The sequence below is a fragment of the Dendropsophus ebraccatus genome, chromosome 6 (assembly GCF_027789765.1).
Source record: "Dendropsophus ebraccatus isolate aDenEbr1 chromosome 6, aDenEbr1.pat, whole genome shotgun sequence".
Lineage (NCBI taxonomy): Eukaryota > Metazoa > Chordata > Amphibia > Anura > Hylidae > Dendropsophus > Dendropsophus ebraccatus.
In genome coordinates, this window is record NC_091459.1 from 58,209,590 (window position 1) to 58,353,768 (window position 144,179).

Sequence of the window (144,179 nt, forward strand, 5' to 3'; positions counted from 1 at the left end):
TAGTTTGGTTCTCTGATATATGATGTTGCTGATATCACCCTTCAGCTGTATACCTGATGCTTGTGGCACCCATCTTCTTTTTGCTGTCAGTCCCAACATTTTTGAGCAATTTGATTGTTAAATATGTAAATAAGCTCCTTAGGAGCACTGGGGGAACCCTCTAGGCCCGTCCAACACCTCTTTTGGTGGCACCTACTATGCATAGCGGCCGGCGCCAAGTTTAAACAGCTGCTGCTCTTGCCTTTCCCCCTGCATTGGTGTATACCACTGCTATTCTCCGCCAGCTCATGGGCACTTCCTCTGGCATGTCCACGTCCACCATGCCCATTCGGCACCTTGGGAAGGACTTCCTTGGGCGCCTCATGTATAGTAGGTGTCACTGAAAGAGGCAGCGGGCGGGCCTTGGGGGGTGCTCCATGGGGCAGAGGAACACCCCAGTGTTCCTAAGGAGCTGATTAGCATATATTATCTTAATCAGATTGTTCAAAAACAATGGGACTGAGAGCCAAAAAAATCAGGTACACAGCTGCAGGGGAATATCAGCAAGTACGTTTGCATGATTCTGCTGATCCCTTTTCATTATTGCTACTTATGCTACTGCTTGAGATTTCTATCATAAGGTGGTTGGGGCCCACTCATTTGCCATGGGACCCTATGAATTCAAGTTACATATTGCTTACCAGGTGTATTGGGCCTAACTGAGATGCAATGGTCAAGTATAGATTATTTTTTAATTAAGCAATAAGAGAGCAATTGTGTTCCCTGAAACAAATGCTGGCACAAAGAATCGACTTAATTTAAGCCAATGAAATGTAACCTATTGTTTATGGGTAGTCTCCAATTAAAGGGTGTAATAAAACATATAAGAACAGTTTGTTGTGCAAAGAGAACATGCCATTCCTTACCTATTGGTCTCTATGCCTGACCTGATGAGAGAAACCATTTTACAAATGTTAGTCTAAAGCATACAGAAAATGTAAAATATGGAATCATTTTTAAAAAAAATTTTTATCTTGCGTTTTAACCTAGATTTTACAACAAATTGTTACAATTTTGCAATGCAGTTATTGACAATTGTTCACCTGTTGATGCCACACTGTTTACTAAATTGCAGGAACACAGCAGGTTGCGGTTAAACGCACATTTTTTTTATCCGTTCTATTACCGTAACCATTGAAACACAATAAAAACAGGAAAATGCACCATGTGAACCTAGCTATTAGTCCCCCTTCACATGTCAGGTAAATTTATCTGAATTTCTTATAGGAAATCAGAATAAATTTCCAGACCCATAGGTTTCTACATCTCATAGGATTTTTCCTGAAGGGTGTGTGTCTGGAAATAACTCTGGAAAATATAGGACATGTCAGAATTCCTACGGGTGCATCCTGAATTCCATACAACTCTGGATGCAAATCCAGAATCTGTTCAGAATGCATCCAGAAATCCGGATGCATTGCATTGCAGCCCTGGCCAGAGCCAGAACCTGGTCATGTGCCACTAGGTACTGAAAAGCTTCCCGATCTGTGTTTTCTGACTGTAAAAATCTGGAGGGGAGGGGGGAGTGTAGGAGGGGGCCTAAGAGTTAAACATTTGAAAGATTTGAAATGGATCCTATGTTATGCTGGAATGTAAATGTATCATAATTCAGGACTTTAAAAGCAGTAGGATTCCATTCGAAAGTAATACAGCATCTGAGATCTGAAGCCTTTCTCTAGAAGAATAATTCTAGGAAGAATCAAACCTTGGGTCATTCCTTTGCACTTGCTCTATGCCAGAAGAAACCATATACGTACTGGTGACTATTGTTTTATACTTGATTAAAAAGAATCAGACCTGCGGATCTCCCTTATCCAGTTACTTTATTTGACCTTTTTTTTATTGCTTTGTAAAGAAATAATGCAGCCATTAGTTGTCATAATGTTAAGTGATTAACAAAGCAAAAACAAAGTAGGAGGCATTTATAGTGTTTGTTTTTCCTCCTAGCTTCCCTATACTACTGTAACATAGAGGAGAAGTGAACTGCTGATTATAAGCAATAGTTATTTGGCTTCTAGGAAAAACACTGTACACAATGGTAAATGAATGCCAGCCCATAACTTGTGTTCACTGGGACATCCAGTATCCCAGAGTTTAGTGGACAACATTGCTCAAAGCTACTGTTTTCATGCCCTTATGCCTAAGGCTACATTCACATGTGCAGCAGTTTTTATAGTACCATATATGATATTATGATATCTGTAATCATTCACAATCTTTGTGCGCAATCTGCAAAGAAAGAATTCCTAATGCAACCGTAATCCATATTTTTTTATGGATCAGCAAAAATGGGGAAGGTGATAGTTAAATAAGTGGGAATAGTTTTTAAAAATTACTCATCCGAATTTTGTTGCTTTTCGTAACTACATGGATATTATTGTCGGATCCGGGCACCACCAAAGAGCCAGTATGCAAGCTCTGGCATCATTGACCATGTGATAAAGCTTGGAGTGATGATAAGTTTTGACAGGGATTTCGGAGATGTGCATAGGACGAATGCAGGGGTAAAAGACACCAGGTAATCCATAACAGTTGAAGCTGAAACTTCAAAGTAATTGGTGCCCTCCTATGGTGAGATCCTGCATGCAGTTCTGGGTACACAGTATTGTAAAGTATATGAGAAGGGCATGTGAGCAGAATTTTAAAATTATGTAGTAAACTGTACAATTTCCTATTGTCAATAAAAATAAATAAATAAATAAATAAATAAAGCAACTTCATTAAAATCTCTGTTTAGCCATCTGAAATCGTGGATATTGGAAAGAATGATATGCAGTAATTTAACTTGCTTTGCAATGCGAAACACTGACATCTAGTGTTCATAGACAGCAACATTTTGATGGAATCACTACACAACAAATTAGGGGGGGGGGGGATTTACTCAAACTAATTCTTATACAGTGCAAACATAGATTGACAGAGATAAGAGATGGGCAAACATGCTGTAGTTCTCGCTCGAGTATCGTACTGCCCAAAAGAACTCCATACTGTGTGCTGCTTTGGTCTCGTAAACAAAAAATGCATTTGCGTAATCCATTTCCGCAACCTTAAAGTGTACCCGTCTCTATTGGCCCTTCCAGATCAGCAGCGAGATCCTCTGCTAATCCGTAAGGCTGGGTCTCCATGGATATAAAGAAGAAACCAGACAATGATGTATTATAATCTGATTGTGTCTCTCTATCTATGGAGACCCGACCCGGGTTTAGCAGAGGATCCCACCGCTGAACTGCAAGGGCAGATCATAATAGGTACGCTTTAAACCACAAGGGGGGGGGAGCAGAATTATACTTACCTCTCTGGGTCTTCTACCGCTCCAGTCTTCACTATCGATGCTCGGGCAATCAGCAGCTGGAGTGGTGATTGGCTGAGCGGCCATAATGAAGGTAGATGGAAGAATGGAATGGTAAGGTTAATTTCACAGAGCTCAGTCTAGCCGCCAGGCTGTCACTTTCAGATTAACCAGGTACCCTCCACTCTGCAGAGCAAGAGGCACCTGGTTAAATACTTCAAGCACTCAAGCATTTAAAAATACTCAATTCAAATAGGCAGCACTTGAGTATTTTTGTGCTTGTTCATCTCTTACAGAGATCAAATGCTCCAGGTTTATCACAGTGGCTGATTGATAAATCTGACACATATGTAGACTGTGTAGTCTAGGTTTGCACTTTGTTTTAGTTTACACCAGCTATAAGCTGACTTATTTCAGCCTCCAGAAATTCGGCACATTATTATGGCACATGACATAGCATTTTAGATCACGCCCCCTTTTCAGTTGTGTCACAACGCTTCTAAGTGTGCAACAAACCCTTGTCCAATGACCACGGAATACAATGTAAAATCCATAAAAAATACCGACCCTCAACTAGACCCCAAAATAAATGCAGAGTAGGCACTAAGCCCTAAAAAATAAAACTAATGCAAGGTCCAGGATAAATAAACATCACAGACCACAGAACATCATTTTGTAAAGCCTCCAGTCTAGTCACCAGACCACAGACCACAATTTTTGGAAGGAAAATTTACTGAAGAATACAGTAGCAGTCAGTGTCGGACTGGGGTACCTTGGGCCAACCAGGGAATTTATTTCTAGGGGCCCACCCTACATATACCCGATACAGTGTAACCAAACCTTTGCACAGCGCTGTGTATGTGACCAGCAATGCTGGCTCACTGCTGGTAACTTGTCAGTCACTCTATGCAAACAGTATAGGATGCCACATAAGTATCTTGAAAGGAGAAGTTCCATTAAAGGGGAACTCCAGGTAAAGGTTAAAAAAATGAAACTTCAGCAGAAGCATAAAGCATTACTTACCTATCTATTCCATTTTTGAAACTACCAAAAATCCATTTGTTGTGGGGGATTTTGTTCTGTTTTGTTTTTCTGCACTTCCTGGTTTATCAGTTGTACACAGTACTACAGGTTCCAGAATGCAATGCTTTCCCTCAGCTGTTCATCACAGTCCTCCACCCTGCACAATACCGCCCAAAGCTGCTGCAGAACATCTAGGCTGTGTTCACACATCGCAGTTTCATTGTGTTACTGAATTATTTGCAGTAATTTATGATTTCATTGTGGTCCCAAACAGCACACTGTATTCTCTACCTGTAACACCACACAGCGCGCTGTATTCTTTACCTGTAACACCACACAGCGCGCTGTATTCTCTACCTGTAACACCACACAGCACGCTTTATTCTCTACCTGTAACACCACACAGCACACTGTATTCTCTACCTGTAACACCTCACAGCACACTGTACTCTCTACCTGTAACACCACACAGCACACTGTATTCTCTACCTGTAACACCACACAGCACGCTGTATTCTCTACCTGTAACACCACACAGCACACTGTATTCTCTACCTGTAACACCACACAGCACATTGTATTCTCTACCTGTAACACCACACAGCACACTGTATTCTCTACCTGTAACACCACACAGCACGCTGTATTCTGTACCTGTAACACCACACAGCACGCTGTATTCTCTACCTGTAACACCACACAGCACACTGTATTCTCTACCTGTAACACCTCACAGCACACTGTACTCTCTACCTGTAACACCACACAGCACACTGTATTCTCTACCTGTAACACCACACAGCACGCTGTATTCTCTACCTGTAACACCACACAGCACACTGTATTCTCTACCTGTAACACCACACAGCACATTGTATTCTCTACCTGTAACACCACACAGCACACTGTATTCTCTATCTGTAACGCCACACAGCACATTGTATTCTCTACCTGTAACCCCACACAGCACACTGTATTCTCTACCTGTAACACCACACAGCACGCTGTATTCTCTACCTCTAACCCCACACAGCATGCTGTTTTCTCTATTTGTAACAGCACACTGTATTCTCTACCTGTAACACCACACAGCACGCTGTATTCTCTACCTGTAACACCACACAGCACGCTGTATTCTCTACCTGTAACACCACACAGCACGCTGTATTCTCTACCTGTAACACCACACAGCACGCTATATTCTCTACCTGTAACACCACACAGCACGCTGTATTCTCTACCTGTAACACCAAACAGCACCTCAGCAAACAGACACAATGTGAGACAGAGGCATGGAATATTTGTCTCCTAAGGGGGGATAGCAGAAGGAGCAGGAGACAATGTGGATTTGCACAGGGGCCATTTTTTTTCACTTCCTGGATTTCTATCAGCTACCAGTGTGGCAGAACCATACAGATACGGTAATACATTGTATAGACACATATATTTAACTTTTAATGTATTTTTAATAGAAAACAAGTTTTTCTTATCCGGAGTTCTCTTTTAAACGGACAAATCTCAGGCAGGCAAGAACATAATAACGAAAGTATACTTACCAGTACCCGTGCCCTCGTATTTGTTTGCACTTACGCTGTTTACTGTGCATGATCAGGAATGTGATCGTTTAATAGTTTGGGAGAATATGCAAGCGGTGATACCAACTATGTTTATTTATTTATTTGTATTTATAAAATAGGAAAAGGGGGGTGATTTCAAAAAAAAAAAAGCAAGAAATGGAGGTATTTCAGTATGAATTTTGGGAGTCTACGTAGAACAGATGGTATAAAGTGGCCTCCATCATAACTATATGGGAAGGTATGGAGGTCATGGAGCAAAAAGAATAAAAACGTGGTGTGAAGGAGACCTTAATATGGTGCATTTTTAGGCTATGTTCACACTGCGTATGAGTCCGGGCGCATTTCGTACGCCGCCGTACATGTGCGGCTGAAACTACGGGCGTGGGAAAAATCGACATGCAGCCGGATGCGTACGAACCGTGAACATACGCCCGTAGAACAGTTATGCTTCCCTAGCTTGTTTCGGAGCGATCTGAAACAGGCTATTTACTTGGAAATCTTCGCCCAGCCCAATAAAACTCACAGAACCTTTTGGATCGAAAAATCAAGTTCAATTTGGCTGAAATAAGTACTCCGTATGGGACCGCATGGAAATCCACGGCCGTGAGTTGGAACATTTCTGTCCTCAAACAATGGTCTTGTTCATTTTTCATGGCGCCCTATATGATCCGGCCGTAAGCTCATACGTAGTGTGCATTGTGCGGGCGTATATCGTATACTTTCAAGCGAACGCATCAACCTCAAAACTACGTGCGTATATTCGCGGTTCGCACTACGGCCGGACTCATACGCAGTGTGAACATAGCCTAACACTGTCTAGTTTAAGTTTCCACTATCAAGCTAATTGACTTTTTTATTTAATTTAAAGAGGTACTCTGGAAAAAACTTTTTTCTTCTCAATCCAACTGGTGTCTGAAAGTTATATAGACTTGTAAATTACTTGTGCTGTGTTCTTTCCAGGCTGACATAGTGCACAGTCTCTGCTGCACCTCTGTCCATGACAGGAACTCTACAGAGCAGTAGCAAATCCCCATAGAAAACCTCTTCTACTCTGGACAGTTTGTGTCATGAACAGAGGTGGCAGTAGAGAACACTGAGTCAGACTGGAGAGAATACACCACTTCCTGCAGGACATACAGCAGCTGATAAGTACTGTTTTTTAAATTAAAGTTAAATACAAATCTTTATACACCAGTTGATTTGAACGAAATCTACTAAATTCTACCAAATTCACTACAAATGTGAACCAAGATTAAGACTGTTGCACATCTTCCTGCTTTTTGATGGTTTTTCTGGCACTTTTTCTGCCATGTTCTCATTTTAGTGTAAAGTTTAGTTTTAATTTTATCCCCTGTGGGGCTTTTTCGGTACAAATCATGTGATTCTTTATCATGTGATTCCAGGTTTTATGTTGAAGAACTGGGGAAAAAACACTAATTTCCATATAGACATGACAATATTTCCCCCCTATAGAAGCTTGTGGCAAAATGCAAAAAAAAAACAGCATAGCAGACAAATGCCCTATGGGTGTTGTGTTTCGATTTTCCCTACTGACTAACATCTGGTCTCTGCGTTTTTGAACCCCAAAAATGCCATGACATATTTGAACCCCAAAAATGATATGACATATTTTTGAAAAACGCCTAGTCTGAGTCCAGCCATATAGTACATGAGAACATACCCCTCTCCTAGTTATTCACAGGATAAGGGATAACAAGACCTATAGAGAATTAATGGAGAACTGTCCCCACTGTTTATTTGAGGGGGATATGTTTCCCACATTCTCATAACCACTGGGACCCCAACCAATCAGCTTGATATCCCCTATCCTGTGGATTTTGCAGGGGGGCAGCTACCTAGACCACCCCTGCATGTATGGGTGTGGGGGCACAATACTCTGCCTTGCCCCTGATCCTGCCCACACTTACAAGAGCCACTGGGTTATGTATATATGATGTATATTTATGGTGGTGTCCGTGTTGCTATGATTGGTGTGACCCTGTCACTTGATAAAACCTTTTGCAAAGCCTTGTAGATGTAGGTATAAGGCTTGTGATACATGTTTTTTCTTCAAGATTTGAGTGTTCCTTTAATCCAGGGATATGACCATACAAGCAGGAGTTCCACCAGCCACCGCTCCATCCTACTTTTGCGCATTGTGCAGGTGATAGATCTGTGTAGCAGGCAGATGTCCAGCTTTATGACTCTGCAATATGTGATGGACCCCTAACTCCCCCAAGTTAAACCAAAGAACGCAAAATAAAGACACAACACATTGTAATCAGGTGTCAAAGGGTGCCAATTTTATTTAAAATTACATGACACTGAAAATGGCAGAACCCCGACTCACGAAGAGTCACCCTCCAGCACTCAGGCGAGGAAAAAACCCCTGTGGGGGAAACCTCGAGGAAGCCATGGCTGGAGAGCTGCCCCTCCCCTGGGCTTAGAGGGTAATACCATACTATAAGTATAATAAGCAGGATGTGAGAGAGATGAGGCTGCAATATCTGTCACCTTATTGATGGCTAGGCGGCTGTATCTCTTCTCCTTCACAGATCCAGGTCCCCTGCTAGAACCTCCAAATTACATCAGGGGTAGGGGGCAGTAAATTAGTCAAGCTCAAGGTCCTCTGGCGCATCCAAGATGGCACTGATCAGGGTACGATGCATTGCTTTATGGAACCTTCTTTATGACATAAGCGCTTGTCATCATAGTGCATGGTTGCCATGGTTACTGCAGGTAAACACATCTGAAGCATTAACCCATTATTGACTGGCGATGTGCTTTACTGCAGAGGTCACTAAACACACTTGTGACCAAGTAAACAGCCTATGGTTAGGCCACACTAAGAACACTAAATAATATGGTTTGATGTGGCCCATAGCAACCAATCACAGCTCAGCTTTCGTTTCTCAAATTACTCTGGTAAACTAAAAGCTGAACTGTGATTGGTTGCCATGCACAATTTAGACAGTCTAATCTGCCCATAGCAACCAATTAAAGCTCAGCTTTAATTATATAAAAGCTTGTTAATATATGAAAGGTGAGCTGTGATTGGTTGCTATAGGCGAATCAGATTGTGTTTTGTCTCTGGCAGGTTGATAAAGGTGCTCCATTGCTGTAAAATCTTATGATGATGATGATGATGATGATGATGACTGAAAACACATGACATCAAGCTTTCCCATAATGCTTTGCAATCAGCCCTTCCTCCATATCTCCCAACTTTTTGCAGGGATATTTGTGGTTCACAGACATTTCTATACACAGTTTAGAAAACCACTGGTATACAGTTATATACCATATATATACCATATATATACCATATATAACATGAATGAAACAGCTGACAATCTGACTTCGTTGTATGTGAAAAGGACAGCCAAAGAGTTTTACTACATTTCACTACATTTTCCACTACATTTCCCAGTCATAGGAAATCGGTGATCACCCGATTAGTTGATCAATGGAGAAACTGCACTGACTGTACAAAAGGGGCTGTCAAGTTGTTTAAAAGTAAAATAGTCCATGGGGAACTCTAGCAAAAAAATTATTTCAAATAAACTGGTGCCAGAAATTTGTACTTTACTTCTATAAAAAAAAATCTCCAGTCTTCCGGTACTTATTAGCTGCTGTATGTTCAGCAGGAAGTAGTTATTCTTTCCAGTCTGACACATTAATATCTGCTGCCAAAGTAAGTAACTGTCCAAAGTAAGTTCCTGGCATGGACAAAGGTGGAAGCAGAGAGCAATGTGTCAGACTGGAAAGAATACACCACTTTCTGCAGGACATACAGCAGCTGATAAGTACTGGAAGGCTTCAGGGTTTTTAGTAGAAATAAATAAAAAATCTATATAACTTTGTGACACCAGTTGATTTGAAAGAATTTTTACTTAGCTTGACATCCCCTATCCTATGGAATTTAGGGGGAGCACCACCTTGGGCCCACCTGGGAATTTGATTCTTGGGGCCCACCATACCTTACACCAGATATAATAAGCACCAAACCTTTCACATTACTATAGTGACCTTGCACAGAGCTGTGTATGTGACCAGCGATGCTGGCTCACTACTAGTAACTCTTCAGTCAGTCTATGCGAACAGCATAACGTGCCACTTAAGTTTCTTGAAAGGAGAAGTCCCATGAAACTAACAAATCTAAGGTAGGCAGGGGGGTGCAGGAACATAATAAAGAAAGTATACTTACCCATCCCTGTGCCCCCGAAGCTCTTCCTAAATGTGCCCACTCAGCCAATCACTGACTGGGGATGGACACCGCTGCAGTTATTGACTGGCTGAGCAGGCAATCCGTCAGGCGAGTGTGTGACATTGAGCTGGGGCCGTGACATGCACAGAATCTGTTTGAAAATGACTGAAAAACTTCCAGCAGCTGTGGGATAGAGCGCGGTCCAGGGGCACAGGGACTGGTGAGTATAGTTTTCTATTATCTTCCCACACTCCACTGCCTGACTATCATTTGTTACGAGACTTCTGTCAGCTGTAATTCACGTTCCAAACTGCTGACACTGTTAGATGCTGTTAGGTCAAGAAGACACATGGTACCTTACATATATTTGTCTGTGCTTCTATAGCATAGAAATTGTTTTTATTCTCCGGTAGAAAGAGTCAGACAGGGAGGCCCACCTCCTGCCAGGGGCCCACCAAGAGCTAGGGCCCACCGGGGGATTCCCCTGTTCCCCTGTAGGCCAGTCCGAGCCTGGTAGCAGTAGTTTGGCAAGTAATTTCATTAGATACCAAATTATACGTAAATCAAAGCAACAATTACTCTTATGGCAAATAATATTATCTCAAGAAGTAGGAGTGCTAGAACACTTCACATTTATTAAGACATAATATAAAATATATTTTTGCTCCAACTGGATACTAAGGGGGAGATTTATGAAACGGTGTAACTATAAACCTGATGCAAACTGCCCACAGCAACCAATCACAGCTCCTCTTTTATTCTACCAGAGCTGAGAGCTGAGCTGTGATTGGTTGCTGTGGGCAGTTTACACCAGGTGTATATTTACACCCTTTCATAAATCTCCCCCTAAAAGTTCCTTTAATACAGGCTCTTCTTCACTAGTTTTACTCTCCCTGATAAGGCCACACTGGTGTTCACCAGAGAACGAGAGTCTTTTAGTGAACAGCCCACATTATGGTTCCATTTCATTGATGACATCTTTGTTCTCTGCTTGGATACTAGAGAAGAGTTTGAGTCCTTTGTTAATGCCCTAAATGTAAATCTATTTTACCTTTGATGCCTATATGAAGTTATTTTCACTTCTGGACATCAAAATCCAAAAGAATGATCAAGGTGGCTTGGAAACCAATTTTTAGAAAAAGGACATGACAAACAGCCTCCTGAGGTGGAAGAACTGCCAGCTGGGCCCATCAAAAGGGGTATCCCTAAGTGGCAGTATATCTGTCTCAGGAGGAACTGTTCTAATTTATGAATTTATGAGACAGGTGGGGAACATGAGGAAAAGATTTAGGAATCGTGGCTACCCTGATTATGTTTTGACTAGAGATGAGCGAACCTTGAGCATGTCGAACTTTCGGCATTTGATTAGCGGTGGCTGCTGAAGTTGGATAAAGCCCTAAGGCTATGTGGAAATCATGGATATAGTCATTGGCTGTATCTATGTTTTCAAGACAACCTTAGAGCTTTATCCAAGTTCAGCAGCCCCAGCTAATCAAATGCCGAAGGTTCGGATTCGGATCGACTCGAACCCGGTTTGCTCATCTCTAGTTTTGACATTAGTATATCATATGGCCCTACATACACCACGAGAGGGCCCTCTAATTCCCAAAAGCAAATTGGATACCCCACAGACAATCAGAATGATCAGAACTAAATAGGTCAGAGAAATCCTGACTAAACATTGTGAGGTCGTTAAAATGGACAATGACCTGAAAGATGCCAGTACCTACCCACAGATTAGCTATCGCAAAGGTAAAAGCATTGGGGATAAATTAACCTATTGTCACCTCTTACATCCTGACCCTACCTGGCTGGGAGCCACGCGGCATGTAGGCAGTTACCCATGAGGACACTGTAAAGCGTGCCAACATATGCAACATCAAAAACTTCCAAAATCAAAAAATGGGTAAAATGTTTGATATAAATGACTTTATAAATTGTGGAACAAAAGCTGTTGAACACTTGGTGAAATATAAATGCTTTTTGAGCTACATGGGGCAGATTATCAGGGAACTAAGCAGGAGGGTTTTAGAGCAGCTTGGAAATACTAGGCATGGAAGAGAAACTCTTATAGCCAGACATGTCAACCTACATTATGGAGATGACCAACAAACCCTAAGGTTCTGTGGCATAGAAAGATTAAAGGGGTTATCCAGCACTACAAAAACATGGCCACTTTTCCCCCTCTCTTATCTTCAGTTTGGGCAGGGTTTTGAAACTCAGTTCCGTTGAAGTAAATGGAGCTTAATTACAAACCTCACCTGAACTGGAGACAAGCGTAGGGGGGAAAGTGGCTATGTTTTTGTAGCGCTGGATAACCCCTTAAAAATCTCCATCTCCGAAAATACAACAGATTGATTTATAGCGCTGTGGAATCTGTTGGCGCTATACAAATAAATAGTATTATTATTACCATAAATACAATAGCCCCTTTAGGTCTAAATGAGCAGAAGAACATGTTTTCTGTAATCATGATGTGGAAAGCAACTGCTAGTTAGTGTTCTATCATATAACAGTAGTTTTTCCATGACAAAAGTGACCCCATTTTTGTATAGTATCTAACTACACTGTGGGAGATTGAGATCATATCCCCACTGGAACATGTGCATATAATTCTATAAAATATGATGACATATATGATGACAGGAACACTTTGAAACATTATTGTCTTCATGATAAAGAACATACTCCTTATGTATAAAATCTTATTTGTATATATTTTTGTGGACATACCTACATGGGGGCTTGTTTTTTGTGGGACAAGTTGTACTTTCTATTGGTACAATCTTTTGGTGAATATGGTACATATTTTTTCATTGCTTTCTTTTCCTTTTTTTGGAGGCAAATTAACCAAATACAGCTGGGGGGGGGGGGGGGGGGTAATATAATGTTGATAGGCGACTTAATGGTCTTGCCAGAGACAAAACCTAGTAGGTGCAAATATATAGCATTCCTGGGGACATTCGTCAGACCTCTTGCTGCTATAGAAATTAATTTACATCCCAGCAGAGCCCCGAAACCACTTAAGTGCCACAATCACAATTTGACCACAGCATCTAAGGGGTTAAACTACAAGGATTCTCTGCTTTTGATAGAGCAGGAGCCCTGCTGTCATATAACATCCAAGTTCCCTACTTTTGTCCCGCTGAAAAAGACTTATTGTGATCATTAAATAGGTTATTCAGCGTTAAAAACAACATGGCTACTTTTCTTCCGTTCAGGTGTGGTTTGCAATTAATCTCCAATCATTTCGATGGAACCTGCACCCAAATTGGAGAGTGGTGCTGTCCCTGGAAGAAAGTAGCCATGTTTTTCTAACGCTGGATAACTCCTTTAAGAGTTCAAATCAGAAGCCGTCGGCCACACATCTGCCTGTGTAATAGAGGGTGTGCAGCCAACTGCTGATTGAAGCAAAGGGACAGACAAACAATTTAGCAACCCTGGTTAAACTATCACTGAACAATGTAGAAGGCTCAGTAAACAAGCTCTAAAAAGCATATTCGGGACTTGTTTACCTAGCAGCATGGGCTGTCTAATACAGCGTAGAGAGTATTTGGCCAGTCTGATTGAGAAGATAATAGTCCAGTGACCTGTCCTCCAGAGTGAGCCAGATATTCTATCTCGGTCAGGGCCGTTTCTAGGGCCGGGCGACCCATGCCACCGCACGGGGCGCCCACAGCTAGGAGGCGCCCTGCGGCACCCGACAGTACCCGGCCCGCAGCCCCTGCATCCTTGGGGCTTGCCAGGCGATCTGGAATCTAAGTTCCAGATCCCCTGGCCAGAGTGACCTTTAGCTGTGCTTATGCACGCACAGTTAAAGGGGTAGTGCGGCGGTAAAGAATTATTCACAGAATAACACACATTACAAAGTTATACAACTTTGTAATGTATGTTATGTCTGTGAATGGCCCCCTTCCCCGTGTCCCACCACCCCCACCCGTGTACCCGGAAGTGTGGTGCGCTATACATACCTGTCACGTGCCGACACCCGTCTCCGATCTTCATTCAGTGACGTCTTCTTCGGCTGGCCGCGAACAGCACTGTCTGTTCCGAATGCCGGCCGCCCTCTGCAGCGTCATCCGATGCTCAGCAGCGATTGGCTGAGCATAACTGTGCTCAGCCACTCGCAACTGAGCAGCTGATGACGCGGCCGCGTCAGGGGGGGATGGGCGGAGGGGGGATGGGCGGCCCTCGACACGGATCAGGTAATGTATAATGTACCAACACTTCCGGGTACACGGGTGGGGGTGGTGGGACACGGGGAAGGGGGCGATTGTATAACTTTGTAATGTGTGTTATTCTGTGAATAATTTTTTAGCACCGCACTACCCCTTTAAAGGTAGCAGCAGCCGGGGCAGAGACACAGAGGCTTCCTGTGCAGGCGGCCTCTGTATGACAGGTGGCTGCCTGCACTGAAAGCCAGAAGAGGGCCGGACTCACCAAGAAGAGGAGCTGGAGGCTGCAGGGTGAGAGGTGAGTATCTAATGGGGGCTATGAGGAGGGGGTGGGGGGAAACCTGCACAGAGGGAGCCCCAGATATGTCCCGATAAGCCCCCCCCCCGTGATAAGCCCCGCCCCCACGCCAATGTTTACAGTTTACCCAGCTCTCCCAGCATCCTGTATGTCAGTGTAATGGAGGTCATCCAGCTTTCCCAGCATCCTGTATGTCAGTGTAATGGAGGTCATCCAGCTTTCCCAGCATCCTGTATGTCAGTGTAATGGAGGTCACCCAGCTTTCCCAGCATCCTGTATGTCAGTGTAATGGAGGTCATCCAGCTTTCCCAGCATCCTGTATGTCAGTGTAATGGAGGTCACCCAGCTTTCCCAGCATCCTGTATGTCAGTGTAATGGAGGTCATCCAGCTTTCCCAGCATCCTGTATGTCAATGTAATGGAGGTCATCCAGCTTTCCCAGCATCCTGTATGTCAATGTAATGGAGGTCACACCATGCAGACTTTACTGCACCAAAAAGCAGAATTACTACAGTTCGGGACCTTATAGGTGGGAAAAGGGAAGGAAGTTTCTGCAAGTGCGGATCCTGAGATGTTTGTCTCACAGGTTCTAAAGAGATGAATTGTAGCTGCAAGAAATCATCATAGTGGTCTGGGCCGAATGAAGAGGAAAAGGGAAAGTGACGCCTCAGATCAAAGAAGACGTCACTTGTGAGTCCCTGTGTAATGATTTTGTATTGAGCAGAACATTATCTGTTAGGGGCTCTGCACCGTTCTATGCTGCAATACACACTCTGCTTCTTCCTAGTAACCCGAATCTTGATAAAAGCCCCCCTTCCTTCCCCAGGGCTGAACTGAGTAAGGAGGGGGGGGGGGGGGCGCTTTTATCAAGAATCGCCCTGTTACCAAAATGACCTAGAAACTGCCCTGATCTCAGTACACTTTAGCAGACAACAAGGAGTCTCCTGGGACACTATTTTCAAACGAACTCCAAGAGTAGTGGAGACAATGGAGGCCATAGCACTACTGAACCTTAACTCACCTTTTACAACCATGCCTTATTCACTACTAACCTCCAGAGATCACTGTCACATCAGATCTGGGATCTCTACTGGAATATAGGGCCCTATGACACCAATATATTATCTGGCAGAATTTTTGAACCCAAAGCCATGTATTTGAAAAGAGGAGAAATCTCAGTCTTTTCTTTACAACCTGTTCTCTGTTTATAGTCCATTCCTGGCTTTAGCTAAAAAAAAAAAAAAAAAAAATCTGTCAGATAATCTGTTGGTGTAATAGGGCCCTCCTCTCAATCAGGCACAGGACCCACACATAGAGGTCCAAAAACTGAGAATGGCCAAATTGGGTCTCCAAAATCTGATCTCTCCATCCACCCACCACCAAACAGTCCAATAAGTTTAATAATTTTGTATGAGTCGATTCAGTATAACCTGTAATTTACCAATGTTAGTCAAAGCTCACACTGCGCTTAGGAGCCCAGGGGGCGATGCTACTCAGTCTACTATCTATCTCTGTATATACACACACAGGAAGGCATAAAATTATACCACCTACTGGACTCATAAGCCCAAACTGAACATAATGCAAAATCAGAGGCAGATACATATTCCTATAGGAGGCTATGGGCACCATATTCATTAGTAGTGTGTCAGGCAAAATGAACACAAAAGTAATAGTTTATATTAGAATGAGGAATAAAATACTGATTCCCTTAACATATATCATGGTATCCAATAAGATGAGTGGAAGACCTGGTGACATGATGCAAATACATATTAAATAACAGTTACTTTCAAAAAAAAGGAAAAAAGTAACCTACATCTTCAAACCATTGTGGTTTTCCTTCCTCTTGCAGATAGAACATTCTGTTCACGTCATTCACAGCTTGGCATAATACTGACTTTCAGAAACATATAGAAAATATAGGAGCAAAATATACTACCATAAATAATAACCTGCTCAGTGTGTAAACCAGAGTCATATACTGTATATTTTACAGTAAAAGACACATCCCTGGTTTAGACAACTAAAAACAGGGAAAAAAATATTTCATACTTTCTGGTGGTGTTACAGCCACGGTTGTACAGTCATCCCTGACCGCAGCCGGACATTGTCTCAAGCTCCTCTGTCTTTCTCCAGCTCTCCTCCTCCTGTCCCGTGTGGTACCGCCTCCTCCTCCTCTCTCAGACCGGCCTTGGGCTATGAATTACAGCACTTCCCTGGCTCCCCTGTTGGAGCTTTGGCATGCTACCCTTAGTTGGTGGTCCCAACTCTCCTGCCTGCGATTCCTTCCTGTGGTTCCTGAAGGATTCCATAAAAAGTCTGTGGAGCCCATCTTCTGCAGTGAGCAGAGGCACTCAGGTGTACACTTCTCTTGCTCACCATCGATGAGTGTCTGAACATGCAGGCCCTTACTGACCAAAACTTTTGACATGTCTCTATGATATGAATAAGAGCGGGCTCGGACTGGCCCACAGGGGAACAGGGGGATTCCTTGGTGGGCCCATCCCCTTGGTGGGCCCCTGAGCAGGAGGAGGGCACTCCAGTTTAGCAGCTCCAGGATGACATGTAATCCCCCAGCACTGCTCCTGTCACCCGGTCACTCACTGCCTCTATATGGTAACCTGGGGTTTCATCTTATTATATAGAGACGGGGAGTGAGCGGAGTGACAGGCAGCAGAATGTAGTGCAGTGCAGCCTCTCTCCTGTCCCCTGGAGCCCTCCCCCACCTCCTCTTCTCAGGCTGCCTCCATCTGCTCTATGTGCTGCTGCTGGCAGTTAGGACACAGAAGGAGGGAAGGTGAGGGGCTGCAGCCTGCACAGTGTGGCCTTGGAGCAGCTCCTGGAGCTGCAAATCTGACAGCATGTGAGCTGTGCCTGGAGCTTTCCTGTACAAGCGGTAAATCTGTGTACATGAAGTGTGTATGTCCGTCTGTGTGTATATTGCATGTGTGTGTGTGTGTGTATTATCTATGCATATATTCATTTGTGCAGCGGTGTATGATGTGTTTATGTTTTGTGCATATTTCTATGAAATGTTTATGCACATATTATGTGCTCTTATTTGTAACTCCCCCTCCCATACCTAAACCTTCTCAGGACTCTTCTAGGTGACAATTAAAGGGATACTCCAGTGATTTTTTTTCTTTCCAATCCACTGGTTTCAGAAAGTTATATTGATTTGTAAATTATTTCTATTTAAAAATGTCCAGTCTTCCACTACTTATCAGCTGCTGTATGTCCTGCAGGAAGTGGTGTATTCCTTCCACTCTGAGAGAGTGCTCTCTGCTGCCACCTCTGTCCATGTCAGGAACTGTCCAGAACAGGGGAGGTTTTCTATGGGGATTTGCTACTTCTCTGGACAGTTCCTGACATGGACAGAGGTGGCAGCAGAGGGCACTGTGTCACTGGAAAGAATATACCACTTCCTGCAGGACATACCGCATCTGATTTGTTTTTTGCTGAACTACCCCTTTAAATGTAACACACTGACTATATGTCACTATATGTCACAGAGTACGTTAGTCCAGCTTACTGATTGTCCTCCAGATGTCGCTGTGATCTCCAGTTCTACAGTTGGAAAGTATTCCAGCTGTTTTCCGGTCTATGGTCTCCGGTTGCCTGGTTACTGTGATGCTGCAGGAAGTTGTTCTCAGGAGCTGAGCTCCATGATTTTCTATGGGAATACTGTAATTGTAAATAGGATGGAAGAGAACAAGTCACTGGTGGAACTGGAGAGTTACAGGATCATTCGAGTGGTGGGCAGCTGTAGAGAGGTCAGCCTGGCCATCCAGCGAGCAGAGGGCAAGCAGGTCATACATAGTCTTGTATACTGTTTTATAGCATAGTGTATTGCCACAGAATAACACTGTATAGTGCTGCAGGCCTCTGCCATCACTCGGTATAGTGTACTATAGCATAGTGTATATCCATAGAATAACACTTTACAGTGCTGCAGGCCTCTGCCATCACTCTGTATATTGTACTATAGCATAGTGTATTTCCATAGAATAACACTTTATAGTGCTGCAGGCCTCTGCCATCACTCTGTATACTGTACTATAGCATAGTGCATACCTCCCAACTTTTGCAAAGAGCAAAGAGGGACATGTGCTCCGCGGCCCCCATAGCGACCCTCCATAGCCATGCCCCCATAGCAACCCTCCATAGCCACGCCCCCATAGCAACCCTCCATAGCCACGCCCCTACAGTCACCACATGCTGCTGACTGAATAGTGCCCTATACATTATCCAATCCTGCCAAAAATGCCCTATATAGTATCCAATCCCCCATTATAGTGCCCCACATAGTATCCAATGCCCCCATATAGTGACCAACATAGTATCCAATCCCCCCCATAGTGTCCAATCCCCCACATAGTGCCCCACATAGTAGCCAATGCCCCCATATAGAGCCCCACATAGTAGCCTATGCCCCCATATAGTGCCCCACATAGTAGCCAATCCCTATATAGTGCCCCACATAGTAGCCAATGCCCCCATATAGTGCCCCACATATTATCCAATCCCCAATATATGCCCCACATAGTAGCCAATGCCCCATATAGTGCCCCACATAGTAGCCAATCCCCCATATATGCCCACATAGTAGCCAATCCCCCCATATAGTGCCCCACATAGTAGCCCATCCCCATATATGCCCCACATAGTAGCCAATGCCCCCATATATGCCCCACATAGTAGCCAATCCCCATATAGTGCCCCACATAGTAGCCAATCCCTCCATATAGTGCCCCATATGGTAGCCAATCCCCCATAGAGTGCCCACATAGTAGCCAATGCCCCCATATATGCCCCATATAGTAGCCAATGCCCCAATATATGCCCCACATAGTAGCCAATTCCCCATATAGTGCCCCACATAGTAGCCAATCCCCCATATATGCCCCACATAGTAGCCAATTCCCCATATAGTGCCCCATATAGTAGCCAATCCCCCCATATAGTAGCCAATTCCCCTAAATATGCCCCACATAGTAGCCAATCCTCCATATAGTGCCCCACATAGTAGCCAATCCCCCCATATAGTAGCCAATCCTCCATATAGTGCCCCACATATAGTAGCCAATACCCCCCATTAGTGTGGCCCCAGCAGAAAAAACAAAAAACCAGTAACTCACCTGTCCTCCGGTCCCAGCAGCTCCTCTCCCGGCAGAGCGCGCACTCCCGTCATCCTCCGGGGCGGGCAGCGGGGTACAGAGACACTGACTGTGCCGGAAGTGACCTGCAGCCTCTATATGAATTACTTCCGGTACAGTCAGTGTCTCTGTACTCCGCTGCCCGCCCCGGAGGATGACGGGAGTGCGCGCTCTGCCGGGAGAGGAACTGCCGGGACCGGAGGACAGGTGAGTTACTGGTTTATTGTTTTTTTCGCTGGGGCCACATATATTGCGGGACACGGGGGGCCGTTCCGGGACCGCGGGACAGCACCCCGAAAACGGGACTGTCCCGCGAAATCCGGGACGGTTGGGAGGTATGTGTATAGTGCTGCAGGGCTCTGCCATCACTCTGTATACTGTACTATAGCATAGTGTGTAGCCATAGAATAACACTGTATAGTGCTGCAGGGCTCTGCCATCATACTGTATACTGTACTATAGCATAGTGTATAGCCATAGAAGAACACTGTATAGTGACTTCTCTACACAGGTGTAAAGGGTAGCAGTTTTCAAACCTTATTTTATATCATGCGTATCTGTAAAAAGTGATCTTTTATCAACTGCAGACTCTGCGACGTCATCAGCGCATAGACTTTTAGGCCAGCCCGTTTCAATAGTCGGTGAGGGGGCAGGGCTTATGTATATATGATGTCATGGAGGGGAGGGGCCAACGGTAATGCTATATGCGGGGCCAAGTGGCGCTGATGCTGTGAGGCCCCGCCCACTAAGCACAATCTGTAGTTAATAAAAGATCACTTTTTACTTGAACAACCACCATGACATATGATATAAAATATGGTATGAAAACTGCTAAATTTACCCATTACACCTGTGTAGAGATGTCAGAATGCAAAAAGGGGGGGACAGTGTCACTTTAAGATACCATGTGTCTTCTTGACCTAACAGCATCTAACAGTGTGAGCAGTTTGGAACATGAATTACAGCTGATAGATTCCCTTTAATAAGGGGGTAATAATAAAGAAAGTATACTTACCAGTCCCAGTGCCCCCATAGCCCTGCTCTCAGATCTCCCCCACAACCGTCGAAAGTCAGTTTTAGTCAGGTTCCACGTACATCATGGCCCTTGCCCCTCCAACTGCAATGTCATGGACCTGCTGATGTATTGCCCGCTCAGCCAGTCAGTGACTGCAGTCGCGTCCTGCCTCAGTCACTGATTGGCTGAGCGGGTGATCCATCAGCCAGTCTGTGACATTGCAGCTGGAGGAGCTGCAGGAGGCCGCCAGGACTGGTAATTATAGACCCCCCGCCTGGCTGAGATTTGTTAGTTTCATGGGTCTTCTTCTTTCAGGACACAAAAAACACATAGGGCCATAAGCCCAAAGGGCCCCCTCTATCTAGTAACTCCTCCTATAATAGTATCTGAAGTGTATTAAAATATAACTTTTATTATATAATAGATAGAAAAGTAAATAAACCAGATACGTATTTAAAAACACAGTAGCTGGACATAAGTAGCAAACGTTACACACCTGTGTGGTTTCACCCAAATACTTGTAATTATAGTGAAACACACTCAGGATAATGTCTCTTATAATACACACGGAGGGTAACAGCTATCATAAAGTCCCTATATAATCTATAAACATCAACAGCGCTATATACTCAGCTAGGCTGAGGTGACTGTGGGGCCCGAAGGCCTCCTGGGGTCACTACCCAAAGGCGCTGCTGACTACCGCTATTATTCTCTAAGTGCTGTGTACCAGCAACTAATAAACTGATAGCCGTTAGCCCAACGTTGTAATTGTAAGTAGTAACAAAGCTACTCCAGCACTGCTAATTAAAATATGACACACGCTGCCCCTGCGACTAGTTTCGCCCTAACATGGGAGTCTTCAGGCACAGGGCAGATGGCGGTGTGTCCTGGGACGGCGCCCTGTTTTAAACCCCATCCCTATGACGTAATGCGGGCGGGACAAGGAGGGACCAGCACATACGGCAGTTGCTGATAGGTAGCTAAAGTGACGTAAGAATCACAGTTAGGGGCGTATACCTGGCCTCGGCAGCCTCCACCTCCAGCACTAGGCTATGGACCATCAGCTGATCTGACTGATCAGCTGATCCAACAAAGGGCTTACGTACAGCCTCCCATATCACAGGTGACATCACGCATGCGTACCGCGGGTCATTAAACCACAGCCTGGACCCAAGCATGCGCATGCGCAGTGAGTACAAGCTGTCATTAACGGTACATCAGCAGTCCATAAGCTAGAATCACCTCAAATTGCTACCATATCAGCTGATCCCTACCTTAAATTACCTCCAAATAATCTTACATCTACTAGATGCAGTAGTACCCTACAACAGGCCGGCCCGAACTCACGCTGCGCCGTGAGCCCGGAGGTGTGTACTAAAGATAATATGTAAGCTGTTAGGATATCACATACACCGCGATACATCGCGATCCATCACGCCATAGTGACACAATTGCTCACGACATTTGTTCCATAACAATAGTTAGTCACCAATACCGCATAGCCGTTCTAGTTGGGTACCACATCTATCATCATCTATAGACTAATTCTTCAAGATATCAGTGCTGATATTAATCCCTCTACCCAATTAATGTCCCGCTATATAACAAAGGAGTAAGGGCACCAGTCCACATCGTACCTATATTTATGAATAATCTTTGTATACTATATATAACTCAACACACTGATACATCTTGTTATACTGTACATTTTTTTCTTCTCTGTTCACTCAAGTATACTACAGAAAGGCTGAAAAGGAGAATCCCTCATTCAGCCCTCTTGGACTTAAAGTGGATAATCGATATATCCACCTCGCCTCTTCACGTAACAGTTTTTTTTCTATGTCGCCTTTGCGATCGCCCAAAGTGACATGACAAATGCCCCAGAACTGCAGATTCACAAATTGACCTGCATGTTCGCATCTGATATGCCGGGCAATAAGTGTATCCTGCCCTGTGTGTATTGAACTAAGATGTTTAGAGATGCGTCTACGGAATTCCTGCGAGGTTTTCCCTACATATAACTTACCGCATACACACTGTATACAGTATATGATGTTCTTCGTTCTGCATGTAATATGTTGCCGTATTTGATAGATTTTATTGTCCACAGGACTGGTGAATTCTTGAATAGGCGGCAAATAGGGGCAGAAACTACACCTACTGCATGGGAACGATCCGATTTCCCCTCTCGTATCTGTTTTTTGTGTTTTTTTTGTGTTTAGTTGATGTACCCTCTTCCTCTCTACTGTTTGCACCGTTGAGCCATTCTTCTTTCAGGAAACTTATGTGGCACGCTATGCTGTTTGCATCGCTGGTCACATACACAGCTCTGTGCAGTCTCTGTAATAATGTGAAAGGTTTAGTGCTGGTTATATTTGGTGCATGTGGGGTGGGCCACTAGAATCAAAGTCCCTGGTGGGCCCAAGGTACCCCAGTCCGACACTGAATAAGAGAAGAATCCAACAGCATCCCTAGGTGAAAATAAAGGTACACTAATGTTTATGCTCTTGGTCTAGTACAAAAGTGCAACATTTCGGTCTTTGGCAACATACCACGTTTGCTTGACAAGATTGCTTTGTACTAGATCATGTGAATGTGTACCTTTATTTTCCCCTATAGATGCTGTGGGATTCTCCCCATCTTCACGTTTGCTCCGTGCCTGCATAGGGATTGCAGGTTACCAGCATGGCTCCACATAGAACGTATTCTGAACCTACCTGGACTGTGTTCCTTGTTGGACCTGATGGAACTTGCATGTGTTTGGTAGTGTCTCTATGCCATGTCAAACTTTTTTTTTTTTTTTTATAATAGTGACACTTTAATGTTTTATTCTGCCATGAGATTTTCCCACACTGCTCCTGAATGCCTGTCCTGTACTATTATTTTCATGTCATGTGTTTATGATTTTGAGAACTGTATTCTTTACACTCTCCATGACAGGACTGAATACTAACACATACACAGCTTTGGAGCATGCACATTACACATCCAGCTATGCTACACATTCACACTGCTCTCTAGTGCCCACACACACACATCTCTGCTACATACACATATACACACACATTCAGCTCTTTTACATACTGTGCACACATATGCTCTCTCAGCACTTTGCCAGATCCTCAGGGAAGCAGCCCAACTAGCCTAACTCAGCTGACTATAAGGCTCCATGCACACAGAGCAAGAGCAAAACAAAGGCTGGTTTCTCTGATTCATTTTATGTCTTCCTAGACTCCTTAGGGGGGCATCAAACTTCTCCGGCGCCTGGGAGTCAAATGCAGAGTGTTTGAGGCACATTTAATATCTTAAAGCAGTTAAGAGCAGTTCCTGGCACTGTCCAATCAGAATGCCCCCAGTGTGACTACAGGGTTCTGATCATCTTCCCTGACAGTCGGAGGTCTCATTCTTATTTCCATCCTGTCTCATCGTTGATCTGCTCCTAGGATCTATCTCAGGCAGACTCTAGCAGCAGAGTGCCAATCTCATTCTCGCAATAGCATAGCATTGATCAGTACAAGAAATCTAAAAACTACTTTTAAAAGTACCTAAGGTACATAAAAAGTGAAAAAAAAAAAAAAAAAATACTATAAAATAAAAATTTACATTAGCCCGTTTACATTTTACATATTCAGTAAATTTGTGGAGCTCTATAAATATGGCGAGAGGTGAGCGAACGTCAAAATTTTAGTTCAGCAGGTTTGATGAACTTAAATGTAAAGTTCAGGTTCAGGTAACATATGTACCAAATCAAACTTTTTGGCAAAGTTCTGAACAAATCTCAGTTTGGGAAGTTTAGTTCACTCATCTCTATATCTGGCAACAACACCAAGCATCATTATGCAGATCACAGGTGTAACTGTTTTCTGTTCCCTCTATCATCCACTATCTACCACACCTTCTAACTAAAAACAATGTATTACCATCTTTATCTTAGTGGCAAAACGTTGTCTCTTGTCCCGTTGGTTGGTGTCGGATATGCCCTCAGTGGAACATGTCCTCCAACAGGTCCGGAGATACCTACTTTTGGACCAACTAGATGCCGAGCCGGCTAGGGAAAGAAGAGTCAAGTCATTCTTTAAAAAGTGGAAAAGGTTTATTATTACTTTTCTCTCACCTTCGGAAATTCATGAGATTGTCCAACCGTTCAAAGACACAAAATGGTACATGAGGAAGGACGTGGCTGGTACCCTGGGGGCATTGCGCATTCCCCACATCCGGGTAGGCAACTGACATCTTAAAAGATAGTTTTGGTCAATCCTTTTTGTCCGCGAGTCTGGGGGGGGGGGAGGTAGGTAGGGGGAGGAGTTTGGAGAGGGGGGGTTGGGGGGGGTGTTATTTTTATCTTTTGTTTTCGGTACAATGTGTTCATGGACACCGTTCTTTCACTGCATGGTGACTTGTTACAATTGTTAAAATTTTTCTTATTTATGGCTGTCTGCGTACAGCCTCTGTATTGCGGATTGTCCCCTTGTAAACTATTTTACTTTAAAACACAATAAAAAATTAAGTTTGAAAAAAAAACCAAAAACAATGTATTACATTGGGTTAAAATGATAATAAATTTATCTTCAGAGAATAATTGAAAGGTGCTTTAATGTAGTGTCAGCGTATCAAACCAGAGTTTGACTTCTATCTAAAAGTTCACATTAAAATCTAATGTGAGAGTAGGATTGGACTAACCATTGATACAGACATTTATAAATACCATCATGACATGAGAACATAGTTATGAGAGTGAATAAAGTGATAACATTTACATCTCTACTGGTCCTAAAACGAACATATGGAAATAACCTCACAATGCGACATCATGAAAAGTCAGTCATATTGTGAGCAACAAATGTCTTGATGCCAATATAATTTACAAAGTGAATCCTGATGAGATGGTCTGTATTATACAGTCTGTGCTATTTTACAGTATTGACAATATTCCATTGTGCTCAGACATAGGACTCCTTAGCGTACTGTATCTGATCATAAATCTCAAAAACGGGCTGACTGCACCTCCGACTTATAGATTCATGCTTCTTCTTCTGGGTGGATTCTGACTTGGTCCTGATGAGACCTGGTTTCATCCTCTCAGGCTGTGTTAGTTCACAAGCACCAACCATGCTGGGCCTATTGTCATTGTGAGAAGGGTTCTCTTTCTGCATGGAATCCTCTGAAGGTCCATTAGTAATGTAAGGTGTTGGGGAGTCACTATTTGACACACTGTCTCTCATGGTTTGCACAGTCATGCTATGACTATAAGGGGTAACAGTTTTATAGACAGCCTCTTGATAGGAGGGAGGCCTTCCGGGATTTCTTTGGTCCACCATTCGGAACACTTCTTCTACAGATATTTTCCGAGCAGACGGAGATCTTTTTCTTACAACTTGTGGCTGTTGCCGCATTGCGTCCCGAGAGCCATTACTTTCAGCTTGGCTCCTATGCCGAAAGCTCTGGCTGAATCCATCTCTTTGTAATCCGCCAGTGCTCTCTCCATCCGGGCCCCAGCTTTGAGTCTTGGTCACCATTTTTTTGTGGTTTACATAGCAGAAAGAATTGGAGTGTTTCTTCATTTCTCGTCCTGGTTTAACTCCATCATTGATGAGGTTGCACTTTACGGATAAAGATTTGTGCCTCAGCAACTCATTTCTCTTAGGGCTTATGGGGGAAATATATGGAGAGCTTGTAAAAACAGAGCAGTCTGAACAGGAGCTGTCCAGAGAACAGTGTGAGGAGGCATTGACTAAGGAGTCATCCGTGACATTTGGGTCATAGTTACTATTAATTTTCAGCCCCTTTGGCATCTTCCTCTTATATAAAGCTCGATCACAGTATTTCTCAGGGGATATAGCGGAGAGCTTATCATCATTATACTGCAGACTTTGTTTCCTGATGGCAACGTCATCATGACTTCTGGTTAGTTTCTTTTCTGTCACTGGCGTATCATTTAGTGAAGGAAAAATAAAAGGCTCCGAGCATCTTCTGTCCATGCTGCTGATCTCTGAGAGAGGCATTTCATGGTGTAGAGCGCCCCCCTCTGTTTCAATTCTGCTGGACCTTTGCTTCCCACGGGGGTACCTGGTGAAAATGCCGACATGACACTCATGGTCGGGGTCAGTGCTTTCATAGGCAGAGTCATTCTGATGAAATGACAATTCTGCAAAAGACAAAGATGTGTTTTCTTAGTTCCTGTGTATGCACACATATAGTAATCATACATTTGCTCACTTTTATTCAAGGTCATGTTAGGCTGTATTTTAGTCTATTGGTCATGCAGTAAAAAAATATAAAAATAAAGTGTGACCTAGTCCTGGTCATGAGATTTATGGGTCATTAGATGCTGAAATGTGACCCTATTATGTTGTGTCTAATTGGCCTAAGGCTGCCTTAAAGGGATACTCCAAGGAAAACTAGTTTAGTCTTCCAGTACTTATCAGCTGATGTATGTCCTGCAATGAAATGGTGTATACAGTCTGACACAGTGCTCTCTGCTGCCACCTCTGTCCATGTCAGGAACTATCCAGAGCAGTAACAAATCTTCATAGAAAAGCTCTCCTGCTCTGGACAGTGTCTGACATGGACAGAGGTGGCAGCAGAGAGCACTGTGTCAGACTGAAAAGAATACACCACTTTCTGCAGAACATACAGCAGCTGATAAGTACTGGAATGCTTGAGAGTTTTAAATAGAGGTAAATTACAAATCTGTATAACTTTTTGATACCAGTTGATTTAATACTTTTTAGTTGTAGACTAAAGAACAAAGGGAAGTTTGCAGTTGTTTTTGACTATAAGTGAATATGGCAGCAAAGAGCACTGTGTCAGAACAGAATGAATACATCACCTGTAAGCCATACCAAGTACAGGGCATACAGCTGGAAGGCTTTTTTTAAATGGAAGTAATTTACAGTTCTGTATAACTTTCTGGCAGCAGCTGATTTGGAATTATTTTTTTTGTCCATTTTAACAAAGCCCATCATTCTAGTAGAAGACACCACATCCTGTGTACAATGTCATTTTGCCATTTTAACGCACCTGGACTGGGAATGTTTTCTAGAGAATCCTCTTCCAAAGTGTCAATTAAATGTGATATACTTTCACCAAATAATTCAAAGCAGTGATCAATGAAGAACTCAACCAGGGATGTGACCTGTAAGAGAAAAGATATAAAGAAGTAAGCAAACAGGGAGTCAACAGCCGAGAAATAGAGGAACCAAGAAATAGAGGGAGAAAAAGCATACACAACAGTAGTATAGATTGTGATTTATTATTTTTAATCAAGCCCAACCCCCCGCCCCCCTCCCCTCCCCCAGCCTATATTTAAAAGTCCCCTGCTCAAACATCTCTTCAAAACCAAAATTATATCCTCTCTGAAGGAACCTGTTTCTAAAAGTGTCTACAAACTTTAACCTAAGAAATATGTATAGATCTCAATGTCATAAAAAAGACGGTAGTTATGGGGTGAAAACTTGGGGGGTCACCTTGGTGCCTGCTCCTCTGCTCAGCTACATGTACCATGAGGTGTGTAAAATGAAGCTAACCCAAGAGGCTGTGCCATAGCCAGTTCTCTGAGATTGTTTCTTTTAGCTTTTTTCATCAACTTTACATAGACTTCCCCTTTTTTTGTAAAGGAGCACTCCGGCAATTAATGTCAGAAAGTTATACAGATTTGTAAATTATTTTATTTTAAAAATCTTCAATCTTCTAGTACTTATCAGCTGCTGTATTTCCTGCAGGAAGTGGTGCGCTCTTTCCAGTTGGACACACTGCTCTCTGCTGCCACCTTTGTCCATGTCAGGAACTGTCCAGAGCAGGAGGAGTTTACTATGGGGATTTGCTACTGCTGTATGCCCTGCACTTCCTGCAGGACATACAGCAGCTGAACTACTGTATAACTTGAGATTTTTAAATAAAAGCAAATTACAAATCTATATACTGTAATTTCTGACACCAGTTGATTTGAGAAAAAAAAAAAAAAAAAACTTTCCGGTGTTCCCTTTTAAGAACTGTAATGAAGTTGCCAAAAGAGAAGGAGAGCTCTGAATACAGAGCAGTGAGTGAAGTAGGTTGGAACTGAGGAGAACAGCCATATAGCTAGACTGGTTAAAAACTGGCTAAAGTTACAGGATGATATACAAGCTTTTTTAATGTATGATATCAGGAGCAGCCATATTTACCAGTCATTGCTTCCTAAAGTCACAGTCATGGTTCATGTTAAACATTGTTATGTCAATAATAGCAGTTGACTGCCCCTCCTTTTCTGGACCATTATAGCTTATACATTCACTGTATGTCGCCATGCCATCTTTACCTTCTCGTTCAGCTCCTTTTGAGTTTCCAGAGGAAGGTTTTTATCAACCTGAGGGATGAGCATGGTTGGAGCAATGCAGACAGCTAGATTTCTAGAGTCCATCTTGTTTAAGTCTGAAGCTCGGCTAATATGATGGAGGACACAGATCAAGTGTCGCAGCAGAATAAGATTTGGTTTCGGTAGTTTCTCTGCAGTGCTGAAAGAAGAGAAACAGAGAGAGGTCAGGATTTGTGCAATCTTAGTGAAACCATTCTAAAAACTTCCAGCTTAAGCCTGAAACTACAGACTTCCTTACGAAACAGGAACGGGAGTGTAAAAATTTTCACAAAACCCCCCATTTACACAGACAGTCAGTTATCCCTGTTGCTGGCTATAAAAGGAACGATAGATCTTTGAGACAAACACTTTAGTGCAAATAGATGAGAAATAAGGCCCTATTACACAAAGCAATTATCGCTAATATGACCATATTAATAAATTACAAATTTGTATAACTTACTGACACCAGTCTTTATAAAACCTTTTTTTTTATTAAGGTTATGGTCCCAAGTGACTATATGTTGAAGTAACCCCAATAATAGTCATCCCAACAAAGGCTACAGTGGTGCTCACCATTTCATCTCCTCAATTTTTTCTTCCACATTTGGCTTCTCCAGCGCACACATCCATATGTTGTACAGCTCAGAGGACAGCAGCTGGTTCGGGATGCCTCGTAAGAAATCCTAATAGTGAAAGAATATTATTTTAGCTTCATTTCCATAAAGGGACAAAAAGATTCATCAACAAAGTTGAAAGAACTATGGTTATTCCTATCCAGATTGTGAGTTCTATAAACCTTAGCTATAGGGTAGGCAGTGTATATGTCCAAGGTGCTGGGTGATAGGGTAGGGGGCCAACAAGCCACTCAGCCATTGTGCTTAAATACAGATCTAGTACAGGAAACTAAATCTTTGTCCAGATTTGGGAAAGCCTAGATAGGACTCTGCCCTCTAAAGGCAAATGATTCCAGCTAGATGAAAAGGTTAAACAAGCAACATTACATTACATCTTCCCTGAAGGTAATGTGTTTACTTATACTAGTCAAGGTTTACCTTAAATACAACCGCCAGTAAGTGCACAGGTTTGCTTTTCAAGTCCATGTCTCTTCCATAGTTCAGGTCGTCTTTGAGTTCCTTGCGAGCTCTCTCATTGGCTGCTTTGCGAAAAATCCCCTCCGTCTGAGGTCCTTGCACTTTCAGGATAGTTAATATGTCCTGAAGGGAAATCAGAAGACATATTGCTGTGGCATGTCTGGACTTTTGCTGTATGCTCAGTTTGTCTTCTACAGTATGTCTTAGGTTTTCTACCCGTGTACATTTTCATTCTGCGCAGTAAGCTTTTGCTGTACTTCCAATGTATGATTATATGTGGGCGATACTTCGATAAGTAGGGGGTATATGTTGGGAGCGCTCAGATTATCCAGAATGAAATCTTATATTGCTCTCTAGAAAGTTCACAAATGCCTCATAGTGTAGCATTACCAGAGTTCCTTTCAATGGACAAAGCAGTGGTTTGGTCATGGGAGCCTGAGCTAGCTGGTGTACTGCTATACATTAACATGTTTTACCACTAAGCAGACCACCCAATGTACCAGCAATAATGCAGTGTCATGAACGGGTCCCATAATGCAGTGTCATGTACGGGTCCCATAATGCAGTGTCATGTACGGGTCCTATAATGCAGTGTCATGTACGGGTCCCATAATGCAGTGTCATGTACTGGTCCCATAATGCAGTGTCATGTACTGGTCCCATAATGCAGTGTCATGTACAGGTCCCATAATTCAGTGTCTTGTACGGGTCCCATAATTTAGTGTCTTGTACAGGTCCCATAATTCAGTGTCATGTACGGGTCCCAGCGTCATGCAGTCATATAATGCAGTGTCATGTACGGGTCCCATTATGCAGTGTCATGTACAGGTCCCATAAATCAGTGTCAAGTACAAGTCCCATAATTCAGTGTCATGTACAGGTTCCATAATTCAGTGTCATGTACAGGTCCCATAATTCAGTGTCATGTACGAGTCCCATAATTCAGTGTCATGTACGGGTCCCATAATTCAGTGTCATCTACGGGTCCCATAATTCAGTGTCATGTACAGGTCCCATAATTCAGTGTCATGTACGGGTCCTATAATTCAGTGTCATGTACGGGTCCCATAATTCAGTGTCATCTACGGGTCCCATAATTCAGTGTCATGTATGGGTCCCATAATTGAGTGTCATGTACGGGTCCCAGCGCCATGCAGTCATATAATGCAGTGTCATGTACAGGTCCCATAATTCAGTGTCATGTATGGGTCCCATAATTGAGTGTCATGTACAGGTCCCATAATGCAGTGTCATGTACAGGTCCCATAATGCAGTGTCATGTATGGGTCCTATAATGCAGTGTCATGTATGGGTCCCATTATGCAGTGTCATGTACGGGTCCCATAATTCAGTGTCAGGTACGGGTCCCAGCATCATGCAGTCACATAATGCAGTGTTGTGGAGTCACATAATGCAGTGTCATGTACGGGTCCCAGCATCATGCAGTCACATAATGCAGTGTTGTGGAGTCCCATAATGCAGTGTCATGTACGGGTCCCAGCATCATGCAGTCACATAATGCAGTGTCATGTACAGGTCCCAGCATCATGCAGTCACATAATGCAGTGTTGTGGAGTCACATAGTGAAGTGTCGCACAGTGACTGTCTTCTGTAGGAGATTGCATTACTAGATACAGCCTCTTAGGGCACTCTTGTCACATAGCTCCTGTAAAGAAATAACTAGAATTTGTGCTTACAAGTATCGATTTTGGAAGGTTGTCCTCCTCACAGATAATAGACAATGGTTGGTCGAATAAAGTTGTCTTCAGTTCGGGTGGACTTGAAGACTCAGAGAGAGCAGAACTTCGCCTGAATGTAAAGGGCCAGGAGAGGACGGTTTTTCTCTTCTTGCTACTTTCTAGACGGTTCAAGAGAGAAGGAACACAAATAAATTCTCACAAGTGGAATATGCTGCTCAATGGGGTTATCCAGGATCAGAAAAACATAGCTGCACCATAACAGCATCACCCCTGTCCTTAGGTTGTGTAGTACTACCAGTCTACTTCATTCACTTCTAAAGAACTGAGAGGCAATTTTACGGCAGTTTTTATTCATTTTTTTATGCCCATCATTTTGGGCCCAAATAAAAGCTATTATTTCATTGCTATTTATTTCCTTTAGAAATAATTGCCATTATTTTGCTAGAAAAGAAAAGATGGCTATAGAGAAGCAGGGGATGAGGCCTCAATCAGACAAAACTATTTGTCTGACGTTGTGTGGGCTTGGCTTCAAACAATAACTAAGAAGAATAATCTACTTCATAAGTAGTCGGGTTTAATCATTATCTTCCTATAATCCTACATGGCCATGTGTTCTAAACTAGATCTTATATATTCTATAAAGTAGTCACATTTACATGGATTAATACCTAAAGGGCTGATTATACTCACCAATGGCATGGCAGATGCCCTCCTCACTGATCATGTCTGCCAATAACCGGTATTTCTTGGCATCTTCCTATGAATTAGAATGAAGAAATTATGAGTTATGTGGAGATTTTATATAGACCTAATAAACTGGGCCTCTATAGCTAATACTATTAATACATTAGTTGTGTTGTGAGGCTGAACAATACATGTAAATACAATATAGTATATATTCTCCAGTAGAAAAAAATCTTTCAAATGAACTGGCATCAAAAAGTTATACAGATTTGTAACTTTACTCTATTTAAAAATGTCCAGTTCCCCCATACTTATCAGCTGCTGTATGTCCTGATGGAAGTGGTGTATTCTCTACAGTTAGACACAGTGTTCTCTGCTGCCACCTCTGTCTATGTCAGGAACTGCCCATTAGCAAATCCCCATAAAAACCTCTCCTGCTCTGGACAGTTCCTGACATGGACAGAGGTGACAGCAGAGAGCACTGTGTCAGACTGAAAAGAATATACCACTTCCTGCAGGACATACAGAAGCTGATAAGTAGTGGAAGATTTAATATCTTTAAATAGAAATACATTACAAATCTGTATAACTTTCTGACACTAGTTTAATTCAAAGAAAAAAAAAAAACAAAGTTCCCCTTTGATTATTGATAAAAGGTATGTAACAATGTTTTATTATATAATGCTAGAATATTCCTTATGTTTTAACACTATCACTAATGGCTTATATAGTAATATAAGGCAAGGCTTGTATTGAGAGGCATGGTGAATGGACTCCATTATGTATCCTGCTAATCTCATCCTCCTGGTGCTGTCATGCAGCTGGCTACATCATCTGCTGTGCTGCCTTTCTTTACATGGATTGCCCCCCTGTGGTTATTATTTGTTCCATTTCTGTACAATACACTACATAAATAAATGAGAAGTAGCTGACACTTAGGCTTTGTCCTTTTTTCTTTCTATCTGTAAGGGGAAGTATATTCACTGTTGCTTCCTCCATTCATAACACATACAAAACATACATCAATGACTCACCTCTGTATGACATTCAATTAAGGTATCCATGTTGTTGGCAACAAGAGCTTTAGACTAGAAAGAAAGTGACATAAGGATTATGTAATGATGATGTTTATGCCTAAGTATATAAAATGCCAGGCGTATAAGTTAGAATACTTACAGCATTGCAGCCTGTGAGAACCTTCATCAGTAATCCTGCACAGGGGACCCTAGTGCCCTCAATGCCACCAACTTCTCTTATCTGCCTAGAAGCAGAAATGGTGTGGTTAGCTGTCAGAATGATCACGCCATAGTCTACCACCAGCTAATAACACCTTTATAGTGACACATTATGTCATTATGCACAAAACAGTTGCAAATTTAAAACTTACACAAAAATCTACTTTTCTGTACCCAGTGCAGTTGAAACAATTTAGGGACCAGAGGAAGATTCTTTGGAAAGTCCAAAATGAAAAGCATACACACTATTCTACATTTATTATGGTAATCTATTAACTATATGGTATATAGTATACAGTATATCCAAACAACTTTATCCCATGTTACCTGGTGATCTTAGGTAGCACTACATATGTAAAACTTCAGTTCTGCTATACAATTACTGATTACTGAAATTGTTGATCTAGTATTAGTTTTTGGCCTGTACTCTTGCTGCTTTTTTTTTTGTTTAAAAGGAACCTCTGGAAAAAAAACAATTTCTTTCAAAACACCTGGTGTCATAAAGTTATACAGATTTGTAATTTAGTTCTTTATTATAAAAAAAAAATCTCCACTCTTCCAGTACTTATCAGCTGCTGTATGTCCTGCAGGAAGTGGTGTATTCTTTCCAGTCTGACACACTGCTCTCTGCTGTCACCTCTGTCCATATCAGGAACTGTCCAGAGCAGTAAGATTGAAAGGAACACACCACTTCCTGCAGGACATGCAGAAGCTGATAAGTACTGGAAGAATTAAGATTTTTAAATAAGTAAATTACAAATCTATAGAACTTTCTATCACCAGTTGATCTGAAATTTAAAAAAAAAACTTTAACCAGGAGTTCTTCTTTGAAGTCTACAAAGACTTTTTTGAAAATATTTATTTTTTTTATCCTTGTTTTATACTTAGTTTCTATTTTGTAGCCCCTGTAACTTGCTATATGAAATCTAATGTCTCTCCATACTAGTACACAACCTATATAAGCCCATCTCCCTGCAGACTGAATTGTATCTGCTCTCCTCTCCATCTACAACATGTGAGCTGTACTCCAAGCATTCTCTCCACTCTGTCTACAATCTGAGCTGGTGTGTAATCACTTTCCTGCTCTAAATTGTGGGATTTAATTTTTTTTTTATTTTAGTTTCTTCATTTTGCATTCAGAAAACAAATCAACAAGAAAAAAAAATCAGTGCAAAAAGTATCCATATTGTTTGACTTATTTGAACATGAACGTTGTCAGTCAGGAAAGTATATTTACTAACAGTGCACAGAGGTTAGAGGCAATGCATAAGCACCTCAGATAGAGCATTTCATCTATTTTTGCTCCTTTAATTTTGGATTACACTTATACTGGGGGTCACATACATTATTATAAGCTTGTTGCCAAACAGTCTCTGTGGTTCAGTATGTGTCCAATGCATTTCATTGACCAAATAATTCTATAGTCTGAAAAACAAGTCTCTGAAAGTGTGTGCTGCTTGAATGAGTGCATGTAAAAGAACCACAAGGCAACTCCCATGGTGATACCACAATCAAAATAACATTATATGAGTGTAAGCGGCAAATTAGGTACACAGTGTTCTGTAACATCTGCTATCAGATTAGAGCCCTCATGCAACCAGAACAGCAGTGCTCAGAATCTATGAAGTCTCTGATACACGATAATACACATCATAGAAAACACACTAATAGTTCAGTTACAAAAAGCAAATCATCTCTTTTCTATACTGAATAGTAATAATGACTAATTTAGCACCATATTTGTAATATACAGGTGAATTAATGCTGAAAAGCAATGCCGGGCATGGGGTGTGAACAATAAGCACATGTTGTATCAGGCAGAACTATAGCTCTTCAACTTGCACATATGGAATAGCTATTTCACAGGCAAAACTTTATGTGATTACTTAGGCTGGGTTCACACTACGTAAAAAACATGGCCGTATTTCATAACAACGGCCGTATTTATGCAAACAACGGCCGCTATTTGCAAAATAACGTCCGTTGTTTGCGCAAATACGGACCATGTTATGAAATACGACCGTGTTTTTTACATATGACGGCTAATTGTGATTGAATTATAAGCGTTGGACAGAAGGTAGATACATTTAGGTATGACTATTAGGTTATGTTCACACACGTTGGAGTTTCATTGCGTTAAGGCAATAAAGGATGGCTGGACAGAGGTTAAATGATCAATTACTGCAGTTAAATGATGAATTCCCATTGCCATTTCGCTTTATTACTGCATGTGTGAACACAGCCTTATAGAAGCAATCACTTTTCCATATAGAAAACGTATCTGACAGAGCTTTGGATCTGTTACGTTGCTGCATTCAGTCGCATGCCGCCCCATTCATTTTTCATACAACGCTTGGTTATATTGTCATACATGTTATTTGCCACTTACCACACAAGTGTATCCAGCCAGAGTTCCTTCACTTCACAGGAACTGTAACAGAGAGCAGACAAAGTGCATGACCATCCAGTACCAAGCTAAGAGTCTAGTGACGACCAAGTGCTCTCCACACTTTCCTATTTTGTGTAGGGGGCAGGTGGAAATTCACAAGAGTCACAGAGACAGGAAGAAGCATCATCACGGGGAGCTCTGTAAAAAGTCAGTTTTGCAAACACGCCTGCTTCCTCTTTGCTAATACAGGGGACAACTGGGACTGGAAGGTAATCATTGTAGTGGAAACCATGACACTACAGTGCACAGGTATAAGCACCCATGACATCACAGCTGCTACCAAAACCTTCAACGCTGTAAAAGAACCACCTGCCCACACAGCTTTACATCCGACTGTCATAGGGAGTTTCATCAATGGCCGCATGATTTTTATTATATGTAAATCAAAGGCATTGTCTAGTAAGAGTTGTCAAAAGCTGGGGCCGCCACATGCAAAAAAGCACTGATGACAAAGTGCATTCAAAGAGGGGTTTCATACACGGCATGGCAGCTTTTCATTCAGTTTTTTTTAGCCAAGCAATATATAACTGCAGCTCAAGTTAAAGGGGTACTCCAGCAAAAAATATTTTCTTTCAAATCAACTGGTGTCAGAAAGTTATATAGATTTGTAATTTACTTCTATTTAAAAATCTCAAGTCTACCCATACTTATCAGCTGCTGTATGTTCTGCAGGAAATGTTTTCTTTTCAATCTGACACAATGCTCTCTGCTGACATCTCTGTCTGAGACAGGAACTCTCTACAGAAGGAGAGGTTTTCTAAATAGCTCATCAGTACATTTTATCCAGAAAACCCCTTTAAGAGGCCATCTCTCACTCAGCCCACAATACATGTCTAGGGAGCAGTGATGTAATACAGTTTTCATTGCTGCTCGCTTCTTGCTCCCTGGTCTATATATACTTCTCATCTTCATCCATACAGTAGGCCACTTCAGATTAAGACTGGGTAAATTATTCTTGTTTGTGTAGAGAATGCCACTATACATACAGTATAAAAAATACTGTCAGACCAAGACCACACATTACCACAATAATATTACTGAATAACCCCTATACAAAGACCACTACTCTCCCCCCCCCCCCCCCCCCAAAAAAAAAAAAAAAAAGCAAAAAGGTTTAAGAGCTCACAGTTTTTCAAAATTGTGACTTGGTTTAAGAGCATTGCTTTGGTGTAAGAGCTCCCTGTACTGGGTGGGAGGGGGAGTGGGGGAGGGGCATGGTCTGCATAGCGTGGTCTACAGCTCTGTACTCAGACCCAGGAAGTCTCCCTCACCTTTCAAATCTTAGCAGATCCACTTTAGGCTGGGGCTTACATCAGGGGACAGGATTGTGGAGTTAATCTCTCCATAGCTGTAACCCCTCTCTCCCTGAACAAAGAGTGCTGCATTATGTGCCCACATCTGTCCTGCTTATTCCTTCATGCTCCCTGCAGTCTCTGTCAGCCCTTGGGTTTCCCATCCTCTCCATTACTGTACAGTAACTTATAATATCTCATATTCTGCTTCTTCTATATGTTTGTTTCATTTGTTTCACATGTTATTCAGTATAATAAATCATTATTTTGGGGGTGTGGAACTAATTGTCTGCATATCAATCATTTCTTATGGTAAAATGTGCTTTGGTTTAAGAGTGGATTTGGATTGCAAGCATGGTCCCGGATTGAATTATGCTTGTAATCCAAGGCACCGCTGTATATACAAAAACCTATATAGACATGCTGCTTAGATATAGTTAGTATACAAAGTCAAGTTTCTTGTTAGATTATTTCATAGTTGAGAAATATTGTTGGGAAACATACCATGATCATCGGTCAGAAGAAAGATGACACAATGTGATTTCAAAGTAATGTGAATGAGGAGAAGTAGTGAATTTATGATACATGATATATCTGTGCATTGTAATGATTCATTGTACAGTTGGCACAATTCTGAGCATGTGATAGCATGTATCAAAAGTCACTTATCATTTACGTAACATAATGGTCACCTATGTGCTATCTTATATATAGAGGAGAATAGAACCATTTAAGAAACTGAAAAGACACCTTTTATGTTGGTATTCTAATTGGTTTTTTCCAAGTAGACAACCATTTTTCAAAGCTCAGGAGCTCCTTTTTTAGCTCAATTATGTGAGACCAGGGCTGGCTCCAGGTTTTTGTGGGCCCTTGGGTGACAGAGCCCTGATGGGCCCCTTTGTGGAGCAAGTCATGGAGATATAGGCGAGGATAGATGTACAGCAGGAGAAACATGCAGCTGCTGCGTATCTTTCCCCTCTTGTATGTCCTGATTGTAAAGGGTGTCAGGAGGAGTGAGACCCAGTGTAATAAGACATGTGCTATGAATGAATCAAGAAGAGGACTCAGCAGCATCAAAAGAAACTTCAAAAGAGCATAATTACCTATCCAAGTGCAAGCAACTTTTTGACCACACTGTTTCGACCAAGTACAAGCGAAACATGGAAACTTGGATATGCAATGGATAGGCAATAAAGCTCTTTTGACGTTTCCTTAAAAGCTGCTGCTTGATGTTCTATTGCTGGTGATCGTGATTGCCAACCACTCAGCGTGCATCCTCACAGCGTTGGACTGGCCCACCAGAGGACATGTCAAAAGTTTTATTCATTGCAGGAACCCTTTAACATTTTGTATTTTAGGAGATCATCCACTAACATTCTAAATAAGATGGCCACTTCCCTGCAGATACGTGTGTCCCATCCCCCCCACCGCCCACCACCATGTGCTTTTCACCTTGACATGAAACGGTACTCTATGATTCTGGCCACGGCTCTGGCCAGCATGGGTGTGGTGACAGTGGATAGTGGACAATAGGTAGTAGTAGTAGTAGCAGTAGTGACAGCAGGGTAGTAGTAGTAGTAGTGACAGCAGGGTAGTAGTATTAGTAGTGAGAGCAGGGGTAGTAGTAGTAGTGACAGTAGGGTAGTAGTAGTAGTAGTAATGACAGCAAGGGTGGTAGTAGTAGTGAAAGCAGGGTAAAGTAGATGTGGAGTTCACAGTGCCTGGATTCCTCCACTCTATTCCACTGCTCGGTCCTGCCCCTTTCTCCTTTGGTGTACCACTGTCCTTCATAGACTGACAGCACACAGACAGGGGGCATGTATTGGCTGATAGCCTGCACTATTGAAAAGCTTGGGGGGCAACACAAGAGGTGGAGCACAGGACGGCAATTGATATTGCGGCTGGGGGGGGGGGGGGCTTCACTAAAAACACTGTAAAGTACAACACCAGACTAGGCTCCTTGAGGCACTGTGGGCCCCAGCACTTGCCCTGGTGAGTTGGTTGCTGATACCAACCAAAAACACTTGGACTTTCTCCAGCTCTCCAATCTGCTAACTGATGTACTACAACCTACAGCACACTGTCAGCACCTCAGCTCGGGTACAGGTGCGGACAGATTCCCTTTAAGAATATATAAAGTTATAATCAGAGTTGCAGTGTAAAGCATAGAGAATGGACAGAGCAATATTCTAATCCTCTGACTATACAAACTTCAAAAAAGTTTACAAAATTAAAAATTTATATATATATATATATATATATATATATATACTGTATATATATATGTAGTGTCCTACCACAGGTGTTGCTAATATATACACCCTTCTTCGCAAAAGTCTGTATTTGTTGTACTTGTGTGGTGATGAAAGACGTACTAAAGTTTCGCCACTAGATGTCACTCTATTAGTTATGTGTATTTGGGAGCTGCACAGCTGAAGTATTACCCGAATCTGTAGACCAATGGGAACTTGTATTTCTTCTATCCTATCACCTCTCTCTTTGCTTCTTCTATTGCACTCTTCATCCCCTCACAGCGCACGTTGGATATGCTGGGAGGAAGGAAGTCACTTGGGTGGAGGAGGTGCGTGTGGCTTTTCGTATTGGACATTGTGGAGGAAGGACGTAAGCTAGATAGCTCTCTGCAGTGGTCGCATCTGGGCTCTGGCCCTTTGCCATTTCCCCATACCCTCTAAGGTAAGTCTTAGCTAGAATCTCGTGTGAGTAGGAAGCAAGACAAAACAAGACTCAGATAGCAGGTTTTTTTTTTATCAGTAATGCTACACAGCACTATGCACTGTTAAACCCCTTCTAAGAGAGGACAAGTCAGAGGCAACCTCAACCCATGTCGTGGACTAGGAGAATAACAGAGCAGGACAGTATCCACTAAAGCCAAAGAGCTAGGAACTGATCTAGATAGAGCAAAGTTGCGCAAAGCCTATGAACTCTAACTCGTAGCGCGCGTGTCAGCAGGAAATCCTCAGCATTCAACTCATCCCAGGTAATAAGGTCTGGGGCCTGTGTCACCCTCTAGGAAGGTTCAGCCAAGTCCAGTGGGCATAAGGTGGTGTGAAGAAGGTGTTCTTTTCTTCTTCTGAACAGTATTCTACCTCATCCTCCAACACCTCACGAGACTCTCACGACATCCTTCTCTCTGCTACTCTACTTCTCTGTGTTACTCAGTACACTACTCAGTTGGCACAACAGTATTCTACACTGCATCCCTACTACAGATTTGGTTGCTATATTGTCAAGTATTTGTCTAGAACCATTGTCAAATCTGTTATCAAGTGTTTACTCAAGAGAAACCTATATTATCAAGTAAAAGCTGTACTATAAGTAAACAATAGATTATTTATAAAGAGACTCTGTTATTTTTCGCTTTCCAATGACACAGTATACTACCTAACCTTGAGACACTTGAGGTGGTGGTTCTGATAGTCCGGGAGGGTCACTACACCACTCTGGCCATCCGTGATCACATTAACCCAAGGGACCCCGTAGCGGCCCGGCAGACACCGACCACAGGGGGAAAAGGTACAACCGGCCTTGTAAAATTAAAGCAGGCGTGCCATCACCCCTGTGTGCCTACCCGGCACTGGCGTCACAAAGTAACACCCCAAGGTCCGGCTGTATCTCAGCCAACCACCTCCGGCGTGGAGTCACACTTCACCATCTGGCAAGTGACCAGCCGCTCCTGCGATATAACAACACCCTGCACACCCAGCACACCACATATATCTCTACTGTAAATGTACTGTATGTCAAGGTTACAGCTTTCACATGTATATGCTATAAGCTACTATATTTTGCCATTCCCTCCATACCTGCAGGCCAGCGCACTGCATTCATAACAGCACACTGTATTGTGAGCGGTGGCGGCGGTCATTGAGTGACCAGGTCTGAAGGGATGGAATCTGGGACAGTGGGCATGTTTATACCTAACTGATAATTCAACGTGGAATCTGTTGTGCTGATCTGTATGTGTGTTTTTCAGTGTAGATTTAAAGCTTCCACTGATTTCAGTAACAATTGAAAGTAGAATATGTCACTTCATTTTCAGCGTGAAAAAATAAAGTTACTGAGATCCATGCTAAAGAAGTTACAGGGCAGTTTCTAGGTCATTTTGGCAACAGGGCGAATCTTGATAAAAGCGCGCACACACACACACACACACACTCAGTTCAGCCCTGGGAAGGGGGGCTTTTATCAAGATTCAGGTTATTAGGAAGAAGCAGCGTGTGTATTGCAGCATAGAGCAGTGCAGCGCTCCTACCAAATAATGTTCTACTGAATACAAAATCATTATACAGTGACTCACAGGTGACGTCTTCTTTGATCTGAGGCGTCACTTTCCTTTTCCTCTCCATCCGGCCCAGACCACCATGACGGTTTCTTGCAGCTACAATTCATCTCTTTAGGACCTGCCAGACAAACATCTCAGGCTCCGCACTTCCAGCAACTTCCTTCCCTTTTCCCACCTACAAGGTCCCAAACTGTATGCTGGGAGAGCTGTGTGACCTCCCTTATACTGACATACAGAATGCTGGGAAAGCTGTGTGACCTCCACTACACTGACATACAGGATGCTGGGAAAGATGTGTGACCTCCATTATACTGACATACAAGATGCTGGGAGAGCTAGATGACCTCCATTATACACTGATATACAGGATGCTGGGAAAGCTGGGTGACCTCCATTACACTGACATAAAGAATGCTGGGAGGGCTGGGTGACCTCCATTATTCACTGACATACAGGATGCTGGGAAAGCTGGGTAACCTCCGTTATACACTGACATACAGGATGCTGGGAGAGCTGTGTGACCATTATACTGACATACAGGATGCTGAGAGAGCTTGGTGACCTCCATTACACTGACATACAGGATGCTGGGAAAGCTGGGTGACCTCCATTACACTGACATACAGGATGCTGGGAAAGCTGGGTGACCTCCATTACACTGACATACAAGATGCTGAGAAAGCTGGGTAACCTCCATTATACACTGACATACAGGATGCTGGGAGAGCTGTGTGACCTCCATTATACTGACATATAGGATGCTGGGAAAGCTGGATGACCTCCATTATACTGACATACAGGATGCTGGGAAAGCTGTGTGACCTCCATTATACTGACATACAGGATGCTAGGAAAGCTGGGTGACCTCCATTATACACTGCCATACAGGATGCTGGGAAAGCTGGGTGACCTCCATTATACACTGCCATTCAGGATGCTGGGAAAGCTGTGTGACCTCCATTACACTGACTTACAGGATGCTGAAAGCTGTGTAACCTCCATTATACACTGCCATACAGGATGCTGGGAAAGCTGGGAGACCTCCATTAAACTGACACACAGGATGCTGGGAAAGCTGGGTGACTTGTAAACTTTGGCGCGGGGGGGGGCGGCTTATCGCAGGGCGGAGCTTATGGCGGTGGGCGGGCTTATCGGGACATAGCTGGGGCTCCCTCTGTGCAGGATTCCCCCCACCAGATACTCACCTGTCACTCTGCAGCCTCCAGCTCCTCTTCTCGGTGAGTCCGTCCTCTTCTGGCTTCCAGTGCAGGCAGCCACCTGTCATACAGAGGCCACCTGCATAGGAAGCCTCTGTGTCTCTGCCCAGTGCTGTTTCCTTTAGCTGTGCGTGCATACGCACAGCTAAAGGTTGTGCTGGCCAGGGGATCTGGAACTTAGATTCCAGATCCCTGGGCAAGATCTGAGCATGCGGGGGATGCGGGCCGGGTACTGTCGGGTGCCGCAAGGCGCCCCCTAGCTGTAGTGCGGTGGCCTGGCTCGCCCAGCCCTAGAAACGGCCCTGAGAACCTATCCCCACTGAGAGTGTTGAGAGGGCAGTTCCTATCCACTTGAAAAGTCACAGGAACCAGGAATAAAAGAATTGGAGTGCATGTGACTATGGCAAGAACTGGCAGGCATACGTTAAGGTCATCATTTTCATTAATTAGGTCCCACCTACCGGAAAGATGCAATGCAGCCATTGTTAGGCCATATGAATATCAGTGCATTCTTTGGAGAGTTATGGAAAGCACAGGTATCTTCCTCGTCTTCATCACATGATAACACCATCATCTGGGAAAGATCCACTCGGTGCTTTAATCTGAAGCTAGTGCCTGACCTGAGTGATACAAAGTCAGATTGTAATACAGTGTTTTCACAAGAACGGTTGTTTTGTGGTGCTAAAATGTGTGAATTAATATTAACAATCAGGACACAAGGCTCCTATTTTGTGTTATTGGGATGTTGTGAATCAGTGTTCTCATATATGAGGAAAATGGTGTTTGTCAAGCTAAGCTACACTGAGACTCTTACCCCGATCTCCGATATGAGTCATACAGCCAAAGATTGCTGTGTTGCTCTCCCCTGATGCTATGTCACAGCTACAATCAATGAATAGGGTCACATTGCCACATGCCCCATTCAGTTACATTAGCTACAATATAGTGGGGGGGGGGGGGGGGGGAGATTGATATTTTGCCACTAGTTGTACCCAAGTAACCATGTAGTCCTACTTCCTTATTTATAAATATTTTTAATATACCAAAGGATATTAGGAAAAAAACACTGTTGGAGCAGCACTTATACCAGGAGTTATCCAGCCAAAAAATTGTATCTATCCACAGTGTTGAAAAAAACTGTACAATCTGTATAAAGGGACCTAAGTCTGGTATAGCACATTGCCAATGCTTCTATTGTGCCCCTTTATCTCTAGCAGGTCCCATAGACAACGGATAGAGTGGCAGTGCTCACATATTTCCTGCTTCTCTATTCCAACTGGAGACTTGGATACCCGCTCTCAATAAGAGACAATAAGGTAATAAACCGATAAGGTAATAACTAGTACTAAACTAGTATTGATTGTAAGTCTCCAGGAGGGGGGATTAGAATGAACAATCATCTGTGATAAATAAAAAATATACATAGGATACAGTAATACAGCTAGAAGGAAAGCTTAAAATCAGACATTTAGATTTACGGTAGATACAGGTTCTGGGCTCGGTTCCATGAATATTACTAATCTGCAAAGTACAAGGTAGTTTTTTATTTAATCATTTTCCCATAATTGTCCTCTGTCTGTAAACATGGCGCCATACGGCATCAATGTCTCATTCTGTCTCTTATAGCTGCATTAGTCACATTAAATGATTTCAGATTTAATTTCAGGACCTTGCACTGTACTTTCCACTCTATCAATATGAATAATCAGGGGTGCGGTGACTGTGGCACAGACCACCCACTGTAGAAGTAGGAGGAAAGTGAGAAAGTCAAATATCAAATAGTGAGGGTGGTGGGTGACAACTCAGTGGCTGACATTTCTTCTTTCCACTATCAATGATTCCACATTGCAAACCATTGCGATTTTTGATAAAAAACATATGTTTGACCCATCAAAGTACCCTAAGGGTACAGCCCCTTGTATTGGAAATCCTGGAATGTATCAGAAAAGTGAATATTCCACAGTGGAATAGATCTGTCACAGTTGTGGATTTATTGAGGATTGGAAAATAGACAATATAAATGTGTCCGGTGTCTAAGAGATAAATTGACATGTTGTGGGTTTTAGGTCCATACCCAGGTGAGTTTCCTTATGGATACTGTGTAGATTTAGTGAGTTGATGGGATTTTTTTTTAAAGGAGTACTCCAGGCATTTTTATTTTTTTTAGATATTGCTGGGCTTGCAGAGAAAATAATAAAAATCATATTCTTACCTACCATGCTACCTATATCTATTCTCACCTACCTACCATGCTCCCTGGGGGTCTATCGCTGAATAATCTGGCCGCTATTTCCGAGACGGACTTGTCCCAACAGTGACAGCTCACTCAGCCAATCACTAGCTGTGGCAATGTCCCCAGTCAGTTAGTGATTGGCTAAGTGGGCTATTACAGCCAAGAAAAAGCAGATAGAGTGTTTAACTGGGGACCTGAAGATGGCATAGGAAGACCCCTCTGAGAGGGTGGTAGGTAAGAATAGGCTGCTTATTATTTTCTCTGCACAAAAAATGAATGGCCCGAGTAAACCTCATTCACTTCACTACAAAGGTAAATGCTGCACATTATCCACATGCAGCCCTCAGGATATGCTGGGAGTTGTAGTACAGTAGTACAATCCTCTAACTGCCGCTGTAGAAATGTATTGCTGGACCTTCAAAGTTGATGGTTGTCACCCACAGGTTGCAGCCACCAGGAGCCTCTGCACACAGTGATTTATTAAAGGGTTATCCTCTCAGAAATGACAACCCCCAGCATACCCTGAGAGCTTTATAAATGGAGAGTTTTAGTTAGACCAAAAATGTTGTTCACAATAGATTTGACACAGATACAGATGAATCCAGAAAAGGAGCGGGTCAGCCTGTTGTGTCTCACTGGTTCTATACTGGTGGGCCCCAAGGATCATTTCCTCTGGTGGGCCCCAGGTACCCCAGTCCGACACCGGGGGGGGGGGGGGGGCTCAGCATATCAGCATACAAAGTGCCTAGGGCAGCATGAACTCTAAATACAGGCCTGATCACAGGGTTATAGGTGGTTAAATTAACTTTAGGGTTGTATAATTAGCTTCTCAGTCTGATTTCTGATTTAACACATTTAAAAGTAAACACCCCCTGTAATAAAAAGTGACCAAAAAGTTGCATATATGGAAGAAAGCTATTGATAGAAAGTACATATCATGGTGCAAGAAATTACACCTCAGATAGGCCTATAAACCAAGACCATAAAAGCGTTATAAGGATGGTAACAAAGCAATTTTAAACACATTTAGCTTTTTTTTTTTAAAGGTTTTAATTTGTTAAAAGCAGTCAAATAAAAGTTATATAAGTTGCATATCGTTGCAATTGTACTAACATGTCATTTTTACCACAGGGCAAACGGCGTAAACATGCAACCCTCAAAATTGCTTTTTTTTACAATTTCACCAAGTACATCATTCTTTTCTGGTTTTGCAGTATGGTTTATGGAAAAATTAAGTCTGTCTCAGAGGTGGTGGCGGAGTCATTCACTCGAGACCTGAAGATGACGCAGGAGGACACTGAGGGAGGTAAAAATAGTCAGTTTGTTATGTTCTTTTGATGGCAGCAACCTTTTGAAAGTTCAATTTAAGTGGACAACCCCTTTCAAATGTATGTGCTTATTTACTGTATCTGATATTGTGGTGTCCCACCACGGGTGTTTCTTGTGTCACACCTGTCACAAAAGCCTCTTACTCAAAGCTAAGTGGTGATGAAGGTAGTTTATTTCGCCACTAGATGTCAGTATTTTCTATGTGATCCCTTTTCTATTGCACAGCTGAAGTAAGCAAAGGATTATTGTTTCTTATGTATTATGTACTTTTATTGTCCAATGGAGATATTTTTCTTTTCTGACCTATCCTTTCTATTCTCTTCTTTGCAAACATTCCTTTCCACCCCTCACAGGGTCTGTTACATACCCCTGTAGGAAGTAGTCACTTGGTGGGAGGAAGTGTAGCTTCGGTCTGATTTAGTTTCTTGTGGGAGAAGGACACACAGAGCAGACGTCCCTGCCTTAGCCACGCCTAGAGACACGTTTATGAAGCAGCCAGAGAAAGTCGGGAATTAATCCTAACCCACGCCATGCCATTAGTATCCTGATATACGAACAAAGATACCAGAAGGTCTGCGTATTCTATCTCACAGTGCAGGTGACACCAGGAAACCTCAGACACTAAGCTTCACCCAGGTAACCACCGCTGGGGCTTGTATCACCCTATTAGTAAGGGAAATTCGACACTGTAGGTCAGACATCAGTCTAAAAACAGGTACAGTTAACTTTTCACTCTCAAGTCTCAAGTATTTCTCTTAAGTTCCAGCAGAGCACAGTACTACTTTGGGTTGGGACTCCCTTGACAAACTCCTCTCCTCTACACTGCTCCCCTCTACTCTAAACTCTACAAGCACTGCTGCAATTACCTCTACTGTATTCAGCACTTTCAAGTATCTGCAGCACAAACCCAGTTGAGCATTATTACCTGTACAAAGATCTATTTGCTGCCAAAGTGTTCTGTATTATTCAGAGACTGCAAAGTAAAGCTATTCTATTTATTCACTGGGACTCAGTCATTGCTTCCTCTGCACCAGCACCTATACACATTTTTCCCCTTCCTGTGGGTCTCAGTACCAATTGTCCAGGTGGGACTACTGTGATAAGAGCCCAAGGGACCCATTACAACCTGGCAGGTCAATGACATATTTGGGGAATACAGCCAGCCACAACAAAAAGCAGGTACCAACATCACACCCAGGGTCGGACTGGGCCACCGGGGGATCGGGTAAACCCCCGGTGGGCCCCGAGCAGGAGTAGGCCCCGCCCTCCAGTCAGGGAACACAGCCTCCATGCAGTAAGCCCAGCGGGGGACCCCGTGCTCCTGGGGGGCCCACTCAGCCGCCGATTGCCGGCCCACACCTTCCTTTTAACTACACGCGATCGCCCTTCCCGCCCTGTCAATCACTCTTGTGACCGCAAGCAGCGTCTTGCTTGCGATCACAAGCGTGCCGCCGCCCCGACAGATGAGCAGCTGCTGGTCCCGGCAGCGTCATCACCACTGAGCTCTGTGCGCGGTGCGGCAGCTGGGACTTCCGGTTCACGTAGCGGATACCGGAAGTCCCAGCCGCTGCGGCGCGCATGGAGCTCAGTGTTGATGGTGCTGCCCGGGACCAGGAGCTGCTCATCTGTCCGTGAGTAAAGGAGAAGAGACCCACGGCAGGAGAGCGTGTTGACAGGTGAGTTGTGTTTTGGTTTTGTTTTTTTATCATAGGGGGGAGATGGACAACATGAGGGGGGGATGGACAACATGAGGGGAGGGGCTTTGGGGGGAGATGGACAATATGAGGGGGGGCTATGGGGGAAATGGATAACATGAGGGGGGCTATGGGGGGGGAGATGGACAACATGGGGGGCTATAGGGGGGAGATGGACAACATGAGGGGGGCTATAGGGGGAGATGGACAACATGAGGCAGCTATGGGGGGATGGACAACATGAGGGGGCTATAGGGGGAGATGGACAACATGAGGGGGGCTATAGGGGGGAGATGGACAACATGAGGCAGCTATGGGGGGATGGACAACATGAGGGGGCTATAGGGGGGATGGACAACATGAGGGGGCTATAGGTGGGGATGGAGAACATGAGGTGGCTATAGGTGGGGATGGACAACATGAGGGGGCTATGGGGGGATGGACAACATGAGGGGGCTATATGGGGGGAATGGACAACATGAGGGGGCTATATGGGGTGAATGGACAACATAAGGGGACTACATGGAGGGAATGGACAACATAAGGGGATATCTATATTGAAGAAGGACAACATGGGGGGGCTATATATATGGGGATGGACAACATAAGGGGGTACCTATATGGGGGATGGACAGGGATGGACATGGGAGAGTCAGGGCTGCCTACTAAATGAGGGCGTACAGGGGCCAATACAGATGTGCAGTTTGTAGAGAGATGAGGATGGTGACAGAGTGAGGAGCCTAATATGTTTCTCTGGCAGATTCTGTGGATTCGTGGCTCATAGAAGTTCTCATAATGGCCTAGGGCAGAAGAAGAAGATGAAAAGGGAAGAACTCTGATCAGAACTCTGCAGAATATAACTGCACTGTAATGTATATGGTGTACAGAACCTGTGTAGAGTTGCGTCTACATCTATATGACTGGATGAGGAGATAGTGATTTGTGTACAGTGAATCTCATTCAGTAGCAGCGGTGGTGTTAGTCAGTCTGTGGTGGTGTTAGTCAGTATGTGGTGGTATTAGTCTGTATGTGGTGGTGTTAGTCAGTATGTGGTGGTATTTGTTGCTTGTAATCCGGTACTGTGTTTTATTGGTCTTAGTATACTGGATTTGGTCAGTAACAATATAGTGATGGTATTGGTTGTGGTGTGGCGGTAATATTTCCCCCTTGTATACTGGTATTATTGGTAATATTGGTTTACAGGATTTGGTCAGTAACAGTATGGCGGTAATATGTATGGTGATAATATTTCCCTCCTATATACTGGTATTATTGGTAAAATCAGTCTCAGTATACAGGATCTGGTCAGTAACAGTATGGCGGTAATATGTGTGGGGATATTTGCTCTTTATATACTGGTGTCATTGGTAGCTGTATGACTTTTGTATCTAAGTATACAGCGTTATCATACAAAGAAAATTGTCTTATAGCCCAAATACACAGGCCAAATATCAGTAACAAGCGCTCCTAGGAAGCCCCATGTAAAAGTGTCAGAGATCAGCTGACACGCAAATGCCCGATAGTCAGCTGATTTGATCTTTTGTGCGGCTATAAAAATCATTGCTGTCGGCCGCACATCTCTATATATTCCTGCCCTGCTGATTAGCAATTGCCCCTACACTGCCCCATATCATGCCGTGTTAATGGACCTTTATTCATTTTACCATAGATAAGTGCGGTGGCTGAAGGGTGGGCCCCAAGAATGACTTCCCCTGGTGGGCCCAAGGCACTCCAGTCCGACACTGATCACACCTGTGTGCTAGACTAGCACTGGCGCCACAAGACTCATATCTCTGGCTAAGCTGTACAACACAACCAACCACCACAGAAGTGGCATAACCAGTAACATCAAAGCACATGACCAGTCGAGTGCCACAATATTTAAATTAAAAAAAAAATCTGCAGGTTTATATACTTGGTTGCTATCATTCAGCCATTTCTTAGGTTTGCAGGTATTGTTACCTACATTTCTTAGCATTCCGAATATAATATCTGCCTAGTTATTAGAACTGACTAATTTACCAAGTGGCAACATGTAAACTGGTGAGATATCTGAGCTCAGTGATATACTGTATTATAGCCTGTGTATTTCACTTTCTACTCAGTATCGGTTTCCTCTCAACAGCTGTTGCAAAATCAGTCAGTTACAATACGGTACTCTCAAGACGTTAACTTTTTACCATGAAGGGTAGTCAGCTTTCTTTTTCACAATAGTTCCTTACAAGTATTCCACTTACAATATTACATCACATGTTACTGCAATCTTTTTGCTACATAAAGGGAAAAAGAAAAAAACAACAAAAGGCCCGCCGCCTCGTGTGATACCTTCAGAGTAGAATATAGATAGGAGAAGTGGAGCTGCTTACCTATTAGCCCCTTGGGCTTTGTGCGTATGACCTCTTGCTGACATGGTGATGTCGTGGCTTGGGGAACCCGGGGCTACTGAAGTTGGTGGTACATCAAACGGGATACTCCCAGAAGGGGCCCGTATAGTAAATATAACACAAAAAAAACCTGTACTTTTTACCAATGCTGTCCAAAAAGAAGTGCCTACAAGATCCAAAGTAGGTAATATGGAGTTATTGCTGTTGGCACAGGTGTAACGTGTTTCGGGAACTTAGAGGAGATATCGGGCCAAAGTATTTTTTGTACGGTAAGGGGAGGATAAAAGTAATAACATGCTCATACCTTCTCCACTCCAGTGGAGCGGCGGTATTCGGCCACCAGTGCTGGAGTGGGGGAGATAAGAGCATGTTATTACTTTTATCCTCCCCAGCAGTTGTTAAAAAATTGCTTTGCCTAGTGTTACACCTGTGCCAACAGCAATAAAATCCACATTTACCTACTTTAGATCTTGTGGGCATTCCTTTTTGGGCAACGCTGATATAAAGAACAGTTGTTTTTTTGTTTTGTACTTTCCACATTAAGGGGTATTCCGCTCTAAAATAACTTTTTATATATTGCTGCCCATGATAAGAAAATACCAAACAGCATATTCTTACCTTTCCATGTTCCCTGATGTCCTCCTACATCATCTTTGGGTCCCGACCAAGACAATCGTGCCTCCACAACCAAGACAGACTCGTCCTAGGACAATCCGCTCAGCTAATCACTGGCTGCAGTGCTGCCGTCTGAAGGTTTCAGCCCACACAGACAATCACCAATTATGGTGCTGCCCGTCTCAGGCAGTGATTGGCTGAGCGGGCTGTCATGCCCACACAGGATCGTCTCAGCTGAGACCTGAACATTTCCTAGGAGGACACCAGGGGACCACAGAAAGGTAAGAATAGAATGTTTGTTATTTTCTTACCATGGGCAGCTTATTTGAAATATTATGTTTGAGTGGAATACCCCTTTAATAAAACATTGAAAAGAGATGCCAAACAAAACAACATTAGCTGAAGAGGAAAAAAACGCATCCACACAGTGCTGGATTATAGAAAGGATATATGAGGCCCTGGAAAGCTGCCTTGCATCTGCTCTCTTCTCTATCTACACCCTGTGTAGCTGCCCTCCAAGGAATCTCTCCCTCATGTTCACAATCTGGACTGTTGTGTTACTTACTCTGCCTCCCTGCTGCAATCTCTAACACTGAGCCATCCGTCTGACAAATTTATCTTGTCTTATCTTATGTAGGAGGTGATTTAGAGTGGAGACAGACATAACAGCTCTCACACAGTTTTCTGTGTCTTCAGCAAAAGTCAGGAGGCTTAGAACTGGGGGAAGGAGACTGAAACAAGAATGGAACGAACGTTTTGAAGCCAAAACTTCTTAATCAGTTGCCCTATACATTAGTTTAAAACTTTTGAAAATTTGTAGTGCGTAAGGGTATGGTAGTTATAATGAATATAAACCATTATAAACTGGAATCTGTAGTCAGCCAGAAATCAGATAAATTATGAAAAGCTGAGGAAGTTACGAAGGTTATTAAAATGCTAACCTTTAAGAAAATGTTTAAAAAAAACACATAGTATCAAAACATTTCATGAGACCTTGGTCACTTTACCATCACTTATATCAAGGGAATACATTTAGATTCAATCTTACTTCAGTTTGGCGATTATGATCATATCACTGAAAAGGAGTAGGTATCTTTCCTTAGTCTTGAAATCCTGTGTGAGCTGTACACATTCATGCAAAACCAGCTCTGAATCTTCATTTGATAGTCCGAGGACAAAGGGGCACTGCTCGATGGATATGGAACAGCCACTGTTATCCCTAGAATGATAGAAAATATTACAAATATAAGAGAAACAATGAAATACATTATTTCTAAGATTGTTCATTTACCTAATTAATAGTCATTATAAGGTAAAAAAAAAAGGTTGCAGGTACAGACATTGGGGTAACAATGTACACAGATGAGAAAAGCCCTAAGAAACAGAAGACAAAGCAGCTGGAAGTGGTAAGGTAAGCACTAATGTACCAGAAGGCTCTGTATTTGACTATGTTCTGTTTGTATTTTTTATTAGTATATTACCTGGATGGTAAGGAAACTCAAATCTTTCTTTTCAGATAATGAAGGGTTACGTTGAATCCTAGAACAGTGACAACTTTTATATAGTACAGTATGACCTGGACTCACTGGCAGCATGGGCAGGGCAACTGGAATATGAAATGTAATGTTGATAAGTGTAAAGTAATGTAATTGCCCACAGTAACTGTATGACTGTATACATATTATAGAAGAACAAAAAATATACAGTGCAGACAGGGAGGTGCATGAACATAATAAAAATTCAATACTTACCTGTCCCCTTGCAGTGCCATATTTACGCCTCATGGCCCCCCAAATGGCCTCCTAAAGCTGCCGCTCCTGCCACGTCACGACATGGCTAAGGAATGCCCGCTCAGCCAGTGAGTGATTGGAACGGGTCACCCCTGCTGTCACTGACTAACACAGGAGAAAATGGAGCTCTTAGGGGGCAACAGGGAGGGGTAAGCATATATTATGTTCAGCCATACAGGATGAAGGATGCAGGATATGGAGTTAAAAAAACTACTCAGATTATAACGTGAAAACAAAAACTGAATAACTTACAAAAATTACTTCTTCCCCATGGCACATGCATATTTGATCTGTATGTTCATACAGGAGTGAAAATCAGCCCTAAATCAGTGACTGACCACTATTTCTATATAACCATTAATATGAGAAGGCTATTTGTGACTGTGACCAGGAGACTGCACGCTGATAAGCCAGCCCAAGTAGAGCGTTTATATTAAATACAAGCATAGACTGCTGCAAAACTGAGCATCGGGTCCACTTTAGCATCTATTAACAGACTGTATACAAGTCTAATACAAAGAATTGCCACACATCTATTCATTTCAAAAACCATGGAGAACTATGGAAAGGTTCCACCATCAAGACAGGGAGGGGTTCTCAACAAAATGAGCAGTCAGTCTTTGAAATATCTAAAAACAAGAGGTCAAGAGGTAATATTGGCAAAGTCTTTTCTTTGCAGACTTTGGGTTTTTATGAAAAAACAGAAGCTAGAATGTGCAGCAATGCATCATGTTATCTCCAGTGTCATACTTATGTGGTTGCCTGGTGGTTTACGCCATGTGACTGATTGCAGCATTGGGTGATTTTCACCTCGAGCAGTATTCTGATTCTAGGAAAGTGAAAACTCACAAAGCTTCTTCCTTTTACCTACAAAAACACTGAAATGTTCAGCGCTACATGCAGCAATGTACTGTGTTATAACACACATTGGCCTTTCGCTCCCTACCTGCATAGAATGCCTATCAACAAGTGAAAATAATTAGTTTCACTCTTATCACACTTGCCGTTTTCATGTTGCCCCCCCTTCCAGGGGCATAGCTAAAGGCTTTTGAATGGGTGAGTGCCCCCCTTATACTCATAACTAAGAACCCATTGTATTCTGTTTAAGGTGTGATCAACCCCAGCTTCAATTCTGGCAACCAAAGTATTACATTATTACATAGTGTCCCATCATTACTTCAGCTCTGATTACAGAACGACTACCAGCAGATACTCATCACAAGTGTTTTTTTAGAATTAGGGCCCTTGCACACTGAGTAAAAGAGGCAGAATTTTCGAGCAAAGTCCATGTGGCAGATTGGGCTTGAAATTCTGCCTATCCTATTTCTTCCATGAAATTTCTCTTGCGCCTCTCCTCTCCTGAACATGTTCATTCTTTAAGCGGAGAAGAGAGGCGCAAGAGAAATCCTGTGTGTGCAAGGGCCCCACTTGAAGAAGTCTTTGGTTGCCGCCACCTCTCCATCACATCTATCACTCCATTTTCCTCCCCTGTGATGACATCCCTGTATGTTGTACTTGTGACATTACAGCAAATCACTGCCATCAGTGGTCATGTGAAATACAGGTCACTTGTAGTACATGCTCAAACCATGGAAACTGTACTCTACCTTCTAAGGGCTAGAAAAAAAAATGTTTATGCTCAGTTCCTGTGAGATGCAATGAATAGGTATATGTTTCTGGGTAGCAACACCCATATCTTTCTATTGTATTCAAAAAGCAAAAAAAAAGTCAGTACTACTATATTTAGGCTATGTTCACACTACATAAAAGTACGGCCGTACTTTTCACGTTGTGGAACACTGCCTCTGCTTCTATAGGATCCCGGCCGGAGCATATACACATCGTATACGCTCCGGGATCCAGTGCGGCGCTGCAAATAACTGACATGTCAGTTTTCTGCGGCCGCAATTCAATGAATTGCGGCCGTAGGAAACCCTGTCAGTTCACACAATGAAGCGAGCGGCTCCGGCCGCTTGCTCCATTGTGTGCTGTGAGGAGTTCTGATGTGGGTGCGCGGTGATGCGCCCGCATCAGAACACTACGCCAAAAAGATCATCCAGCCGGTACTTAAAGGAAACCTGTCACCCCCCGTGCCGGGGTGACAGGCTCCTGACCCCCTGTTAGATCACCCTATACTTACCTCATTGCGCACGCGCTCACAGGAGAGTCCGATGTCCATAGAAAATGACGGAGCATCGGACTCCCCACTCATTCTCTATGAGCATCTGACTCTCCTGTCAGCGCGCGCGCCGGGCTTCGGGCGCTGAAATCTCAGTCACCCGACCGGCTCAGGAAGCGGGACCCGGCGCGATGGGGTATGTATAGGGGGATCTAACAGGGGGTCGGGAGCCTGTCACTCTTCTCTTTAAGTCTTTTTAAGTCCTCTTTAAGTCACAAAACGGCTGGTCTCATTCGTAGTGTGAACATGGCCTTACTATGTAATATTTCTGTCTGTGTGACATTTTGCTTATTGCAGCCATTCTCTCATCTATCTATGCCAAGTATTAAAGACTCCCTTCCGCCAAAAGCCCCAAAGACATGTGTTGATATTAAGGGAATCTCTCAGTTGCAATTCATGTTCCAAACTGCTGACACTATTAGCGCTTGAGAAAAGGAGACATATAGTACCTTTCATATTTCCATCTGTGCTTCTAGAACTAGAAAATTTTTTTTTCCATATATCTCCTTGAGCTTACAGCTATCTAACGGTGTCAGCAGTTTAGAACATGAATTACAGCTGGCAGATTCCCTTTAAGCCCCATTTTCTCAAATCTAGAAAAACCCCTATAACTCGGAAAATACACTGTGGGCTATGGGAAGCTCTGATGCGGGCGCGCGCTGATGCGCCCGCATCAGAGCTCCACGGCCGAAAGATCATCTGGCCGGTACTTAAGTACCGGCTGAGATGATCCGGCCAGAGACCGGCCGTTCCATGACCCGGCTGGGGTCACGGAACGGCCGGTCTCTTACGTAGTGTGAACATAGCCTTAAAGTGTTAGTTCATTCCACAGCCTAAGGCACAGAAGAGCAAGCCAAATGAGCTGCAGTGGAAGTGTTCAGGACAGAGGTAAGTATCCAGATGAAACAATACAAATATAAAAATCCAGCCTCTCCAAAAAAACATTCAGTTTATTCCATCATGGACAAACAGCAGGGAGAGAGACACACTGGGGCTAGTACCTGGGACAGCCATTTGTGGTAATGTCCGAAATGGCCATCCCATGCCCATGATGAAATAAACTGAATGTTTTTTGGAGAGTGCTGGATTTTGTTTTATGTTTGTATTGTCATAAAAAAATTTGGGGGGCATCAGTGGAGACTCTTGATTGAGTACTTCATTGGAATTTTTTTCACTGTTCTCCTTGAGTTCAGTGATAACTGTGTTTTGTTGGTCGATTTGCTATTGCCCCAACTAGCCAGAATCCTACTCCACACTGACGAGGGGCAAAAACCCCGAAACGGCTGTCTGTGGATGGAAGCCTGCCTTGGCAAGCCCCTGTCATGATCGCAATACTCGCACCTTGAGTTAGACATTGACAAAAAGGGGCCACCCTGGTGTTTCCCTATTTATGTTCCAATACTCGCAACCGAGTGGGACTTAAGGGGCTATTTATCAGGGTGGTGTGGTGCTCTCCCTAACATGGAGGCACCCCGTGGCAACAGGCTAGAGATATCTGGCTATCCTGTGTTTTGAGACTCGCAACTGAGGCTCCACGGACTCCTGTTTTGCATATTTAAATTTTTGGGGGCATCAGTGGAGACTCTTGATTGAGTACTTCATTGGAATTTTTTTCACTGTTCTCCTTAAGTTCAGTGATAACTGTGTTTTGTTGGTGTATTGTCATAAACCCTATTACATTACTGTCCTTACTGTTGTCAATTATTATGGACTGGCTCCATTCTATTAGTATGTCAGCTGCACAGTTATATGAGCTACTTGGCTCATGTTTTAGTAAAGTCTGCTAAAGATGGGCAATAACATCTACAACAGACTACAAGCAGTGAGTAATCTGTTACAGCAAAATTTGTACCTGGCAAAATAACAGATTAATCAGTATTTACAATGTCCGTATTAGTCTTGTTATAGTACCACTATTTTGATAATGTAATAGCATACGTATAGTGAAGGGAAACTCCAAGTCATAAGATCAGTCATAACTTTCTATTACTATTTATAAGCTTCCTGTCTCTGACACTAAAAACATCACTGACCTCTTTAGATTCACATCCGTGCAGCTCTGGTGACGTCCATACATTACAATTGTATACAATTGTGAATAGCAACAACCAGCAGTCTGAATTTATCTAAGACTTTTAATGGCAAAGAAGCCAGTGCTCAGGGCCGGACTGGCACTGAAAAGCAGCCGTGGCACACAAACCTCACCAGCCTACATACAAATCTCCACGCACCCATTGCTACAACTGTGCTGCGCAGAAAAATTTTCAGATACAAGATACTGTTTTAATGCAGGTGCTGAAGAGTATTATCATCCTGAAGACTACAGAGAATACAGCAGTGATCAGACCCATAACACATATAGTTTTAATACCCTCATTATAACCCAATATAGCAGCTAACTTCTGCCAGTACTGTCCCATATACTAGTTATGTGGTAGCTGCTCGAGCGGTCACTTGCTAAATGGTGCTGTGTGACGCAACTATTATGGTGGATGGTCAGTGGAAAATAGCTCAGCTGGTTAGGAGGTTGTCGGGACGCCAGTGCTAACTCAGCACACAGGTGTGATGGTATACCTGCTTTTAGTGTGTGGCTGGCTATATTGCTCCCCAATGGTCGGTGACCTGCCAGGTTGTAATGGGTCCCTTAAGCGCTTATCATAGTGGTCTGGAGTGGAGATATGACCCACCTGAACTGTCGGTGCTACCACCCACAGAAAGGGGAAATGACCCAAGGACGGTGTAGCTTGTGTGTAGGTGCTGGTGCAATGATCACTGAGTCCCAGTAGAATAAATAAACTTTCCTTTACTAGCTAGTCTCAGCTAATACAGGGTAATAAGTGACTGTGGAGGTACAGACTTGCGTTCACTGAATCTGTGCTGAGAGATACTGAGGTAGTGAGTAGAATAGCAGTGTTACGTGCTGAGAAGAGTAGAGAGTTCAGAGAAGTGGAGAGGAGTTTGTCTTGAGAGTCCCAACCCAATGTAGTACTGTGCTCTGCCAAAACTTTAGAAGAATACTTGAGAAGAACACTTATTACGGGAAATACACATAAGTGTTTATTGGTGATTTGTATAACTTTTGGGGGACAATACAATACTGTAATAAAAATTTTCGCCGGATTTCTCCTTTAAGGGCCAAGCCATTTTTTTCAAAACAGAATCGTATTTTGTGATAATAACTTTGGGAAACTTAAACTTATTCAAGTGATTCTACGAATGTTTTCTCATAACAAAATATACTTAATGTTAGTAATAAATGTAATGTTGGTAGGTCATTTTAGCCAATACATAAACCTTTTATTGTGAAAAATTCCAACATGTCCTTCAAAAAAAAAAAAAAAAAAAAAAGAGTGAAATAGGAGCGACAATTAGGCACACTAACAGGACCAAAGATCAGGTACTGCAACAGGGGCTACTATAGGTACAGTAATGGAGGTTTGGGGAGACTATCAGGTACAGCAACAGAGGACAGGGACAACTTTCAGGTACAGTAGCAGGGGACACTATTAGGATTCACTATAGGAACAGTAATGGAGGTTAGGGGAGACTAAAAGGTACAGCAATAACTATCAGGTTCAGTAGCAGGAGACAGGGGACACTATTAGGGGTGACTATAGGTACAGTAATGGGGATATTGGGGAGACTTTTGCCAGGTACAGCTACAGGGGAAAGGGGACACCATTAGGTACAGCAACAGGGGATAGGGGCAACTATTATATACTAGTGAACATGTGGGTGATCAAGGGAGGAAGGGGTTAATTTGTGTGTTATACCTTACTGTGCCAGCGCTGCTGTTCTTTCCTGGCTCTGAAATCCTCCCACATAAAACGCAGGAGATCAGAGCCTGAAAAGCGGTCAGAAGCCACCCTGTCATTCTTACTGCAATTGGTCCACCTGTAAAGATGGTCCAATTGCAGTGATCCCCGTCTGGGACCTGTCACCACTTGATGAGATCACTCATGGCAACAGTTTAACTCGTTCGCGTATGTGTAAGTCCTCTTTAAAACCATCTATATCATTTGAGGTCAGGGTAGGTAAGACGCAATTCACTCCAAGAAAGCATGGCAGCAAAGTGGCCTTGAATGTTATAGAATTGGAAATAACAAGATTGAAAAATTGCAGGGTTATGGGAGTCACGAGTGTCACTGCCACAAAGTCTTTTAATCTTGGGCACAAAGATGGGTCCAGTCTAGATGCAAAACTCTCGACAGGGGCCCGCCACTCTTGTCTAAGTGTCATAATAAAAACTTTTTACACTGATCAAATTAACTCTGGTAATTTAATTCTGGTATCAAATATATTTTTCTAAAAAATATGAAGCCATTCTCTTCCAACTTTCCCCAAAATTGTCCTGAAATTTAGCCACATCTTATGGACTGCACAAAATAAAGCAGAATTTCTATTCTGTATATTATTTAGTGAAGGGGCCTTGTTTCACTTGGAAAGAATAAAAGCTGCGTACTTTCTTTAAAACAACATTCACGTCCTCCCACATTTCTTAGGTGTTAAACCATGTGTGAAAATAAATTAAAAGCCTAACCTTTTATTATTAAAGTCATACCAAGGAAATACCCAAGAAAAAGGTCACTATAAAAAGTGTTAACAAAACATCTGTGTACATATACACCAATCAGCCATAACATTAAAACAAGCAAGGAAAAATGAATAGCATTGGTTATCTCAATACAATGACTCCTGTCAAAGGATGAACATGATCAGTTGATGGCAAGAAAAATGGACATGAGAAAGGATCTGAGCGATGGTCAGTGGCATGGGGTAGGTTGGCAGAAGGGTAGGTAAGTGAATTGAGGGGGGTATAGAGGAATTAGGTGGGAAGGTAATTCCCCCTTACATTAGGTAGATGCCCCCAGTAGGTAATCTCCCCATTTGGTAGATATACCCCCATCAAGTACCACCTGCTCCCAAAAAAGTAGATGCCCTTAGTAGGCAGACAGCCACCCCCCCCCCCCCACCACCGAGTTAGGAAGATATACTCAGTAGGTAGCCAATTCTCTACATTAGGCATATGCCCCAGTAGGTAGGTAATCTTCTCATCAGGTAGGTAATCCCCCTATTAAATAGATATTCCCTGTAGGTAGGTACTGCATACATTAGGTCGGTGACGGTGGCAGGGTACACGATGGGGTGACGGTGGCAGGGTACACGATGGGGTGATGGTGGCAGGGTACACGATGGGGTGACGGTGGCAGGGTACACGATGGGGTGACGGTGGCAGGGTGACAGTTCCTGTACTGTGTTCGACTTGGGCAGTTTGACTACACTCTCCTGATAGCCCCAGCACTCTAGCAGTGTAGGGACTGTCACCCTGTTGTTGCTTGCGGCCTAGTGCAAGACCGGCAAGTAGGCAGGGACACAGAGTCTGTGGGTCAGTTCAGGGCTCACTCCATCACCCTCATTTGACACCCTAATTTTAATTATCTTTCTGGGGAACGTTAGTCCACTCCTTCCATTTATTACTTTGGTCGCCCACCAAACTCCCTTCTAGGCTGCAGGCCTAACACTGCCCAGGACCTAAAAGTGAGTTGTAATAGAAGGCAGTGCTGTATCCTGGGGGTGGAGGGGCTGCTAGTATAATTAATAACTGTATGAGGCACTATTGGAGGGGTTGATTAATATATGGGGCATTATTCAGAGGGCTGCGTACTATGTGGGGCACTATGGAGGGGGGCTGACTATTATATGGGGTACTGTAGAGGGGGGCTGACTACAATATGGGGCAGCATTAGAGGGTATTATTAGGAGAGCTAATAGCAAATACCAATGAATGTGTATTATATATATTTTACTGTGTTTTAATCAAATTTGATTTGTAATAAAGATATATTCTTATATTTAATTGTGGTGTCGGTTATTATGTAGGTTATGTATTGAATATAGGTCTTTAATTAAAACAAAAGATTTTGGGGGGAAGTCACTAGAACTGTTTGGGTGTCTATGTGAACAGTGAATTATAGATATGACATAAGGGCATGTTCTCTGGACAGCCCTGTCTGTGCATCAGAGGGGCGGTACATGTGGCAGTGACACGGACGCTTCCCTGACAGCTAAGTGTCAAGAACGCTACATGCATGCTTCAGTAAATATCAAGGTTATAAGTAACTTGTAATAGAAGGCGGAGCCGCGTCCCGACATGGTTACATCATCACACATGATGTCTGTGCCGGGTGCGTCCTGCAGGTGGAGGAGCTGCTGGGGTAATTAACAACTCTATGGTGCACTATTGAGGGGGGCTGACTATTATACAGAGCACTATAGAGGGGGGCTGACTACAATATGGGGCACTATTGAGGGGGGCTGAGTACTATATTGAACACTATTGGGGGTAATGAAAACAATTTGGGGCACTATTGAGGGGGGCTGAGTACTGTATAGAAGAACTATTGAGGGTAAGGATTTTTATATGGAGCACTATTGAAGTGGCTGACTACTATATGAGGCACTAATATGGGAGAAAAAATGGAGTAACTACTATGTGAGGGCAACTACTTTATGGGGCAGTATTAGGGGATACTGTTAAGGGTGCTAATACTGCATAACTACAGAAGGGACTTTTTATATTCAGAGAACTGTGAATGGGGAGCTTGTACATAGGTGGGTAAGAGGAGTTATAAAAGTGCAGCGTCTAAGGTGAACTATAGATATGACATGGGGACAAGTTCTGAAGACAGCCCAGTCCGTGCCTAAGGGGGCGGTACATGCGGCAGTGGCGTGGATGCTCCTCTGACAGTCAAGTGTCAAGAATGCCGTATGCACGCTTCAGTAAGTATCAAGGTTGGCTTGCGATTTTGTCCAATTTTTTTAATTTTGTCTCACTGTGTATTTGAGATTGACACCCCTGGTCTATAAGACCATTAATAAAACAGAATAGAGCCCAATGCTAAGCCCCCTACAGCTCCCACTCATATAAATTAAAAGAATAAGGAGACAAGGCTTGGCAAGCATCCAAGTTTGTGGGTAATGAATTGAAAATAATGCCACACAAGGGAGGATGGCTTCTTCCAAAATGAGACATTAACCCCTTCAAGACCAAGCCTATTTGCACCTAAAAGACCAGGCTCATTTTTCAAAATCTGACCTATCTCACTTTATGCGCTTATAGCTCAGTGATGCTTTAACGTATGCTAGCGATTCTGAGATTGTTTTTTCGTCACATATGGCACTTTATATTAGTGGCAAAATTTGGTCACTACTTTGTGTGTTTTTTGTGAAAAACATCAAAATATCATGAAAAATTTAAAAAATTAGCATTTTATGAACTTTGAAATTCTTTGCTTCTAAAAAAAGAAGGTTGTATTACATAAATTAGTTACTAAGTCACATTACCAATATGTCCTCTTTATTCTGGCTTCATTTCATAAACATATTTTACTTTTTTAGGGTGTTACGGGGCTTAGAAATTTATCAGCAAATTACCACATTTTCGTGAAAGTTTCCAAAACTGATTTTTTTAGGGACCAGTTCTTATTTTAAGTTGATTTAGGAGATTTGTATACTGGAAACCCCCATAAGTGACCCCATTTTGGAAACTAGACACCTTAAAGAATTAATCTAGGGGTATAATGAGCATTTTAACCCTACAGGGGCTGGAGGAAAGTATTCACCATTAGGCCGTAAAAAAATGAAAAATAAAAATTTTCCAATAATATATACATTTAGATTAAAGTTTCTCATTTTCAAAAGGAACATGAGAGAAAAAGCACCCCAAAATTTGTAACACGGGTTCTCTTGAGTACTACGGTACCCCATATGTGGGCGTAAACCACTGCATGGGCACACAGCGGGGCTCAGAAGGGAAGGAGCGCCAATTAGCTTTTCCATTGCATTTGCAGAGCCCCTGTAGTGTCAGCAGAGAGAAAAAAAACCATAAGTCACCCCATTTTGGAAAGTACACCCCTCAAAGAATTCATCTTCGGGTAGGATGAGCAATTTGACCCCACAGGTGTTAGAGGAAAGTATTCAAAATTAGACAGTAAAAATGAAAAACTCAAATTTTTTCCAATAATATGTTCGTTTAGTTTGAAATTTTTCAATTTCACGAGGAAAAAGAAAAAAAGTACCCCAAAATTTGTAACGCAGGTTCTCCTGAGTAAAAAGGTACCTCATATGTCGGTATAAACCACTGTATGGGCACACATCAGGGCTCAGAAGGGAAGGAGCGCCAATTAGCTTTTTCAATGCAGATTTTGCTGAAGAAGTTTCTGAGCGCCAGGTGGGTTTGCAGTGCCCCTGTAGTGCCAGCGGAGTAAAATCTCCCAATAAGTCACCCCATTTTGGAAAGTGCACCCCTCAAAGAATTCATCTTGGTGTGTGGTGAGCATTTTGACCCCACAGGTATTAGAGGAAAGTATTCAAAATTAGACAGTAAAAATGAAAAACTTGAATTTTTCCAAAAATATGTTGGTTTAGTTTGAAATTTCTAAATTTCACAAGGAACAGGAGAAAAAATGTACCCCAAAATCTGTAACGCAGGTTTTCCTGAGTACAACGGTACCCCATATGTGGGCATAAACCACTGTATGGGCACACAGCAGGGCTCAGAAGGGAAGGAGCGCCAATTTGCTGGAGCAAAACCGCAGCTAGTAACAGTTATTAGAATAGCGCAGTTACTAAAATACAATAAAAAAAATTAGATTACAGGTAATGTGGGGTGGTTACGGACAGTCTGGGGTGGTTACGGGTAATCTAGAGGTGGTTACGGGCAGTCTGAGGTGGTTACGGGCAGTCTGGGGTGGTTATGGGCAGTCTGGGGTGGTTACGGGTAATCTGGGGTGGTTACGGGCAGTCTGAGGTGGTTACGGGTAATCTGGGGTGGTTACGGATAATCTGGGGTGGATACGGTCAACATGGGGTTTTCACAGGCAACCTGCTGTGGTTACGACAACCTGGGGTGGTTACAGGCAACCTGGTGTGGTTAGAGGCAACCTGGGGTGGTTAGAGGCAACCTGGGGTGGTTACGGGCAACGTGGGGTGAATACGGACAACCTGCTGTGGTTACAGACAATCTGGTATGGTTACAGGCAACCTGCTGTGGTTACGGACAATATGGGGTGGTTGCGGACAATCTGGGGTGGTTGCGGACAATCTGGGGTGGTTACGGACAATCTGGGGTGGTTGCGGACAATCTGGGGTGGTTGCGGACAATCTGGGGTGGTTACGGACAATCTGGGGTGGTTACGGGCAACCTGGGGTGGTTACGGGCAACCTGCTGTGGTTACAGACAATCTAGGGTGGTTACAGGCAACCTGATGTGGTTACAGGCAACGTGGGGTGGTTACGGACAATCTGGGGTGGTTACGGACAATCTGGGGTGGTTACAGGCAACCTGCTGTGGTTACGGATAAACTGAAGTGCTAATAGGTAATCAGAGGTGGGTACCTGTAATCTGGCGTGGTTACGGGCAATCTAGAGGGGGTCACTGGCAATTTGGGGTGGTTAGAGGCAAGGTGCAGTGTTCAGTGGCAAGGTGCGGTGGTCAGATGCAAGGTGCAGTGGTCATAGGCGACGTGCGGTGGTCATAGGCGACGTGCGGTGGTCATAGGCGACGTGCGGTGGTCATGCGGTGGTCAAAGGCGACGTGCGGTGGTCAGAGGCGACGTGCGGTGGTCAGAGGCGACGTGCGGTGGTCAGAGGCGACGTGCGGTGGTCAGAGGCAAGGTGCGGTGGTCAGAGGCAAGGTGCGGTGGTCAGAGGCAACCTGCGGTGGTTGCGTGCAATCTGGGGGGTTACATGTAATCTGCCATGATTACGGGCAACCTGGGGTGGTTACGGGCAACCTGGGGGGGTTACAGACAATCTAGAATTGTTACGGATAGAGTGAAGTGCTTATAGCTAATTTGGGGTGGTTACAGGCAATCTGGGGTGATTACGGACAATCTGGAGGGGGTCACTGGCAACGTGCGGTGGTTACTGGCAACGTGCGGTGGTTACGGGCAACGTGCGGTGGTTACGGGCAACGTGCGGTGGTTACGGGCAACGTGCGGTGGTTACGGGCAACGTGCGGTGGTTATGGGCAACGTGCGGTGGTTACGGGCAACGTGCGGTGGTTACGGGTAATCTGGGGGGTTACGTGCAATCTGACGTGATTACGGACAACCTGGGGTGGTTATGGGCAACGTGCGGTGGTTACGGGCAACCTGCGGTGGTTACGGGTAATCTGGGGGGTTAGGGGTAATTTGGGAGTAAACTGCAATTATTACTATAATAAAAAGTGTGTGTTTTATTTTTTTGTATGTTTGTCACTTTTTGTACTTTATACATTCATGTTCACTGTATTACTATGATTACTGTGATATTTTCTATCACAGTAATCATAGTTCAGTGACAGAGACCAAATTGGTCTCTGTCACTTTAAATTTTCAGAGCTTGGCTGGTTGTGGAGCGCATGCGCACTTCATAACCAGCCAGGACACGGAAGAGGAAGGAGCTCCAGGAGCAGGTGAGTATATGGGGAAGGGGGGGGGGGGGGGGGTGACTGGGGGACGGGGGGTGACAGGGGGGGTGGGGGGCGACTTGGGGGGTGGGGGGGACATCACTTTTTATCCCCTGTCACCAATTATTCATGGTGACAGGGGATAAAAAGTGCCGGCGGCACATGGCACAAGCGATCAGCGGTATATAGTATATACCGCTGATCGCTTGTACCGGGACCCCACAGGGGGGGTCCCGATGACTGCCCCATGCTCTCCGCTACCTCCGGTGGCGGAGAGCATGGGGCTTTCATTCATTTTTCTTTTTTGATCACTGTGAACAGACATTAGCTTGTTCACAGTGATCGCGGCGGCCATCTTGGATCCGATGGCCGCCGCGGGAGGGGGGGTTAGTGACTGGGGCACTAGGGGGCTGATCTGGGGTCTGATTTTTACTTATTTCATCTCCCCCCACCGTGGATTCACGGTGGGGGGAGATGAAATACAGCGGCGGCACCGGCCCATTAGTGACCGCCGTTTCGGCGGTCACTAAGGGGTTAATGGGGGTCAGCTGCGGAATCGCAGCTGATCCTCATTATCTCCGGTGCTGTACACAGATGACAGCGGGATCGCTGTCCCTGCAGCGATCCCGTTCTCATCACAAAGCCCCTGTCAGTCAGGAACGTATATGTACATTCCTACTGCACGGGGCATGTGCAATAGGAACGTATATATACAGATGGCTGACGTGAAGGGGTTAAAGTAACAGTAAAATAATACATTAAAGTATAATTCACAACAAACAGTATCTCATGTACCTTCCTGTGGACCATGGTTTGCTGAGAGTCTTAGGAAACACAAGGGAAGGCGCTGAGCATCTTCGCTGAGCCAGTGACTTATGCTGAAAGAAAAAAAATAAAAATGAGACTGCTGCACATCTACTATATTTATATCTAATATATTTCATATAGTCAACCTACAGATTGGGGGAACCAGCAGTTATATGTATAAAATTAAAAAGGGTACTCTGGCATTAAAAAATATTTTTAACTGGTGTCAGAAAGTTATACAGATTTGTAAAAATCTCCAGTTTTCCTGTACTTATCAGTTGCTAAATGTCCTGCAGGAAACAGTGTATTCTTTCCAGTCTGACACAGTGCTCCTTGCTGCCACCACTTTCCCTGGCAGAAACTATCCAGACCAGTAGCAAATACCCATAGAAAACCTTGTCTGCTTTGGACAGTTCTGACATGGACAGAAATGGCAGCAGAGAGCACTGTGTCAGACTGGAAAGAATACACCACTTCCTGTGGGACATATGTAGGGATGCCCCGCTGGGAGGCGTGCTGGGCAGTTGCCAGATGGTAAAGTGTGACTCCAATGCAGTAGTGGTTGTTCAGGGAATAGCTCAGCCAGGTGTTATACTCTTGTTACGCCAGTGCCAGCTGGGCACACAGGAATGATGGCACACCTGCTTTTAGTTTAGTGAGGCTGGCTAAACCCTTTCCCTTGTGGTCCCCTAACCTGCTAGGCTATTTGGGGGTCTCTTGGGTGATTATCACGGTGGTCCTGAGTGGAGTCATGACCCACCCGGGCTATCTGTACCGCCACCCACAGAAAGGGGAGATGACCCAATGAAGATGAAATAACTGTAGGTGCTTGGACAAGAATCACAGAGTCCCGTTACAATAAATAAACTCTTCTTTACTGCAGGAATACTTGATACAGTGATACACAATAGCCTTTTGGCTTGATAAGATGCCTTGAACTTTAGTAACCAGATCTGTGCTAAGAGCTTGAAAGAGAGTACAGCCGTGCTGACTGAGTTGCGTGCTGAGAGCTAGAAGAAGTTCAGAGAAGTAGAGAGGAGGATGTCGAGAGAGTCCCAACCCAAAGTAGTAGTGTGATCTGCGAAGTGAACTTGAGAAGTAGAATAGCTAGAAATACCTGAAAGTAGAAAGAATACTTGTTCCTGTGTTTTGATTCTTTTGGTCTTTGCACCACCTATTGCCCACCAGTGTCGGGCAACCTGTCCTAGAGGGTAACACAAGCCACAGACCTCGTTACCTGGGTTGAGCAGAATGGCCAAGGTTTCCTGATTACACCCGTGCTGCGAGATAGAGTACTAGAGTACGTAGGCTTCTAGCAACTTTGCTCTATCCGGATTAGTTGCTATCTCTTCAGGATACTGTCCTGCTCTTTTAGAAGTGCTCTTGCTTCCCATGTGCGTATATTCACTATCACACCTCATAAGCCAGGGCCCAGCTTGACCCCTGTAGGGACTCTTCTGGCTTGCGTCCTTTCTCTACAGAATCCAGTGTAAAGACACCACACATACAGCAGCTGATAAGTACAGGATTTTTTTTTATATAACTTTCTGACACAAGATGATTTAAAATATTTTTTCCCGCCAGAGTACCCCTTTAAATGTTAAAGTGTACCCTTAAATTTATTCCAGTAATCATTTATTAATTATGAGAAAAATATTATGAGTGGCTACTGAGTTGAGATGTAAACGTTTCCACCTACCTTACATTTACCACTGCCTCTAAATAGAAACTACCAGTGACTAAGTCAACTTCTTATGTCTTTACATCGAGCTTGTCACCTACACAGTGTTCCCAGCAGTGTAGGTGGCAGCAAAATAAGTGAATAAAAGCTGCTATATGCAATTATTAGCTGTTGATGACAGGACCAACTATGTATGAACACTAGTGGAAAGGTCCTATACACGGAGAAAGGATCTGCTAAATCAGGCAGATCGCTCACTCACTGGCTGATGACTGTCTTTCAATCTGTCAAAAATTTAGCCGCTACTGTCCACACATCTCTCATTGTAATAAGAGAGGGGCGCCTGCTAGCGATGTTCAAGCAGCCCCTGCTGCACTATTATCATGCCATATAATAGGCTTGTGAAGCAATCGGCGATCTAAACCTTACAGGCCAGGACCTGTAATATGGCCTTTGGGTACATTCACACGTAGCGAGTTTGCAGCAGATTTTACGCTGTGATTGAGGCAGTGAAAACCACTGCGGTACTCAGTACCATTGGTCCTTTTTCAAAAAACATATACATGTTCACAGCTGTAGAAATTGAAAATATTTATACTCGTTTGAATATTAAGAATTTTCCATGATTTTAATGTCTACATTGTTTTTAACAGATCTCACGGGAGGTTGGTGTGTATTTAATGGTGATAGGATACACATGCAGTAGGCTTGACAAAGGGAGCATGTGCTCTTGAAATGTCACGTACCTTTCATGGATGGACTTTACTCCTACCGTGACCAGCGTCTGAATAGCCATGAGCTGAATTAGGACATATGCAATCCACTGGGTGATATATTTTCAATTTCTACAGCTGTGAACATGGATATGTTTTTTGAAAAAGAAATGAAGTATTAAGCAATGAAAAACATTCTTGGGGTGTGGTTCTTATATATTACTTGGACTGTTGCATGGGCTGAGGAGCGGCCCAATTGATCACACATGGAAACCCAGTTGGATAGGATCCTATTCACATTACTTCCACACGGCATATTAGCAGAAGAAAAAGAGGACAATGTGTGTGTGCATCTCTTTGCATGGATAACCACAATGATGTCCCTGTATCCTACAATGTACATGGATGATTGGTGGTTATTCTTCAGTATTAGGCTATGTTCCCACACAGTATTTTTGCTCAGTATTTTTCAACCAAAAACAGAAGTGGATTAAAAACACAGAAAGGCTATGTTCACTATGTTAAATTTTATTGGATGTTTTTTTTAAAACAATCAGCTGTTCCTCAATTACATGGTAATAGTGCGTTTAGAAAGAGAGATTTATCTAACAGATATTTGAAGCCAAAGCCAGGAATGGATTTGAAAAGGGGATAGATCCTAATCTTTCCTTAATGACCTATTCCCTGTTTATAGTCTGTTCCTGGCTTTGACTCCAAAGATCTGTCAGATAAATCTCTCTGTGTAAACGCACCCTAACAGTCTATAACCTACAGACAATGACAGAAATTTACCATTGCCCTAAAAAGTGCCACGCAGGAAATGTCACCAACTAGGAAATTAAAGACATGTCCAAATGTAAAAAGTGATTCTCAGCTTTACAGTCCCATTTATTCCGAAGAAAACAGTGGCAAAAGCCAATTCTAAGAGGATTTGAGCAGCATTTACTGAAACTGTTTCTTCACTGGGGCAACAAGTTAATTTCCTCCCCCTGGTGTGCCCGGTGGAGCGTGAGGCTTTTCTCATCTTACAACCTCTACTCTGTCACCAATGAATATGTCAACAATGGTGCCATTGACTGCCCGCATATAAACAATAGGACCACCGAGCCAAATAAAGCTGTTGCTCTGATTTCACACAACTTAGAAATTTTCTGTAATTACTCTGTGAAAGTTAATAACCATGAAAGGAGCATGCTGTGGTCTCCAGTCCTCAGGTCTCTATATCCTCCAGAACCTGCTGATCACAGTAGTGTGTGCCTAGACTGAAGATTACCTACAAGTTCATTGTGTCACAGAGCTACCAGCCTACAATATGTTGATACCAGGTTAACCAGACAAATAAAACATCCCCTAGTAGAAATGTAAGGCTATCTTTGGATAAATTTATGGTTTAATTTTGGATAAAGCCCTTGGGAGGAGAAGGCCCTCGCTTTAGTCTCGGGTAGGTTATGTCGTGATATTGGTACTATGTAAGGTGGTTTATGGATTTTATAACAATATGATGTAATTTAGAAAAAGAGCTCACGTTGCCACTTGTTGTGGGCGCTTGCCTTATACTGTACTTGTGTTTTTTTTGTTTTTTTTCTTCTTCCTTTTCTTATTGGGGGGGGGGGGGGGTTCTGTTGTATGACAATCTTGTATTTCATTATGATTCTTTTTTTGGGGGGGGGGAATACAGAAAAATGTAAATAAAGATTTATAAAAAAAATGATATCTTTGGATGCTTTTATAAAACAGAATGGATTATTATAATTACTATTATTATTATCGTTAGGACACAAGCAGTTCTAGTAGTTAGCATTGTTAAAGCAGTTATCTAGTGCTACAAAAACATGGCAACTTTCTTTCAGAGACAGCCCCACTCTTGTCTTCAGCTTGGGAGGAGTTTTGCTGCTTAGTTCCATTAAAGTCAATGAAGCTTAATTGCAAACCGCACCTGGAGAACTGGAGACAAGAGTTGTGTTGTCTCTGAAAGAAAGTGGCCATGTTTTTGTAGCGCTGGATAACCCCTTTAAAGGGGTTATCCAGCGCTACAAAAACATTGCCACTTTCCCCCTACTGTTGTCTCCAGTTTGGGTGGGGTTTTGAAACTCAGTTCCTTTAAAGTAAATGGAGCTTAATTACATACCACACCAGAACTGGAGACAACAGTAGGGGGAAAAGTGGCTATGTTTTTGTAGCGTTGGATAACCCCTTTAGGCACTTTGCTCACAGCTTGGGATCCAACCAAAGGTACCCTCTGCATAGGCTTTGCATGCTCTCTTTTAGTTTGCAAGGATTTCTTCTAGGTACTTCAGTTTTCTAGAGTGCTCCAAAGATATTCTTATAAGTAGCGTTGAGCAGACTTGCTGAACTGTACCTGAACACTCAGCATTTGACTTCCGGTGGCTGGAGTTGTATGCAGTCTTTGGAGTACTGGAAAACATGGTCATAGCCATAAGCCATAGGCTCTATTCATGTTTCCTTGGCAGCCCTAGGGTGGCACCCAACTGCTCCAGCTGCCAGGATCCAAAGGCTGAGCATTTGGGTTTGGAGAACGCTGACAAACCAAAACAGTTCAGCAAGTCCGGTCATCATTACTTATAAGTAAACTGGTTAAGATGTCCTAAAATGGAATTGTGAAGGTCTATTGGGAACAGACATTGAAAACAATAGGATGTTGATGGTTGGTCTCCTGGGCGCCAACACCCTGCACCTCAGCAGATCATGTGTTTCAGAGAGTGGAGACAAAAGTAGTTGTCATGTACTTACTTTACTCACCTCAATAGGAGCTAAGGCTGCAGTAACATGACAACTCCACTACACCAAGTATGGAGCCAACTGCTTCTGGCTCTGTTCTCAAGCTACTGTGAGCACAGGGCCGTTTCTAGAGGCGGGCGGGCCGGGAGGCCGCACGGGGTGCCGACAGCTAGGGGGTGCTGGTGGGCCCCCCCAGACTCCACTTAGCTGCGCGCACCCCCGGCCGGCCGACCGCCTGCTAGCTCGCTCGCCCCATCACCTTCTCCTCTGAACAGTCACCTCCCGTAGCTCCGCCCCCGGACCGTGTGGACCTCCGCCTCCGAACTGGCCGTAGCTCCGCCCCCGGACTGCCTGGACCTCCGTCTCCGGACCGCCCTTAGCTCCGCCCCGGACCTCCCATAGCTCCGCCCCCAGACCGCTCCAACCCAGCCGAACACTGTGCACCTGCAGACATCTCTCTCCAGCAGCACAATGACGTCATTTCACTGCGTTTGCTGGAGAGAGACGTGTGCAGGGGCGGCAGCGGCCTGCTCCTCGCAGGCTGGAGAAGAAGAGGAGAGAGGGACCTCTATGCCAGAATAAGGTGAGTATAATGTTGTTTTATTTGTGTGTGTGTGTTTGGCAATGCAGGGGGAGCAGAGGGGATTATTACTATTTGGGGGGGAAGGGCAGCACAGGGAGGGGTATGACAATGGGGACAGCAGAGGGGGGATTATTACAATGGGGACAGCAGAGGGGGGATTACAGGGGCTGGTCACCCAGCTTTCCCAGCATCCTGTATGTCAGTGTAATGGAGGTCACACAGCTCTCCCAGCATCCTGTATGTCAGTGTGATGGAGGTCACACAGCTCTCCCAGCATCCTGTATGTCAGTGTGATGGAGGTCATCCAGCTCTCCCAGCATCCTGTATGTCAGTGTGATGGAGGTCATCCAGCTCTCCCAGTATCCTGTATGTCAGTGTAATGGAGGTCACACAGCTCTCCCAGCATCCTGTATGTCAGTGTGATGGAGGTCATCCAGCTCTCCCAGTATCCTGTATGTCAGTGTAATGGAGGTCACACCTTGCAGACTTTACTGCACCAAGCAGCAGAATTACTATAGTTTCGGAGCCTATAGGAGGGAAAAGGGAAGGAAGTTGCTGGATAAGTGCGGAGCCTGAGATGTCTGTCTGGCAGGTTCTGAGGAGACGAATTGTAGCTGCAAGAAATCATCATGGTGGTCCGGTTGGAGAGGAAAAGGAAAAGGGTGCCACAGATTAAAGAAAACAGCACCTGTGAGTCCCTGTATGATGATTTTGTATTCGGTTGAACATTATCTCATAGGGGTGCAACACTGCTGTATGCCATAATACACACACTGCTTCTTTTATCTAGATTCACCCTGTTTCCAAAATGATCTAGAAACTGCACTGTGTGAGCACCCAACCAATCAGTTAGTCCAGAACAGTAGCCAATCCCCATAGAAGTTCTTGTCATGGACAGAGGTGGCAGCAGAGAGCGCTGTGTCAGACACCACTTCCTGCAGGACATACAGCAGCTGATAAGTACTTGAGTTTTTATTTTTATATTATAAGTAATTTCAAAATCCATATAACTTTCTAACACCACTTCATTTTAAAACATTTATTTTTCTCTGAAGTTCTCCTTTAAACCAAAGTCGCCTCACATAAGGTATTTATTACATCTTAGGAAAGCTGCAGGGTAGACAAACTTGCAATCTCTCTTTAAGAAGAATCAAAGGAAAAAGCACAGGCACAACAAAAAGAAAAAAGTTTAGACTCCAGTGAATTTATATTGGTAGCTCAATGACTATTGCAAATATCTAGATCAAGAAGCTAATGCTAAACCAACCATATTCATTTACTAAATTCAAAAAGAAAGATGCCAACTTCTAGTGAAAAAAAAAAACATATTGTAAATCTTTGCAGTAACAGATGATCTCATCCCAGATATTATACTGGTCTCTAAAGAAGACTCTTAAAGGGAATCTGGCACTATGGGTATGCTGCCTTAAAGGAGAAGTCCGGCCAAAATAATTTTTTTATATGTTATTACTTATGAAAAGTTATACAATTTTCTAATGTACATTAATTATAAGGAATTGCTCATATACTGCTATTTTCCTTAATTTAGTGTATCAGGAAGTGTTAGAATTCTCTCAGAACCAGTGACGTCACGACGAAAGGTGTAATTCCTATGGAGTGTCCAGCAGGTGGCGCTCTTTATATAGAAGTCAATGAGTACCATTGACTTCTATATATAGTGCGCCCCTGCTGGGCACTCCATAGGAATTACAGTGTATGTAATGTAATGTTATGCACTGTACTTTTGGGGACTTCATGAACACATTTCTAGAATACTTTGGGGAGCAAGTGTCCTTGCTCCCCAAAGTATCCCATAAATGTATTCAATGAATAGATTTGCAGGGCACCGAGCAGGGAGGGAGAGGAGTGCCATCTACCTCCCCCCTCCCTGCTCGATGCTGGGCACATATACAAAGTACTATTTCCCCATTATCTGCAGATAATGGGGAAGTAGTACCTGTGCTATCCCTATCACCGCCGCCGCTCACACAGGGGCTGCCTCTGACTCCCACCCGCCCGCGCCGCTACTCACTATCCAGCCGGCCGCTCACTCCCACCCGCCCGCGCCGCTACACACTATCCGGCCGGCCGCGCCGCTCCTCACTATCCCTGACTCCCGCCCACACGCCCCGTTCCTCACCGCTCCTCAGACTATCTGGCCGCCGCTCTCTGCTCATGCATGCCGGCCGCGTCAGCCCGCCCCCACCCCGGCCGGGGACACCAGGAAGTGCCGTGCTCCCAGCCGGGGTGAGGGCGGGCTGACGCAGCTGGCATGCATGAGCAGAGAGCGTCGGCCAGATAGTGTGAGTAGCGGTGAGGAACGGGACGTGCAGACGGGAGTCAGGGATAGTGAGGAGCGGCGCGGCCGGCCGGATAGTGAGTAACGGCGCGGGCGGGTGGGAGTGAGCGGCAGTCAGAGGCAGCCCCTGTGTGAGCGGCAGTGATAGGCATAGCACAGGTACTACTCCCACATTATCTGCAGATAATGGGGGAGTAGTACTTTGTATATGTGCCCAGCACAGAGCAGGGAGGGGGGAGGTAGATGGCACTCCTCTCCCTCCCTGCTCGGTGCCCTGCAAATCTTTTCATTGAATACATTTATGGGATACTGTGTCCTTGCTCCCCAAAGTATTCTATAAATGTATTCATGAAGTCCCCAAAAGTACAGTGCATAACATTACATTACATACACTGTAATTCCTATGGAGTGTCCAGCAGGGGCGCACTATATATAGAAGTCAATGGTACTCATTGACTTCTATATAAAGAGTGCCACCTGCTGGACACTCCATCGAAATTACACCTTTCGTTGTGACGTCACTGGTTCTGAGAGAATTCTAACACTTCCTGATACACTAAATTAAGGGAAATAGCAGTATATGAGCGTTTCCCATAATTAATGTACATTAGAAAATTGTATAACTTTTCATAAGTAATAACATATAAAAAAATAATTTTGGCCGGACTTCTCCTTTAAATGAGGACAGCATAAACTAGTGACAGAAATGCTGAACAGATCGCTGTTGTTCTCCTGAAATGCTGCACCCCCTGCCTTTAAGCTGCTGACTGACTGAGAACTGTCTGTCCATACACAGTATATATACCGAAAAGCTTCAGGAGACTGGACCTGGATACAAGTAAGTATAGCATGTCATAAAGCATGAGAACTAAAAAAATATAATATTTGTAAATTACAAACTTGCATTATATCACATCCCCTGTGGATTTATTTATTTATTTGATAGGAGAATAGATGCAATTGGGAGACTAATCCCTTACTCCATCATTAAAGGAGAAATCCAGGAGGAGGAGCATGAGGCGGGGCTGAAGTCCGCTTCTGCTCCTGGACCTTGGCGTTTTGTCGCGGGACCCATGTGTGAAGCCAGGACATGATCGTTGTGGGCTATGAGCGTGTTCAGCAGATGACCTAGAATCCTGCCTGGTCGGTTGGACGTGCGCTGGCGTGGTTGCCCTGAGGGATCTCTGCTAGAAAGGAGAGGAACTTGGCGTCCCACGTGTCTTCAGGTCTCTGAGGCTGACCGGCTCTGGGAAAGAGTGTTTGCTACAGGGCGAAGTGCGAGGAGGAGGATCACTGCGCAGAGGGATCGGGAGCCGTGGTGCACAGGTCTGCAGCCCGGAAGAAGGAGCTGAGAGGAGGCGGGTAGCTCGGGGTGAATCACTCTGGGCTTGCCTACCCCTGGGAAGTCAGCATTCAGGAGGAGGGCTGGAGTACTCTGCCTGGCATTGGTGTGAGCTGTGTCGGGCAGGGACTGGCCTTCTTCCCAACAATTTCCTTTGTTGGCCGCTGTGGGCAGTGGTGACAGTGCTGCCAGGTCTCCGGAATCTCCCGCCAGATCCCCGCTAGAAGGAGGGTAACACTTTTTCTGTTTGTGACTGTAGCCAGTGCACCATTGCGCAGAGCTCACTTTATTTGGAGCTTATCGCTGTTGTATTGTGTCTCAGTGAATTGCCCTTAAGGTGACTGTTCGGTTGGCAATGGTATTATTAATCCGTGTGACATTATCTTATTGCTTACCCGTGTGATTCCAACTGGACACTAAGATCAGCGTCTGCCGTTATGATGATTTGAGAGGGCTATCCTGGAATAGGGTGACTAACATTATTACCTAACTCCATTCTAATATTGCCAGGGTGTCATCTCATTATAATAACTAACATCATTCTGATATTGCCTGGATCTCGCTTCCACACAGGGACTAATATCATTCTGATACTGCCTGGATCTCTCTCCCTTACAGGGACTAATACCACTTTGATATTGCCTGGACTGGACCTTTTTTTTTTTTTTTTTTTTTCTTCCTTAAAGGGAACCAATCACGCCGAAATTGCCCCCATTGATAAGGAAGCGTGCTGGTACATCAGCCAGCACGCTTCCCAAACATCCCCCTGTCCCCTCCGCCCCCTCTTTTGTTAGCCCGTAATCTTACTTTTGTGATGTCCCGCGCCGTATGCTAATCAGCCCCAAGTAGTCAAGGTGGGCTGAACTAGTCAAGGTGGGCTGTACTAGTCACGGTCCTGGGCGCTGTAATCACGCCCAGAGGGGCGTGATTCAAAGACCTTTGCTCCGCCGACGTCATCTCTGGCCCGCGCTCACGTCGGCGGCGCGCCGCGTCTTTCGCATGCCGCCCATGCGCAGTACGGCGGGAGAAGACGCTGACGTACTGCGCGTGCGCGGCGTGCGGAACACGTCGGCGGCGCTTGCGTTCCAATGCCGACGTCTTCCACACGCCGCGCACGCGCAGTACGTCAGCGTCTTCTCCCGCTGTACTGCGCATGCGAAAGACGCGGCGCGACGACGACGTGAGCGCGGGCCAGAGATGACGTTGGCGGAGCGAAGGTCTTTGAATCACGCCCCTCTGGGCGTGATTACAGCGCCCAGGACCGTGACTAGTACAGCCCACCTTGACTAGTTCAGCCCACCTTGACTACTTGGGGCTGATTAGCATACGGCGCGGGACATCACAAAAGTAAGATTACGGGCTAACAAAAGAGGGGACAGAGGGGACAGGGGGATGTTTGGGAAGCGCGCTGGCTGATGTACCAGCACGCTTCCTTATCAATGGGGGCAATTTCGGCATGATTGGTTCCCTTTAAAGGGTCTAATTCCATTCTGATATTGCTTGGATCTCTCTTCCCCACAGGGACTAATACCACTCTGATATTGCTGGGAGGGGTTAATACCATATTGATACTGCCTGGATCTCTCTTCCTTTACAGGGACTAACACCATTCGGATATTGCTTGGATCTCTCTCTCCTACAGGGACTAATCTCACTCCCTCACAGTGTCTAATACCACTAATATCATTGTTTCTAAAATATGCCTCCTAAAGTGAGCAAGAAAGCGGCCGCCCGTATGGAAAAAATGTTTGGTTCACCAGTAGGGGGTACCAAAGGGAAAGCGGGCATGAAGAGTGGAAATGAAAGTGGGCAAGATGGCATAGAGAAATCTATGGTAGTGGAGAAAGATGAACATGACCCGCCTGCGTGGCTTAGTGATGTTTTGGCAGGGATAAATAAATGTAACAGTGCCATTGAAAACAGAGGAAAATAATAACTATATTGGGGCACAGAAGGCCTAACTACAGAGTGACCTCAATACTATTGGGGAAGCACAGGGAGGGTCTATCTTCTATAAGGATGAACACGGGGGGATAATCTACTATGTTAGGATATAGATGGTGGGCTTTTTACAATATGAGAGCATAGAGGACCCTGCAAACTATAGAGGGCTAAAATTGGGTCTAAATACTACATGGGAGGCATAAATTGGCTCTCTCATATACCTGTACACCATGATTATCAGGGCTGATTTCTCCTACATTTTTTCATGTATTGTTTCTATGGATTTATAGTAATTATTCCTTTAGTTATGTTGCAGTCTGGCTTTTTTTGTATACAATTTATTTAAAAATAGTTGCCTTGAACTGCATGGGACAATTTTATTATTACCCAGCATTTGTACTATACATTTACTCTATTTGTACTCCTTTGGGTGTTGCTAATTGGTCATTGAGCATCAGCTATGGTGTAATTGAAGGTCTCACAGTTCAGGTGGGGTCAGTAGGGACAGAGGTTTCACTGATAAGATCAGACCTTATTAAGATCAGGGAAAGGATAGATGAGTCTGAACAGCGAATAAGTGATCTGGAAGACGACATGAAAAAAGTAAAAAAAAGAGTTGGGCGAATTGTTAGTGGAAAACCGCTCCCTTAGGGGAAAAATGATTGATAGCGAAGATAGAGCCCGACGTTGCAATGTGAGAATTGTGGGGATTCCGGAGGGGTCCGAAGGAAGGGACACTGTGAAATTTGTTCAAGATTGGTTGGGGGAGGTGGTAGGGAGGGATAAACTGTCTCCATTTTTCTGTTTGGAAAGGGCACACAGGGTCTCATCCAGATCGCCCCCTCCGGGCAATCGCCCTAGAGCAATAATCATCAAGTTGTTGTGTTATCGTGACAGGGATCTGATCCTTAGGAGAGGGAGGGAGATAGGGGAGATAAAATATAATAATGTGAAAGTGTTTTTGTTTCCTGATTATGCTGCTGATACTCAAAGGAAGCTGGCTTCCTTTTTTCAGGTTAAAAAACGGTTGCAGGGTAAAAATGTCAAGTATGCTTTATTGTTTCCAGCTAAATTAAGGGTGATCTATGAGGAAAAATCCTGGTTCTTTGAGTCCTCGGAGGAGGCTTCTTTATGGTTAGAATCTAAGGGTCTGTGAGGTAATGGTATATTTGTATTTGATTCGCCAGGGTCCGATAGGGGCTACGCTCACGTAGAGAGGCTTCTGGATAGGTGATGTCCAGGGTCAAATAGGGGGAGGGGGGGTGGGGGTTTGGGAGGGGGTGATGGTGGAGGGAGAGGGGGGGGGGGAGTGGGAGGAGGGATGGTAAGGGAGGTGGGAGGAGGATGGAGGACCTGTGGTTGTTAGTAGGTTTTGGAATTATTTATTTATGTTCTTCCCTGTTCCAGGGCATAAGGTTTTTTTTGGGAGGTATGAGATTTTTTTTTCGTCTCAATGCAGGTAAAACTTTTGGTTTGGAATATTCGAGGGGTAGCAGATAAAGTGAAAAGGTTGGCCGTGATGAATGTTATTAAAAATTATTTGCCATGCGTGGTGTGCCTGGTGGAAACTCATCTGGTTAAAGAAAAAGTTGGTTCTATGGGCAGGAGTTGGTGGTCCAGTCAGTTTCATTCTGTTTTCTCAGGTTATGCACGGGGGGTGTCAGTATTAATTCATAAAAGTATGGACTGGGAACTCTTGGATCAGAAAATTGACGGTGAGGGGCGCTTTGTGTTCCTCTATGGTAAATTGGGGTCTATTAAGTGCATCCTGGCTTTTATTTATATTCCCCCTCGCTTCAATGCAGAAGTTCTCAGAATACTTTTCTCTTATAGTCAGAGTAAGGCAGAATGTCCTTTACTTGTGATGGGTGACCTCAATGCTGTGATGGATGAGGGCATGGATAGGTTGAGGGCTTCAGGGGGTGGGGGTCCCCCAAGTGGTTTCCCCCTTCCTGGAATCCTCAAGGAAATAGGGTTGAGGGATTTATGGAGGGAAATGTACCCAGACAAAAGATCTTTTTCCTGTTGGAACAAAACATCTAACACCATGTCAAGAATTGACACGGTGTTCGTGAATAACCTTATGGCACCGTTGGTTAAGGATATAAAATACATGAAGAGATGTTTGTCAGATCATGCACCGGTTTTGTTAGAGATGCACTGTTCAAGGGAGGGGAGAGGGCGTACAGTACGTATAAATGCACATTGGATTAATCTTATTCACGATAAAAATAAAGTTAAAGAGGATATTAAGTCTATATGGGAAATTAACTTGGGCACTTCATCGATAAATGTGGTGTGGGACACGATAAAAGCGGTTATAAGGGGAAAATATTATGGCTTAATTAGTGGTATGAAGAAAGGATTTCGTAAATTAGAAAAAGATTTGTTTTCCAAAGTAGAGGATATTGAGGAAAGGTATAAGTTGGCACCTACTCACGAGTTGAAGGAGGATTAAGTTAAGGCACAGGGGGAGTTAGAAATTTATTTAACTGAGAAAGCTCAGAATCAATTAGCACTTAGGGGGGAGTCAGGGACACCAAATAGAGGCTTGATTTCACTTATTAAAAACCAACAGGAGAAAAGGGACATTGCCGCGATTAGATGTAGGGATGGAAGGGTTACCAATCAGACGGAAATAATCCTAGAGAAGTTTACAGTGTTCTATGCTAATTTATATACGTCAGAATCTAGTTACTCAAAAGACGAGTTGAAAGTTTATTTAGATAATATTAGTTTTCCTAGGGTCAATGATCTGCAGAGAGGTGAGCTGGATGCGCCTATCACGACCACTGACTTAAATAGGGCATTATACTAGATATATTAGGAGATTGTATGAGAACATGCAATTGGCGGAGAAGGGAGGGTCCCACTCCATCCTATCATTGGACACTATTAAGGCGTTTGACAGGGTGGAGTGGGACTATCTGTGGGAAGTTTTGAGGCGATTTGGGGTTGGGGATAGATTTATTGGCTTGGTACGTTTACTATATTCAGGGGTAAGGGCCTCAGTAATGGCATTTGGTCGGAACCTTTTATGCTTAGTAGAGGGACAAGGCAGGGTTGTCCTCTATCTCCGCTCCTCTTGGCCCTTGCTGTGAAGCCCCTTGCAATGAAGATCAGAGGAGAATTGAGCATTGAAGGGTTTGGTTTAAGAGAAGAGGCAGACAAAATCTCCCTATACGCGGATGATTTGCTGCTATTTCTTAAAGATCCGGATAAATCCATACCAGTGGTTATGAGTTTGGTGGAGGAAGTAGGTAAATTCTCAGGTTTAAAAATTAATTGGTTAAAATCTGTGTTAATGCCGTTGGAACAGGGAAGTAACTTATTGTTTCCGTTGTTACGGGTGTTGGGGGAGGGAGGGAGTTTTTCTTATTTGTGGATAAATGTCTCAAGGAAACGGAAGATTTTCATAATCTTCTATTGTTTGTTGGTGATTTGTAATTTGTAAATTGTGAATTATTTTTGTGAATTTGAAAAAAAAAAAAAAAAAAAGTCCAGCGAAAATTTTTACAAAAGTATTGTATTGCCCACAAAAGTTATACGATTCACCAATATAGACTTATTATGGGAAATGCACATAAAGTGCTTTTTTCCCTGCACTTACTACTGCATCAAGGCTTCACTTTCTGGATACCATGGTGATGTCACGACCCGACTCCCAGAGCTGTGCGGGCTGTGGCTGCTGGAGAGGATGATGGCAGGGGGATGCTCAGTGTCCCTCCAGTGCCCTGTGTCCCTCAGTGTCCCCCTGCCATCATCCTCTCCAACAGCCACAGCCCGCACAGCTCTGGGAGTAGGGTCGTGACATCACCATGTTATCCAGGAAGTGAAGCCTTGATGCAGTAGTAAGTGCAGGGGGAAAAAGCACTTTATGTGCATTTCCTATAATAAGTGTACAGTATATTGGTGAATCGTATAACTTTCAAAGGCAATACAATACTTTTGTAAAAAATTTCGCTGGACTTCTCCTTTATATTGTAGACAAATTCCAGTACTGTAAAATGAACACTTTATACACAGAATAAACAGTGGGTTAATAAGTATGCAAGGTTGAAGATCCTTCTAAACCTTAGGAATTTAGAACCACCTGACTGAATTATTTATACTTCACTGAAAGGATGGATGAGTGCAAACTGACTAAGATTCTGTCATGAGACTTCTGAAAAATAACAGACTTACAATACAGTGTAAAAGTAATCAGCATGAACAATGGGAATCACATGTCTCATTGCTGTAGCTCTAAATATCAATCAAAAAAGTTAGACTCCATCAGCAGGTTTATGCTGTCCTATCCCAGGGCAGCATATACTAGTCACAGAGAAACTAAACAGAAATAATGTATCATTTACATTGTTCTGTGCAGCTGAATCTGAGATATCCTCCTTAATAACAAGGACAATAAGTAGTCCTCTCCATTATGTGCATGAGCCCAGCAATCCTCAATATTCATGAGAAGATAAAAAACTCCGCCCACCAGCTGCTGATTGGCAGTTATCTATCTATGCTCTATAGGCAGCTGTCAATCGGCAGCTGTCAATCAGCAGCTGGAGGGCGGAGGGAGGGCTGATCCACGTCTATTCAAAACAAAGAAGTCAGGTGCCGATGCAGAGATCCCCAGGGGGCCCGGAGATAGGAACCACCACAATTTGATGTTTGTCCCCTATGCTGTGACAAGTATTTTTAAATCGGATAACCCCTTTAAGGCATATCTTTTTTGTTTTGTTTTTAATTTTCAAGTGTATAAGATACAGTGGGGAAAAAAAGCATTTAGTCAGTCACCAATAGTGCAAGTTCTCCCACTTAAAAAGATGAGAGGCGTCTGTAATTTACATCATAGGTAGACCTCAACTATGAGAGACAAAATGAGAAAACAAATCCTGAAAATCACATTGTCTGATTTTGTAAGAATTTATTTGCAAATTATGGTGGAAAATAAGTATTTGGTCACCTACAAACAATCAAGATTTCTGGCTCTCACAGACCTGGAACTTCTTCTTTCTAAGAGTCTCTTCTTTCCTCCACTCATTACCTTTAGTAATGGCACCTGTTTAAACTTGTTATCAGTATAAAAAGACACCTGTGCACACCCTCAAACAGTCAGACTCCAAACTCCACTATGGTAAAGACCAAAGAGCTGTCAAAGGACACCAGAAACAAAATTGTAGCTCTGCACCAGGCTGGGAAGACTGAATCTGCAATAGGCAACCAGCTTGGAGTGAAGAAATCAACTGTGGGAGCAATAATTAGAAAATGGAAGACATACAAGACCACTGATAATCTCCCTCGACCTGGGGCTACTCGCAAAATCTCACCCCGTGGGGTCAAAATGATCACAAGAACGGTGAGCAAAAATACCAGAACCACGCGGGGGGACCTAGTGAATGAACTGCAGAGAGCTGGGACCAATGTAACAAAGCCTACCATCAGTAACACACTACGCCGCCAAGGATCCTGCAGTGGCAGACGTGTCCCACTGCTTAAAGGGGTTATCCAGCGCTGCAAACACATGGCCACTTTTCCCCCTACTGTTGTCTCCAGTTCAGGTGCGGTTTGCAATTAAGCTCTATTTACTTCAATGGAACTGAGTTTCAAAACCCCACCCAAACTGGAGACAAGAGTAGGGGGAAAGTGGTCATGTTTTTGTAGCGCTGGATAACCCCTTTAAGCCAGTACATGTCCGGGCCCATCTGAAGTTTGCTAGAGAGCATTTGGATGATCCAGAAGAGTACTGGTAGAATGTCCTATGGTCTGATGAAACCAAAGTGGAACTGTTTGGTAGAAACACAACTTGTCGTGTTTGGAGGAAAAAGAATACTGAGTTGCATCCATCAAACACCATACCTACTGTAAAGCATGGGGGTGGAAACATCATGCTTTGGGGCTGTTTCTCTGCAAAGGGGCCAGGACGACTGATCCGGGTACATGAAAGAATGAATGGGGCCATGTATCGTGAGATTTTGAATGCAAACCTCCTTCCATCAGCAAGGGCATTGAAGATGAAACGTGGCTGGGTCTTTCAACATGACAATGATCCAAAGCACACCACCAGGGCAACGATGGAGAGGCTTCGTAAAAAGCATTTCAAGGTCCTGGAGTGGCCTAGCCAGTCTCCAGATCTCAACCCTATAGAAAACCTTTGGAGGGAGTTGAAAGTCCATGTTGCCAAGCGACAGCCCCAAAACATCACTGCTCTAGAGGAGATTTGCATGGAGGAATGGGCCAACATACCAACAACAGTGTGTGCTAACCTTGTGAAAACTTACAGAAAACGTTTGACCTCTGTCATTGCCAACAAAAGATATATAACAAAGTATTGAGATGAAATTTTGTTATTGACCAAATACTTATTTTCCACCATAATTTGCAAATAAATTCTTACAAAATCAGACAATGTGATTTTCTGGATTTGTTTCCTCATTTAATCTCCCATAGTTGAGGTCTACCTATGATGTAAATTACAGACGCCTCTCATCTTTTTAAGCGGGAGAACTTGCAGTATTGGTGACTGACTAAATACTTTTTTTCCCCACTGTATATACATTACACAGAAACAAAAGCACAGCGTTACCCAGAAAGTTGTACCCCTCCTACTGATATGAGAAGCCTGAGTTTTAACATTTTGTGAAGCTAAATAAAGAAATTTTGGGCATGCCCTAGCTGCTGGAATTTCCTTTTTTGTACCCCTCCTACTGCTCCACTCTTCTACCTTTAGGCTATGTTCACACAACGTATGAGACCGACCGGTCTCTGGCCGACCCAACCACTCCGACCGTCCCTCGTGTCGGCCGCCCTCTGCCGCGTCACCAGCTGCTCAGCCGCGATTGGCTGAGCACAGTTATGCTCAGCCAATCGCGGCTGAGCAGCTGATGATGCGCCACGCGTCATCAGCTGCTCAGCTGCGATTGACTGAGCACAGTTATGCTCAGCCAATCGCAGCTGAGTAGCTGATGACGCGGCAGTGAGCGGCCGGCACTAGGGATGGTCAGAGCGGTTCGGCCGTCCGTCCGAAGATGACATCATGGCACAAGATGGCGGACGGAGGTCAGCTAGAGGCAGGTATGTATAGAGCACTACACTTCCGGGTCTGGTGTGGGTGGGGGGAAACACGGGGAAGGGGGAGATTCACTAACATAACATACATTACAAAGTTGTATAACTTTGTAATGTGTGTTATTTAGTGAATAATTGTTTAGCGCCGCACTACCCCTTTAATGAATTAGCCATGACAACATCATGTGGAAGGAGAGTTCAATAGTCTGACTGCTCTTACAGTAAAGAATCTCGGTCTGTGCTGGTGGTAAAACCTTCTTTCCTCTATACGTAGAGGATGCCCTCTTTTCATGGTTACAGACGTAGGAGTAAAAAGATCACTACAAAGATCTCTGTACTGTCCATTCATATATTTGTACATTGTAATCAGATCGCCCCTAAGACGTCTTATCTTCTAAACTAAATAGCCCTAAGCTTGAAACTTGGTGCTGTAACCCACCATTCCCTTAATGACCTTGGTCGCTCTCCTCTGCAACCACTCCAGTTTAGCTGTGTCCTTCTTACATAATGCTGCCCAAAACTGTACACAGTATTCCATGTGTGGTCTGACCAGTGATTTATAAAGAGGCAAAATTATTGTCAGGGCCCTGGGGAACAAAGATAAACAGGACAAGTGGGCCCTACGGCTAGCACCACTCACTCTGTCCCTACCTTTTTGCAGAGCAGGTCCTAACTGACCTTTCGTAACTGGGCGTCAGTCCCTGCTGTCAAATAAGTGCAAAACACAGACAAACAAAATCCAGGACACAAAATAGATAGCACAAATGTGCTGAGGAGAATACCAGACAAGTAAGGTAGGAAAGCCAGTGATAGTGACAGAGAGGGCGAACAAGGTACAATGACAGTAGACAAGGCAAAGTAACAAAAGAAGCAGAGGTAAGAACCAAGAAAGCAGTAAGGAATGGAGGACCAAACAAATAGAGGACGAAAGCCAAAGATGCAACAAGCTAAATGGTGAAGCAAAAGCCAGAGAAAGTAGCAAGATGAACTGAGGACAAAGCAAGGCACACTGAGGACTAAGCGAGGCACACTGAGGACTAAGCGACAAAGAATGGAAAGAAACAGACAAAGAGGTCAGGAAACCAGTAATACAGACTGCAAGGTAAAATGCTGGATCAAGCTGAACAGACTAGCTGAACAAAGCTATCGAGAGCAAAGACTGAGATGAGAGAGATGCCCGGACACAAAGCTCATAGGTAAAGCAAGAGAAACACAGAAAGCCAGAGGTGAAGAGACCTGTCCATCAAAACACAGCAGAGACAATAAGGGAGAAGGTCACAGCAAGGTAAGTGCAGGGAGAACTAAGAAACATGGAATGGATCACAGAAGACAACAGCAAAGAACATATTAAAACCAGGAACGGACTTAAGGCCAAAAGCGCAGTCTTTGGCGCAGAGGTTGAATCTTCACCGCAGAGGGTGGTACAAAAAGATACATGTATGCCATTAGCTGTACAAGTCAAGGAAGAACAAAGCACCTTTGGGTGCACAAACTACAAATATAACATGGACAAAGAGCCAACATGGCCCAACTTTACCACTGAGGATTTAGCAAGTATCTCCCACAACGGGGAGGCCATCTGTGAAAATGAGGGGTGTCACATCCTGTTGAGAGGGAAAAGAGCTGGCGCTCAGAAGTAGAGAGGAATGAGAAACAGTAAACAACTGGAGAGAGGGGGGGGGGGGAGTATGGGCAAGGGAGGGGAGCTACAACACCGAGGGGCACACGAAGGGAGAGGGGAGTGACGACCAGCATACACACCAACAGAAGAAGCAACCAGACCAGGGGGGTAGGGGGAGGCGAAGCACCTCACTGAGAGATGAGGGTCTTATATTTGTCGGAGTCCGTGAACTGTTCCCAGTAGTACCAAGTCTGAAAGAAGCTGAAGTTCCGCTCATGCAATTGGGCAGTAAGGTCCTCCATATATTTTAAGTCTTCACCCTCCGTAGCCACATAGCGATGGTGGGTGGAGCTTGTTGCCTCCAGGAGGCCGGGATACAAGCCCTGGCAGCATTGACCAAATGGCGGACAAGGGAGCGGCGATAGCCTCTCAACGGGATGTCCGATAGGTGCAGGAGAAACAGTGAGGGGGAGAAAGGCAAAGGAGAGTCCGTGAAGGTCGAGGCAATACGCCACACTTCTCTCCAAAAGGGGACCAATTTGGGACAGCTCCAAACGTATGGAGGAGAGTCCCTTCCTCGCCGCAATTTCTCCAGCACAGGGGGGGACACTTCGGGAAAGATTCTGTGAAGGCGGACCGGAACCCGGTACCATCTAGAGAGAATCTTATAACCTGCCTCCTGTAACCCGGGAGGAGATGGAGGAGGTATGAGTACAAGTATAAATTCGGTCCAATTGTGGGCCCGTAAATGAGACGTTCAGGTCCTGCTCCCAGGCAGAGAGGAATGGAGGAGGCGGCTGTTTCCGGGGGGAGCCCAGCATGGCGTATAGAAGAGAGAGAGAATGTCTGAGAGGGCCCGTGCCAAGGCATAACGTCTCTAACTGAGTGAGCGTGCGAGAGAAAAGAGGATGGAGCAGGTAGAGAAAGGAGGAAATGGTGCAACTGAAGGGCCCTCCAAAACCCTAAGGGAGAAGGGTCAGAGAGGGCGCGGAGCTCAGAGAGGGACACCCAAGTGGGACCCCGAAGAAAGCTGCGTGCACGGAAGGAGCCAGCTTGGAACCATTCCCGAAAAAAACCGGGTCAGAGGCTCCCGCCGAAAATGAGGGAGAGCCTATGACCGGGAACAAAGGAGATGGGTGAGGAGCTAGAGAGGCCGAAGAGAAATATTTCTGGCATAGTTTAAGAGTTGGGGCGACCGTTGGGTGAGACCCGACCAGTCTACTGGAGTTAGGAAGCCAGGGAGCCGCCAACAGGGAGAGGGGACGAGCGACATCTCAAGGCCAACCCACTGTTTTGAAGAACAGTGTCGGTGCCAATCTATCACCCTAACCAGGTGACTGGCTACATAGTAAAGAAGGATATTGGGAAGGCCCAACCTGCCACGCGTCTTCGGCCGGTACAGGACCGACTTCGCTACCCTAGGTTGTTTATGGGCCCAGATGAACTTGGTCAGTAAGGAAGAAAGGTGTCTGAAGAAGCTCAGGGGCACCGTCACTGGCAGGGCTTGGAAGAGATACAAAAGTCTTGGAAGGATGTTCATCTTGAAGATGGAACAACGGCCAAACCAAGTAAAGGTGCCCCGGTGCCACCCAGATAGGTCCGCTTCGACCTTTTTCAGCATAGGGGGGAAATTAACCCTGAACAGGTCAGAGACAGAGGGAGTAAGCTGGACACCTAGATAGGATAGAGAGGAACTCGACCAGCGAAAAGGAAAGGAGTCTGCAAGAGAGGAGGCCAACGAGGGTGAAAGAGAGAGGTTCATCGCTTCGGATTTCTGAAGGTTAATTTTATAGTTGGATAGGGTTTGGAATCTGGTAAGCTCAGAGAGAAGGTTGGGGAGAGAAACCATAGGGCGGGTGAGAAAAAAGAGCAGATCGTCCGCGTAGGCCGCCACCTTATGGTTGACCGACCCCACGCGAACTCCCGAGATATTTACGTTCTGTCTGATATGGCGTAGGAAGGGCTCAAGAGTCAATATGAAAATTAGGGGGAGAGTGGGCACCCCTGACGGGTACCGTTGTGTATCGGGAAAGAAGACGAGAGAAGGCCGTTGACAGAGACCTGAGCCGAGGGGCATGAATAGAGAGACCCGATCCAGGCCAGCATGCGGGGACCTAGTCCCAGGTGCTGGAGGGTGGCGGTCAGGAATGGCCAGCCGACCCTGTCAAAGGCCTTCTCTGCGTCGGTGGAGAGGAGCATTGTGGGTGAGGGATCAGAGTGAGCATAGTGTATGATATTGATGGCCCTAGTGGTGTTATCCCTGCCTCCCCGAGTGGGCATAAAGCCCGCTTGGTCTAGATGAACACTGATGCCATCTTTAGCGTCAATGCCTCTATTGATGCATCCCATTATTTTATTAGCCTTGGCAGCCGCTGCCTGGCACTGATCAAAATTTGAGTTTACCGTCCACCAATTCCCGCAGGTCCCTTTCGGAAGCAGTTTTACCCAGTGTTTTATTATTTAGCACATAACTGTACTTATTATTTCAACTGCCCAAATGCATAACCTTACATTTATGAACATTAAACTTCATTTGCCATTTTCTGCCCAAGACTCCAGCTTCTCCAAATCCCTCTGTAATATATTATCTTCCTCCATGGTGATAACTTTACCCAGTTTAGTATCATCCGCAAAACTGGAGATTCTACTCTGTAGCCAGAGCCGGCTCCAGGTTTTTGCAGGCCCTTGGGTGACAGAGCCTAAGCAAGCCCCTCATCCATCCATAATCACTTGAGACAACACTAACATATTCAAGCAAACATTACTGACTAACACATATTACTGAAACAGACAGTGACATACACATTACTGACTGACACACAACTGACTGAAGCACATTACTTACTGACTGACTGACTGACACACATGACTGATTGACACACACACATTACTGACTGACACACATTATTGACTGATACACACATTCACACAGCACTTACAGCTAAGTCTTCTCCTTCTTCTTCTGCCTGATTGATCTCCACACTATAGCATTTGGGGATCATGTGATCAGGTCCGTTATCCCTCTCTCTCTGCAGGACGCTGACAGGTCCTGATCTTATTTGTCTTCTGATGTTCAGCGCTCACCCTGCACTAGACTAAGTGAGCAGAACGTCAGAACACTGGGACCCCCTCCCTCGCTGGGCCCCGACACTTGCTGGATAAGTCCTGTGCTGACACCAGCTGTGTCTGTAGCCCCGCCACAAGGTTATTAATAAACATATAAAAAAAAGTCGACACAAAAATGACCTCTGCAGTACCCCACTAGTAACTGTTACCTAATCAGAGTACGTTCCATCAATGACCACCCCCCGTGTCCTATCAATCAACCAGTTACCCATATATAAATCCTCATTTTATGGACTAACCTTCCATGTGGCACAGTATCAAATGCATATGAAAAGTCCAGGTACACAACGTCCACAGCCTCTCCCATGTTCAGTCTATAACTGACCTTCTCATAGAAGCTGATCAGATTAGTCTGACAGGACCTATCCCTCATGCTGGTTATAAGATTATTTTCATTAAGACACTCCAGTATAGAATCTCTTACAAAACCCTCAAATAATTTATCCACTATAGATGTTAGACTTACCAGCCTATAGTTTCCAGGATTTTGACCCCTTTTTGAATATTGGTACCACATTAGCTATACGTTCCTGCTGCACATACCTCGTGCAGTAGGAATGTATATATACATTCCTGACTGAGGGGCTTCTGATGTGTGCGGGACCGCTGCAGTGAGAGCGGTCCTGAACACATCAGTGTGTCCAGGGCCGGAGGTAATGAGAGGCAGTTGCGATCCAACAGCTATGTCTCATTAACCCCTTAAACACTGCGATCTATCAATCGCGGCGTTTAAGGTACTCAGTGACAGAACAAGCTTCATGGCTGCGGGGGGTCCCGATCGCTTGTGCTGACAGGCAGGGGTAAGTCACTTACCTCCGTCCTGTCGGATAGGCCATCTATGGATAGAGTCTGCTCTCAGGCAGGCTATATACATAGATCGCCGATAACACTGATCTATGCTATGCTATGGCATAGCATAGATCAGTACATGCAATCTATTGATTGCATGTTTTACAGGGATAAAAAAAAGTGTAATAAAAAAAGTTTTTTTAAGTATTAAAAAACCCTTATTAACCCCCCTCCCAATAAAAGTTTAAAATACCCCCTTGCCCATCATAAAAATAAAAATATATATTAAAAAAAACATATTAGACATCGTAGCGTGCAGAATTGTCCGATCTATTAAAATATAACATTATTTTTCAAGCTCGGTAAACAGCGTAAACAAAACAAAAAAACACACACCCGGATTGCTGATTTTAATAAATTATATATCAGAAAAAAATAAAAAGCAATCAAAATTTTTCTGTTACACCCATATGATATTAATAAAAACTAGAGATCATGCCGAAAAAATTGACACCCCAACCAGCCCTGTAGGTGGAAAAATAAAACCGCTATGGCAGAGAGGAACATTGCATTGATTTGACCCAGACTTTTGTGCATCAAAGGGCTCTGTCTTGAAGGGGTTAAATATTAGGAATAAGGGTGTGTCTTCTCTTTCCTATAGAACCCTCTATGTATCTAAAAGCAAAAGTTTACATGTGTGTACTATAGGAGGTTTGTGTGTGTTGTATTGCTAGGTGTATGTATGTGGATTTAGGTATCAGAAACTGTAAACTATTGTGATTGTATCTGTATTGTATTGATTTGTACACGATTTGCACTGTGACCTGTAGAATATTCTAAGTTTAAGTAAAGTTCTGATTGTTTGTGCACAGCGAGTAACGTATTTTCTTTACATAAGATAAAGTCAGACAAAGAGGGAGCTGAAAAGAGCGGGATATAAAGAGGGACTTCATTGTCCCATAGTACGGTTGATGCCAATCTGTAATTTTACATAAAGAAACAGCCAGGAGTATAAAGGGGCACCCCACTAGACTTACCTTTAAAATATAGCGAGCCAGTCACAAAAATAAATTGGTACCAGCGTGACTCTCCTTTAACATATGGTGAGACAGATCTAAACTGTTTTTAATTTGTTTTTGTGATTTGTCCTGTGAAATTGCGGTATACTGTGAAGTAAGGTGGAGAGGCACAGACAGGTAACCTACATACATGGTGCAGTGTAATGTTATACTGTGCGCATAGGCCTTGAGGTTTGAACGGGTAAAACTGTGTTATTTAGGGCTGAGCACATAAAAATTAAAACAGAGAACCTATTTAAATTGTGTGATGCATCTGCACAAAAAAAGTCTACGTTGGTGAAGTGAAAAGAGAAAAATATATTTTTTATAAGTATTCACTCCTTTTGCTCCAAAGCTTCTAAAAAGTTCTGGTGCAACCAATTTTCTTCAGGAGTCACATGCTTAGCGAAATGTGTGCAATCTAAGTGTCACATGGTCTGTCAGTATATACACAACTTTTCTGTAATACTTCAGAGGCTGCAACACCATCAGGCACCACTAACCAAACAACACAATGAAGAAGGGGCCACCCTGGTATTTCCCTATTTGTCTCCCAATACTCACAACAGAGTGGGACTTAGGGGGCTATGGTTTTGTGATCTCCCCACTGGGAGGCAGTGGGTTTCCTTCCATGGAGGGATATCTGGCTATCCCTCTGGCTATCTGGCTATACCCCTTTTTTGCATTTTCAAATTTTATAGGGAGCAATATGTTTTGTTGAACACCATCAAGACCAAGGAAATCTCTAAACAAGTCAGGGACAAAGGTGTTGAGAAGCACAAGTCAGGATTGGGTTATAAAAAAAAAATAACCAAATGTTCGATGATCTCCCAGAGTACCATCAAATCCATTATAATTGATTGAAAAGAACATGGTACCATCAAAACTTCAGGCAAGGAGGACCAAAGCAGAGACTGGAGGATCTGTCCATAGGAACACAATAAGCCATAAAGTCAATAGAGCATCAACTGGAGGATCTGTCCGCATGACCACAATGACCGTATACTCCATAGAGCAGAGACTAGAGGATCTGTCCATACCACCGCAATAACCTGTACACTCCATAGAGCAGAGACTAGAGGATATGTCCATACCACCGCAATAACCTGTACACTCCATAGAGCAGAGACTGGAGGATATGTCCATACCACCGCAATAACCTGTACACTCCATAGAGCAGAGACTGGAGGACCTGTCCATACCACCACAATAACCTGTACACTCCATAGAGCAGAGACTGGAGGACCTGTCTATACCACCACAATAACCTGTACACTCCATAGAGCAGAGACTAGAGGACCTGTCCATACCACCACAATAACCTGTACACTCCATAGAGCAGAGACTAGAGGACCTGTCCATACCACCACAATAACCTGTACACTCCATAGAGCAGAGACTAGAGGATATGTCCATACCACCGCAATAACCTGTACACTCCATAGAGCAGAGACTAGAGGATCTGTCCATACCACCACAATAACCTGTACACTCCATAGAGCAGAGACTAGAGGATCTGTCCATACCACCACAATAACCTGTACACTCCATAGAGCAGAGACTGGAGGATCTGTCCATACCACCACAATAACCTGTACACTCCATAGAGCAGAGACTAGAGGATCTGTCCATACCACCACAATAACCTGTACACTCCATAGAGCAGAGACTAGAGGATCTGTCCATACCACCACAATAACCTGTACACTCCATAGAGCAGAGACTAGAGGATCTGTCCATACCACCACAATAACCTGTACACTCCATAGAGCAGAGACTAGAGGATCTGTCCATACCACCACAATAACCTGTACACTCCATAGAGCAGAGACTAGAGGATCTGTCCATACCACCACAATAACCTGTACACTCCATAGAGCAGAGACTGGAGGATCTGTCCATACCACCACAATAACCTGTACACTCCATAGAACAGAGACTGGAGGATCTGTCCATACCACCACAATAACATGTACACTCCATAGAGCAGAGACTGGAGGATCTGTCCATACCACCACAATAACATGTACACTCCATAGAGCAGAGACTAGAGGATATGTCCATACCACCACAATAACCTGTACACTCCATAGAGCAGAGACTAGAGGATCTGTCCATACCACCACAATAACCTGTACACTCCATAGAGCAGAGACTAGAGGATCTGTCCATACCACCACAATAACCTGTACACTCCATAGAGCAGAGACTGGAGGATCTGTCCATACCACCGCACTAACCTGTACACTCCATAGAGCAGAGTGGGGGCCCCCCACCCTACTGTAACTATGGCAGCATTAGCATGGTGTTCATACTAATGTCATGATGTCCTGATTTGGGCAAAATTGCGGTAAAAAAGCAGGGATTTTCTGCAAATCATGGCAGAACTGTAGCCAGGAGACAATACACCACTGAAAGTATGTCTTTTTGGGTGGCCATGGGCCTCCCAGGAGCTCAGGGCCCCGGGCTACCGCCCGAAAAGGACCTGTTATAATTTCGCTACTGGAGGAGAGACTGGATGATCTGTATATACCATCACAATAACCGTGCACTCCATAGAGCAGAGACTGGAGGATCTGTATATACCACCACAATAACCCATACACTCCATAGAGAAGAGACTGGAGGATTCGTCCATACCACCACAATAACCTGTACATTCCATAGAGAAGAGACTGGAGGATCTGTATATACCACCACAATAATTGTACACTCCATAGGGCTTTATAAAAAAAAACACAGCCAAAAGAAAAGCCTTTACTTACAGCCAAAAATAAGTAGGCTCATTGTAACTTTGCCAAAAGGCATGTAGAAGACTCCCCAAATATATGGAGTAAGGGGCTCTGGTCAGATGAGACCAAAATTTAACTTTTCAGCCACCAAGGAAAACTCTATTTCTGGTGCAAAACCAACATCTCATCACCCTAGGAACCCAATGTTTTTCAGCAGCAGAGACAGGGAAACTGGTCCAAGTCGAGGGGAAGATGGAATTGCCTAGTCAAAGCCCTGACCTTGATTCAATTGAGAATCTATGGTCAGACCTGATTTTGGTGGAGCAGTTTTGCCTTGAGGAATGCCTTAAGACTTATGAAAGGTGAATTGCAGCTCTAATTGCCACAAAAGGTGGCTCTACTAGGTACTGACTTTAGAGGGCTGCGGCAAGACAAGGCGGAGGTGTGGCCTTCTTCCACACCAGATTTATCATGATTTTCACCTGCTAGCAGGCGAAAATGATGGCAAAAAGCTATAACAGCTTTAATCTGGTGTAGATATCTGTGACTGCAGTACGACAGCTTCTGGTTCACCAGATATACTTAGAGGGGCATGCCTCCAGTGTGAATCCATTGTGGGACATGGGGGCAGGGCTTGATAATTGTGTCCCTTTGTCTCTGCATTAAAAACTATTGTCATCTTTCCCTATGTACCAGTCTGTCATTTATTTTATTCATGTAGTTTTTTTTTATTTCATGTTTAGTTCTGCATGTGTAAATTCTGTATATTAACCCTTAACAGTAATTGTAACTAATAATAATTGTATTGCACAGTTAACAATATGCTTTTTTGACCTCTTGAACTATTGAAAAAAACTGCATGACAGGAATTCACAGAAGCTTACAGTATGTGTACCTTACAAACTGAAAAAGAGCTGCTTCTCACCTTAGAGTTAAAGGGCTGTTCATGAGCATTCATTGCATAATTGAGCATATACAGACTTAAAAGGGCTCAGGTTAGGAGGAGAAGGGAAAATGTCTGTACTCCCCTGCTCCAAAAATTCAACAGGAGACAGCACCTCTCAGTGAAAAAACGTGATGTCTTTATTCACATCCTACTTCCGCAACGTTTTGGCTGCTTCTCAGCCTTTCTCAAGCGTGTACTCCCCTGCTGTCAATCCCCCTCTAAAGTTGTTAAAATGGTGCCAGTCTCCACTGATTGGGACCCCGTGCTTCCCAAAGTGTGACAGTGGGGGTCCCAATCAATTGCACTGACACACGCAGGTTTAATACTTACCTTTGCTCTGTCAGATCGGCGATCTTCTTATAGAGTCTGCCCTCAGGCAGAGAAGAGTGTCGACAATACTGCAAGTGCATAGCATTAATCAGTATATGCAATCTAATTATTGCAAAAAAAAACTATACATCATGGCACAAAAAAAGGAAATCCTCAAATCATGTCCTGTTGGGAGGACCTGAGGACTGGAGATGAGAAACACTGCTCCAGGCATTGGGTGCCACTGTTGCCTCTACGCCCCATGTTACCATGTCCCTGAACATATCAAAAGTGTTATTCAGTCTGGGTCTAATATCTCTTTAATCTCTTTAAACTATTGGCAGATTGGATCCATTCTAGTCTGAACTGACATGAGCTGTTATCATTTTTTTATATTATTGCTGTAATTGAATAGACTGAGAGTTCTCTACCTGAATACAATTTAAGTAGGTGTTTAGAAAATGTGTTTTCTTTTACCCTATATGCACACAAGAGCATAGGCACACACACACACACACACACATACATACACACACACACAGCACTGACATATAACATATGACTTTTCACCAGGCAGAAGTTGATGCAGCATTGCACGAAGATTTATTAGGAATTACACTGCACCCAGCTGTAGCTTAAATATGCGCCTCTTAATAAAAACGCATCCTTTTTTAGCGTACACAAAAACAGAGTCAACCACATTTTTGTGTTTTTGTTTTTGATCCTTTTTTAATAATAGAAGTCAATGGAAAAACAAATGTACACAAATCCATTTGTTTTTTTCATCAGTCTTTTTTGCATAAATGGATGAAAAAAATGGATTGCAAAAACGCAGTGTGAGCCCAGCTTTAAAAAGAAAAAGTAAAAACATGTTCTTTTACATCTTTTTAATCATCACTCACGATATACATTCATCTCTGCGGCTGTATTGTTGTATGAAAAATGCATCATTGTATTTAAATCAGGAAAAATAATAATTATAAAAAATATAAAAGAAAAATAATCAATTCTTTACTTTTACTGTACATTAAATGAAAGAATATCAGACTGTTAATAAAGAAGTATGTACAATGTGCCTGTGGTAAAGAATGAGAAAACACCTTCCCTTCCAACAGCAGAACAATTCTCAGTGTATGTTCTGATGACACACGGAACCATTGAGCTGTAACAGTCACCTGAAATTCATTTTCAAGGACTTAATACTTTAAAACAATAGCTAGTGAGTTAAATATTAACTACAAATGTGTGCACATAGAAAGTATTACTGGTCGGATATAGACCGAGGTCCATTAGGAAATCGAGCCCAATGGATCCTGCACAGTACATTTCCTATAAAGAAGTAGTTTAGAGTCCTATTTAATTTCAAAAGTAACAATGTTACAAATGTAATCAGCACCACTGCCCAGAACCTGGCTTTCTCCCTCAGCACCGATTTCAGCTCAAATAATATTTGATGCTTGGTTACTTATTCTAGCGTAGTGTGATGGTGCACATACAAAATACCATGGTAAGTACTATATGACAATCTCATGGTATGTGAAATATAATGCAGCATAGATAGCAACAAAAGTAAACTCAACTCAGTATAATAACCAGGTGTTCGACAGAAATAACAGAAACTAGATGTACTCACTTGGGTTTTGTTATGTAAAATTCCATCATAGCTTCCTCTGCGTGCCTTGTTCCTAGGGTGGGAAAGTGACATGATCTAAGTGGGTAAAGAGCTTGCTTTACAGACACATGCCTAAGCAGAAACTGAAATAGCTGAGCCACTTGACTAACCATTACAATCCTATATACAAACCCACATAGGAGGGGCTATCCTCTGGTCTGACGGTCAAAGACTTTAACAACTGAGCTGTGTGATTAAACATCCCTTAAATAACCCTTTCGTCATAATATATTTATTTCTTAGGGGTTAATTTTTACAATCTGTAGTATAAAATTGAAGATAGTTAAAACTGTCAGCTAGAAATGACATTCCAAACTGCTCACATGGATATATAGCTAGGTAAGCAGTGAGACTACCCAAACTTTTACTGTAGTTGTCTAAGGCTGCAATGGCCCCAAAATAGCTTTTTATTGTAGCTCCAAAGTGTCATAGATTGCAGCCTAAGGCTATGTTCACACTATGTATATTTCAGTCAGTATATGTATATTTCAGTCAGTATATTTCAGTCAGTATTGCAACCAAAACCAGGAGTGGATTAAAAACACAGAAAGGATCTGTTCACACAATGTTGAAATTGAGTGGATGGCCGCAGGGGCGTAGCTAGGACTCATGGGGCCCCATAGCAAAAAACTGTATGGGGCCCCATAAATCCTGTACGCCCCCCCCCCCCCCCCCCCCCCCCCGCCAAACACAGCCAATGACGCACATATACACACACAGAGGCACCATTAACATATATACAGATACGCCACTGACATACACACATATATACGCTGTAATGTGATTACACTAGTGCTGATGTATACACCATGAGTAGAGCCCAGCATTAATAGAAGCTGCTGCAGAACATCTTTGGGAGCAAACCTGTCAATCACTTGAGACACTACTGACATACACAAACACACACATATACACCACTGCTACAGACACTGCTGACATACACACATATATATATATAGCCACAGATACATACACATACTGACATATAAATATATACACAGATACATATATACACACACTGACATATACATATACCCACAGATACATATATACACTCACTGACACACATACACAGCACTTACAGCTCCCAGGCTTCCCCCTCCTCCTCCTGTAGTCCGGGCTGATCTTCACATAGATGTATTGAGGACCTTTGGGTCATGTGACCCAAAGGTCCTTCATCCCTCTCCTGTGCCGTCTGGCAGGTCCTGCTCCTCTGTTCAGCCCACTCACCCGGCACTACAGTGAGGGGGCTGAACAGTGCAGTGGGGGTCCCTCTTCCTCTCTGGACCCCTGGGGGAGTGGGGTACCTACCATGAAGGCAGGGCAGGCTTCCTCGGGCCCCCTTCCTGCAGGGGCCCCATAGCAGTCGCCTTCCCTGCCTTCATTGTAGCTACGCCACTGGATGGCCGCCATTTAATGGCAAATATTTGCTGTTATTTTAAAACAACGGCTATTGTATTGAAATAATGGCAGTTATTTACTGTTATATGGCGGCCATCCACTCAATTTCAACATTGTATGAACAGATCCTTTCTGTGTTTGAAATCCACTCCTGGTTTTGGTTGCAATATGAGGACCACAATACTGACTGAAATATACATAGTGTGAACCCAGCCTAAGACAGATACAATAAAGGTAAAGATAGCCTAACTGCCTACATAGTTATGTATCCATGTAAATAGTTTAGGATGTCTTTTCTAGCTGACAGTTTCCCTTTAAGTCCATGCACCAATGAGAATTCTGTATAAAAGTATCCAGAACATTTATTACTCACCTGCCCTTTTGTTTCAAATCTGTCAGTCAAAAATTCTTTTAAAGGAGAAGTCCCAGGAAATCCAATAATGACAGGAAGGCAGGGGGTGCAAGAAAATAATAAACAAAGCAAACTTACCTATCTTTGTGCCCTGTAGCGCCACTCCCAGGTCTAGCTGACAGCCACCGGTGTCCTTCAGCTCTTCTAGCTGCAATGTTACATACCTGTCTGAGTTATTGCCCACTCAGACAATCAGTGACTGGGGCGGGACACCAATTTCCAGCAGAAAATGACATCCAGAGGCCATCAGCAGGACCCGGGAGTGACGCTAATGAGGCATGGTGACTGGTGAGTTTACATTGTTTATTATTTTCTCCCCTTCCCTCCTCAATTTGTTGAATTTGGTGGGACATCTCATTTAATGTTGTACATTGTAAAATGACCAAGGCCTCAGCAAGCTTTCAAGGGTTCTCTAGCCTTACTAAATTGATGGCCTATCCTCATGGTCCTCATGCCAACAATAAGATATTTGTGGGTTGTTATTTCTCGGCAATTGCAAGGATGATCATCAGAAGCCTTACCTGTCAGGAATGTGCAGTAGCCTGGTGTGAACTGGGCCTGGTGTTTGCTTTTGTGTGCCACACCCGATTTCTTCTAAGCTTCCAGCAATGCAGGAGTTAAGATGAGAAGCTTCTGGACTTGATTATGCACCTGTTTTGTCTCTGTGATTGACGGGTTTCTCTACCTGTCTGTAACCTGGAAGATCAGAGCGCCGGTCCAATGGGGATCTGGACCGGGCTCTTGGTCATCATAAAACAAAGCTGAGGCAGAGTCCCAGCGCTGGCTATTTAGGTTAACCCCTTGCCGCAAAATGACGTTTGGGGAACGTCATGTAAAGTAGGTAGTTAATGCAACATGACGTTCCCCAAACGTCATGTTGTTCCTGCCTCCCCCCGCAGCCAGTAAGTGAGATCGGGCAGCGGGAGGAGGCAGTATCACACCACATCCTCCCGCTGCCTCTGCCCGGAGGGGAGCCGCGCTCCCCCCGGGCAGTTAACCCCATAAACGCCACGGTCGATGCGACCGCAGCGTCTATGGGGGAGATGTGGTGTTTGCCGCTGATCGGGCGGTGGGAGGAGGCTGCAGGACGTTGCCTCCTCCCGCCGCCACTGTCACAGTGTCCCCTGGCCCCCCTTCCACTGACGCCGGTACCGGAGATCGCCGATATCAACATTATACCGGCAATCTCCGCTACCGGCGCCGCCGACAGCTTTCATCTCCCCCCACCGTGAATCCACGGTGGGGGGAGATGAAAATGTAATAATCAGACCCCAGATCAGCCCCCCTAGTGCCCCGATCACTAACCCGCTCCCTCCCCGGGCGGCCATCAGATCCAAGATGGCCGCCCCCATCCCTGCGAACAAACGATGTTTGTTCGCAGGGATGGAAATGAAAGAATGATCAAAGCCCCATGCTCTCCGCCACCGGAGGTAGCGGAGAGCATGGGGCAGTGATCGGGGACCCCCCGTGTGGTCCCGGAGCAGGCGATTGGCGGTATATACTATATACCGCCGATCGCCTGTTCCCAGTGCTGCCGACACTTTTTATCCCCTGTCACCATAAATCATTGGTGACAGGGGATAAAAAGTGTTACAGTGTCGCCCCCCCAAGTCGCCCCCCACCCCCCCAGTCACCCCCGTCCCCCAGTCACCCGCCCTTCCCATTATACGTTACCTGATCCTGGAGCTCCTTCATCGGTGTCCTGGCTGCTTCTGATGTGCGCATGTGCGCCAGAAGCATCCAGCTCTGAAAATTTAAAGTGACAGAGACCAATTTGGTCTCTGTCACTAAACTATGATTACTGTGATAGAAAATATCACAGTAATCATAGTAATACAGTGAAAATGAATGGATAAAGTACAAAAAGTGAAAAACACACAAAAAAAAAAACCACACACTTTTTATTATAGTAATAATTGCAGTTTACTCCCAAATTACCCCTAACCCCCCCAGATTACCCGTAACCACCGCACGTTGCCCATAACCGCCCCAGGTTGGCCGAAATCACGCCAGATTGCACGTAACCACCACACGTTGCCCGTAACAACCGCACATTGCCCGTAACAACCGCACATTGCCCGTAACCACCGCACGTTGCCCGTAACCCCCGCACGTTGCCCGTAACCACCGCACGTTGCCCGTAACCACCGCACGTTGCCCGTAATCATGCCAGATTGCCCGTAACAACCACACGTTGCCCCTAACCACTCCAGGTTGCATGTAATCACAACAGATTACCCGTAACCACCCCAGGTTGCCCGTAATCACGCCAGATTACACTTAACCACCGCACATTGCCCGTAACAACCGCACATTGCCCGTAACCACCGCACGTTGCCCGTAACCACCGCACGTTGCCCGTAATCATGCCAGATTGCACGTAACCACCGCACGTTGCCCGTAACCACCGCACGTTGCCGGTAACCACTGCACGTTGCCCGTAACCACCGCACGTTGCCCGTAATCATGCCAGATTGCCCGTAACAACCACACGTTGCCCCTAACCACCGCACGTTGCCCCTAACCACTCCAGGTTGCATGTAATCACAACAGATTACACGTAACCACCCCATGTTGCCCGTAATCACGCCAGATTACACTTAACCACCGCACATTGCCCGTAACCACCGCACGTTGCCCGTAACCACCGCACATTGCCCGTAACCACCGCACGTTGCCCGTAATCACGCCAGATTGCACATAACCACCGCACATTGCCCCTAACCGCCCCAGGTTGCCTGTAATCACACCAGATTACCCGTAACCACTGCACGTTGCCCCTAATTGCCCCAGATTGCCCGTAATCACGCCAGATTACACGTAACCACCGCACGTTGCCACTGACGGCCGCACGTTGCCACTGACGGCCGCACGTTGCCACTGACCGCCGCACGTTGCCACTGACCGCCGCACGTTGCCTCTAACCACCCCAAATTGCCAAAGACCCCCTCCAGATTGCCGTAACCAACCCAAATTACATATAAGCACTTCAGTTTATCCGTAACCAACCCAGATTGTCCGTAACCACCCCACGTTGGCCGTAACCACAGCAGGTTACCTGTAACCACCCCAGATTGTCTGTAACCACCGCAGATTACCCATAACCACCTCCAGATTACCCGTAACCACCCCACATTACCTGTAATCTAATTTTTTAATTGTATTTTAGTAACTGTGCTATTCTAATAACTGTTTCTAGCTGCGGTTTTGCTCCAGCAAATTGGCGCTCCTTCCCTTCTGAGCCCGGCTGTGTGCCCATACAGTGGTTTATGCCCACATATGGGGTACCGTTCTACTCAGGAGAACCTGCGTTACAGATTTTGGGGTACATTTTCTTTCCTGTTCCTCGTGAAATTTAGAAATTTCCAACTAAAGGAACATATTACTGGAAAAATTCGAGTTTTTCATTTTTACTGTCTACTTTTGAATACTTTCCTCTAATACCTGTGGGGTCAAAATGGTCACCACACCCCAAGATGAATTCTTTGAGGGGTGTACTTTCCAAAATGGGATGACTTATGGCGAGATTTAACTACGCTGGCACTACAGGTGCACTAAAAAATGCACCTGGCGCTCAGAAACTTCTTCAGCAAAATCTGCACTGAAAATGCTAATTGGCGCTCCCTTCCTTCTGATCCCTGCTGTGTGCCCATAGAGTGGTTTATACCCACATATGCGGTACCGTTCTACTCACGAGAACCTGCGTTATAAATTTTTGGGTACATTTTCTCTCCTATTCCTCGTGAAATTGAGAAATTTCAAACTAAACAAACATATTATTGGAAAAATTTGAGTTTTTCTTTTTTACTCTCTACTTTTAAATACTTTCCTCTAATACCTGTGGGGTCAAAATGGTCACCACACCCCAAGATGAATTCTTTGAGGGGTGTACTTTCCTAAATGGGGTGACTTTTGGGGGGGTTCTATTCTGCTGACACTACAGGGGCGCTGCAAACGCACCTGGCGCTCAGAAACTACTTCGGAAAAATCTGCACTGAAAATGCTAATTGGCGCTCCTTCCCTTCTGAGCCCAGCTGGGTGCCCATACAGTGGTTTATGCCCACATATGAGGTACCATTCTACTCAGGAGAACCTGCGTTACAGATTTTGGCATGCAGCTTCTCCCCTGTTCCTCGTGAAATTGAGAAATTTCCAACTAAACGAACATATTATTGGAAAAATTCTAGTTTTTCAATTTTTACTGTCTTATTTTGAATACTTTCCTCTAATACCTGTGGGGTCAAAATGGTCACCACACCCAAAGATGAATTCCTTGAGGGGTGTACTTTCCAAAATGGGGTGACTTATGGGGGGTTTCTCGTCTGCGGACACTACAGGGGCGCTGCAAACGCTCCTGGCGCTCAGAAACTTCTTCAGAAAAATCTGCATTGAAAAAGCTAATTGGCGCTCCTTCCCTTCTGAGCCCGGCTGTGTGGCCATACAGTGGTTTACGCCCACATATGGGGTACCGTTGTATTCAGGAGAACCTGCGTTACAAATTTTGGGGTACTTTTTTTCTCTTGTTCCTCGTGAAATTGAGAAATTTCAAACTAAACAAACATATTATTGGAAAAATTCGTGTTTTTCATTTTTACTGTCTAATTCTGAATACTTTCCTCTAATACCTGTGGGGTCAAAGTGCTCATCCTACCCAAAGATGAATTCTTTGAGGGGTGTACTTTCGAAAATGGGGTGACTTTTGGGGGGATTCTATTCTGCGGACACTACAGGGGCTCTGCAAATGCACCTGGCGCTCAGAAACTTCTTAAGCAAAATCTGCATTAAAAAATCCAATTGTCGCTCCCTTCCTTCTGAGCCCTGCTGTGTGCCCATACAGTGGTTTACGCCCACATATGGGGTACCGTTGTATTCAGGAAAACCTGCGTTACAAATTTTGGCATGCTTTTTTTCTCATGTTCCTTTTGAAAATGAGAAACTTTAATCTAAACGTTTATATTATTTGAAAATTTAAATTTTCGATTTTTTTACGGCCTAATTGTGAATACTTTCCTCCAGCCCCTGTAGGGTTAAAATGCTCATTATACCCCTAGATTAATTCTTTAAGGTGTCTAGTTTCCAAAATGGGGTCACTTATGGGGGTTTCCAGTATACAAGCCTTCTAAATCCATTTAAAAAAAGAACTGGTCCCTAAAAAAAATCAGTTTTGGAAATTTTCACAAAATGTGATAATTTGCTAATAAATTTCTAAGCCCAGTAACACCCTAAAAAAGTAAAGTATGTTTCCAAAATTATGCCAGAATAAAGAGGACATATTGGTAATGTGATTTAGCAACTAATTTATGTGCTATGACTTGCTTTTTTAGAAGCAGAGAATTTCAGAAGTTCATAAAATGCAAAATTTTCAAATTTTTCATGATATTTTGATGTTTTTCACAAAAAATACACAAAGTAGTGACCAAATTTTGCTACTAATATAAAGTGCCATATGTGACGAAAAAACAATCTCAGAATCGCTAGCATACGTTACAGCATCACTGAGCTATAAGCGCATAAAGTGAGACAGGTCAGATTTTGAAAAATGAGCCTGGTCATTAAGGCCAAAACAGGCTTTAGAGGCAAGGGGTTAATACCCTGGTCCCAGCTCCTCCTTGTCTATTCCAGCGATCCCCATCCTAATTCCCTTTGCTTGCTTGACTGTGTTACCTGACCTCTGGCTTTGACTTTTGACTATCCGATTGTTACTTGTTTTGTACTGCGCTGCCCGTTTGGTTTTGACCCTGCCTGTTTGACTATCCTATATTGTGTTTGTCTATCTGTCTTGCTCTGTGTTTCACATACTCAGTATAGGGAACGTCTTTGTGGTTGTCCACGGCCGCCTAGGGCCGATTGAGGCAAGTAGGTAGGGACAGAGGGTGGGTTCAGACCTAGGGCCCACTGTTGTGTCTTGTCCCTACCTGTCCCGTACTGACATTACCCTCTTAATCTAATTAAAATGGCCAGCCTGGAGTACAGATTAGAGGGGTTAACTCCTGGCACTCTTACAGATCAGCTGTTTTAGGGGGTCACAATGCTTATGACCCATGCACACATTCCATTGATGGTCTGTATATACAGACGGTGTACAATGGGACGGATTATTCCTCAGGTCTCCCTCAGCTAATAACGAGCGCTTATAGTTACCATGCAGCAGCAGCACTGACAGAGCTATTGGCTCCCTCCCTATCAGTCTCTCTTGTGGCCGCAGCGGTCACAAGAGGCTGTTCTCTGTCTCTGGTGTTGGCGCTCGAGTTACGTCACTGCGCCGGCGCCAGGACAAGGGGAGAGCGGCCTCTTGTAAACGCTGCAGTGCGGCCACAAGAGTGAAGAGAAGAAGAGACGCCCGGACCCAGGTGAGTATACGTGTTTTTTTGCTTTTTTTATGTTATATGCTATATAGGAGGGAGAGCACAGGGGGGCTATATACTACTGGGGAGCACACAGCAGGGGTCTTTATAAACAGGGGGAGCACACAGGGGGTCTTTATACAAATGGGGGAGTGCACAGGGTGGCTATATGGGAGGGGGAGCACACAGTGGATCTATATACTACTGGGGAGTCCACAGCAGGGGTCCGTATAAATGGGGGAACACACAGGGGATCTATATACTACTGGGGAGTACACAGTAGAGGTCTTTATAAATGGGGGGAGCACACAGGGGTCTCTATACAAACGGGGGAGCACATAGTGAGTCTCTATACAAACGTGGGAGTGCACAGGGGGTCTCTATACAAATGGGGGAGCACACAGGGGTTCTCTATACAAACGGGGGAGCACACAGGGGGTCTATATACTACTGGGGGGAGCGCACAGGGGGGCTATATGGGGCTATATACAACTGGGGAGTGCACAGCGGGCTATGTTCTACTGGGGGAGCGCACAGGAGGACTATATACTACTTGGGGAGCGAACAGGGGGCTATATACTACTGGCGGAGCGCACAGGGGGGCTATATACTACTGGCGGAGCGCACAGGGGGGCTATATAAGGGCTGGTAATAGAGAAAAAATGCTATTTTGCCCACTAATAAGCCTCAATTCTGTATGTAAATAGTTCAACAATATTTGTGAAACGTTAACAAAACAACACGTTACCTACTGATGTTTAGCTCGGACCTTCAGCTGACAATAGACCTTGGTAAGTGAACCTTCACTAAAAGTTGTTGAGTACCCCTTCTCTAGGTACTCTCTTCCAGCATTTTTATATATCTTTGCTTCAGCAGAGATATATAGCTACATAGTACAGCCAAAAATTTTGTTAACACAACAGTATATTATTTACAGTGCTCTGCACTCCCCGGTGTCCTAAATCATCTTTGGCTCCCCGGCTAAATGATCCCCTTCCTAGACAGACTCACCTGGGGGTGAGAGCCCACTCAGCCAATCACTGGCTGCAGCGCTGTCTTTACTCAGCCAGTGATTGGCTGAGCGCGCTGTCACCCCCAGATAAGTCTATCTTGGAAGTGGAGACAGGATAGCTCAGCCTGGGGCCCAAAGATGACTTAGGAGGGCACTAGAGGAACATGTAAAGGTAAGAATACGTTGTTTGTTATTTTATCCCCATGGGCAGCAACACATGAAAAGTTATTTTTGAGCAAAATAACCCTTTAAATATGGTAGTATTGGTCTCGGAAGTCTTTTAGACATTCTGGTATTGTTTGAATATTTACATGAAGATGGTAATGAAAAACTTAGGAGTGAAGCAATGGTCCATTCTTCAACCTAACCTCTAGGTGCATGGTATACATAGACAACATTGATTTCAGTGACAGTTCAATGGAAATTCTGGCAGAAACGTATCAAGAAAACAAAACTGAGCTGATCATCAACCAACATTCAAGACTTCTGGTGACATACACAAAGAACTAGACATTCCATCAGGAAGAATTTGATTGATCAGACAAGTTCAAATATGTTGGATCAATAGTCACTGTTATAAAATAGGTAAAAAAATTAAATGCTTAAAAAAATCTATGTGCATTCATTAATTTCTCCTTAATATAAGTTACTTTCAAAAGATCCATAGTAACATAGTAACATAGTTAATAAGGTTGAAAGACGACAAGAGTCCATCAGATTCAACCTAGGGAAACCATACTGTGTTAATCCAGGGGGAAGGCAAAAACCTCTATGAAGAAGATGACAATTCCCCATCCCAAGATTCCCTCCGGACTCCGGGATTCCCCATCCCAAGATCACCAGAAATCTAATGCCCATAACTTGTAATATTATATTGTTCAAGAAAAGCATCCAGGCCTCCCTTGGACTTATTTAAAGAACCCGCGTCAATGCTGATGGTGAAATCTTCTTTCCTCTAGACGTAGAGGATGCCCCCTAGTCATGGTTACAGACCTAGGAGTAAAAAGAATCACTACAAAGATCTCTGTACTGTTCATTCATATATTTGTACATTGTGATCACATTGCCCCTAAGACGTCTTTTTTATAGTGTAAATAAACCCCAAGCTTGATAACCTGTCTTGGTACTGTAACCCACCCATTCCCTTAATGACCTTTGTTGCCCTCCTCAGCACCCGCTCCAGTTTAGCTGTGTCCTTCCTATATGCCGGTGCCCAAAAGTGTACACAGTATCCCCTTTTTTTGCAACTCTAGTAAGCAGTGGCAGATTATAATGTAAGCAGTTTTGGCGGCTGATTGGGGCCCTTGCTTTCCTGAGGGACCCACGGCCATCAAATAGCCCACATCATAAAATGGAAAAATACAGAACACAACTTACCTCCCACATGCTTCCCTATTGCTGCAGCTCTCTTGGCGATGTCCTCTTCTCTCTTTTGGCATAATAGGTGTACGTTACAGATGCTGCTTGTGCTGGAAGTCCCACCTGTCTGTCAGTGCTCTGCAATTGATGCAGCGCTGACTTCCGGCATGGGCATGTGGAACTTCTGGTGCAGGCAGCATATGCAACACTTATAAAGGCTGGTGCTGGAAGACAGAAAAGGGCAGCGCCAGTAGAGCTGCATCAACGGGGGATATTGTGGGAGGTGAGTTGTTTTTTTGCTTTTTTCATTTATTTACATCATGGGGGCAATCTAACTTGGGGAGCTGCACAGGGGGCCATGTTCTGAAGAGCCAACGACCGACACAAGAGGGACATCTACTATAAGAGGACCTGCACAGGGAGCCATCTGCTATAAGGGGAATACACAAGGGACCATCTACTATAGTGGGACTATACAGGAAGCCATCTGCTATGGGGCACTACACAGGGGGCCATCTGCTATAGAGGGACCTACACAGGGGGCCATCTACTTTAGGGGGACTAGACAGATGGGGGTCATCATTTATGTAGGGGAACATGACTTCAGGAGGGGGAACCTATAGACCTCGAAGTCTTGTCTGTATAATGCTATACACTTAACACAGGTGGTTCTGCTTTAAGAGGGAGGAGTATATGCCTAGTGTATTGCTATGAGGATGGTGGGGTTTAGGAATAGATATAACTTTCTGGCTTGTCTTTTTTAATCTTTACTTTACAACTGATTCTCTTTTTGCAAGTGTAGTAATGCATGTATTATTGTAAATATTGTCTGTGTATGGGACCCCATGTGATGGCAATTCTGCCATTACCCACTAAGCCCAAGGTAAGAGCAATCCTTCAGCCATGGTTCCCTAGAGGTTTCCTGAAGGATGACTCTTTATGAGTCGGGGGTTTAGCTTTGTTTTGCACAATTTTCATAGCTTTGCCTGGATTTGTAGTTCTAAGTTATAAAATTTAAAAAATTGAAAAAAGAATATATGAATATATATATATATATATATATATATATATATATATATATATATATATATATATATATATTAGTGGTGCCTTGGATTACGAGTATAATTCAATCCGGGACTGTGCTTGTAATCCAAATCACTCTTAAACCAAAGCAAATTTTACCATAAGAAATAATTGATATGCAGACATTTGGTTCCACACCCCAAAATAAAAAAAAAAGATTTTTATTCTGAATAACATGTAAAAGAAATGTAACAAACATTTAGAAACAGCTGAATATTTCATATTATAAGTTACTGTACAGTAATGGAGAGGATGGGAAACACAAGGGCTGACAGAGACTGCAGGGAGCATGAAGGAATGAGCAGGACAGATGTGGGCACATACATGCAGCACTCTCTGTCCGGGGAGAGAGGGGTTACAGCTATGGAGAGATTACCCCCCACAGTCCTGTCCTCTGATACAAGCCTCAGCCTGAAGTGGATCTGCTATGATTGGGAAGGTGAGGGAGACTTCCTGGGTCAGAGTACAGGGCTGTAGACCCCGCTATGCAGACCATGCCCCTCCCCCACTCCCACTCTGAACCAGTACATGGAGCTCTCAAACCAAGTTACAATCTTGAAAAACTGTGAGCTCTTCTTGCAAAACGCTCTCAATACAAGTTACTCTTAAACCAAGGTACCACTGTGTATATATGTATATATATATATATATATATATATATATATATATATATATATATGCTATGGGGTTCCCTGGTGCATGGTATAGATCTACTATGCAGCTCCTGGGGGATACCATCCGCGTCTGTGGCGGTAGCTTTATAAGTGGAGAAATGTTACAAGTATGCACAATTTATCCTCATAAGACTTAAGTGACATATAACACAGCTAAGAAAGTTTCACTCATCTGAGGTACGATGCGTGGAGTCCCTGGAAGCCTGGCGCAGAGCGAATCAGCCACGGATAGTAGTCCGATAGATGATGGGAGTCGTGGTGTTAGATTGTTAGACACCTTTATTAATATGGCGTAAAAACCATACGTTTCGAGGGTGTCCCTCTTCATCAGATTATTGCAAACATAGATACTTCTCAGGGCTTTATAATCAGGACCCGTAGGTGCTTCAAAATTAAAATTTCCTGGGTCAAGCAGTCATTGGATACATTGTTAACACTGCCTATTACCTCTAAACCTCCTCAAACTAACATAAAACACATGCATTGATAAGCTAAAATAGAATTATATCAAAATTACAACAATATAATAAAAATATAATAAACTCTTTAAAAGTATCTTTTTTATTTTTTGTTTCTTAAAAGTGGGATCTATTTCATCAACTAATTCTCCCCTATTTGAACAGCATCTACCTGTGGTGCAGTGGTAAGTATTAGGTTTGCCATGCTCTCACACCTGGGTTCGAGTCCTATCAGGGAGGGATAGATTTTTAGATAATGCTTAAAATGAAGTTAATAAAATAAAACGACAATCCGAAGTGACCTTATAGTATCTACCTAAATTATATGTCTATAGTTTTAGTTTTTTTATATATATATATATATATATATATATATATATATATATATATATATATATATATATATGTATGTTTAAAATTACAGCTATTCCATAGCCTGTTGCCCTCTAGTTTAGGCAGCATTAATCTATGGTGCATAGGCAGGTCTACGCTCTGCCACGACTTCTGGGCAGAGTTCGAGTCCCAACAAACAAACTTTTCTACCATCGTATATTTGTTCACATAATGACTTTACTAAATGTTCGCTATGGAGATAATATATTATAGGATGCGAGAAGGAAAAATGAGATGTGGGAAAGAAAAGTAACAAGAAAGCAAAGGGATCTTAAAGTGACTGTACCACCAGGCCCAGGCTGAAGCACTCTATGATAGGGTTCCATTGATTCTAATGGAGTCACGTCATGGAGGGGCTGGATTTTCTTCCCACTAAGGGTGGGTCGGCCCGCCTCGTGTGCTTCGGCCTGGGCCTGGTGGTACAGTCACTTTAGGAGGTAAGAATATAAAGGATTACTAGATGTCTGTTATCAAGGATAGTAGAACTTTTCATACATTCTGCATGCAGTTGTGGCTTCTCTCCTGTGTGAATTCACAAATGCATGGTGCACTCCGTTTTTGCTGAAATGAAGGCTTCTTCTAATATTCTTATCACATAGAGATGGTCTAGTATGGAATACAATATTGTGTTGTCTACTAATCTATCATTTCAGTAACTTCGTTAAGGCCATTCGGTTGCAGCGTGTTTAAGCGGTAAATCCAGTACATTTCTTTCCTTACCAGATTACTAAATCTATTGTTCATATATTCTGGTACATGGTCAATCGGATAGATCTTAAATTGACTGAAATCACACTCATGTTGCTCAAGGAAATGCTTGGATACCCCGTGTTTTTTAAAAAAAACCTCTTTATATTCAATCTATGACCATTTAGTCTCAAATGTAACGGTTGGGTCGTATGCCCTACATATTAATATGTGCAAGGGCATTCGATCACATAAATTACGTGACTGGAGGTACATGTAAAATGATTTTTAATGGGAAACTTTTTTTCATCTCTGCTGTTGAATTTGGTGATTCCAACTTTTAACGATTGGCAGCATAGACATCTCTTTTTGCCACATTTATAAATCCCTTTAGGTAGGGGGATTGATTCCGATGCTCCTATAGTATGTTTTCTTAAACGACTGGGGGCTAATAACCCTTTGAGATTCGGTGCTCTCTAATAGATGACCTGGGCTGTTCAGGTATGCTATCCTTAAGGAGAGGGTCATATAATACAACTATAATGACAACATTCATTGTATATTGCGCTGTTTGCATTTAGGGAATGTATTGCAAATGTATTAAATTGATGGGTTTTTTCTTAGTACCTCTGTTTAGCTGATGGAATGTTTACATTACATAATCCACAATAAGTATAATGTGTTTTGTTCTGCCGGGTGTCCATGAGAAGGTGTTTAGCAGGAGAATTGCTTTAGCTCACTATTTATAGCACTTTAATATTCAATTATATGAATTCCATTTCGGTGGTAAGTCAACCATCCGCTTTGATCAGTTAGAGATCATAAGCCAAAGTGTCCATCACAGACATCTCAAGCTGCAAATTCACCATAATTATATAATGTTCTTATATTGTGTACCGCTGTGGATGGACTGGAAGGGATAGCTGTGACCTCCACTTAAACTTAGACAAATGACGTTTGCCATAGTTACACTATCTTTATACAATAAATTAACAACCAGCACAACAGAATACATACAAATGCAATACAAACTTTTTTTTTTTAATTATATATAATTTACTTATTAAGCCCCCTTCACATCTCCGTGAAATTTACCAGGATTTCTTATCAGATAATCTGGGTAAATTTACCTACCTATAGGGTATTATTGGGCACAGATCCCCTGAAGGGTGCCCATGCCGGAAAGTAGCGCTGGAAAAGATATTCTGGCGCACATGCCCCATAGAGCCAGAATTCCTGACAGCTCCGGATGCATTGCATGGCAGCACCAGGTCAGTGCCAGCACCCGGGAAAGTGCCACCAGGCGTTGGCTCTTTAACTGTACGCACTCTTATGGCCAGATCACGCTGAGGAAAAATGCGTGCTCAGTGTCCTGCAGTGTCTGAATGAGAGGATGTGCAAACCTCCACTCCCGCCGCTCTCCGCTCAAAGAATTCTTTGAGCAGATAGGGGAGAAAGCTAAGGTGCAGAAGCAGAGGCGGAATTCTTTGTGCAGTGTGAACTGTCCCAATACAGAAACACAAACACAAAACACAAACAGGGAACCCTCCAATACTCAGAACTCCTGTACCCATTACATTAGTGATTAGATGTTAGAAAAAAATACTTAGAGATGGCACTGACAATTCCAAATCTCAACCTCAGAAACACACTCCAATATGTGAAAAGTCTGATTAATAGTATAAATAACTGAGGAAATAAATGCTAATAAAATCAGACTACAGCATAGTGAGAGAATAAAAGTCACCAATATACAGTACCCTTAGGCCTGTACATCACCTTTGTTTGTTAATAAGTAAGTTACTCTGAAAAGCAAAGTCCTGCTCAGGCTCTCACTATCAGTAGCTAAAAGGATGGGAAGCTAATGATCCTTTTTGACAGAGTGATCTTCAGCCATCCACGGGCACAAATGAGTGCTGATCAGCAAGATCAGCCATGCCTTAGTATAAAAAAATAATAATAAGAAAAAATATCAGAAAAAATAGGGGTTGCACTCACCCTGTAAAAATCTTCATATTTATTTCGTCATAGTGTAAAAACCATCAACATGGCTTGCGGATGGTGGAAATGCCAGAGCACCTTCAGATCACACCTTAAGATTACAACCTCCAGAACACCTTCAGATCACTACGCTGTGATCTGAAGGTGCTCTGGCGTTTAAACCATCTGCAAGCCATGTTGATGGTTTTTACACTATGAACAAATAAAGATGAAGATTTTAACAGGGTGAGTGCACCCCCTATTTTTTCTTATACTTGTATTCACTTAGATTCTAAGGGAGCAGCACCACGATACCCTTGTCTTTTTACACCCACCAGTTCCCTATTTTCTATCTTGGTGTATGCACCAGTAGTGTCAGTTACTTTGACTTTAAGAGACTATTTTGCTTATCAGCCATCCCTTGTAGCACCTTTACATGACACAACAATTGAGTGGCTGTATCCTATATCGTTTGTGCAGCCATTTAAATACATTGCTATCCGCTGCACATCCCCTGTTTACACTGGGAGATGTGTGGCCAATAGATGATAACTTATAGGGCTGTACAAAAGATGTGATCAACCGATGAGCAGGTGTTTCCTGCTCCTCGGCTGATTGCTGAGACTTTTACATAACCTTTACAGCCTTTAAAGATGCCCTTTGGATGCATAAACCTGAAATGGTCCTAATTTATTAACACATTATACCCCAAAGTTACCTAACACTGGTCCGTTTGCATAGAATGAGGAAGATCCCAACCTCTTCATGTCCTTAGCCAGCTGATTTCTGACCCACGATGTGGACCTGTCCACGTATAAGTGCCTTCTGTCCTGACATAGTGCAGGTACTAACAGATATGTGTCCAATCCAGGTACCCTTGGACGCCACTGTGTGTCTGATTGGAGCATTAAGCGAGGAGGTGAGGACCGATTATACGATCACCTTTCTTAGGGAAACCTTGTTCTGTGCCAGAAAGGCAGTTGCACTTTGATGGATAGACAGGTGACCTCCCACTAAAGAGATGTGTATATCGCTTTTAAATATCGCAGTGTCACATGAGTGAATAGTGTACGGACATTGGAAATGCCCCTCCAAATTTGGACACTTGGTGTCGAACCCCTCTGACAGCGATCTCAGAAACAGACATACAAAATCCTGATTGATCCTCACGTGAAGGAGAAACACTTCCCTCGCACATTGTCTACGTATTTACTTCCCTAGTTCGAAGTTTTGTTGCCCTTGTAAGATGTTGTTGTATACAATCTTTATCAGTAGCATAAGGAATGTTTAGTGTCATTTTAGGAATGTAATTTTACCAGAGGACCAGTAGTACAGGGGGTAATATACCGTGACTCATGTCAAAATTTAGGAGTTACCTCCCATATACAGGGCCATATTAACAGCTGCTGCTGCCCTAGGCACTAAAGCTGAAGATGCCCAATCTTGGGGAGCGTTGGGGTGAGTTATTTTGGCCACATTCATTTCTCTTCATGGAGAAACATTGTCTGAATCACATTTTCATGGTTTTAAAACATGAAAAAAATTCCACAATGAATGAATGATTAGAGGCGTCTGCATATTGTCTGAGGGAATTCTCATCACAGGATTGGTCATTTGGTAGGTAACAGCTCCAAGTGTCACAGCCACACCAGCCCAGAACACCGCTACACCAGACCCCCCCCCCCCCCCCCCCCCCCTTCCTCAAAAAGACACCAGATTTACTGACAAGTCTGAATGGGAGGTGGGAGACAAAAAAAAAAGTTGTTTCCTTTTCCCTGTTCCCTGGTGCTGCCCCCCTGCAAGGTGCTGCCCTAGGCACCGGACCACGGGTGCCTAGTGGTAAATACGGCCCTGCCCGTAGATTATAAACAATGTACCTCAGTTTGTGGAAGCAGCTGTTCTCTAGTGTGTACTAGAGGTGAAGATACACATTGGGTGAATGCATGAAAGGCAATCTCCTAATATACAGATATACAATAGAGATCTCTCCTACATAACATACTAGCAATTTCTTCATGTAAAAGTAAAGATCACCCTGTTGAGTCTGGAGTTATAGATATCACCCAATAGTGACAAGTGCATACTTCACGACAGTACTTCAACAATAAAGAGTTCCTGAACACTCTGGCAGTCATGTGACAGCTGTTATATTTCTTGTAGTAATACAAACCACAATTCTACACAATTTAGGTTGAATTTATCTGATCAGTTTTCATATTGTAGCTTGAATAGTAAGTGTTTGATGTGGATATCAATTCAGGCCATACAACCATGTATATGTGGTATGCCCCCTGCGGTGTTATGGCGGAGGTACGGCCGGTCACTTGCCAGATGGTAGAGTGTGACGCCACTTCTGTGGTGGTTGGCCGAAGTGTAGCTAGGCCCAGTGATGTTTTGTCGTGATGCCAGTGCCGGTTGGGCACACAGGTATGGTGGCACACCTGCTTTTAGTTTAAAGGGACAGCTGCACCATGTTCCCCTGTGGACAGTGACCTGCCGGGCTGTTGCGAGGTCCCTTGGGCTGTTGTCACGGTGGTCCAGAGTGGAGTAGTGCCCACCCGGACCATTGGTACTGCCACCCACAGAAAGGGGAAATGACACGAGGAGTGTTTGTGCGCTGTGTTGGTGCGGGATGAGGAATCACAGAGTCTCTATCATAAATGAGATCTGCTTTATTTGGGAAACACTTGTGTGCAGAAGGTCATACAGCTTTGCATCGAAATAATACTTTATACTCAATAAGACACTTGATAAGTTAGGATCCAGATCAGTAGTGAGCGGAGAAGTAGTACAGTCCTGTGGGGTGAGTTGTGTGCTCAAGGTATAAAGTCAGAGGAGTAGAGAGGAGGATGTCTTGAGAGTCCCAACCCAAGTAGTACTGTACTTTGCCGGGATGTTGGATACTGTCCTGCACTGTGACTCTCCTTGTCCACGGCGTGGGTTGAGATAATCTCTGACTTGTCATCTCCAAGGAAGGGTTTAACACTGCATAGTGCTGAGTGGAGTTACTTGAGGAGGAAAGGTTAACTGCATCTTATCTCTACGGAGTCTAGTGACAAAGACCTCTACACTTCCTCTACCCATGTGTCTTCCTATCTACAGCCCCCTATAAGGTGTGCTGTGAATGGGTGAAGAGTGCATAGAGAAGAAGTAAAGATAGAAGTGAACACGCTCATTGGTCTACAGATCCATGTTTCATACCAATAAACAGTAACCCTTACAGTTCTACAGCTGTGCATCAACTACAGTAAGTATATACACTTACGATACCAAAATTACTACATCATCACTTACAGGCTTTTGCAAAGGATGTAACTATAAGCAACACCTGTGGTGGGACACTGCATATAGAGGTCAGCAGTGTCGGACTGGGATACCTTGGGCCCACCAGAGAATTTAATTCTAGGGGCCCACCCTACATATACCCGATACAGTATAACCAAACCTTTGCACAGCGCTGTGTATGTGACCAGCAATGCTGGCTCACTGCTGGTAACTTGTCAGTCACTCTATGTAAACAGTATAGGATGCCACATAAGTATCTTGAAAGGAGAAGTCCCATTAAAGGGGAACTCCAGGTAGAGGTTAAAAAAATGAAACTTCTGCAGAAGTATAAAGCAGTACTTACCTATCTATTCCATTTTTGAAACTACCAAAAATCCATTTGTTGTGGGGGGGTTTGTTCTGTTTTGTTTTTCTGCACTTCCTGGTTTATCAGTTGTACACAGTACTACAGGTTCCAGAATGCAATGCTTTCCCTCAGCTGTTCATCACAGTCCTCCACCCTGCACATTCCCGCCGAAAGCTGCTGCAGAACATTTAGGCTGTGTTCACACATCGCAGTTTCATTGTGTTACTGAATTATTTGCAGTAATTTATGATTTCATTGTGGTCCCACACAGCACACTGTATTCTCTACCTGTAACACCACACAGCGCGCTGTATTCTCTACCTGTAACACCACACAGCACGCTGTATTCTCTACCTGTAACACCACACAGCACACTGTATTCTCTACCTGTAACACCTCACAGCACACTGTATTCTGTACCTGTAACACCACACAGCACACTGTATTCTCTACCTGTAACACCCCACAGCACGCTGTATTCTCTACCTGTAACACCACAAAGCACGCTGTATTCTCTACCTCTAACCCCACACAGCATGCTGTATTCTCTACCTGTAACGCCACACAGCACACTGTATTCTCTACCTGTAACATCACACAGCACACTGTATTCTCTACCTGTAACACCACACAGCACGCTGTATTCTCTAGTAACACCACACAGCACACTGTATTCTCTACCTGTAACACCACACAGCACACTGTATTCTCTACCTGTAACACCACACAGCACACTGTATTCTCTATCTGTAACGCCACACAGCACACTGTATTCTCTACCTGTAACACCCCACAGCACGCTGTATTCTCTACCTGTAACACCACAAAGCACGCTGTATTCTCTACCTCTAACCCCACACAGCATGCTGTATTCTCTACCTGTAACGCCACACAGCACACTGTATTCTCTACCTGTAACATCACACAGCACGCTGTATTCTCTACCTGTAACACCACACAGCACGCTGTATTCTCTACCTGTAACACCACACAGCACCCTGTATTCTCTACCTGTAACACCACACAGCACGCTATATTCTCTACCTGTAACACCACACAACACACTGTATTCTCTACCTGTAACACCACACAGCACACTGTATTCCCTACCTGTAACACCACACAGCACGCTGTATTTTCTACCTGTAACACCAAACAGCACGCTGTATTCTCTACCTGTAACACCACACAGCACGCTGTATTCTGTACCTGTAACACCACACAGCACGCTGTATTCTCTACCTGTAACACCACACAGCACTCTGTATTCTCTACCTGTAACACCACACAGCACACTGTATTCTCTACCTGTAACACCACACAGCACGCTATATTCTCTACCTGTAACACCACACAGCACGCTGTATTCTCTACCTGTAACACCACACAGCACACTGTATTCTCTACCTGTAACACGACACAGCACGCTGTATTCTCTATCTGTAACACCACACAGCACGCTGTGTTCTCTACCTGTAACGCCAAACAGCATGCTGTATTCTCTACCTGTAACACCACACAGCACACTGTATTCTCTACCTGTAACACCACACAGCACACTGTATTCTCTACCTGTAACATCACACAGCACGCTGTATTCTCTACCTGTAACACCACACAGCACGCTGTATTCTCTACCTGTAATGCTGATATTGGAATAAAGTAAAGAACTTTTAGAATTTTTTTTTTTCTTTTCACTTTCACTTACATATTATGATCAAGCATCTTTTATCTTTGAAGTTGAGCCCCACAATAAGGCTCTGATCCTCTCTGCCGTTTAGCATCATTTACATGTTACTGCATCATTTTTGTGAATACGCTGCAGTACTGCAATGACACTCCAACACGTGTGAACACAGCCCTAATTTCACTGCACACTTCTGCACAATTAGAGAAATCAGTGCAACACCTGCTTCTGGCCATTCAGAGATGTTGAATCCATTAGTGGATTGGGGCATCCAGCCAAGCCTCCTGGGACATCACGCCCTGCCCACTGTCTGCATCATCAGCCTGATCTCAGCAAACAGAAACAATGTGAGACAGAGGCATGGAGTATTTGTCTGTAGCACCTGGAGTAGTGGATCCACTGGACCATCACCAGCGATAGCACAGACCTCACCAGGGAGCGGAGTCTAAGGGGCCGCTGGTTTTCACCAGAGCCCGCCGCAAGGCGGGATGGACTTGCTGCGGCAGGCGACCCCCAGGTCGCTACCCCTGGCTTGGTTGCCAGTGACGGCAGGCGAGGCGTGGCAGGAGCAGTAGGCAGGAGATAGTGCTGGCAGAGGTCTGAAGGCGTAACCGCAGGTAACAGTCTGAACACAGGAGCAAACAAGTGACAGGGGAGCAGGAACCAGGAACAAGGACTAGGGACCAGGTAGCGGATAGGAAACAGGAACAAAAGGGGGCTGGGCCAAACGCTATGGGAAGCATGTAGAGGCTCCAACACAAGGGACAGGGCATGCTGGGATTTATAGGGAGAGATAGGTGCAATTAACCAATTAAGGGCGGACTGGCCCTTTAAATCTGAGACAGCCGGCGCGCGCGCGCCCTAGGAGGCGGGGACGCGCGCGCCAGCCGGCACAGACAGAGACAGGAGCGGAGGAGAGGTGAGGCGCCCCCAGGGGCCGAACTAGCAGCAGCGCCGGGTCCCTGCACAGGGACGCCGGCGGCTGCATGGGGCAGGAGGAGGTCGCGGCGGTGGCCCGGTACACGGGACGCCGCCGCGGCCGTAACAGTACCCCCCCCTTTGGCCTCCCCCTCTTTCTTGCCTGCAGAAGGTGGCATCAGGCAAATCTTGGTATTCCGCCGGTAGGCCGGACAAAGGCTTGGCAGGCTCGGGTGACAACATAGAACGCTTAGGCTGAGGTGACCTCAGACACTGGTTGGAACAGTCCTGACCCCAACTGAGAATCCTCCCGGTTCTCCAGTCCAGTTTAGGGGCATGTAATTGCAGCCAAGGGAGTCCCAGGAGGATGGTGGAAGAAGAATGGGGCAGGACGTAGAAGGAGATCTTTTCCAGATGTGAAGTGCCCACCTGGAGGACTAGAGGTGCGGTCTGGTAGTGCACATGGTCGGTAAGAATCTCGCCCGTGACCGAGGAGATAGACAGGGGTCTGGCTAGTGGTGTCACGGGTAGCCGCCATCTCTGGACCAATGTAGCTGCAATAAAATTGCCTGCTGACACAGAGTCGAGAAAGGCAGTAGTTTGGTGAGTTTGTCCTGAGGGTGTCTGGATGGAAACTGGCACAGACAAACTTGGAGAGGTGGCATTCACACTCAGGGAGACCTCTCCCACCGGACCTAGGTGCTGGAGTCTCCCGGACGCTTGAGGACGTTGGGGACATCTCAGCCGAAAGTGATCCGAACCACCGCAGTAGAGGCAGAGATTCAGCTCCAGACGACGAAGTCTTTCATCAGGCGTCAGGTGAGCCCGTTCCACCTGCATAGGAATCTCAGGAGTCGACTGGGACTCCGGAACGTCAGGATACTGGAAGACCGGCGCCAGCTGGTGATGGCGACGGGACAGGCCTAGTCGCCGTTCATGCCAGACCTCCTCCTCCCTCTCAGAAAAACGAGTATCGACCCTGGTGGCCAGTAGGATGAGTTCGTTCAGGGAGGTAGGTAGGTCTCGGGCGGAAAGCACGTCTCTCACCCGACTGGACAGACCCCTCTTGAAGGTGGCTATTAGAGCGGCCTCATTCCAGTCTAATTCTGCCGCCAGGGTGCGGAACTGGATGGCGTAGTAACCAACAGAGGAGCTCCCTTGAGAGAGGTTGAGGAGAGCAGTTTCAGCTGAAGAGGCACGGGCAGGTTCCTCAAAGACAGAGCGGAACTCGGCCAGGAAAATTCGGAGATTAGCAGCCACAGGATCATCACGGTCCCACAGTGGTGTGGCCCAGGCCAGAGCTCTTCCCTCCAATAGGCTGATGATGAAAGCCACTTTAGAGCGCTCGGTGGCAAACTGACTACTTAAAAGTTCAATATGCATGGTGCACTGAGTCAGGAATCCTCTGCACAACTTGGAGTCACCAGCGTATTTGCTTGGGAGAGCCAGTCGAAGTGTAGAAAAAGCAGCAGGAGGTGGTGTACTCTGGGCTGTAGTATGCTGCTGTAAGGCGGCAGTGAGTTGCTGGATCTGCTGCAACTGTTTCTGGATTTGTTGAGCCTGTAGGGCGACCACTCGGGCGACTTCGCGGATATCAGGCACCTCGCCGGGATCCATGGTTGGAGCCTACTGTAGCGCCTGGAGTAGTGGATCCACTGGACCATCACCAGCGATAGCACAGACCTCACCAGGGAGCGGAGTCTAAGGGGCCGCTGGTTTTCACCAGAGCCCGCCGCAAGGCGGGATGGACTTGCTGCGGCAGGCGACCCCCAGGTCGCTACCCCTGGCTTGGTTGCCAGTGACGGCAGGGGAGGCGTGGCAGGAGCAGTAGGCAGGAGATAGTGCTGGCAGAGGTCTGAAGGCGTAACCGCAGGTGACAGTCTGAACACAGGAGCAAACAAGTGACAGGGGAGCAGGAACCAGGAACAAGGACTAGGGACCAGGTAGCGGATAGGAAACAGGAACAACAGGGGGCTGGGCCAAACGCTATGGGAAGCATGTAGAGGCTCCAACACAAGGGACAGGGCATGCTGGGATTTATAGGGAGAGATAGGTGCAATTAACCAATTAAGGGCGGACTGGCCCTTTAAATCTGAGACAGCCGGCGCGCGCGCGCCCTAGGAGGTGGGGACGCGCGCGCCGGCCGGCACAGACGGAGACAGGAGAGGAGGAGAGGTGAGGCGCCCCCAGGGGCCGAACTAGCAGCAGCGCCGGGTCCCTGCACAGGGACGCCGGCGGCTGCATGGGGCAGGAGGAGGTCGCGGCGGTGGCCCGGAACACGGGACGCCGCCGCGGCCGTGACATTGTCTCCTAAGGGGGGATAGCAGAAGGAGCAGGAGACAATGTGGATTTGCACAGGGGCCATTTTTTTTTTTTACTTCCTGGATTTCTATCAGCTACCAGTATGGCAGAACCATACAGATATGGTAATACATTGTATAGACACATATATTTAACTTTTAATGTATTTTTAATAGAAAACAAGTTTTTCTTATCCGGAGTTCCCTTTTAAACTGACAAATCTCAGGCAGGCAAGAACATAATAATGAAAGTATACTTACCTGTACCCGTGCCCTCGTATTTTTTTTGCACTTACGCTGTTTTCTGTGCATGATCAGGAATGTGATCGTTTAATAGTTTGGGAGAATATGCAAGCGGCGATACCAACTATGTTTATTTATTTGTATTTATAAAATAGGAAAAGGGGGGTGATTTAAAAAAAAAGCAAGAATAGGAGGTATTTCAGTATGAATTTTGGGAGTCTATGTAGAACAGATGGTATAAAGTGGCCTCCATCATAACTATATGGGAAGGTATGGAGGTCATGGAGCAAAAAGAATAAAAACGTGGTGTGAAGGAGACCTTAATATGGTGCATGTGCGGCTGAAACTACAGGCGTGGGAAAAATCGACATGCGTCCGGATGCGTACGAACCGTGAACATACGCCCGTAGTACAGTTATGCTTCCCTAGCTTGTTTCGTAGCGATCTGAAACAGGTCATTTACTTGGAAATCTTCGCCCAGCCCAATAAAACTTACAGAACCTTTTGGATCGAAAAATCAAGTTCAATTTGGCTGAAATAAGTACTCCGTATGGGACCGCATGGAAATCCACGGCCGTGAGTTGGAACATTTCTGTCCTCAAACAATGGTCTTGTTCATTATTCATGGCGCCGTATACGATCCGGTCGTAAGCTCATACGTAGTGTGCATTGTGCGGGCGTATATCGTATACTTTCAAGCGAACGCATCAACCTCAACACTACGTGCGTATATTCGCGGTTCGCACTACGGCCGGACTCATACGCAGTGTGAACATAGCCTAACACTGTCTAGTTTAAATTTCCACTGTCAAGCTAATTGACTTTTTTATTTAATTTAAAGAGGTACTCTGGAAAAAACTTTTTTCTTCTCAATCCAACTGGTGTCTGAAAGTTATATAGATTTGTAAATTACTTGTGCTGTGTTCTTTCCAGGCTGACATAGTGCACAGTCTCTGCTGCACCTCTGTCCATGACAGGAACTCTCCAGAGCAGTAGCAAATCCCCATAGAAAACCTCTTCTACTCTGGACAGTTTGTGTCATGAACAGAGGTGGCAGTAGAGAACCCTGATTCAGACTGGAGAGAATGCACCACTTCTTGCAGGACATACAGCAGCTGATAAGTACTGTTTTTTAAATTAAAGTTAAATACCAATCTTTATACACCAGTTGATTTGAACTAAATCTACTAAATTCTACCAAATTTACTACAAATGTGAACCAAGATTAAGACTGTTGCACATCTTCCTGCTTTTTGGTGTTTTTTCTGGCACTTTTTCTGCCATGTTCTCATTTTAGTGTAAAGTTTAGTTCTAATTTTATCCCCTGTGGGGCTTTTTCGGTACAAATCATGTGATTCTTCATCATGTGATTCCAGGTTTTATGTTGAAGAACTGGGGAAAAAACACTAATTTCCATATAGACATGACAATATTTCCCCTATAGAAGCTTGTGACAAAATACAAAAAAAAAAACAGCATAGCAGGAAAATGCCCTATGGGTGTTGTGTTTCGATTTTCCCCACTAACATCTGGTCTCTGCGTTTTTGAACCCCAAAAATGCCATGACATATTTGAACCCCAAAAATGATATGACATATTTCTTAAAAACACTTAGTCTGAGTCCAGCCATATAGTACATGAGAACATACCCCTCTCCTAGTTATTCACAGGATAAGGGATAACAAGACCTATAGAGAATTAATGGAGAACTGTCCCCACTGTTTATTTGAGGGGGATAGGTTTCCCACATTCTCATAACCACTGGGACCCCAACCAATCAGCTTGATATCCTCTATCCTGTGGATTTTGCAGGGGGGAGGGGGGGGGGCAGCTATCTAGCCCACACCTGCATGTTTGGGTGTGGGGGCACAATACTCTGCCTTGCCCCTGATCCTGCCCACACACACAAGAGCCACTGGGTTATGTGTATATGATGTATATTTATGGTGGTGTCCGTGTTGCTATGATTGGTGTGACCCTGTCACTTGGTAAAACCTTTTGCCAAGCCTTGTAGATGTAGGTATAAGGCTTGTGATACATGTTTTTTCTTCAAGATTTGAGTGTTCCTTTAATCCAGGGATATGCACATACAAGCAGGAGTTCCACCAGCCACCGCTCTATACTACTTTTGCGCATTGTGCAGGTGACAGATCTGCGTAGCAGGCAGATGTCCAGCTTTATGACTCTGCAATATGTGATGGACCCCTAACTCCCCCAAGTTAAACCAAAGAACGCAAAATAAAGACACAACACATTGTAATCAGGTGTCAAAGGGTCCCAATTTTATTTAAAATTACATGACACTGAAAATGGCAGACCCCCGACTCACGAAGAGTCACCCTCCAGCACTCAGGCGAGGAAAACCCCCTGTGGGGGAAACCTCGAGGGAGCCATGGCTGGAGAGCTGCCCCTCCCCTGGGCTTAAAGGGTAATACTATAAGTATAATAAACTGGATGTGAGAGAGATGAGGCTGCAATATCTGTCACCTTATTGATGGCTAGGCGGCTGTATCTCTTCTCCTTCACAGATCCAGGTCCCCTGCTAGAACCTCCAAATTTCATCAAGGGTAGGGGGCAGTAAATTAGTCAAGCTCAAGGTCCTCTGGCGCATCCAAGATGGCACTGATCAGGGCGCGGTGCATTGCTTTATGGAACCTTCTTTATGACATAAGCGCTTGTCATCATAGTGCATGGTTGCCATGGTTACTGCAGGTAAACACATCTGAAGCATTAACCCATTAATGACTGGTGATGCGCTTTACTGCAGAGGTCACTAAACACACTTGTGACCAAGTAAACAGCCTATGGTTAGGCCACACTAAGAACACTAAATAATATGGTTTGATGTGGCCCATAGCAACCAATCACAGCTCAGCTTTCGTTTCTCAAATTACTCTGGTAAAATAAAAGCTGAACTGTGATTGGTTGCCATGCACAATTTAGACAGTCTAATCTGCCCATAGCAACCAATTAAAGCTCAGCTTTAATTTTATAAGAGCTTGTTAATATATGAAAGGTGAGCTGTGATTGGTTGCTATAGGCGAATCAGATTGTGTTTTATCTCTGGCAGGTTGATAAAGGTGCTCCATTGCTGTAAAATCTTATGATGATAATGATGATGATGATGATGATGATGACTGAAAACACATGACATCAAGCTTTCCCATAATGCTTTGCAGTCAGCCCTTCCTCCATATCTCCCAACTTTTTGGAGGGATATTTGTGGTTCACAGACATTTCTATACACAGTTTAGAAAACCACTGGTATACAGTTATATACCATGTTATATACCATATATATACCATATATAACATGAATGAGACAGCTGACAAACTGATTTCATTGTATGTGAAAAGGACAGCCAAAGAGTTTTACTACATTTCACTACATTTTTTACTACATTTCCCAGTCATAGGAAATCGGTGATCACCCGATTAGTTGATCAATGGAGAAACTGCACTGACTGTACAAAAGGGGCTGTCAAGTTGTTTAAAAGTAAAATAGTCCATGGGGAACTCCAGCAAAAAAATTATTTCAAATAAACTGGTGCCAGAAATTTGTACTTTACTTCTATCAAAAAAATCTCCAGTCTTCCGGTACTTATTAGCTGCTGTATGTTCAGCAGGAAGTAGTTATTTTTCCAGTCTGACACATTAATATCTGCTGCCAAAGTAAGTAACTGTCCAAAGTAAGTTCCTGGCATGGACAAAGGTGGAAGCAGAGAGCAATGTGTCAGACTGGAAAGAATACACCACTTCCTGCAGGACATACAGCAGCTGATACGTAGTGGAAGGCTTCAGGGTTTTTAGTAGAAATAAATAAAAAATCTATATAACTTTGTGACACCAGTTGATTTGAAAGAATTTTTACTTAACTTGACATCCCCTATCCTATGGATTTTAGGGGGAGCACCACCTTGGGCCCACCTGGGAATTTGATTCTTGGGGCCCACCATACCTTACACCAAATATAATAAGCACCAAACCTTTCACATTACTATAGTGACCTTGCACAGAGCTGTGTATGTGACCAGCGATTCCTGGCTCACTACTAGTAACTCTTCAGTCAGTCTATGTGAACACCATAACGTGCCACTTAAGTTTCTTGAAAGGAGAAGTCCCATGAAACTAACAAATCTAAGGTAGGCAGGGGGGTGCAGGAACATAATAAAGAAAGTATACTTACCCATCCCTGTGCCCCCGAAGCTCTTCCTTAATGTGCCCGCTCAGCCAATCACTGACTGGGGATGGACACCGCTGCAGTTATTGACTGGCTGAGCAGGCAATCCATCAGGCGAGTGTGTGACATTGAGCTGGGGCCGTGACATACACAGAATCTGTTTGAAAATGACTGAAAAACTTCCAGCAGCTGTGGGATAGAGCGCGGTCCAGGGGCACAGGGACTGGTGAGTACAGTTTTCTATTATCTTCCCACACTCCACTGCCTGACTATCATTTGTTACGAGACTTCTGTCAGCTGTAATTCACGTTCCAAACTGCTGACACTGTTAGATGCTGTTAGGTCAAGAAGACACATGGTACCTTACATATATTTGTCTTTGCTTCTATAGCATAGAAATTGTTTTTATTCTCTGGTAGAAAGAGTCAGACAGGGAGGCCCACCTCCTGCCAGGGGCCCACCAAGTGGTAGGGCCCACCGGGGGATTCCCCTGTTCCCCTGTAGGCCAGTCCGAGCCTGGAGGTCAGTGAGGGATGGAGATCATAGAAAAAAAATTACCTAAAACACGGTGCAGTAACCTGGGGTTGCTAGGTGTTATTAGCAGTGGGCTAGGTGTTGGGATGAAGTAGGCGCGTTGATTCGCTGCAGACAAAACACTCGTTTTGGATTGTTCTGACTTACTTAAGGAAGATGTTACCCCAGGCATAAACAAGGTACCCCAGGTGACAGTTACCCCAGTTTAGCGCTGCATACTCTTTCTAAGTAAGTCTCCTATAGAACCTTCAATAATAATATCAAGCCCGGCGTAATCTTCTACAGGAACACTCTTTTTCTTTCTCTCTCTCGACGCCATCTAAAAGAAGACTATGAAAAAGGACCCCCCCCCCGCGGACAGGAACTGACTATTCTTAAATAAAGGGGACTCAGATTAAGCTAATATTGGTGGGGAACCTGCTAGAAGACTCAGGCCTGGGAGTCTCATAGGTGGTGTACTGTGAGGCATGCAAGCTGGTGATTGGACAATAAAACACAGAACTAGGAACACAGTTAACCCTTACAATACATTCAGCTGTGCAAGAGGATAGGGGAGAATAAGACAAGTGGTGAAGCTGTGAACGGCCAGTGTGGCACTTGACAGAAATACCTTACGATAGGTGACTCAGAGATGTAGTGGCACACCTGTTTTGGGACACTAAAGTACTTGTCACGTAGAATCCCTATGCAGATCGATGTGCAGCAACAGATGACCCCGGAAGATCGCATTGGAAATGCTCGATGTTGGCAATGCTACATTCATGAGCCATATTCTGATTACCCGGCTTGTGCATGGAACTCAGCCGGTGCAATATCAGGCTCCATGCCATTCTGTACCAGAGTTCTTTGTTACAGGTAACTTTCTTTTCTGATTTCCATGCCTCACTGGCCTTTATACCATGAAATGTTTGATTCATGCTGGAACCTAGAGAATCAAAAAATTTATCAAGAGATATATGATAACTGATCAGGTTCGCTCTGAAGTTTACAAAAGTCTGGAATGAGTTTGTAAAGATGGGGGGCCACACTATAAAATACACATAAAAAGATTAAAAAAAGGGTATTCACCTGTTCACGCTCCCGGAACCTCCTACAGGTCTGCAGTGTCTCCGGCCCGCAGCTGTGGAGGACATCTAGGGAGCATGGACAGGTACTGTAGAGATTAGAGATTAATGAACTTGCTTTACTGCACTAAAATAGTTAAACACCTGCAATCATTTAGCTGTTTTCGTGCGGTTTGTTTAAGGTTTGGTTCAGACAAACCAAAAACTTTGTCTCAAAGTTTGGTGAACCTGAAGAACCGAACTTTTGAAAAGTTTTACAGTAAATTGCTAGTCATTTTTGTCATATATTTGTCACATAGAAAACATCTAAAGAAAATTATTCTAGGGTCTAGAACCTAACATTGATAAGATCAATAAGATCAGATCAGGCTAAAGTACTCAGCCCATAAGACACAACTCCTGGTGGGAGGTGATTGGTAATATGTGACAATGCTCTGCGCCGCTGTCATTGTAGAGCACTGTAAATACATGGTTTTGTAGCGCTACAAAAACATGGCCACTTTTCCCCCTACTGTTGTCTCCAGTTCAGGTGCGGTTTGCAATTAAGCTCCATTTACTTCAATGGAACTGAGTTTCAAAACCCCACCCAAACTGGAGACAACAGTAGGGGGAAAGTGGCCATGTTTTTGTAGCTCTAGATAAACCCTTTAATGACCACACTGTCATTAAGGAGTTAATATTGCTCCTGGTCATCTTACTCTTCGTTCCCTCCTCTCCCCTCATTATCTTATTTGGCCATGTGTTCCGTCCATTGTTGTGTCCACAAATCTGGATTAATGTCTGCATGACAAACAACTCCGCTGTCTGATGAATGGGGGCAAGTGAGGACGCTGTACAGGTTGTCATCTCATAATTCATCTCTTTATATGGGTATCATTGTCAAATAAACCTCTAATCCTTCATGCGAGGAGCAGAACTCAGCTCTTCTACTATATATGAATATACAAAAATCTGCACTGCTACATTGACCTGCCAGTCTGATCTATTCCCTGTCAGATATTGCCGCAACCATGTCTAGCATGAAACAACAACAACAACAAAGCTTCCTTATTAGTATATGTCCACACATGCAGATTTGCTGCAGAATGTCTGAAACTGATCTGGCACGTCATGATGAAGTGGTACATCAAGGTGCTATTAGGGGTGATTGGAGCAGACTCAGGAGCCAGACCTGCTACATACCCAGCAGACAGCAGAGAACTGCCACTAATACCCTGCACGGGATGATTTCCCTGTACTGGGTATTAACTGTTTAAAGGGTACTCCAGCAATTTTTTTTCTTTCAGATTTGTAGTTTACTTCTATTCTTCTAGTATGTCAGGAACTGTCCAAAGAAGTAGAAAATACCTATAGAAAACATCTACTTGCTCTGGACATGGGCAGAGGTGGCAGCAGAGAGCACTGTGTCAGACTAGAAAGAATACACCACTTTCTGCAGGACATACAGCAGCTGATAAGTATTGGAAGACTTGAGTTTTTTTTTTTTAAATAGAAGTAAATTACAGATCTGTATAACTTTCTGATACCAGATGATTTTAAAGATTTTCTTTCTGCTGGGACTCCCCTTTAAATGCTGCAGTCAAAACTGACAACAGCATTTAAACACTGTAAGGCTGCGTTCACACAACGTATATTTCAGTCAGTATATTTCAGTCAGTATTGCAACCAAAACCAGGAGTGGATTAAAAACACAGAAAGGCTCTGTTCACACAATGTTGAAATTGAGTGGATGGCCGCCATATAACAGTAAATAATTGACATTATTTCAATATAATAGCCGTTGTTCTAAAATAACAGCAAATATTTGCCATTAAATGGCGGCCATCCACTCAATTTCAACATTGTGTGAACAGATCCTTTCTGTGTTTTTAATCCACTCCTGGTTTTGGTTGCAATACTGACTGAAATATACTGACTGAAATATACATATGCTGACTGAAATATACGTAGTGTGAATGCAGCCTAAGGCTGGGTTCACACTACGTATATTTCAGTCAGTATTGTGGTCCTCATATTGCAACCAAAACCAGGAGTGAATTGAAAACACAGAAAGGCTCTGTTCACACAATGTTGAAATTGAGTGGATGGCCGCCATTTAATGGCAAATATTTGCTGTTATTTTAGAACAACGGCTGTTATATTGAAATAATGGCCGTTATTTACTGTTATATGGCGGCCATCCACTCAATTTCAACATTGTGTGGACAGAGCCTTTCTGTGTTTTTAATCAACTCCTGGTTTTGGTTGCAATATGAGGACCACAATACTGACTGAAATATACGTAGTGTGAACCCAGCCTAAATGTGCGTTGGTGATATAGTGGGATGGATCAGGAGAGGATCAAGGATCCCTCGGAGGATAGAGCAGGATACCAGGACTACACCTCTGGAAAGTGTGTAACAATACCCAGAACACACCACGATATAGACAGTGCAGTCTCCAGTCTCCGATCTGTCCTCCAGCATACCAGCTTCAGAACAGGTCATGGCTACACATACAGTGAACAGTCCTAGTCATATGCCCAGTGCAAGGACCTCCACATGTGGCCAACCAACATCCTGCTATACCGCTCTGCTGATCCACCACCCTACTGAACACATAACCCAAGCATTCTGGCAGCCAATAGCCATTGGAACTGTCTCCTCTATACACTCCAGAGTGGATTGCCTTGTTCCCTCTACAGAGATTTCACGTTGGAGAGAATCCTTTGCCTTCCTCTTCTTTGCTGATTTGTGGCCTCTCCCTCTATTTTCTCCCCCCTGCACTGTATGCAATAAAGTGCTACCTTGTTCTATAGTATAGTATCTACAAAACTCTATCACCATCTGCTGACAGTAGTTAATGCCCACATATCTTAGCTGAAGGGAATATTCCACAAACTGGTCCTAAGCTTCTCCTTGTGACGTCTTGCTATCCCTCTGTGTAGTTGTGAGATGAGCCCCCACTGATGTATTTGACTAATTAATAAATTAAAAAGTTGTAATCATTTCATAAAATTTAGGAAATGGACCAATCTACCTTAAATAGACTCAATGGATTTCAAATGTATCTTATCAACAGAAAAGTGCAAAAATTTGTTGGGATACAGATTATCTAACCAATTAGATATGACAATAGCTCAAAAGAAAATCTTTCCCATAAACAGATCCAAGTAAATCATCCGTATCGATTCCTCCTAACACTAAATATCGTAAATCAGGAACGGTAAAAGACCCCATCCCTTCCAACAGCAAACCGCGTAAATCCCCTGTTAATCATACTCATATGCATGCCAAAAGAGATAAAACTACTAGGGTTATTGTTAACTCCTCTTGGAAAAAAAACATTAATTTGGAACTACCAAAACGAAGTCTCTGCCTGCTGGACATTTTTAATCTATCAAAAATATGAATAGAGTGCCCCATTCCCTCAGATTGACCCCTACCAGAGTTTCAAAAACCCCAGCGTCGTTAGAACATCTCAAGACTTCAGTCATGTCATGAAACCTCCATGGATCTTACAGTAAATACACTGGATCACCAGCCGATCCCATGGATGAGCCTAATTATGAGGTCAATGATATTCATGAGGATTCCACTGAGAATGAGTCCATCCTCAATGTCTCCCCTTCTCCTGCTAATGAATCTTCTTTAGGCTGCTATCATGTATATGCAGGAACAGCCCTATTATCGAGCTCTAATCCAGAGCCCAACGGCAAAGAGGGTACCATTCCAGACCCCACATGTATCAGTCGACAACCAATAGAGACGCAAAACAGGAAAAAGAAAGGCTACAGAGGTTGCAGAGAAAGAAAAAGCAAAAGTAGAAGGAAACAAGAGAAACGCATAATAAAACAATTTATCTTATCCTCTTATTTATTGGATGAAGATTTAATTGATCTTTTACCTAGAGGATTGTCATCTTGTCCTACTGTTCTTCCCAATAACTTATAAATAAATTATTTATTAACGGAAACTCACTTTAACACGTCATTTCTCCATCATGTCCAAAAGAAAGAGAGGTGGGGAAGAATCAAATGCCAATGACCATTTTATTACAGCAAACCTTGAGATGAAACCAGATAATCCCATCATTTAACATGTAGTTGTCCACAGGAAATCGAATTTTAATCCCTTTTACAATCGGGGTGCTTTCTTGAGACCTTTCAAACTATAGTCTCAAATGAATTTAGAATTATTTCATGCGTTGTTGCATGTGTGAACATTGCCTAAACGACAATGTTTTTAATTTTGAAGGGTCCTTATACAGACAGACCAGGGACTGTGTGATGGGGACTCAATTTGTCCCAAGTTGTGCAAATCTTTTCATGGGGCACTTTGAGGCCTCCCAGGGGCGGACACACACCGCAGAGGGTCCCTGTGCAAAAAATGTGTTTGGGCCCCCATAATTTATTCGTATCTTCACCTTTTTGCCTTAAAGCCACGCACATATGTACGCCCGGGTATCTGGTACATGTGTCCTGGTTTATCGGGAGGGTCCTACAGCGCAGCACAGATGCCAGGGCCCACTAAAGGATTGTACTGCAGTCTGTGCAGGCCCCAGTGTGGGACTGGGGTACCTGTGGCCAACCAATAGAACTGATCATAGGGGGCACCCAAATAAAGAACCAGTCAGAAGCAACATGCAGTTATTGGCAAAAAAAGGCATAAACTTACAATCAAACATTAGCATAAGAGGGTGGGGGGCTCTGTGCTTTCTCTTACACAGTCCACCCTCTATCTTACAACTTCCAGCAGCCTGACAGACACACTGACAATAATCACTGTCAGAGCTGCCTCTGTTGCTCCGCATCCATAAGCCTGCAGAATGCCTCCAGCCCTGTCACCACATGCTATCTTTCCTCTCCTACTTTTGGAATGAGAACATTTGGGGGTTACCTTTTACACCCCATTTCTCAAGCACATCAATAAAATTTTTAGATCTTTATATTTTTAAAAACTTAAAAACATTTTACCAAAAACTATTTTTAAGAAGGTTATTATTAACAGTTTTTTAATTTATAAAAGTTGCCACCTCCCGAACTGGTATTGGTTCCCTTATGGTCAGTACGAATAAGGAAGAACTGCACTGCTGATTTCATTATCCAATCACATATCGTACAGGAAAGATTTCAATTGAAGGAGTTTCCAAGAAAAATCCTGCCACATGCATTTGAAGAAACAAAAAACTAAACCGAATCAACGAGAAAGAAATGAACAAGAAAAAATTCTAATACAACTTCATAACTCAATATAAATGTTTTTGCATTTGCCAAGACATGATGTGAGTCTATACGCCTCCTTCTTCATCAGTAGATCCTTTCTTCTTATGTTTTACAGAAGAAATTGTTTACTGCCTACTATATTCTCTGTCCATGATGGACTATAGAGTAATTGGCTATTTCTTTTTCTCACTGTCAACCCATCAACCCTATCACCTATCTGTCTGTCTAACTGACTGACTGAAGCTCTACGCCTGGTACAGACCTAATAGATTCCCTTTAATTTCTCTTTAAACTCTGCTCCGGAGCACCTTTCATTATCATTAGAAGGGGCGTGCAGGATAACGCGACAGTGCTCCTAATGGTTCTCCAGAGGGGAGTTTATCCTAACTAACAGGACCAGCGCCGAGGAGGAGGGTAAGATATATACCTTCCTCCTTAGTGTCCCCAGCGCTAAAGTGGGCTGCTGATAGTTCCCGTGTCAATATTTAGTTCCCACCGGAATACATATCTCATCTACTGCCTCACCAATTTGCTTCTGGAGCTGCCAGGAACCAGGTAACCAGTTCCATACTTGGTGGACCTATACTGTACTGTCCAGGTCCTGGACCCAAATTTGTTCTCTACTTGCCCTAGTTTTAGGAAAATCCTTTCTAAAACATCCTGAGTTTCATTTCTTGGGGATACACCCAGAGGATTTACTAATCAACAATGTAAACTGCAACTCATTCTAGAAGCAGTAAATAATAGACTCAGTTGTATGATGACTTAGAAAAAAATTCCCACACACATTAGGCTAGGTTCACACACCATCTCTTTTTGGCTGTTCCACAGCTGTCTTTTTGTACGTCCGTGATTTTGACGTCAAATAACGTCTGTTATTTTGAAATCAAAGACATCATTAAAAACAGACCTTATTTGGCCTCCAAAAAGATGGCCGTCGTACGGGCCAAAAAATCCAGTGTGTTAAACTGGGGCCTCACCAATTGTGGTGGAAGTCCATGCAAAAATAAAACTATAGCTCAGTCTATCCTTCATTTGTCTCTTAAATTCTGTATAATCAGTTTGAAAAGAACTGGTATACAGGGGTTGTTTGTAGTCTGCCAACATAAAGACCTGTATGGGCAGCAGTGGGAGAGGCTCCATTGGTGAAGGTCCCAAAACAATGTTGCAAAGCTGTACATATTATAGCAGTTCCAAACATCGGTTATATTCAGCAGCCACACTATTCTTTATTGCATTCTTTGGTTTTTGAGAATGAAGGTGATTTATGTTTTTCAGGAAGTAAAAGGGGTACTCCAGAGGGAAAAAAAAATTCAAATCAATTGGTGTCAGAAAGTTAGATTTGTAACTTACTTTTTTTTTCTTCCAGTACTTATCAGCTGCTGTATGCCCAGCAGGATGTGGTGTATTCTTTTCAGCCTGACACAGTCCATGTCAGGAACTGTCCAGAGCAGAAGAGGTTTCTATGAGAATTTGCTACTGCTACTGGTCTAAAGACCAGCAACAGTTTGTTTTCTTTGGTTCAATTCCCCTGATGGAAATATAGGTATTTTTTTAATTTTAATTTTTTTTAAAGATCAAAGAATTCACAATCAGGTCAAAATGGGGTTTTTTTTAATGCAACAATGAGAAAAAATAACAAAAAAGAATACATAGGTAATTTTTTTCTTATTTTTCTCAGCATAGTATTAAAAAATTAAACTAATTTAAAAAATAATTTGCACTTTATTTGGAACTCTTTATGCTTTTAAGAATTATACAATAATGAGAAAAAAAAATAACTATTTCATTTCCATCAGGGGAATTGAACCAAACAAAACAAACTGTTGCTGGTCTCTAAACAGGTGATTTACCCCTGCTGACAGTTTCCCTTTAAATAGAAGTAAATTACAAATCTGTATACCTTTCTGATACCAGTTAATTTAAAAACATTTTTTTTCCCCTTCAAGGTTTGAACTAAATTCTCCAGTGCATGAATTCCCAGAGCAGGCTGAAATGTCTGTATTACTGTAGGTGAGTTGTGTTATCTTGGGTAGAGTGTCTGGCATCTTTCATTGTATCCGGACTAATTCTTCCAATTAAGCTAAAATACGATGTTTTCATAAAAACCTTTCCCCTTTAGCTGACATTGATTTAAACTCTATCCAGTCTTATCACAAGTAGTCAGACTATATGATTCTCGTAATTGGAGTCTCACAGTGTGAAACGCTTTGATAATAAGAAAGGTGACAACATGTAACGTGACCCAGGAATGTCTGAGAATCGGCCCTGAGAGTTGCTAAATTTCTTTCTATGTTAAATGAAAGGTGCATGGCTTGTTTGTTTGATTAGAAACATAGGGGTTTTTTTGCTGCTAAGATGCAAGAAACTTAAGCTACATGTTGACATGAGTTAAGCTACATGTTGAGATGAGTTAAAGTGTCCCTTGAAAAGCTTTCTACTGTAGTTTTCTACAGTAGATATATTCTGATGAAATCAGCCAAATGGTAAAGAGACAAAGTCAACTAGACCTTGGGGAAACACACATCTTAATGAAAAGAATTCATGAGAGGGCAGAGATTGCAGGCGGCCTACGTGCTGAACTCCACACACTTTGTATCTGAGACTTGGAGTCAATTAGAGAGGACTCAGGATTATTGGAAGCGACAATTAGATTTTCTCCGCACAGACTTCTTTTCATGTCCATGTTTCCGTTCATTATCTGCTTTGCCTTTTTATCCTTTATATTGTTTTCCACAATCAAGATGCCTTCATTCATACTGTAGACCACCATTACTACCAGCCGATCATTACTGATACTATAACCGATAGAGCAGACTGACAATATACATGGCAGGGAACTGTCAATTCGTTCCCAGACCCCTCATTCTACCCACCCCCAGAATTATGCACACAATTACACATCAAGAGTGGAATAAATGGGCCACAGCAGCTTTTTATTAAATAAAAAACAAATTGACCAATTTTACAAAGTTCAAAGGCTGTTTTTAACATCATCCCACATAACATTAAAAATTCCTGAGTAATACCTTTGGGGTAGTCTTTGAAGCCTACAAAAGTGGTGTTTCCCAAAACTTTAGCCACTTCTTGCAGGTTTACTGGACACTGGATAGGAGGCATCATACTGTACCACACATACTATCACCACTTCCATTACTTCCATTAAACTGGGGCCTAATGCCCCACAACCTAACAGCACAACGACGCCCCACTAGTCCCAAATCAACCACAAACTAGGGTGTCCAGAACCCAATCTATTAGGTTCCCTCCACCTTCAGCAGTATTGCTTTTTTTGTCCGACTTTGAGGACAGCCCCACTGTCAACCCACTAGCTGACATGACAAAAGGAACAGAAAACAACCCACCACGGCCAAAAATCCATGTCAAAAAGTCAGAAGACCCAATGATAAAGAAAAGCCCACCAGAACCCCCTAACAAGAAAAGAAAAATAACAACAGGTAGGACAGAGACACTTTATAAGTCCACCTAGGGGACTATTAACTGCAATCATTAGATTGCATATACTGATGAATGCTATGCCATTGCATAGCACTAATCTGTATTATTAGCACTTGAGGCACACTCTATGAGAAGATCGCCCATCTGACAGAACAGAGGTAAGTATTACTCCTCGACCAGTCAGGGAAATGCAATGGGGGTCCTGATCAGTCAGTGACAGGTACTTCTCCTGTCACTGACTCCCTTAAATTCCGCGATCACTACAAATCGCAGCGTTTAAGGGTTTAATGGCAGTCGGCTGTGTGATCGCATCTGACTATTATTATCGACGGCTCCTGGGACCCTAATGTGTTGGGAGCACACACGAAAACCCCTTCATGCACAAACAACATAACATATGACAAGATACAAGCACAATACAAATAAAATATTAATTTTCTCCAGCTCTTTGAAACAATCAATACTTTATTTTGATCCTTAGTAAAAATGCGGATTTGTTTTGGGCCATCTGGCGCCTAATCATGGCTCTAGAGGTCCTTTAGTCCACAGTTAGCTTCAAAGAGTCAATAAATGAATCGCCCAGCTATGGACAGGTCAGTTCCAAATTCCTGCAGGACACGTGGACCGTATGCTGCACTCCTCCTATACCGAGGGAGCACAAGGAGTGCAGCGTATGGTCAACATGTCCTGTGGGAATGCAATAAAGGGGCTAACCAGTGCTATAAAAACATGGCCACTTTTGCACCACTCTTGTCTCCAGATTGGGTGGGGTTTGAAACTCAGTTCCATTGAAGTAAATGGAGCTTAATTGCAAAGCACACCTGACCTGGAGACAAGAACGGGGCACAAGTAGCCATGTTTTTGTACCGCTGGATAACCTCTTTAACCAGGCAGCAGAGTTAAGGGTGGATTGGCAGGGATCAGACGTGTTAGATGGAGAGAGATACTGTAGTCAGAGAGGGATGCTGCAGTTATCCAGGTGGGCGATGATAAGGGCATGCATAAGCATTATAGTAATTAAAGGGTTATCCTGAATGTGGGGGTCCAACCACTGGGACCTCCACCAATCACAAGCAGAGGTAAAACATTTAAGACAATATTTGTACAGCTCACATTAGTTGCACTTATAATGGGTTGTCAAGGTTACCAGACCACATATATATCCAAATAAGTAAATCTTCTGACCTAAAAAAAAAAAAACAATCGTCATTGACAAACTAAACTTATTTTATTGTTCTATAATCCCCCAAATATATAGTAAAACATACAATAGTTCAATAAGTTAATGCTCTGTTATATACTACTGGGCCCTAATGATAATTTATCAATATCTAACCAACACTCTAAGGAAATGGCTAAAAAGAGTTAAAAATTACCATCTCCAATTATGCATTCATAATTCATAACACGTGAGTTCATAAGACACACAGATAACATTCACAAGTCATATTCTTGGTGTAACAATATGGATAGAAATATATAAGGAGGTTTTGCCCATATAACTTGTCCCTTTGTTTGTATGAAATTCTCATAGTCCTAGGTCCTAGTATAGAATTATCTAGGGGACCGATGACAGTGGTGAGAAGCTCCTGGAATGAACTGCGCATACAACACATGCACCAGCACTCCATTCATTGTCTATTGGGATTCATCCAGCATCTGAGTATACAGCAGTGCTTGTTGTGTGCTAATTCATTCCTGAGCTCCTGAAGTCTCCTTTGTATCCCATGCTAGGCCACTATACAGTGCTGGCCAAAAGTATTGGCACCCCTGCAATTCTGTCAGATAATACTCAATTTCTTTCAGAAAAAGATTGCAATCCCAAATGCTTTGGTATTAATCTCTTCATTTGTCTTCAATGGAAAACCACAAAAAGAATTGTCAAAAAGCCAAATTGGATATAATTCCACACCAAACATAAAAAGGGAGTGGATAAAAGTATTGGCAAACTAAGAAAAATCATGTGATGCTTCTCTAATTTGTGTAATGAACAGCACCTGTTACTTACCTGTGGCACATAACAGGTGGTCGCAATAACTAAATCACACTTGCAGCAAGTTGAAATGGATTACAGTTGACTCAACCTGTGTCCTTATGTGTACCACATTGAGCATGGAAAAAAGAAGACCAAAGAACTGTCTGAGAACTTGAGAAGCCAAATTGTGAGGAAGCATGAGCAATCGCAAGGCTACAAGTCCATCTCCAAAGACATGAATGTTCCTGTGTCTACCGTGCGCAGTATCATCAAGAAGTGTAAAGACCATGGCACTGTGGCTAACCTCCCTAGATGTGGATGGAAAAGAAAAAGTGACGAGAGATTTCAAAAAAAGATTGTGCGGATGATGGCTAAAGAACCTCAACTAACATCCAAATAAGTTCTAGCTGCCCTGCAGTCCGCGGGTACAACAGCGTCAACCTGTACTATCCGTCAGCGTCTGAATGAAAAGGTACTCTATGGTAGGAGACCCAGGAAGACCCCACTTCTGACCCAGAGACATAAAAAAGCCAGCCTGGAGTTTGCCAAAACTTACCTGAGAAAGCCAAAAACTTTTTGGAAGAATGTTCTCTGGTCAGATGAGACAAAAGTAGAGCTTTTTGGGAAAAGGTATGAACATAGAGTTTACTGGAAAAAAAGAGGCCTTCAAAGAAAAGAACACGGTCCCTACAGTCAAACATGCCAGAGGTCCCCTGATGTTTTGGGGTTGCTTTGCTGCCTCTGGCACTAGACTGGTTGACCGTGTGCATGGCATTATGAAGTCTGAAGACTAAGAACAAATTTTGCTGCATAATGTAGGGCCCAGTGTGAGAAAGCTGGGTCTCCCTCAGAGGTCATAGGTCTTCCAGCAGGACAATGACCCAAAACACACTTCAAAAAGCACTAGAAAATGGTTTGAGAGAAAGCACTGGAGACTTCTAAGGTGGCCAGCAATGAGTCCAGACCTGAATCCCATAGAACACCTGTGGAGATCTCAAAATGGCAGTTTGGAGAAGGCACCCTTCAAATCTCAGGGACCTGGAGCAATTTGCCAAAGAAGAATGGTCTAAAGCAGTGATGGCTAACCTTGACACTCCAGCTTGTCTGGAAAACATGGATACAGCCAATGACTATATCCATGTTTTCCACATAGCCTTAGGGCTTTATCCAACTTCAGCAGCCACCGCTAATCAAATGCCGAACGATCGGGTTCGGATGGACTCGAGCATGCTTGAGGTTCGCTCAGGTCTACTGAACAACCAAAGATATGGCTTTGGCTGCCCAGGTATGATGGGAATTGTAGTTTTGCAACAGCTGGAGTGTCAAGGTTAGCCATCACTGGTCTAAAGGTTGTGCTACCAAGTATTAGACTGAGGGTGCCAGTACTTTTGTCCAGACCTTTTTTGGAGTTTTGTGTAAAATGATCAGTGATTTGACTTTTTTTTCCCATTCTCTTTTGTGTTTTTTCATTGCAAGCAAAATAAATGAAGATATTATTACCAAAGCATTTGTGATTGCAATCATTTTCTGGAAGAAATTGAGTATTATCTGACAGAATTGCAGGGGTGCCAATTAGAGATGAGCGAACCTCAAGCATGCTCATGTCCATCCGAACCCGATCGTTCGGCATTTGACGGTGGCTGCTGAAGTTGGATAAAGCCCTAAGGCTATGTGGAAAACATGGATATAGTCATTGGCTGTATTCATGTTTTCCAGACAACCTTAGAGCTTTATCCAACTTCAGCAGCCACTGTCAAATGCCGAACGATCGGGTTCGGATTGACACAAGCATGCTCAAGGTTCGCTCATCTCTAGTGCCAATACTTTTGGCCAGCACTGTGTGCCTAATATCTCTTTCTAGGTATTTATCCACTATACAGTAGCACCTATATCTGTTGTCATACACAAATAGTAAGTCTGTCCTATTGCACCACTGATAAACTCTAAGCACAATGGGGGTTATACATCAATTTCATCAATTTACTACGCATTCTGTGTATTTTACCAAGGTTGTGGCATAAAACAAACAGATATTGCAGAACTCACAGAGTTTGTTAATGGGGTACTCGGGCATTTTTTTGTTCATATATACATATATATACAGTGGGGAAAAAAAGTATTTAGTCAGTGACCAATAGTGCAAGTTCCACAACTTAAAAAGATGAGAGAGGCCTGTAATTGACACCATATGTAGACCTCAACTATGGGAGACAAAATGAGAAAACAAATCCAGAAAATAACATTGTCTGATTTTGTAAGAATTTATTTGCAAATTATGGTGGAAAATAAGTATTTGGTCAGTAACAAAATTTCATCTCAATACTTTGTTATATATCCTTTGTTGGCAATGACAGAGGTCAAACGTTTTCTGTAAGTTTTCACAAGGTTGGCACACACTGTTGTTGGTATGTTGGCCCATTCCTCCATGCAGATCTCCTCTAGAGCAGTGATGTTTTGGGGCTGTGGCTTGGCAACACGGACTTTCAACTCCCTCCAAAGGTTTTCTATAGGGTTGAGATCTGGAGACTGGCTAGGCCACTCCAGGACCTTGAAATGCTTCTTACGAAGCCACTCCTTCGTTGCCCTGGCGGTGTGCTTTAGATCATTGTCATGTTGAAAGACCCAGCCACGTTTCATCTTCAATGCCCTTGATGATGGAAGGAGGTTTGCAGTCAAAATCTCACAATACATGGCCCCATTCACTCTTTCATGTACCCGGATCAGTCGTTCTGGCCCCTTTGCAGAGAAACAGCCCCAAAGCATGATGTTTCCACCCCCATGCTTTACAGTAGGTATGGTGTTTGACGGATGCAACTTAGTATTCTTTTTTCTCCATACACAACAAGTTGTGTTTCTACCAAACAGTTCCACTTTGGTTTCATCAGACCATAGGACATTCTCACAATACTCTTCTGGATCATCCAAATGCTCTCTAGCAAACTTCAGACAGGCCCGGACATGTACTGGCTTAAGCAGTGGGACACGTCTGGCACTGCAGGGTCTGAGTCCCTGGCGGCGTAGTGTGTTACTGATGGTAGGCTTTGTTACATTGGTCCCAGCTCTCTGCAGTTCATTCACTAGGTCCCCCCGCGTGGTTCTGGTATTTTTGCTCACCGTTCTTGTGATCATTTTGACCCCACAGGGCGAGATTTTGCGTGGAGCCCCAGATCGAGGGAGATTATCAGTGGTCTTGTATGTCTTCCATTTTCTAATTATTGCTCCCACAGTTGATTTCTTCACTCCAAGCTGGTTGCCTATTGCAGATTCAGTCTTCCCAGCCTGGTGCAGGGCTATAATTTTGTTTCTGGTGTCCTTTGACAGCTCTTTGGTCTTTACCATAGTGGAGTTTGGAGTCTGACTGTTTGAGGGTGTGCACAGGTGTCTTTTTATACTGATAACAAGTTTAAACAGGTGCCATTACTACAGGTAATGAGTGGAGGAAAGAGGAGACTCTTAAAGAAGTAGTTACAGGTCTGTGAGAGCCAGAAATCTTGATTGTTTGTAGGTGACCAAATACTTATTTTCCACCATAATTTGCTAATAAATTCTTACAAAATCAGACAATGTGATTTTCGGGATTAGTTTTCTCATTTTGTCTCTCATAGTTGAGGTCTACCTATGATGTAAATTACAGACACCTCTCATCTTTTTAAGTGGGAGAACTTGCACTATTGGTGACTGACTAAATACTTTTTTTCCCCACTGTGTGTATATTTATCTATAATTTACTCCACTACTTATGAGCTGCTGTGTGTCCTGCAGGAAGTGGTGTATTCTCTTCAGTGTGACACAGTGCTCTTTGCTGTCATCTCTGTCCATGTCAGAAACTGTCCAGAGCAGTAGCTAATCCCCATAGAAAAACTCTACTGCTTGGCGCTGATCACAAATTTTACTTTTCACAGCAGTTTTTTTAACTACTACACCAGTACCTAATTTCCCTAAAAAAAGTTAAACATACAACTGCCCCTGGCCCCACGCCTCCTTAACCCTCAAGCCATTTCTCCTAGGTTTTCAAGTATTTTTTCCTAGGTTTGTCCCTTACCCCTGCCAGTATTTTTTCAAAACTTTGTATTTTCCCCATGTGGTTAAACCAACGTTCAAACCCAGGGGGAGTAGGGTCTAGCCAGGCTCTCAGAAATATTATCTTAGCTAAAAGCAAAGCTTTAAGTACAAAGGTCTGCTGGATTTCTATGCCAAGTATAATATATTTCACGCAGTATGGTACCACAATCTCCATTTTCTCAGCCATACAATCCATGATCCTCCTCCAGAAGCCCTGCACTACACTACACCTCCATAACATGTGAATATAGTTTGCACTATCTTGACCACATTTGGGACATATATATAATCAGATCTAACACCGACTTTACGTAAAAAGGTCAGGTGGTAATGTAGACGGTGTAAGATTTTAAACTGTACCATTTGATGGTTTTTATTCAAACTGCACTTCCTAACGTTAGCCAGGATATTATCCCATTCTAATTCTGTCACCTCTCCTACTTCTTCTTCCCATTCTATATTTTTTCCTACTACTTATAAACCAATCTGCGTATAAACTTTCTGTGAAAATCATACAATTTCTTCAATTCCCCTTTATTACCATGCATCTCTTCTACTGTGTCCATAAAACAAAAAATTTTAAACTTAACCCTATTCCCGCCCATCTGGACCCTCAGTGCGTGAAATAACTGTCTAAATCTTAAAACGACTCTGTACCCACAATCTGGCCCCCCCCAAACCACTTGTACCTTCAGATAACTGCTTTTAATCCAAGATCTGTCCTGGGGTCCGTTCGGCAGGGGATGCAGTTATTGTCATAAAAACAACTTTTAATCCGGCAGCGCTGTGTCCAACGGCCGGGGCTTACATTTGTATATGCATTAGGCTGGCACCACCTCTCCGTCCTTCCTCCCCACCCTCATCATTAGGAATGCTCCAGGAACATTTACTGCTGTTTGAGCTTTGCACAGGAGTATTAACGATCCAGCCCATGTTCATTATGCACACAGGCGGTGAATAGGAAGCAATCTGCCTGGAGCATTCCTAATGATGAGGAGGGTGGGGAGGAAGGACGGAGAGGTGGTGCCAGCCTAATGCATATACAATTGTAAGCCCCGGCCGTTAGACACAGCGCTGCTGGATTATAAGTTGTTTTTATGACAATAACTGTATCCCCTGCCGAATGGACCCCAGGACAGATCTTGGATTAAAAGCAGCTATCTGAAGGTACAAGTGGTTTGGGGGGGGGGGGGGGGGGTCAGATTGTGGGTACAGAGTCGATGTTGTGTAGTGCAACTTCTGACTTAATTTCCTCAAAAGTCTTCAAGTATCCAGCCCTAAATATATTCTCCACACGGGTGATTCCGTGAGTATACCAAAAAACATGATCACTAACCTTATCTAATTGTGTCAACTGTAAATTCCCCCACAGGGGTGTGTAAGATGTGTACCCTGTGATACCCAAAAATTTCTTAATTTTCCCCCATACTTTCCCCCACATTCTCACCATCTTCCAGTCTTTGTATATGGGAAGAGACCACCTATGAGAATCCAAAAATTCATACAGCGATTCAAGTTTTCAATCATAAAAAATGCCTCTCTCCACTGTACAACTGTACATTATCATTGCACTTAATCTGAAGAATTTTATACATAAAGAAATAAAGAAAATCTGGCATAGACCAACCCCCCATATCAGATGGAAGAGTAAACGTGTGGTACCTAAGTCTACATCTCTTACCTCCCCAAATCAATTTACCTAACACTTCAAGACGCGCAAAATACTTATCCGGGATCCAGGCCGGTGCCGCTTTAAGGAAGTAAAGTACTTGTGGCAGTCATAGACAGCGGTAGTTTAAGCCAAACCTTGATCTTACCCTCCAGTCTATGCAAATAGGGCTTATGATTTAACATAGCATAACTCTCACCTAGCCAGTCTCAGAGAGGGGGGGGGGGTTGTATTGTATTGTGGATGAATATGTTTGTCTACTCCCTGTGA

The 144,179-nt window shown here is 43.7% G+C and overlaps 1 protein-coding gene across 2 annotated transcripts; it reads right to left on the reverse strand.

Moving 5' to 3' along the window:
* Nucleotides 1–24,911: 24,911 nt before the first annotated feature.
* Nucleotides 24,912–97,199, reverse strand: TAGAP (T cell activation RhoGTPase activating protein). 2 transcript variants are annotated; one of them, XM_069973761.1, is made up of 14 exons: nucleotides 97,140–97,199; nucleotides 66,557–66,639; nucleotides 52,391–52,561; nucleotides 43,549–43,707; nucleotides 36,216–36,257; nucleotides 33,768–33,852; nucleotides 33,626–33,679; nucleotides 32,598–32,664; nucleotides 31,905–32,065; nucleotides 30,169–30,330; nucleotides 29,690–29,799; nucleotides 29,078–29,273; nucleotides 27,802–27,916; nucleotides 24,912–26,926 (listed from the first exon to the last, which is right to left on the reverse strand). In XM_069973761.1, exons 3-14 carry the CDS (start codon nucleotides 52,411–52,413, stop codon nucleotides 25,722–25,724), a joined length of 2,379 nt encoding a protein of 792 aa, XP_069829862.1. In that variant the 5' UTR covers nucleotides 52,414–52,561; nucleotides 66,557–66,639; nucleotides 97,140–97,199; the 3' UTR covers nucleotides 24,912–25,721. The 2 variants fall into 2 exon arrangements, with proteins under 2 accessions (XP_069829862.1, XP_069829861.1); XM_069973760.1 differs by lacking the exons at nucleotides 36,216–36,257; nucleotides 43,549–43,707; nucleotides 52,391–52,561; nucleotides 66,557–66,639; nucleotides 97,140–97,199 and adding an exon at nucleotides 33,979–34,031.
* Nucleotides 97,200–144,179: the final 46,980 nt, after the last annotated feature.

Bases quoted from the DNA above. Each gene is read 5' to 3' on its own strand.
- TAGAP (XM_069973761.1), bottom strand. From the start codon at position 52,413: ATGATCATAATCGCCAAACTGAA. The intron at 33,680-33,767 runs GTAAGTATTCTA...CTTTCTTTCTAG, and splicing joins TTCTCACAGGCTGCAATGCT to TCTAAAGCTCTTGTTGCCAA. The intron at 29,274-29,689 runs GTGAGCACCACT...CTCTTCTTTCAG, and splicing joins AAAATTGAGGAGATGAAATG to CACTGCAGAGAAACTACCGA.